Raw genomic sequence first — 144,179 nt, 5'->3', positions numbered from 1 at the left:
ATATGCCAGAGAAACTGGAAACTGTTTTCTACGGACACATAAATCTTTAACAAGCAAAAAAAGAACTGAACAACGAACAATTTGTTTAACTTCTTCAATCTGATAAAAAAAATTAAGAATTTGATACCATCTTTATTGTGATAATTAATAAAATCCACAACTTTGCCCATGGCTCCATTAACTAAACCTTTTTCTACGTCCAAATTACGCCTTAAAATGACTCAACAGTTTCTACAAGCATATAGATTATTTTCTTAATCAGCAGTTTTAGATATGGATTTTTCTAAAGAATCCAATTTAGTCTTCAATTTTTCGGTCAAAAAATTGTGATTCCTTCATGCTGTTGTTCATTGAATATGGAACACTCACGCAGTGTTGGCATTAAGCAGATTATAGATTTCTTTTCTGCAATTTCCATGTATATTTTCTCAGGAACTATAACTTTATTTGGAAACAAATTTGAAAGTAATCGATTCTGCAAAGCTTGTTTGCCATGATCAGTCAGTAGTCCAATTCTTATATCTTGGAGAATAGTTCCATAATCTATATCATTTGCCTGTCGCATATTTGTAATGAGTTCTTTGTATTCAAAATATGACCAAATGTTCACGTTTCCAACACTACCCAGAGACTTTCTGGTGTCTACATGCGCAAGTGTTTTAAATACTGGTTGTCCTTTTACAGGAGTCAGTTACAGTAGATCTCCAAAAACTATGACGTGTTTTGCTCCAAATAACACGTCATACTCTGTTTTAAGAATTTGCTGCATTCTTAAATGCACAAAGGCAAGCATTACGTTTGATACCATGCTTACCTCATCAATAATGAGAAGTTTCATTTTCTTCAAGACTCTTGAAACTTCACAACAACCTTCTCCAGATAGCTTGGGGTATTCCAATTTGTTTTCATGCTCTACTGGTAGCATTAGTAAACGATGTAATGTAATTCCTTTAATGTTGTGTGCTGCCAACCCAGTTGGAGCAGTGACAACACAAGACAAATGTGACTCAGTTGTTTTCTGTAGATAACGTCTAATTACTTTAATTAAAAAACATTTTCCGGTTCCAGCTTGTCCACTTACGTACATTCCGATAGGTTGAAATGATGTGCATGAGCACTCTTTCTTTTCATAAAGTAATCCATGGTCAATCTGTTGTCTTACTTGCTCATAAATTTGTTTTTGCTCAACATTTAGTTGTTCTTCCAACTTTAATAAGTTTGTTACATCTTCTTGAGCTTGATGCATTTGTATTTCCACCTCATTAATGGCGATTGCTGCTTCATTTTCGACAATTGGTTGTCCTAGTTGTTCTTGACTCAGCGCAGGAGAACTTTGACTATCTTGAGGACTGTCTCTAGCAATCTCAGCTGCAATTGTAGCTTCTTGATCAATTTCATCGTTCCACATTTTCACCTAATTTGCAAAAGCACTGCATTGTATGCTATCTTTACAAGCATTAAAAGAATCTTCATAGCTCTGGAAATCTCCAAGTAATTCCAGTTCTGAACGCCATGGTTTGAATAGTTGTAAAAGGGCTAAATAATAAAATTCCCTTTTATCAGCAGTGTCGCAACTCAGCTTCCTGTGATTAATCAAATTTCCTTTCGTTTGTTTCATCAAGCATCCTTCGGAACCAATGACTCCATATTTTCCATCATTGATGTTCTCATGTTTTGCAGCACTTCATAGAGACACATGTTCTCAAGATGATGACTTCTGTTTGGGTAATATGTATCCAACATATTCGTTTTCAAAATATCTGTACTTTCTGGATCTTTTTCAGCTGAATATTTAATTTCTTGTACAGATTTCAGTACTCGATTTCGCATTGCTGCAAGACCTAGACTCACATAAAGGATTCTTTTAGATTTAGAGTATAGACTTGCAGATGTTAACCGATCTGAGCATTCATATGCTCCGATTTCTCGATGCAATAGCATCTTCAAACTGAAACTGTATAATTTCTTAGAGACTTCTCGTGAGAAATCTCTTCCCACATTTCTTTCAATTCCGTCTTTTCTGATTTTGTAATAGAAGATGTTACATATCGGGCAACAGCAATGGAATTGTCCGCAACATATTGAATATCCATGTTAGCATTCCACATGGACAAAATACCTGGGTTGTAGTCATTTTTGTATTTTGACTCTTCATTTCTTCTTAAGTTGTAGGTATTTTTTGGAGACTTTCTTGTGATAGTATGACGCAAAGATGATATAAAACTGTTCACTCTTCCTTTCGATATTACAGGACGTGGAAATTCAAAACGACATTTGGTGTAGAACTTGTCCTTAGATTTGTACTTTCGTCAACAGTATTTTCCACATTGGTGGCTTTGGAATCGTAAGACTTGTGCTCTTAAGTTGTTTTCTTCTGTGCTTTTGGGTACAGCACATGTTGCATATTGTTCAATAAAACTCAAAACAGTATCATCCGCATCTGTTCCAAATTTGGGACCGTCCTTAATCCATAACAGCATATGTATATGAGGAGCACCTCTTGCTTTATACTCTTTTCTCCAAAAGAAATCCACAGCTTCTCCAAGAGGAGGATTTTTTTTATTCCAGATAAAAGACATCATAGCCTCAAATCTATGATTGAAATACCTGCATACATTAACAGGATCCAAAGAGCACAATTCTCAAGGTGTTTTGTATTCAGTATTTTTTATATTAGAATTTGCCTTTCGAAGAAATTCTAGTAAATCATCCCAAGTGTACTCAGCACAGCTTAGGGTAAGGAACCATGTTGGAGTTCCTAAGTTCCGTAGCATACATTTCAGTTCTCCATGACGACGGTATCAATATTCATTAGTGCCACGCTGACATGCCATCAAATTAATGAGCTGAGATTCTAGATGATCATCTCTCTGGTGCACTTTATCCATAAAATCTTTTGCAGATACATATTGCAGATGTATTCCAGATTTTAGAATATGGTTGACTGCATATGAAAGTCCAGACAAGTCACTTTCAAACAAAAGATGAAATATATAAGGGACACATTGTCGAAATCTTTGATCTTCTGCATATAATCTTGTTGTCCGATATTCAGATGCAGGAATCTGCACAAGACGTTCATCATATTGTCCTCCTTTTCCGGTTGGGAACAACTGTGGAAAACAACGAGCTTCCAAGCTCTCTTCCCATACACCCATGGGAGTTCCTTTTGCTTTTTTCAATTGGAACAAATCAATAGTGTTCCCCATCACTTCTTTTGAATGTAATGGATGCGCACTGTAATGCTCATATATTTCTTCACATCCTAACATATGCACTTTTTCAATTTGTCCACTTGACGTTTCAGTATCTTCTGCTAAAACTATTTGTTCTTCTCCCATATAAACATCCTTATAGTATGTATTGTTCTTTATCAAATACAATGTTGCCTTTTGCACTTTCCTAACATCCACTAACTCCTGCCAGATTTTCTTATTCTTAGTCGGAGCACCATTAACAAGAATAACTAGTGGTTCACTTTCTACACTCTCTACACCAATATTTTCAATATGTTTCTTTAAATCTAACGGTAAATACACAACTCTTCCTTTTAATCCTCTTTGTAAATCTGAAGAAGGCAATTTACCTGTTTTAGGCTCCATATGAACAATAGCCTGAAACGTGTGCACACATTGAATGAGAATAGGCTCATAGGTGTTTAAATCTATCAATTCTGGAGGAATAGAAACCAACTCTAGATTATTATGAACAGCACTAGCGAGCATTTTATTCTCATCTAATTTGTTATAACAATATTTACAAATACGCTGATCAGAACCCAAATCAAAACAATTCGCTACCATCAAATAAGTTGCAAATTCTTTCCACGTTTCATTATTTTCTTTTTCACTTTTTAAATACAGATCAACACTCCTAGTCTGATTTTTGTAGTGAGTTCGGCGACAACAAATACAAGAATAATGTTGCCTTTCATCTGAAATCACCTTAAACTTTGTAATTTAATTTTCAAACTTATTGAACAAATATGTTCAACATTCTCTACAACATTTTCTTCTATTAATGTCTCAGTTTCTGCACTCTCTTGTTCAGGACCAAAGTAACAAAACTCAATATCATCACAAACCTTCTTCACATCTGATACTGACCCATGCAAAAGAGCACTGTTCAACTCATTTAACTTTAGTGCTGGACTTTTTGCATAATACAATCTTCTCACTAACTTCCGCATTTGAGTATGATGTACTGCCAACATCCTGAAATGCCGAAAACACTTTGACATACTTTCCTAGAAAGACAAGCCAAAGAATGACCATGCAAATCAGTATATTTTCTCACTCTGCAAGGGTCTAGTCCTTGCAACAGCTTCATCTTTTGTTTAACAGTTTTTTTTACAATATCCATGTAAGAAATTGCGTAATTTATCAATAGATTCTTGTTGTACAGTACAAATACTACTACAACCCCAAGTGTACACTGGGGCTTTAGGACGTCTGCCTAGAACTTCAATAGTTATCACTTCTTCTGCATTTCTGGGAACCATTTGCTCTTTCTCAAGTGGACAACAACCATTTTTAACCTCATAAGCTCGACCACTGGTGTCAACTGCATGCAACAAATTATTGCTCTGCAAATAACTCTCTTCATTAAAAAAAGGCTCAGAACTTGAAGAGTGTTTCCATTCCCCTTAAAAAAATCACAAAAATTACTATGTTAATTACTCTTTTCCTCTTACTTATGGCCTTCATTAAGTGAATTGGTTTATCTAGTGATCGAATTCTGTTTATTACTAAAATAAAGAGTTTTCTCTTTACTTCAAAAGCCTTTTCAACAATGGATTCTATATGCTTCTTCTTTTTTATAAAATTGTGTTCTCTTTCTATATTTCTTTGTATGTTTTAGTAAATTATGGACTACTCTGTTGTAAAATATGTTTTTGCGCAATTCTGTATATTGATTTTCTCTTCTTTTACTATCAGCTGTATCCTTTGTTTTTTCATTGCCTTTTTTCCTCTCCTATAGCACTTTTTTATGCTTGGAACATTTTCACTGCTTTCCACATTTGCATTTTTTTCTAAATCTAGTAATATTTTTTTTGAAGTCTTTTGTGGTCTTACCAGAAACTTTTCTTTTTTTAGCCACATTATGTTGGTCTTCCTATACTTGTGGTTGAGGTTTTTTTCAAGTAAGTATCCTTTTTGTGACCTTTTCTTCTTCTTTGTTTCTCTGGCATGATAACTTTATTTTAAGGATGATAAACAGTATCTGTAAAAAATAAACATAAATAAGTATTTATTAACAACTTTAAAAAAGTATACATTTTTATTACTATACAAACACCTTTCATATAAATTCTGACTAAAAAATTATAGCCCTGAAGCACAACTGTGAAGGTTGTAAGAGCACTACATACATAGTGCATAGCAGTTTGAAGCACTCCATAACACTAAAACCTGAAGCACTGTATGAGTACCTGCATATTTACTAAATAATCACAATACTTAAAGGAAAGACACTGTGTAAATTCATATTTGGTTCACTTTTGCTTTTGTAAATACATTACTACATGGTACATAAACAGGCACTATGGTTTTGCAACAGTACATATTTAGAATTTAGAGTAGTGTAGTGTTGTTTGTCTACTGTAGGGAGTCATGGTGAGGTACTGTTCTAGAGTAGTGCTGTGGTATTTCAGTAGTGTAAGAGGTCGTGCTGGCGTAGATTTAAGGTTTAGGGTAGTGTAATAGTGTTTCAATAGTGTAGGGGATCATGCTAAGGTGGTGTTTTAGAGTTTAGGATATTGCACTAGTGTTTGGGTAGTGTAACAGGTCGTGCTGGAATAGATTTAAGGTTTAGGGTACTGCAATGTTGTTTGGATAGTATAGGGGTTCATGCTGGGATACTCTTCTAGGATAGAGCAGTGGTGTTTATGTAGTGTATGGGGTCATTCTACGGATAGTGTTTTAGGATTTAAGGTAGTGCAGTGGTGTTTGTGTAATGTAGAGGGTCATGCTGGGGTAGTGCAATGATGTTTGAGTAGGGGAGTAGGTCGCGCTGGGGTAGTGTTATAGGGTAGTGCAGTGATGTTTATGTAGTGTATGGGGACATATTAAGGATAGTGTTTTAGGGTTTAAGGTACTGCAGTCGTGTTTGTGTAGTGTATGGGGTCGTGCTGGGGTAGTGTTTTAGGGTAGTTCAGTAGTGTTTGGGTAGTGTAGGGAGTCATGCTGGGGTAGTGTTCTAGGATACTACAGTCGTATTTGGGTAGTGTGGGAGGTCATTCTGAGGTAGATTTAAAGTGCATGGTAGTACAATGGTGTTTGAGTAGTGTAAAGGGTCATGCTGGGTAGTGTTTTAGTGTTTAGGGTGGTGCAGTGGTGTTTATGTAGTGTAGTGGGCCGTTCTAGGGGTACATTTAGAGTAGTGCACTGGTCTTTGTGTAGTGTAGAGAGTTGTGCTGTGGTAGTGTTTTAGGGTAGTGCAGTAGTGTTTATGTAGTGTAGGAGATTTAAAGTTTAGGGTAGTGCAATGGTGTTTGGGTAGTGTAGTGGGTCGTGCTGGTATACTATTTTAGAGTTTAGGGTAGTGCACTGGTAAAAGGGTAGTGTAGGGGGTCGCGCTGGGAGTAGATTTACAGTTTAGGATAGTGCAATGGAGTTTGTATAGTGTAGAAGGTCGTGCTGGAGTAGATTTAAGATTTAGAGTACACCAATGGTGTTTGAGTAGTATGCAGGGTCGTGCTGAGGTAGTGTTTTATGGTTTAGGGCAGTACACTAGCGAATGGGTAGTGTAGAGGTCATGCTGGGGGTAGATTTATGGTTTAGGGTACTGCACTGGTATTTATGTAGTGTACACGATCATGCTGAAGTACTCTTTGAGGGTACTACAGTGTTCTTTGAGTAGTATAAGGGGTCATGCTGGGGTATATTTAAGATTTAGGGTAGTTTGGGTAGTGTAGGGGGTTGAGCTGGGATAGTGTTTTAGACTTTAGGGTACTGCACTGGTGAATAGGTAGTGTAGGTGGTTGGGCTGGGGGTAGATTTACGGTTTTACGTTAGTGCAGTGGTGTTTATGTAGTATAGGTGATCATGCTGGGGATAGTGTTTTAGGGTTTAGGATAGTGCAGTGGTGTTGGTGTAGTGTACGGGGTCGTGCTGGAGTACTGTTCTTGGGTAGTGTACTGGTGTTTGGGTAGCGTAGGAGGTTATACTGGGGTAGATTTAGGGTTTACGGTAGTGCACTGGTGTTTGTGTAGAATAGAGGGTAGTGCTGGGGTGGTGTTTTAGGGTAGTGCAATAGAGTTTGAGTTGTGTAGGGGGTAATGCTGTGGTATTTCTAAGGTTTAGCATAGTGCAATGTGTTTGGGTAGTGTAGGGAATCCTGCTGGTGTAATGTTTTAGAGTTTAGTGTAGTGGTGTATGGCTAGTGTAGGTGGGCGTGCTGATGTAGATTTTGGGTTTAGGTTAGTACAATGGTGTTTGTGTAGTGTAGGGGGTCATGCTAGGGGTAGTGTCAGTGCAAAAGTACATGTACTTCTATGTCTGCAAACACATTAGCCAAGCAAATCATTCTGACACAAATTTTCCAAATGAACACGGACTCACTGTGTGATTCTAGACAAATAACAATATCCCTTGCACTTCATTGAAAGGATTACTACATGCTACTGATAGAGTCACTATGGCATTTGAAGAGCACTCACAAGGTGTTTACTGGAGTGTATGGATACAATCTGGGGAATTGTAGGAATGAAACTCAAGTGTAAAAGTGGTTAGACCAATACATGCATACTGCATAGAAGTTTGAAGCACTGCATGCCCTAAGGCCTGGCTCACTTAATGAGTACATGTACTTCTATATCTGCAAACACATCAACCAAGCAAGTCATTCTGTCACAATTTTCCCAAATGGACACTGACTCACAGTGTGATTCTAGAAAAATAACAGTATCCCTTGCAATTCACTGAAAGGATTACTTCATGCTACTGAAAGAGTCACTATGGAATTTGAACAGCACTGACAGGGTCTTTACTAGAATGTATAGATACTAACTGGGGAATTGTAGGCCTAAAACACCAGTGTGAAAGTGGTTAGACCACTACATGCATACTGCATAGGAGTTTGAAGAACCGAATGCCCTAAAGCCTGGCTCACTGCATGAGTACATGTACTTCTATGTCTGCAAACACATCAACCGAGCAAGTCATTCTGTCACAATTTTCCCAAATGGACACTAACTCACAGTGTGATTCTAGACAAATAACAGTATCCCTTGCAATTCACTGAAAGGATCACTTCATGCTACTGAAAGAGACACTATGGCATTTGAAGAGCACTCACAGGGTCTTTACTAGAGTGTATAGATACTAACTGCGGAATAGTGGGCCTGAAACCCCAGTGTGAAAGTGGTTAGACCACTACATGCATACTGCATAGGAGTTTGAAGAACCGAATGCCCTAAAGCCTGGCTCACTGCATAAGTACATGTACTTCTATATCTGCAAACACATCAACCAAGCAAGTCATTTTGTCACAATGTTCCCAAATGGACACTGACTCACAGTGTGATTCTAGACACATAACAGTATCCCTTACAATTCACTGAAAGGATTACTACATGCTACTGAAAGAGTTTCTATGGCATTTGAAGAACACTCACAGGGTCTTTACTAGAGTGTATAGATACTAACTGGGGAATTGTAGGCCTAAACCACCAGTGTGAAAGTGGTTAGACCACTACATGCATACTGCATAAGAGTGTGAAGCACTGAATGCCCTAAAGCCTGGCTCACTGCATGAGTACATGTACTTCTATGTCTGAAAACACATCAACCAAGCAAGTAATTCCTTCATAATTTCCCCAAATGGACACTAACTCACAATGTGATTCTAGACAAATAACAGTATCCCTTGCAATTTACTGAAAGGATCACTTCATGCTACGGAAAGAGTCACTCTGACATTTAAACAGCACTCATAGGGGCCTTACTAGAGTGTATAGATACTAACTGGGGGATTGTAGGCCTGAAATACCAGTGTGAAAGTGTTTTAGACCACTACATGCATACTACATAGGAGTTTGAAGAACCGAATGCCCTAAAGCCTGGCTCACTGCATGAGTACATGTACTTCTATGTCTGCAAACACATCAACCGAACAAGTCATTCTGTCGCAATTTTCCCAAATGGAAACTGACACACAGTGTGATTCTAGACAAATAAAAGTATTGCTTACAAAATTACTGAAAGGATTACTACATGCTACTAAAAGAGTCACTATGGCATTTGAAGAGCACTCACAGGGTCTTTACTAGAGTGTATAGATACTAACTGGGGAATAGGGGGCCTGAAACACCAGTGGGAAAGTGGTTAGACCACTACAATGCATTCTGCATAGGGGTTTGAACCTCTGCATGCCCTAAAGCCTGGCTCACTGCATGACTACATGTACTTCTATATCTGCAAACACATCAACCAAGCAAGTCATTATGTCGCAATTTTCCCAAATGGACACTGACTCACAGTGTGATTCTAGACAAATAACATTATCCCTTACAAATCACTGAAAGGATTACTACATGCTACTGAAAGAGTAACTATGGCATTTGAAGAGCACTCACAGGATATTTACTAGAGTGTATAGATACTAACTGGGGAATTGTAGGGCTAAAACTCCAGTGTGAAAGTGGTTAGACCACTACATGCATACTGCATAGGAGTTTGAAGCACTGAATGCCCTACAACCTGACTCACTGCATGAGTACATGTACTTCTATGTCTGCAAACACATCAACCAAGCAAACGATTCTGTCACAATTTTCCCAAATGGACACTAACTCACAGTGTGATTCTTGACAAATAACAGTATCCCTTGTATTCCCTGAAAGGATTACTACATGCTACTTATAGAGTCACTATGGCATTTGAAAAGCACTCACAGGGTGTTTACTGGAATATATGGATACTAACTGGATAATAGTAGGCCTGAATCACCAGTGTGAAAGTGGTTAGACCACTCCATGTAAACTGCATAGCAGTTTGAACCACTGCATGCCCTAAAGCCTGGCTCACTGCATGAGTACATGTATTTATATGTCCAACAACACATGAACTAAATCATTGTCTCTCAATTTTCCCAATTGGACACTGACTCACAGTGTGATTCTAGACAAATAACAATATTTCTTATAAATGCAGTACTATGGTAGTATAGAGGTATTTGGGTAGTGTAAGAGGCCCTGCTGTGATACATTTAAGCTTTAGGGCAGTGAAATGGTGTTTAGTTAGTGTAGGGAGTCATGCTGGGGTAGTGTTCTAGTATAGTGCAGTGCTGTTTATGCACTGTACGGGGTTATGCTAGGAATAGTTTTTTAGGGTTCAAGGTAGTACAGTAGCGTTTGTGTAGTGTAGGGGGTCGTGGTAGGGTAGTGTTCTACGAAAGTACAGTGGCGTTTGGGTAGCATAGGAGGTTGTGCTTGGGTAGTTTTAAGGTTAAGGTTACTGCAATGGTGATTGAGGACTGTAGGTGGTCGTGCTGGAATAGTATTTTAGGGTTTAAGGTGCTGCAGTGGGGAATGGGTAGTGTAGGGGATCGTGCTGGAGGTAGATTAAGGGTTTAGGGTAGTGCACTGGTCCTTGAGTAGTGTGTGGAATCTTGCTAGGGATACTGTCATTGCAGGAGTACATGTATTTATATGTCTGCAAACACATAAACCAAAAAAATCATTGTCTCTCAATTTTCCCAAATGGACACTGACTCACAGTGTGATTCTAGACAAATAACAATATTTCTTATAAATGGAGCACTAGGCAACAACACTATCACACAATGTTGCTAATCAAAACAACCTGTCTGCTTGACTTTTCAATATACCAGCTTATCTAATCTAACGTTTCTTTCAATCAGTTTTTGTTAACCAATAAGAATCATGCTTTTAAAAAACAGAAACATGCACCCTAGTTTTCAGTGTAGAATGTTGTTAAACAACCAATCATTTCTTTTCTTTTCGCAAAACTACACCTTATCCACCATTTTAGAAAAATCTTAGTTTTCAAACTGCCAAACTGCCATTTCATTTACAGACACCATCTGAGTGCATCCAGACCTCCCTTCAACATGCTTAGAGTGTGGATTGTGGGACACAGCTACAAAGGTATGCAGAACACAAAGGAAATCACAAAGACCTAGGTTTACCAAATTGAGACATTAAATGGATTGGACAGAGAGGGTTAAAGTGGCACCAATTGATGCCATTGGTGAAATCCTTTTTGAATCTCCAACACCCTGACCTCATAATTGTGCACTGTTGTTGTAAACGTATCTAGGATCCTATTTAAATATTCCCGATTCATGCCCTTCTGTGGCTATAACAAAACATATCCTTATAAAGGCATAAGAATCATATCCATATTGGTCATAGCCAATGCAGTCTAAATACGGCAAGGCTACTCCCATAGACTCCTAGAAAGTACAACGCGTTCTTTAAACAAACCATGCCTCCAGCAGCCCAGGAATTCCCCCTGCTTTTGTTTTGATTTGAACAACAACTTCTGGAGTCCAGAAAGAACTGTAAGTTCTTATTGACGTCTTATGTCCAACCTCACGTCAAACTCGCCACCTTCCAGGTATAAATATACCAGCATCTGCCTTAAGCAAACACACGGTGGTTTGGAGCAGATCGGCTATCTACTTACCCGAAGGCCAGCTGTAGCGAGTGCCAAAGGAAGCTGACCCTCCCATTGACGCACTGAGAGAGAAGCTGTCTTTTCTCCTGCTGGGAAATTCCAGCTCCAGTGTTTCCAGTCACCCTTGCGTGTTGCTGGGAGATCGAGTCCTGAGAAAGAGATACAAGACCGCCTTCATTCTATAACTAAGGTACGAAGCTGATTAGATCCTTAGAGAATTCTTGATTCAGATTCTTGGCAAAAACTAACTTAACTTAAACTGCAGCTCACTTACTCCTTCCCACGTACTAGGCTTAGGTTAGGTACAACGGGGTAGGCGTATCTTAGAAGCACCAGTTGAGTACGTTTAGTCAATGATTTTATGTTTTTATATATTTTATCCGTTTTAAGTATCATATGGCTCAGAAACCATATAAATGCTTTTACAGTATTATTTCATAATACTCCTTTTACTGTACACACTTTACTTCATGATAAGTATTGCAATTGTGGCAATTCACTTCTCTTGCACGAGAAAGAGGACTGCTCAATAAATAACACCTTTTATTGAAAACACCCGTCTCTCTATTTCTCTGCACTCCTGGTGAAACTAAGCATGCACGATTGACTGAGTGAAATAGTTTTCTATTGTTTTCACACGACTCTGGAGATATACTCCTTGTTCTGGAGGGAGCAAAGTTGTCATGTTTATGCGGTTGTCAGAAACTAATCCCTTCTTGTCTAATCAGGAAAGTTAACTCTTTCCTGTTCATTTGAGAAAGTTTCTAGTGACCTCTGAGCTAGCTGGCATTCATAATTAAGTCTAACATATTCAGTAGAGACCTAGTCGACCTCAGTCCTATATCTAAACTATCGTTTATGTTATTCCAATGCGCAGAGCCTATTGGAAATATAGGAACTACACTACATGGCGCCCAATGTTTGGTAAGGCGATAATCTAACGCTAGATACTAGAGTAACTCAGTCGTGCCTTTCACACAGACCCCTTTTCCCATAAAAACTCCAATAGACGTCTGGAGTGGGTGAAAGGGTAATATCCGCCAGAAGAGATTCCTATGTATTAGTTTTTGGTTTAGTCAACGTTGAAGGATACAGTGTTCCAAAATATTGTGCATCTAATCTTTGTTTCCTTGAAAACTTGCTCTGGAACAAAAAACTTTCTGTCAGTAAAATTGGAGAAAGTGAAGACGAAAGGGAGAGAGCTAAAATAGCAGCTCAACTTTTAGCGGATGACACAAGTCTCCAAAATGAAGACCCGAATGTTATAATCATTCCGGTAAATGTAAGAAAAACAATTACTATTAAACTTATAGAAAATGGACTATCATCAAGAGGTGGTACAGTCATATTTGTGGTAGAGGCCCATGAATATCGGCAGACCGAGGTATTCTATTCATGGATACACTTTCCTAAAGCAAACCCAATAACACACGATTTCCACTATTACAAAATAGAGGAATCTCCAACGGAATACGCCCCTTTCGAGGACGTTTAAATTCCACTAACATACCTAGAGCACCTGCTCTGGTTTAATGGTGCCCTAAAACATCAAAATCACATTACCAGGCTTGGTCCACTAGGTAGACCAGGAGCCACATGGCCGGTTATAGCCAGCTACACACCACACCCCGACATTGAAAAAATGTCAAGCGGAGAACTTTTAGTTCAGATAAAACAATTAACAAAATCTTATAGAGAATTAGTTCAATTGGCAATTGGCGGTACAAAGATCTGCCAGAAATTGAAAGAAACAGACATAGCAGCACAACCTTTTGAACTTGCCAGAATCATAGACAAATCCTATGAAGAACTAGGTAGAGATAGTTTGTGTGGGAAACCACTAAAACCACAACTAACTGAAAATCCTGAAAAAACTTTTATTAAAAATAATCTGAATACTCCAAAAAAGAGGTGGGAGGGTAACAAACAAACCACTCCCAAAGAAAAACAGTTTCAGTCCAGAGGAAGGTCTCCTCAACGGAGAGATAGATCTCCAGAACAAGGAAGCAAGTCTCCCCACAGGGAGCCCTCTGAGAAAAGATACAACCTTAGAGATAGGGATAAATTGAGAAAACCTGACAGATATCAAGATATTGATACTCGTCCCTCTCGATCTTTTCAGACTTCCTCACAGAAATCGGAAAGAAGAGGACGGTCAGAACACAAAGAAGAGCATGTCAAGTCCAAAGACAAGGAACCTGCTCATCAAAGTAAAAAATTACAATTTCCAAAAAAGAAGGTAGCTAGTATTAAAATAAAACATGCCGAGGATTCTGAGGACACAACTGAAAAACGGAGAGTGGGCCCAGACAATGCTAGACAGCGCAGCAGAAGTGACCATAGCTCGCAAGATCCTGATGAATCTTCTGGAGACAGTGGACAAGAATGAATACATTCAGGTGGAAACTGCAGACACCAGAGTTAGCATACCCCATAAATTATATGAAATAACATTGCGTCCAGTTTTACAATAATGACATGCAGACATGGATCAAAGACGGTTACAAAGATGAGACTGGTGCCACAATAAAGCATAAAAAACTCTGGGAACAAGTAGTTCTGTTACAGAAAGAACTACAAAAGACTCACGTGATACATACACTGAGTCATCAACGTGATGGCGTTCACGTTGCGGGGAATTCATTGGCTAACAGAGCCACGGCGGCAGCTGTTCAACCGGCTTCCGTAGCTACAAAAAAGCGTACTAAAAAACAAATAGACGGTAAAACGCTACTAGCAGTAAAAGTCTCAATGAAAGGCAACTATGCGGCTTTTATTTATTTATTTGTGTATTTTATAAAGCGCACAGCTGCCCCAACAGGGCGTCCCGGCGCTGATAGATCTGAGAGCAGGGGGTGTTGTGAAGAGAAAAAAGAAGAAGAAAAGAAAGAAACATTATAAGCAGAAAAGATGGGTCTTGAGAGATTTTCGAAATACCGATTCTGTTTGACAGGCACGGAGGGCAATCGGGAGCTTGTTCCAACACTGTGATGTGCAAACTTCAAATGTTTTCCCTCCTGAACGAGTTCGTTTGAATCTGGGAGTGGCGAGAAGAAGTAGGGAACTAGAGTGCAAAGTCCTGGCGTTGGCATATGGCCGCAGAGTGCTTTTCAAATGGGCCGATCCTTTACCCCTAGAGGCTCTAAAAGCCAAAGTCATGGTCTTGAATACGCATCTTTTAGCAATGGGTAACCAGTGGGTAACCAGTGCAGTTTGCGGAGATGTGGGGAGATATGATGTCTAGCAGGAATTCTCTCCAGCCGAGTGGCAGCGTTTTGGACAGTCTGGAGTTTATGACATAAACCTGCTGTGATGCCGAGGTATAGCGCGTTGCATAGTCAAGATGGAATGTTATCAATGCTTGGACCACAGTCTTACGGCAGTCAACTGGCAGGTAGTTGATAAGCCTGTTTATTGTCTTGATTTTCACAAAACAAGATGCTGCTACTGCTTGCACCTGGGCATTAAAACTGAGATGGTTATCCCAGCGAACTCACAGATTTCTCACAGAGTCTTTGGGCGTGGGGGCTTGGCTCAGATCCTCAGGCCACCACAAGCTAGAATCCAGAGGGGACGGTGAATTGAAAAACAGGATCTACGTTTTTTCAGCATTGAGTCGGAGAGAATTAGAGTCCATCCATCTGGAAATATCCCCAAGACAGGATTTCAGTGGATCAAAGTCAGAGGCAGAGGGTTCGTCAAAGGTAAAAAGTAGCTGAATGTCATCAGCGTAGGAGGTGGTTTTAATCCCAGTTTGCGCAATTAATTTTGCCAGTGGGGTGAAGTAAACATTAAACAGGAGCGGGCTAAGGGATGAGCCCTGTGGAACTCCCCATTTAAGTGATCTAGCGGAGGAGGTATAAGGGGAAGTATATACCTGCTGTGTGCGATCACATAGATATGAAGAAAGCCACTTCAGCAAGGATCCGCCTACACCTAGATCCCCCAGCCTTCTCAGCAAGATCTTATGAGAGACGGTGTTGAATGCTGCTGAAAGATCCAGCAGCACTAACACCGCCCTCGACCCCCGGTCCAGCGTCCATCTCACCGAGTCAGCCATTTCAATCAGGGCTGACTCCGTGCTGTGGCCTGTCCGAAAGCCATGCTGAGAGTCGTGCAGAAGTCCATTGGATTCGATGTAATTCGCAAGCTGGGAGTGTGCCAATTTTTCCAGGATTTTAGCAGGAGCGGGCAGAAGAGAAATTGGCCTGTAATTACTGGGATTGTCTGGGTCTGAGTTGGGCTTCTTCAGGATAGGGACCAAAGAAGCGTGCTTCCATTTGGTGGGGAATCTACCCGTTCTCAAGGATTTATTCCGAATAAGGTTTAGGTGGGGATTGAGAAAAGCTGCCAGTTTCTTATATTGTTTCGCTGGCCAAGGGTCATTAGGTGATCCAGATTTACATTTAAGGAGTTCCACCAAAGAGTCGGCTTCAGATATGTCTGCAAATTCTAGTAGGGAAGGGGTACCTGAATTGTAAGTATACGGTTCCTCCTCCAGAACATCACTGTTGGAGATAGGGAAGGAGGAGTATATACTCTCAATTTTGTCCTCAAAGAATTGCGAAAGTTTGACTGGGAGGCAGGCTGAATCCGAGTCAGCGCGTTAGGGTCTGTAAAGGACCTGACTATGCTAAAGATCTCCCTGGTGATATGGCTTGCTTGTTTAATTCTAGAAGCCAAGTAATCCCTTTTGTGCTCCACAATTAGTCTGCGGTATTCCTTGAGGGCCATCTTATAGGTAGCTTTGCTTTCCAAGGAATAGTTCTGCCTCCACGATCGTTCCAGAGATTTACATGAGGCTTTTTTCTGACGGAGCTCATCGGAATACCAAGGTGCTGATGGTGCTGTCCTGAAGGTTTTAATGGGTTTCAAAGGGGCCAAAACCTCTAGGGCCTGACCGATCCAGACGTCCAGATAGTCAATGCTCTTGTCGAGGTCGGACGTCGGGATAGGTTGTGAGTTTTTTAAATTTTCCTGGAGCGTCTCTAAGGTAATGCGGCTCCAGTTTCTCCCTGAGGCCTTGGGAGTAAGAATAGGTCTGTTGGGACAAGGAATATCAATCTCAAAAGGGATGAGGAGGTGGTCTGACCAAATGACCGGAATTGGCTTTACCTCTAAATTATCCACTCGGAAATAAATACATAATTGATGCGAACTCCGTTCCTTTTGCTCAAATCCCTGGAGTGGGGGATAGAGTAATTCCAAACACGAACCGGAGAGCTTACTTGATTCAAGAAGCACACATGGGAATGGGTCTGAGGCACCAAGAGGTTTTTAAAATGCTAATTCCTAACTATATAAGGCCTGAAACCTATGGTTTTTTAAGTGAATTTGAAAGGTTTTTTAAATGCTAATTCCTAAATATATAAAAACTGAAACCTATGGTTTTTTAAGTGAATTTGCAAGGTTTTTTAAATGCTAATTCCTAACTATATCAGGCGTGAAACCTATATTTTTTTTCAATACATTTCAAAGGTTTTGTAAATGCTAATTCTATTAGCGGATAACGTTTATATATGTTATTATCCTTCTGGGACCACCTGAGCAGCCATTACTCAGGAGACGTGAGGCACAAGAGAGCACAAAACAAGAGTGGAAAACGCAAAAAGGGAGCAGGGTTGAAACCCCCTGACACCTTAGCCCTTCTCAGGGGGTCCCAGAAGGACCACCAAGTGCAAATTGTTTATTTTTTTATTTTTTTTAAATCGTGGGGTACGCGCATGGTACGCGTACCCCCCGATTCTTTTGATATATATATATTTTTTTTGCCCTTGGGTGTCCTTTTGGGACCCCCTGAGAAGGGCTAGAGGGTTGGGGGGTGTCTACCCTGCCCCCTTTTCGTGTTTTCCACTCTTGTTTTGGGCTCTCTTGTGCCTCAGTTCTCCTGAAAAACAAGATGGTGGCCAACACTTCCTGGTTTGGACAGTTTGGAATGTTGACAGTCGACTGCCAGCCAATCAGAAACTCGCTCGCGCACGTAAGGGTACGTGCATGTACACGTACGATGAGCGCATATAGATATATAATTTGCTCAAATTCAATTTTCTCAACAACTACTGGAGGGATTTTCACCAAATATAGAAAAGGCACTACTGCATACCAGTCCCTACCATTTTTCCAAGTTTGGTGTAATTCCGTTCAGCCTTTCGGGCTGTAGACGTGTCTAAAGGTCCCATAGAAAATGCCATTTGAAAGATTTCAAATTCAATTTTCTCAAGAACTACTGGAGGGATTTTCACCAAACATAGCAAAGGCACATCTGCATACCAGGCCCTACCATTTTGCCAAATTTGGTGTAATTCCATTCAGCCTTTCGGGCTGTAGCCGTGTCTAAAGCTCCCCATAGAAATTAACATGGGGAAAACATGTTTTGGGACCCCCCTTTTGGCCCCCACTTGACGAATCCCCCCGAAACTTTCAGGGAAGGAGCGGAGCTGGCCAAAATTCTGGAACATTACACACAGATTCCTCAATCGGCGACAAAGTTATTCCCAATAGAATGTTGAGCGCATATAGATATATAATTTGCTCAAATTCAAATTCTCAACAACTACTGGAGGGATTTTCACCAAATATAGAAAAGGCACTACTGCATACCTGTCCCTACCATTTTGCCAAGTTTGGTGTAACTCCGTTCAGCCGTTCGGGCTGTAGCCGTGTCTAAAGGTCCCATAGAAAATGCCATTTGAAAAATTTCAAATTCAATTTTCTCAAGAACTACTGGAGGGATTTACACCAAACATACAAAAGGCACTGCTGCATACCAGTCCCTACCATTTTGCCAAATATGGTGTAATTCCGTTCAGCCGTTCGAGCTGTAGCCTTGTCAGAATATCCCTATGGAAATTAACATCGGGAAAACACGTTTTGGGACCCCCCTTTTTTCTCGGCCCCCGCTTGACGAATCCCCCGGAACTTTCAGGGAAGGAGCGGAGCGAGGCAAATTTAAGGAAAATCACAGGCAGATCCCTCAATCGGCGCCAAAGTTATTCCCAATAGAATGTTTTGAATTTTTTTTTTTAAACCTTTATTTATCAGTTTCATAGGTAACAGAAAACAGACAGTTAGGTTACATTCATACGAGATACAATCTCTCGACAATCATATAGGTACAGTGTGTGAGCCAATGATCCAAACAGGCAAAAATATACATATTTCGGTCCCTTCCCAGCCCAGCAATACATTCACTGCTTAGTATCAATCAATATAGGTACAGGGACAAGGGTATCAGGGTTCACAGGTCAGGGTGAACAGCATGCTATAAGAGAAACATCCTGAAGTCTCCAGCAATACTCTACGTCATGTAGAAGAGAGTCTATCAAAACGCCCCCACTAGTGTTAGAATGCAATATATTGGCAAGCAGTTATCCATGGGTCACACAGTTAGCTGCCATCATCCGAGTCGTCATGTGACGTTGCAGTGTGCAACAGGTATGCCTGTAGAGGACCCCAGAAATCTTTTGGTCTGTTGCGAGCTGGTAACAAGTCAGCATAAATATTATGTTGTTCCTGACAGTAGACAACATCCTCTAGCCATTCCTTAAACTTAGGGGCTCTCCCCCTCCCCCAGCGACAAGCAACTCTCCACTTGGCAAGCAGTAGTACAGTGTCAACAAACCTACGAATTTGCTTAGGTATGTTCAGTGTATACCCCAATAGCATGATTAATGGGTCTTTAGGAATCGCTCCTTCCGTCATAATCTGCAATGCATCATGTACCTGTGTCCAGTATTCGGGCACTCCGGGACACTCCCATGCCAGGTGGATAAATCCCGCCCCCTCCGCGTGGCATCGATCACACCTATCGTTATCTGTCAGTTGGAACCGCAGCTAACGAGCTGGCGTATAATAGAATCTATGCAAGAATTTGAAATGAATAATTTTCAGTCTACTACTAGAAGATATGTTAGCCGTGATGGCACAACAATAGTTCCATTGGTCTTCGGTAATTTCTTGGCCCATCTCAGTACTCCACAACCGACGCGCCGGACTCTCAAATCCCGCACGCTGCAGTCTAATGTTATTATACAATCTAGAGACAAGATGGCGTCCGTCTGACAGCAGCATCACATGCAATGGTAGAACTATTGCCGGTTCATCTGGGAAGTGTATCAATACATCCCTCAACCCCTGTCTCAGTCTGACATAATAAAATACCTCCAGTGGAGTAGGCTGCACTCCCTGAAACAACTGCTCCCTGGTACGGAATTGCCCATTGAGGAACAGGTCGCCCGACTTGGCAATCCTAACACGCTTGCACATTAATTGGAATCCCTTCTCTTGTAGAAGCGACAAACGGGGGTGGTATGTGAGTGGCATTAGGGGGGGAATACAGCTGCGAAACTTTTAGAACTTTCATCAGACGACGCCACGCGTCTATGGTATATGTTACCGTGGTGTACGGTGTTTCTACGTCTCCTACCATGCCCTGGATCATGCCACTGAGGGGAAGAGGTCGTGCAATCCAATCCTCCACTGCAATTTGCGGCATAAAAGGTGTAGGATTCATCCAATGGTGTGCATACTGCGCTTGGGCACTGATATAATAGATTTCGAAGTCCGGGATATCAAAACCTCCCTTCTCATATGGCTGAGTCAAAATGGACCATTCTTAACTGCGGCTGCTTGCCTCCCCAAAAGAGGCGAAGAAGCTCTGACCTTAAGCGTTGAAAAAAATAAGCGCCAGGATAATAAGGAATATTCTGAAATAGATATAAAAACCACGGCAGCACCACCATCTTTATAAGCGACGCCCTGCCTGCCATAGACAACGGCAGTGTCATCCACCGCGTGACATTTTCAGCTAGTTTCGTGATGGCTACACCATAATTAAGTCTAAGTGTGTCTTCCTTATCCAGGGAGATCACAATACCCAGGTAACGAAGGTCTGTATCGCACCATTCCAGTGGGTAGTCCAGCTGAAATTTCGTCACCGCACTCGTGATTGGGAAAAATTGCGATTTCTTCCAGTTAATCTGCACCCCCGACAGCCTTCCAAAGACCAGGAATTCACGCAAAATAGGATTAAGGGTGACCTGAGGGTCCTTCACGTACAGCGTGATATCATCTGCATACAGTGACACCCCTATCTGGCGCTGAAAACAGTTAAAGGCACTAGCCCTGTGCATTTGCCGAATACGACACGCCAGTGGTTCTATTGCTATAGCAAAAAGCAAAGGGGAAAGGGGGCATCCCTGTCTGGTGCCTCGTGTTATTGGCATCTGAGATGACATCACGCCATTAATTACCACTCTAGCAACTGGCTTGGTATAAAGCAGTTCTATCCATGCCACAAACAATTTCGGAAACCCCATTCTGTGTAATATAGTAAAAAGGTATTGCCATTCAACCGAGTCGAACGCTTTAGTCGCGTCAAGGAATATGGCAGCAACTGGGAGTTCCGGGGCAATAGTTGGCAACAAGGAGAACAGCGTGCGAAGATTATGAGTAGTGGCACGTCCTGGCACAAAGCCAGACTGATCTGGCAATACTATCTTAGTCATAATTAACAATAGACGTGTGGCAAGTACCTTAGCGAGGATCTTTGCATCACAAATAATAAGAGATAACGGCCGATATGCATCAGTATCCAGCGGGTCCTTTCCCGGTTTCAACAAGGAAGTTATCACTACCTCTCACATTGATCCCGGCAATTCCCCAACTTCCAGCGACTCCTCATAGACCTCCTTCAGGACCGGCGCCATAGTATCTACATAGCATTTATAAAACTCGGCAGTCAAGCCATCTAGACCCGCCGCCTTGCCATTAGCAAGTGCCATAATTGCGTCTCTTATTTCATCAATTTCAAGAGGAGCAGCCAGAAACAGTCTGTGCATGTCGCTTAAACAGCAGAGTGCAATACCATCCAGGAAGTCCCCCACATCCACTGCGTTCATGTGTTGTGAGGTATACAGCTGCCCATAGTGTGCCAAAAACACCTCTTGGATCCCCTGTGTATCCTGACATTGCGTACCCTCTGGCGTGACAATTTCAAGTATAGAGGTAGTAAATCTCGGTTTCCTCGTGATAGCGGCTAGTACCTTACCCGGTCGTTCCCCTTCACAATATCTCCTTGCAGTCCAGTATTTTCCCCTATACTTTACTTCCCTCGCTGCCTCTTCCTCATACTGTGATAGCTTGTCTCTAAATTTTTTATGCACCACTGGATCAGACCCTCTTGCCATCACTGTTTCAAGCTCTTTCAGCTCCTGCTCCAACTTCCCAATTGTCCTTGTAATGTACCGCAGAACCCCACAACTTTTTGATATACAGAACCCTCTGATCATGACTTTAAATGCTTCCCACACCATTTCCACACTTGCCACCGATCCCTTGTTTCTAGGAAAGAAGGCCTCTATTTCTTCTCCCAGCTCCGCTTTAAACACCGGATCAAGCGATATAGAGGGGAACAATCTCCATGGCGGTCGTGTTTTATTATGTCCCGGTACAGCCAGTTGTACCACCACTGGGCAATGGTCTGAATATGTCCGTGGCAGATGGACGACCTTACCCATACCTACACTAAGTCCTCGGGATACAAAACAGTAATCAAGGCGAGCCCATGTGTTGGCATATGTCGTGAAATGTGTTCCCTCCCGTTGTGTAGGGTGTGCGAACCTCCAGCTATCCACCAATCCTGCCTCCTCAAGTATGCCCAGTAGGACATCTCTCGCTTGTCGGTTATATTGACCACTTCCATCTGACCTGTCCGCACCAGGGACTAATGCTACATTAAAATCCCCACCCCAAATGATATGGGTAGCTCCCACTCCCATCACATGCCCCCAAAGTGTCGTGAAGAAGTTTGGAGTGTCCACATTAGGGACATAGCAATTCACTATGACTACCACATCGGTGCCTAATCTACCCCACAATATTACATAGCGTCCGTTGGGATCCAGGAGCTCCCCTAATACCTGAAATGCAAGCGACATTTTAATCAGCACTGCAACCCCTCTAGCATACGAGGAATATGATGCAAATTTCCTAATCGTCGCCCATTTACTCGCTATCCTGGGGTCAGACCGGGGATGCATATATATCTCTTGTTACAATGCTATATGCACATTGTGCCTATCCAAGTATGCAACTACATTCCTACTCTTTCTGGCATCATTTAGACCCCGCACATTCCAGGAAATTATTGATATCCTATTCACAACACCCTCAGCCATTTGCCCCACCGGGGCCCTTGGCAGTATTTTTGTCTCCCTGCACCGACCATCGCTCATCTGCACCATAGTAAAATATCCATTGGCTCTGTAACCGCATTCGTAACCATAGTTCAGTGTAACTCCACTTCCCGTCCTCCCCCCCCACTGACATCCCCCAACCATATCAGACAATCCCCACACCACCCCCCTCCCCTCTCCCCATCCCTTATATGAACATTTAGCCACAATCCTGCCGGATCCCGTGTGAACACGTCTTCGAGATCTAGTACGTCAAAGTTAATAAGAACATGCCCGAACTCCCCCCCTCCCTTGCCCTGTAACTGCAGTCTCCCCCCCTTTGTAGTGCCAGAAATCACCAGTGCCTTCCCGTCATAAATTTCGGCACACATATCACATAGCAGGCCCAGTTGCCGGAGCGTAGGTTGGCCACCCTCAGGTACATTCGGCCTCCCCCCTTCCCTACCGTCATCCAGAGCAGGCATCCTAAGACGGGCCCAACAACCAGGGTGACCCATTCCCCTTACCAAAAAAGGACATATCCCAGTACAGGAATAGTGCCTGCTAAGCATTCTCATCATATATGCATCACTACCGCCCTTGACAACACAGCACAACATATTATGTAAGCAGTTACTCTTACCACCCCCCTCCCACTGAAGCATCCCCAACTTGCCAGTATTCCCATCCCACCCACCGCCCCCCACAACAGCCAAACAACTAAAGAGGTGCAAAGTAATCAGTACAGTCCATGGGGTATACCCTATGGGGATCATCAAGAGGCATGCACAAAGCCACCCCCCTCCACCGCACCCCTCATCCTATACGGCCTCCAACGGGCACAGTCAAGGGGAAGGGGGGTGGTGCCTGGAGAATATTACCACTAGCAGTCCAATACCCGTCCATGGTATGTCCGCATAGCTGCGGCGTCATCGCACAATCGTCGCTCCTGCAGGGCCGTTAGATCAATGTCAATAGGACAGCATGACATTACACGCATCAGGTCATAGAATCACAGGAACTCATGCAACTATTGGTCGGCATCCCGATCGTCGCCTTAGTTGTTTCTGTGCTCAGATCTTTCACGACGCAGGGTTTTCAAAAAATCCTCCACTTGTTGTGGATTTGTGAAAAATCGTTGCTTAGCTTGCTGGGTTACTCTTAACTTGGCAGGGTATAATAACGCATAATCAATCTGCAGAGCACGGAGTTTTTTCTTCACATCCAGGAATTTCCACCGTTGTTCCTGCACCACAGGTGTAAAGTCAGGGTAAATGGAGAAGCTGATTCCATTGCAGGAGAGTTCTCGGTTGGCGTGCGCTGCTCGAAGTGCAGTGTCGCGATCACGGTAGTGAGGAGACGCGCAATGATGGGCCTCGGCGGGGCTCCTAGTTTAGGCTGCGGCCCTAGCGATCGGTGTGCACGCTCCACAATGAACTGTTTGGAAAATGCCTCAGTTCCAATCGCAGTCAGCAGTATTCTCTCCACGTAGTCCTCCATGCGCCCTGTGTTGGTGGATTCCGGCACACCTATGACGCGAATATTGTTTCTGCGGCTGCGAGCTTCCAACTCCTCGTTTTTGGCCGCAATGACCCTTAGGAATTGTCCATTCACGAGAGTTGTGCGGTGTGGGAGGCCGTCGTATCATCATGATCAGATATGCGCCGTTCGGCTTCCGTGATGCGTTCCTCATGGACATCCATTTTTTGTGCTATAGCGTCCATTCTGGATGAAATTCGATCTACTTTGTCCACTATCGTAGCAAACCCCTGCCTCATCTCCTGCATCAATTGTTGTATGGCGGACGCGGAGGTGTCAGTACTCGCCTCAGCAGTCGAAGGGCTCTGGGAGCATGCCGCATCCGGCGTAGTACGCAGTCCTCTCTTGCTATGTGTGTTTTCCAATGTAAGCTTAGGTTGCTTATTATCCGGTTTCCCCATTGTTGACTTTTTGTATGGGCGGGTAATGACAGATGATAGTCGTGGCTCTCGTAGTTCACAGGTAGGGCAGGTGCCCGCAGACACACGTATGATGCGGTGCGAGTAATCAATGTTGTCACTAGTGTCCAAAAGAGGCCAATTCCACCACAGATATGTACCACTGGAGCAGGAGAGGGGGCAGTCACGCCACTCTCACCAGAGCACCGTCGATTTTGTATAGATCTACAGGAGGACGAAGAGGCAGGCAGGATATGACAGCGTCGCACGTAGGTCCTTTCACTCCGACTGTCTTCGGGAGCACCGTGGGCCACGTGGACGCGACTGGAGTGAGGTGGGCAGAGAGTACGCAATCCGCGCTGCGCTGTGCGCAAATCTGGTCTCCCAGGCCTGATTTACTAAATTAGGCTCACAGCCCTTGCAGCGGAGCACTACAATCGTCGCAGAGCATCACACACAAGCTGAGTCAAGATGTCTTCTCCCGCGTGGTGTCCCAGAGCCCGTGCTCAACACTGCTCCTCAGCCTGCCGAAGGTCCTTTATGGTGGCAATATCTCACAATTATGTCTCCGCGCTACATCAGCCCCAGCACAGAAAAGAGATCACAGCGGTGCGCCAGCAGTCCAGGCTCGAGTGCAGGCCCTTCAATGTGCCGCTGGGCTCTACATCCGTAAAAACGCCCCAGATGCCTGCACCACAAGCCGCCGAGTCTCGCCTCAGCCGGAAAACGGCCTGATGTGCGTGCCTGGGACGCTCGCTAATCTCAGCGCCTGTATAAGCACTACTCCAATCGTAACTATAGGGCCGACCGTCACCAGGTCATTCGGGTCTGACTACCCGCCGATACCGCACACTCCCAGTCCCGGTCTTCGTTGTCACCACTGCCGTGGGAGGCGCGTTGCGTGTAATGTGCCCGCATTTGTCGACACAGTTGACAAGTAACAAGAGGGGGGCCAGTTGAGTCTTTCTATGACTAAGCGTCCCGGTGGTATGCTGGGCCCTCCCGCACCTTCCGCCAGGCGCCGCTGCCAGTCAAGGTGCGCAGGAATGTCCGAGCCCCGGCTCCTTACCGCAGATGAATGGGTGCTCTAGTTCGGTTCACAGGTCACTCATAGGCAGCGGGTAGCTCGTCGTGTATGCCATATCGGTGTTACAAGGCTCCGGAAAGCAAATGCATCGCATCTCCTGCAAGGCAGAACCTCCGTGGGCAGGCGCCTTCCCAGCCGTCTGTCTGTGTAAGGCCTGGTCGCCTCGTGGAGCGCCGCGGTCTGGAGTATCTTCCGGGTCCCCGCAGCCTGCTCCACCACTCTCCAGGGCCGGTCTCGGCGGGGAAGTTGCTGCTATTATTTTCACCGTGCCAAGGCACACCGCTTTCAAAGTTTCACCGCTGCTGAAGGAACACTTTCTCCACACTCGACCGTGGTTGTGACAGATTAGGTGCTAGTTTAAGCAGATAAATGAAGGATTAATGATCCAGGCAGCAGGAGCCTCACGCAAGTGTGGCCATTCTGCTCGTGCGCCCTCTAGCGCCCCCAATGTTCGGAATTTCCTATGGTAACTATGTCCTAACTATATATACCTACTGGCGACCGCCAGTAGGTAATATATATATACATATATATATATACATATATATATATATATATATATATATATATATATATATATATATATATATTCACTGAAAAAACCATAGGTTATAGACCATATATAGTTAGGAATTAGCATTTACAAAACCTTATTTTACTCACACAAAATCATTCAAATTCCATATATAGTTAGTTGCACTAACTATATATCGCGCACCCGCAATCCACTGCTGATCATGTCACATATTACATCATTCATGACATGGTCAGTGACATCACTGATGACATCTCAAATGACATCACTGATGACATCACTGATGACAACATCCAGTGACTGTATGTTTCTGTAAAGTTAAAATATGTCTTACATATTGAAGAATGAGTGGATGTATACGTGTCTGGATGAAGGATTTAGTAGGTGCATGACTGACTGTATGAGTGAGTGATTAAATGTGTCTCACTGAGTGCATGGGTTAGTGACTAAACTGTCTTAATTTGTGCATCATTATGTCTGTTGTTCTGTAAACTGCTGCATGAGTTGATCAGTATCTATATGAGTAACTATATGGGTTATTGATTGGTTGCCCAAGTATTTGTATGGGAGACTGAGTGTGTGTGTGGGTGGCTGGGAGGTGTATGACTCTGTGCATAGATGTGTGAGCAGTTGATTCACTAGATGTATGGGTTCAAAAGTGCATGTGGAAACAGCTGTATGGGCGGTTGACTGTGTGCATGAGTGTATTGGTGAGTGAATGGATATCTCAGTGCTACATGTCAAAGTAAGTACATATGTAAAACACAGTACATGTGAGAGTTGACATATATAAATAACTGTGCATAAGAGCCAGTGAATGTGTGAGTGGCTGTATGGATCATTGTGAACTTGTATCAGGGATTGTATAAGAGAGTAAATATGTTTTAGTATATGTTTGAATAAGTAAGGTGTGTATAACTGTATAGTTGAGGAAATGGAGGTGTGATTGATTCTTTGCATGACTGACTAGGTGTGTGAGTAACTCCATGGATGAGTGATAGCCTGTGAGTGTCTGTTTACACTGAGTGTATCTAAGGTTATATTAGAGTCTGAAGAGGTTCATCGTATTATCACATGAATGATGTCATCAGTGATGTGATCAGTAATGTCAATTGAGATGTCATCAGTGATGTCATCAGTGATGTCATCTGAGATGTCATCAGTGATGTCATCAGTGATGTCATTTGAGATGTCATCAGTGATGTCATCAGTGATGTCACTGACCATGTCATGAATGATGTAATATGTGACATGATCAGCAGTGGATTGCGGGTGCGCGATATATAGTTAGTGCAACTAACTATATATGGAATTTCAATGGTTTTGTGTGAGTAAAATAAGGTTTTGTAAATGCTAATTCCTAACTATATATGGTCTATAACCTATGGTTTTTTTCAGTGAATTTCAATGGTTTTGTAAATGCTAATTCCTAACTATATATGGTCTATAACCTTTGGTTTTTTCAGTGAATTTCAATGGTTTTGTAAATGCTAATTTCTAACTATATATGGTCTATAACCTATGGTTTTTTCAGTGAATTTTCAAGGTTTTGTAAATGCTAATTCCTAACTATATATGGTCTATAACCTATGGTTTTTTCAGTGAATTTCATAGGTTTTTTAATAGCAAATATCTATATGTATGAAAGTAATAATTTTTATTAGAAATTTTAAAATGTGTAAATATTTTTTTTTTTATTATGTGCCCCGGGGCGCTCCCGGGGCACGTACCGGTGAACGTACCGGGGAGCGTTCCGTGAGCGCTGCTCCCGCGAACGAAAACAACATGATGACGTTTCGCGTAGTCGCGTGATGCGCTGCGTAAACGTGACGCATCGCGTAACCGCGTGATGCGTTTCTTCGGCGCGCTCCGTAAACGTACCCGGAAGCGCTCCGTGGCGCGACCCGGAGCGCGAAACGTATGCGCGCCGGGGCGCGTAGCGTAAGCGCGTCGGGACATGTGACCTGAAAATAACACTTTTCATTGGTTCTCAACTTTTTTTTCTACAAATGATGAAAGCCCCCTCCTCTTTTCCTCATTCTTACTTTTTTCTTTGAGAAAGCAAGAGCTATCTGTGAGACTTGGCTTCAGTAGTAGCTGCAGAAAGGAAGGTCCACCACCACAGATCCTTCCAGGAGTTGAAGAAGAGGAGGAAGAAGATGATGAGGACCAACAAACCATAACATACTTGCCTGAAGAACCAAGACAAAGCCATGTCAAAGTTCATTATATATGGCAGTATTTTTCCATTCCTGCTGGGCAAAAAAAAGTGAATGCCCCGAAGGTGACATGCTTAATTTGCAAAGAGGTCATGTCCAGGGGCAACCCAAATAAAAAATATTCATTTGGGAACTACACAATGATCCGCCACATGCAGAGGTGGCACCCTAACAATCTGGCACAAGCTGAGGTACGGGATCTGGCTCAGAAAAAAAAGAGACCATCAGGCCAGCACCTCATCAGGTGAATCTTCATTTACAGCACCAGAAGGGCGCGAAACAGTAGCAAATATACAAGAAAAATTTGGTGTAATAAAAATGGTCTGCATTTTTTGCGGAAAGACCCTCTGCTACGGGGAACTAAGCATTCACCTTATTAATGCTTCCATCGACAACCACAACTGCAGCAAGAGAAGAAAGCAGTAGTTTTTTTTCTCCTCTCGAGCCACTGTTAATTCCCAGTTTTTTGTTTCTTGTTTTTTGTTGAGCCCTTTATAATGGCTGTTTTCGTTGTTTCCCCCCAAAAAAACCAAAAAAAACATAAAATTGTTCAGAAAAATCAAAAAAAATATAAAACAACAAAAACATTTAAAAAAGTTCTTTTCAGAACTACCTCCCATTTTTAAAAAATTACTAAAATTTTAAGCACTCTTGACTTCATTTTTCTCATTGGTGCGCTTCCCGGTGCGCGCACCGGAGAGCGCCCCGTTAGCGCAATAAAAAAAGAAACAAAAAAAAAACCAAGAGAAGGAGAGCAAAATAAGAAGAAAAATAGTAAAGGATGTGGAATGAGAGGTAGGGATAGAACCGGACTAAAAGAACAATCCTGAGGGGAAGTGTTAAGAAAACAGTGAGCAAAAGTAAATAGGAATAAAACAAGATGTATGATAGTGACTAAGGTTAAAACATGTGGAATAACAGAGAGAAAAAACAGAAAGCAGAAAAGAAGAAGTGACAGAAAAGGAATGATTGAAACAGCAAAGAAATGTAAATAACATAGGGGCATATTATCAACACAGACGAAAAAATGTTCGCTGCTTTTATCGGCAGAAAACTGCCGCTAAAGCCGCTTTTGCGGCAGAAAACTGCAGCTAAAGCCGCTTTTGCAGCAGTTTTCTGCCAATAAAAGCAGCGATAATTTTATTGCCTGTGTTGATAATATGCCCCTTAGTGTGCTTGAACTACAGGGAGAAAGCATAATGAACAAGTAGTGAAAGAGTGATCAGTCAGAGACAGTGAGAGTAATAGAACAGGAGTTAGGAACTATGAGAACAGAGGGACTGAGAAATGGAGTAGAAGGAGTAGAGTAAGTAAGTAATAGAGAAAGGAATGAGGGAAATAGCAAAGGCAGGAAACTAAGGGTTAAAGAAATGAAGCAGTGGAACTAATTGAAGTTAAATGTGATAGAAATGTAACGAAAAGAGTACAAAACATTTACCTTATAATTGTCGTAAACTTAGTCACTTGTTATTTTTATACTTTCAATCTGTGAAAGAAAGAACAAAAATTTGAAAAATATTAAAACATGTATTTAAAAATTAGAAAAGACAAGGGAAAAGATTGAAGGACAAACAGTTTTTCAACAACTTTGACACTTACAGAAGCCTCTGCTTCTCCATGCCCCCTACACAGTCCTAAATATATACATTTTAAACTAACAGTATCTTGTTGCAGATGAAGTGAGGCCTATCTTGCAACATGGTGCATCTTTTGCATCACTGCTGCATCACATAAGTGACGCAACAGCGGCACAAAAGAGGCGCACGGCCATCATAAATCTGCCCGTAACATTTTAAATGATTGATTCAGGATGCCGATAAGGTGTGGCCTATCCAGGGGTTTGTTCGAGGTGAGGCCTACTCAGGGTTACAGATGAAATTTAGGCTTGTTGAAGAGTACAGAGGAGATAATACTTGTGCAGGCCTACCAATGAAGTGAGTCATGTCCACTGCACTTTTGAACAAAGGCCAGACCTCTTCTGTGTCCCTGGACAGGCCTAAACCTCATCTGCACAATGTGATTCATAATGTTAGGAAACACAGGTGATGTAATCGAAAAATGTGGAATTCTTTTCCTCATTTCACAATCACATCACCTGTGTTTCCTTTGCTTAGGTATCTCATTGTGCAGATGGAGTCTAGTATATCAAAGACTACGCAGAAGGTGAGCACTGTATGGAACAATTTTGACATTTACAGAAGATTCAGCTTCTCCATGCCCCCTACACAGTCCTAAATGTTTACAGTTTAAACTGACAGTATCTTGTTGGAGATGAAGTGAGGCCTATCTTGCAACATGGTGCATCTTTTGCATCACTGCTGCATCACAAAAGTGACGCAACAGCGGCACAAAAGAGGCGCACGGCCATCATAAATTCTCCTCTAACATTTTAAATGATTGATTCAGGATGACGATAAGGTGTGGACTATCCAGAGGTTTGTTTGAGGTGAGGCCTACTCAGGGTTGCAGATGAAATTTAGGCTTGTTGAAGAGTACAGAGGAGATAATACATGTACTGGCCTACCAATGAAGTGAGTCATGTTCACTGCACTCTTGAACAAAGGCCAGACCTCTTCTGTGTCCCTGGACAAGCCTAAACCTCATCTGCACAATGTGATTCGTAATGTTAGGAAACACAGGTAATGTAATTGAAAAACGTGCAATTTTTTTTGCTCATTCCACAATCACATCATCTGTATTCCCTCAGCTTAGGTATCTCATTGTGCAGATGTAGTCTAGCATATCCAAGAGTACGGAGAAGGTAAGGACTGTATGCAACAGAGCAATGTACATTACTCACCTCCCTTGACACTTACAGAAGCCTCAGTTTCTCCATGCCTCCTGCACAGTTCTCAATGTATATCATAAATACAAAAAGTACAGAATTAATTATACATGTTAAATGGCTTATTTTTGCTGTTCTCAGAATGTATCAAATTTCACTAAAAACAGTGAGTTGAAGGTATTCATCATATAACAGCGGGGAAAAAAAAACACAATCAAAATGATTGTGTTTAAAAAACCCATATAACATAACCAATCAGAAATCAGAACTCCTTAAAAGTAACTTACTTTCCATGACGTCAAAGGATGTCCTATGAACAGCTTATACTCTGTTGTGCTGCTATTATTTTCAGCCCGCCACTTTCTGAAAGAAAAGCTCCATCGTTTTGACAAATATGTTACATACAATAAATGAGTTCTCGCTCTCTACCGCACATTTCCTCAAGGCCAAATCGTGTAAGAGCCATTTATAACTCTTGGAATTCTTCTAAGCAAATCCCGTCATTTTCTTTTTCCGCAACTTTTAGAAAGAAAACGTTCAGGATCACTTTCACAATCCTGTACTAGTAATATCTCATCCTTCTTGCTCACTCATGTTCCACATTTCCACATTTAACTTTTTACTCTGTACTACACTTATCCTCAAGGCCAAATAGTGTAAGAGCCATTAGAACCTCTTGAAATTCCTCAGAGCAGATCCCGAGATTCTTTCCCTAAAATGTTGGTTTTAAAAACACCAGGTAAGAATTTTTAAGGTCAAAAGGCAATTTTTTTTTTAAAGTTAAAACAGAATCATTGCAGAATGACCAGCCGTTTCTAGACTTTAAAAAAGCTGTGTAATGTCCTGATGTTGTTGAAGGACCGTCATGATATATAATTGCTGCAGTTACAAACGTCCTTCCTGATATTGACAACTGCGAAGCCACAAAATTTTTAATTAAAGTTGTCAATTTTGTTCCATCAGGCCTACATCGTTGGAACATTAAAATGACATACTGGCCATATGTTCGTATAAATAATGTGGACAGCATTGCTGACTTACATTGGCTACACTCCATGTTGTGATCGGCTGATTTTACTAGCTTATTAAAGGACACTGATTTACTGTCTGGCAAAGTTAAATATATAAATCTTTCTGAGTCTACACTAGTAGTACTTGATACCCTACAGTTCTCGCAGTCATGCTGCCATTGATAAGAAAGGCCAAACAGGTGATCTACATCTACACCTTCATCTTGCAATACATCAAGCATATACATTAAAAACTCCTGACAATCTTGCTGAATATTTTGAGAGAATTGCGTTTGACCTGAACATTTGTCTAACAGATTTCGAATTTCAGACACACTTTCTATTTTTGTTCTATCAGTGCTACATTTCTCTAACACAGAATTCAGCAAGCAGCAAAAACTTTGATCCGAATTGATCACAATCTGTTCTTTTAAAGTTTCTAGAGAAAAGACAACATTAACCACTACATTAGCATAGCAGTTGACACCAGAACTATTTTCAAATTGAAAACCAACAACATCTTCAACAGAATCCTTTTTCTTTCTGCTTATAATTTCAGGTTCATCGACTTTTCGTCTTTTTGCTACATCCTCCCTACTATTGGTCACATTTCTTCGTTTCCGGCCTACCACACGTTTCTCAAACAAAGGATATTGAGGCAAATGTGGCGCATACTCTCTTCTTAACCTATTGTATTCCTTAACACAATCTAGATCCGCACAAATGTTTGTGACATCACACTCAATCAAGTACAATCCCAATAAAGTTCTGACTCGTGACAATGCCACATATGCCATACCCTCCTTGAACACAGAACTGCCAATATTCACCAATGCACTGTCTACACCTAAACCTTGCGATTTATGGATTGTCACCGCATATGCCAAGCAAACAGGAAACTGCTTACGGCAAACATATAAGTCTTTTACAAGCAAAAACCTAGCAGAGCAACGACCAATTAGCTGTACTTCCTCAATGCCATCAAATTTAATTTTTTAAAATTCAATTCCATCTCTATTTCTGTATTTCACAAAATCAACAACATTACCCATTGATCCATTTATCAGACCTCTTTCAACATGTAAATTCCTTCTTAAAATTATACGGCAATTTAAGCACACATTCAGAGTCTTTTCAAAACCTGCAGTTTTAGATATAGTCTTCTCTAATGAATCCAATTTTGATTTCAAATTCTCAGACAAAATAATTGTTGATCCCATATGCTCTACTCTGTCAATAGCTTCCAGTTTCACAATCTCTTGGTTTTCTAAATGCAACATTTTGTTGTTGAAGATGGCACATTCTGCAAGAGTTGGCATCAAACATATTCCAGATTTCTTCTCAGTAATTTTCCGAAAAATATTCTCAGGCACAACATCTTCTTCTGGATACAAATTTGACAGTAATCGTGCATGTAAAGCTTCTTTCCCATGCTCGGTCACTTTTCCGATTCTAACATCTTGTAGAATATTCTTGTAATCTTCATCCTTCGCCTGACGCATATTTTCACGCAGTTCCGCATAATTGAAGTTTAACCATATATTGACGTTGCCAATGCTCCCTAGGCACTTCCTGGTATCTTCATGCATGAGCATTTTGAACACAGGTTGTCCTTTCACTGGTGTCAGCTGCAGAAGATCACCGAAAACAATGATGTGTTTGCCACCAAATAACACATCATACTCTGTTTTGAGAACTTCTTGCATTCTCAAATGCACAAAGGCAAGCATGACATTGGAAACCATGCTTACTTCGTCAATGATAAGAAGTTTCATTTTCCTCAAGACTCTTGAAACTTCACAACAAGCATCTCCAGATAACTTGTGGTATTGTAATTTGTTATCATGCTCCACTGGCAGCATCAGTAGACGATGCAAAGTAATACCTTTAATGTTATGTGCTGCCAGTCCAGTTGGAGCGGTGACAACACAAGACAGCGATGACTCAGTCCTTTTCTGCAAATAACATGAAATCGCTTTAATGAGGAAACTATTTCCAGTTCCCGCTTCTCCACTCACGTACAGTCGGACAGGCATCAACGACGTACATGAGCACTCTTTCTTCTCATGACTTAATCCATGATCTATTTGGTTGGTAACTTTGTCATATTTTTTCCTCTGCTCAACGTTGAGTTGTCTTTCCAAGTCTTCTAAGTTAACCACATCCTCCTGAGCATGTGCCATGGCTCTTTCCACTTCAATCATGGCAGTGGCAGCTTCATTTTCGATAACTGGTCCTCCTAGTGGATCCTGACTCAATGAAACAGAACTCTGACTGTCCTGAGAACTGTCTCTAGCAATCTCGGCTGCAATTGTTGCTCCCTGCTCGATTTCCGCATTCAACATTTCTAGATATTTGGGAAAAACAGGACATTCTATGGTCTCCTTGGCGGCATTGAAAGAGTCTTCGTAACAGAGGAAATCTCCAAGCAGTTCCTCTTCTGCACGCCAAGGCTTGAAAAGTTGCAAAAGTGCTAAATAGAAAAACTCTTTTCTTTCAGGAGATTCGCCACTCAATTTTCGATGGTTTACCAAGTGGCATTTTCTTTGCTTGACCAGACATCCCTCACTTCCAATTACAGCATACACTCCTTTATCAATATCTTCTTTGATGTTCCTCTTGAATATGTAATTTTGTAGAACCTCATATAGACAAACATTCTCGAGGTGACTGCTTCTATTAGGATAATATGTATCCAACATGTTGGTCTTCAAAATATCTGTACTGTTTGGCTCCTTTTCCGCCAAATACTCAATTTCTCGTACAGGTTTCATAACTCGATTACGCGTTGCAGCAAGACCAAGACTCGCCCAAATGATACTCCTGGATTTGGCATAGAGACTTGCTGAAGACAACCGGTCAGAACATTCGTAAGCTCCGATTTCTCGCTGCGACAACATCTTCAGACTGAAACTGTACAACTTCTTACTGAAGCTCTTTTCATGGGAAATGTCCTCCCACATATCCTTCAATTCTGTCTTTTCTTTTTTGGTGATGTAAGATGTCACATACCGAGCCACAGCCATACAGTTATCAGCCACAAACTGTATATCCATGTTAGCATTCCACATGGACAAAATCACTGGGTTGTAGTCGTTGATGTACTTGGACTCTTCATTCCTTTTCAAATTGTAGGTATTTTTGGGTGATTTCTTCATCACAATATGTCGCAGCGAAGACATCAAACTGTTCACTCTTCCTTTAGAAATCACTGGTCGTGGGAAGGCGAAACGACATTTTGTGTAGAACTTGTCCTTGTTTCTGAATTTACGACGACAGTACTTTCCACAACGATGGCTTTGGAAGCGTAAAACTTGTTCTCTTAGGCTTTTGTCTTCCTTTGCCTTTGGAACAGCACATGTAGAATACTGTTCTATGAAACTCATCACTAAGTCATCTGGATCTGTTCCAAATTTGGGTGCATCTTTGATCCACAGCAGCATATGTATATGAGGAGCACCTCTTGCTTGGTACTCCTTTCTCCAGAAGAAATCCAACACCTCTCCAAGAGGTGGATTTTTCTTGTTCATGATGAAAGACATCATAGCTTCAAATCTATGATTGAAGTACCTGCATACATTCACTGGATCCAAAGAGCACAGTTCTCCGGGTGTCTTGAATTCGATATTTTCAATGTTTCCATTTGCCTCTCGTAGAAATTCAAGTAAGTCTTCCCAGCCATACTCGGCACAGCTGAGAGTGAGGAACCATGTGGGAGTTCCTAAGTTCCTCAGCATACATTTTAAATCACCATGACGACGGTACCAGTACTCGTTAGTACCACGCTGACACGCCATGAGATTAATCAGGTGAGAATCCAAAATACTGTCTTGCACATTGACTTTATCCATAAAGTCCCTTGCCGAGATATTTTGCATGTGTACACCACTTTTCAAGATGTGGTTCACTGCATATGACAGTCCAGACAGATCGCTTTCAAACAGTAGATGAAACAAATAGGGAATGCATTGACGAAACCTAGGATCTTCTGCATACAATCGTAAAGTCCGGTATTCAGAAGCAGGAATTTGATCAGGTCGCTCATCATATCTTCCTCCTTGACCTGTTGGAAATAGCTGTGGGAAACACCGAGCTTCCAAACTTTCCTCCCAAACACTAATGGGACTTCCTTTGGCTTGTTTCATTTGAAACAACTCAATAGCATCCCCCATGACTTCCTTGGAATGCAAAGGATGAACACTATAATGTTCATATATTTCTTCATTTTTAGAGGCTTCTACTTTCTCAATTTGACCAGCACACAAATCGCTATCCTCTTCTTCACTTACTTCCTCTTCTGCAACATATACATTCTTGTAGTACTTATTGTTTTTCTTCAAATACAATGTTGCCTTTTTGACTTTCCTAACATTCACTAAATCTTGCCAGATTTTCTTACTCTTTGTCGGAACCCCATTAACTAAGATAACCAGAGGTTCCTCTTCCACTTTCTCTACTCCAATTGTATTAATGTTTTTCTTCAAATCTAGAGGCAAATAAACAACTCTTCCCTTTAATCCTCTCTGTAAATCTGATGGAGGCAATTTCCCTGTCTTTGGCTCCATTCGTACAATAGCCTGAAAGGGATGGATACTTTGAATCAAAATAGATTCATAAGTATTTAAATCCTTCAATTCAGAAGGAATCTCAACCAATTCCAGATTATTATGAACCGCTCTAGCAGGCATCCGGTTTTGATTTAATTTGTTACAACAATAAGTACACACACGTTGATCCGATCCCAAATCAAAACAATTTTCTACCATCAAGTATGTTGCAAAATCCTTCCATTCACTATTATTTTCCCTTTCACTTTTCGCATATAAATCCACTAACTTAGTCTGATTCTTATAATAAGTGCATCGACAACACACACAAGTGAAATTAGGTCTCTCACTTGATTTCACCTGAAACGTGGCAATTTCTTTCTGAAAATTATCTGTACTGGAAACCTGTACACTATCTTCCACATTACCTTCTTCTTCTGGGTCAATTTCAACATTCTCCTCTTTACTTGCAAAGTAACAAAACTCAATTTCTTCACAAATATTCTTCACATCTACTTCAGAACCATGCAAAAGAGCAGTGCATAATTGTTTAAGCATAATTGCTGGACTCTTAGCATAATACAACATTCTAACTAATTTCCTCACTTTATTATGATGCACTGCTAGCATCCTGAAATGATGAAAAACACTCTGGCATACTCTCCTGGAAAGACAAGCCAGTGAATGACCATGCAAACCTGTCACTTCTCTCACTCTGCAAGGATCTAATTCTTGCAACAACTTCATTTTCTGTTTTAAAGTTTTCTTATTAAATGTCCGTACAAAATCACAAAGCAAATTAATAGAATCCTGTTGCACACTGCAAATACTACTACACTTCCAGGTATACACTGGTCCCTTAGGACGTCTTCCTAAAACCTCATTACCTAACACCTCTTCTGCCTCTGTTGTCACAAGTTTTTCTTTTTCAACTGGACAACCATCTTTCACCTCATAAGCTTGACCACTGGTGGCAACTGCATGCACCAAATCATTATCCTGGAAATAACTCTCCTCATTAAAAAATGCCTCACAACTTGAACTATGCATCCATTCTCCTGAAAAAACTTCACAAAAATTACTACGATTAACTGTTCTCTTCCATCTACTATTTGTTTTGAAATCATAAATTGCCTTGTTTAGTTTCCTAATTCTATTGATTATCAAAATAAATAACTTTCGCTTAATTTTGAATGCCTGATCAATAATTTTCTCAACTTTTTTTTTCTCTTATAAAAAACCACTTTCTGTTGACCTTTCTTAATATTTTTTAACAAATTGCCAATTATCCTGTTGCGGAACATTCGTCTACGAATGTCCCTAAACTGATTTTTCCTTCTACTACCATGCACAGAGTTATCTCCTGCTCTAGCAGTAACATTTTTGATTGGCCTTTCCTTTCCGTTTAAATTGGCTCTGTTTTTCTGGACTAAAACATATTCTGTAGTAATACTTTTTTTTCTACAAATGTTTCTTAGGAATGATTTCGTTGTCTTACCCGGAGCTTTCTTGGTGACTTGACGAGTTTTTATTGTAGAGGACTGCTGCAAGCATTTAGTAATCTGCTGTCTTTGACGTTTTGTAGCCTTTCGGCTTCTTTCTTTAGATGGCATATTGTACTTTTGAAATGATCTGCAGTTGAATCTGTGGTAAAATATAATAAAAATATTATTAACCACTATTACCAAACAGTAAATCAATAACAGTCGTCAAAAAATTAACACACTACTTGTCAATTTTACATACAATAATTTTTAGTGCATTGGCAAATTTAGTACTCACAAATAGTAGCAAAGAAATAGAATGCTTCTACATTTGACCTTTCCTCTTTTATATGTGAATCTGAAGTAATTTTTATCAGCATATTTCCCTATTTTATTAAAGACACTTCACACAAGCTGTTTTTGAAGATGTGTTTAATTTTAAATGAAACGGTTAACATGGTTACTTTTCATTTCCAGTAACTTTTAAAAATAACTGATTATAGTTCCATAGGCTCGAGCAGGTCAGCTTCCCACCCTATGTCATACAATTCTGACAAATCGGCATCCTCATCATGTTCTTCATCATCCTCAGGATTTAAATCATCCAAGGGATCTACTTCCACTGATGTTTCAATCACAATTTCAATGATAATATCGAGATCAACAGATTGATGTTGTCGTTATCTTTAAAGAAAGAGAACAACAATGAGATGTTGCAGAGTAAGAGACAAATCTCAGAGACTATAATTGTAAAATTGTTTAACAAGAGTAACATTTTGCAGATATTATTTAACCATGTCCAGCGATGCTGAGGAGGTGAGGCCTATGTCCAATTTTTCAGTGAACAGGACTCATCTCTTCTTAACCTTGGATAAGCCACCAACACTGTGTACCCTGCTAATACTTAAATTTAAAGGAGCAGATTTATGTTAACTGGTGCATCCCCAGGGATGCACCAGTTAACGTGCGCCACTGCTCTGCCACCCATGATGTGCCGCATTTACAATGCAGAGCACCATTGAGCAAAAACAGCACAGATGCGTCACGCATCTGTTCCACAAAAACGGCGCATTGCAGGAATCACATCATAAGCGCGACATATCTACTGTAATGCACAGGGGCAAACCACACATTGCATGGTGCATCACTCCTTATGCCTGTTTCAAACATGCGTAAGGATTTGATTCAGCAATGCCATAAATGTGACTCAGTGAAATCTTCTTAATTTTACTGTGTTAGTTTTACAGGGCTTTCATTCAAATGACTGCCCACCCTACAACAAAACGCTCACATGAAATCTGATGCTGGTTTCATGTGGCACAGGACTTTACAGCATGACACATCTGCCTAGATGCATCAAGTTGTAAATATGTCGTAACATAGCAAATCTTTTGCACCGCCGCTGCGTCACAAAAGTGATGCACAGCGGCGCAAAAGAGGCACACGGCTATCATAAATCTGTCCCTAACATTTTAAATGATTGATTCAGGATGACGATAAGGTGTGGTCTATCCAGAGGTTTGTTTGAGGTGAGGCCTACTCAGCGTTGCAGGTGAAATTTAGGCTTGTTGAAGAGTACAGAGGAGATAATACATGTGCAGGCCTACCAATGAAGTGAATCATGTCCACTGCACTCTTGAACAAAGGTCAGACCTCTTCTGTGTCCGTGAACAGGCCTAAACCTCATCTGCACAATGTGATTCGTAATGTTAGGAAACACAGGTGATGTAATTGAAAAATGTGGAATTTCTTTTCCTCATTTCACAATCACATCACCTGTGTTTCCTTTGCTTAGGTATCTCATTGTGCAGATGGAGTCTAGCATATCAAAGAGTACGCAGAAGTTGAGCCCTGTGTGCAACAATTTTGACATTTACAGAAGATTCAGCTTCTCCATGCCCCCTACACAGTCCTAAATGTTTACAGTTTAAACTGACGGTATCTTGTTGGAGATGAAGTGAGGCCTATCTTGCAACATGGTGCATCTTTTGCATCACTGCTGCATCACAAAAGTGACGCAACAGCGGCGCAAAAGAGGCGCACGGCCATCATAAATCTGCCCCCAACATTTTAAATGATTGATTCAGGATGACGATAAGGTGTGGACTATCCAGAGGTTTGTTTGATGTGAGGCCTACTCAGGGTTGCAGATGAAATTTAGGCTTGTTGAAGAGTACAGAGGAGATAATACATGTGCAGGCCTACCAATGAAGTGAGTCATGTCCACTTCACTCTTGAACAAAGGCCAGACCTCTTCTGTGTCCCGGGACAGGCCTAAACCTCAACTGCACAATGTGATTCATAATGTTAGGAAACACAGGTGATATAATTGAAAAATGTGGAATTTATTTTCCTCATTTCAGAATCACATAACCTGTGTTTCCTTTGCTTAGGTATCTCATTGTGCAGATGGAAACTAACATATCAAAGACTACGCAGAAGTTGAGCACTGTATGCAACAATTTTGACATTTACAGAAGATTCAGCTTCTCCATGCCCCCTACACAGTCCTAAATGTTTACAGTTTATTTTTTTTTTTATTTCTTAAATTTTATTGGGTTTTTTTTTCTGACACACACATAACACAGAATACAGAATACTGAAAACAATTAATGCATATAATAAATCAAAATTACTATCAAGAGAAATCAATATAATACTAAGCATAAACTTCGGGACTTAAAGAAGAAAAAAGGGTGAAAAATGACCATTAAACAACTTAGTAAAACTCAAGCTACATTTGCATTTAACCTTTCCTTCCATCTATGTACTGGTTCCCAAATTTTCCTTCCCCAACTCTTAATCCTTTTACCCTTTTTCCCAAATATACCTTTTTCGAGGTTAAAAGTCCCTAAAAGTAAAGCAATCCACTGCTGTTTACCCGGGGGTAAGGGGTCCAGCCAGACTCTCGCAATCAATAACCTGAGAACTGCCATTGCTACAAATATGAATTCACTATGTTCACCTGCACAGTCCCCAACTCCCAGCATAATTACTGTAGGCGTTAGAGTCACGTTTAAGGCAAGTGTGTGAGCCATAAACGTCTCAATGCCCTTTATTAAGGGCCTTAATTTGGGACATGTCGCAAAGATATGTATACTATCTGCGGCCATAGCATTACATCGCCAGCAACAAGTCCCTGTAGTTGCACCCCATTGTGCTATGCGATCTGGAGTATGATAGAGTTGATACAACGTTTTGTAGTGTTGTGATTGTAATGGGGCAGAATAAAATACTGACCCTCCAAACTCCAGGGACTTCAAGAAAGACTCACTCGAAGTCCCTAATTTCCCCTCCCATTTGTTACCAAATCTATCAATATCGTCCTTCTTTGTCTCAGCCAGCTGGGCATAGAAATACCTAATGGAGCAGGCCCCACTTTGCGCTATTGCTTCCATAATGTTAATTGTGTTAAATCCACCTGCCCCACCTTTTTTCTTTGAGAGGAAGCTCCTAGTCTGCAAATATTTGAAGAAGCTGTATCTTGCTATATTAAATTTAGCCATCAAATCTGAGAATTGAGCTATGTTACCATCTGAGTTTAGCATATCTCCTATATTTTTAATGCCTTTGCTGTTCCAATCTGCCATAATAGTATCCGAAAAGATTAAAGGTGGTAAAGACTTATTCATGTACAAACTAGTATACCTATTAAATCTCCCCAATCCAAGATTTTTTGCAACTGCAGACCATACATTATAGGCTGCGGCCACAGTCTTGAATCGTGTACGTTTGTAGTACGATGAATCTGTACAACTTAAAAAAGCATTTGCGGAGTCCGTGCCCAGAACAATTGCGTAAATCATAGTTGATGCAGCTTTGACTTTCAAGTCCCCTTCATTAGCACCAATTAATCCTTGAATATATTGTAATACCGTTGCCCAATAGTAGCACCTAAAATCAGGAACCCCCCAGCCTCCCCTGTCCCTTGGCAGAGTCATAAACTTATATGCCCGTCTTGTCTTCCCGTGCGACCAAATAAATCTGTTAAGAATCGACTCTAACTTATTAAACCAAGTGGACTCAAAAAGAAGAGGAATTGTACGAAAAAAATAAAGAAATTTAGGAAGTATGAGCATTTTAATAATATTAGTGCGGCCCACTAACGTAAGCCTAAGATTATTTATCCTTAACAAGTCTGAACTAACTTCTTTAGTAAGGGGGAGATGTTCTGCTCAACTATTGTTCCAAGGTTAGACGAAATTTCAACTCCAAGGTAGGTTGCTGCAGGGACCACACGTGGATCAGCACACTGGGCTGCTGTATTTTTAATAATCTGTGTTTTGGCACTATTAAGCTTGTAGCCAGAAATATTGCCAAAATTTAGGGCTTCTTGTTCTATTTCACCTATTGCCAATACAGGATCGGGAGTAATTATCGCGACATCGTCGGCGTATGCCAATACTTTAATTACTATTTCGTTTGCACACATGGGGGGGATACGGGGATTAGAATCAAGGTTGCGTAGGTACGGATCCATATACAGTGCAAACAAGAGTGGAGAGCTAGGGCATCCTTGCCTTGTCCCTCTCTTAATCTGCACTGCCGTTGTTAATTCCTGATTGATTTTAATTCTAGCTATTGGATCCCTATACAGTACCTGAATTGCTCTTATAAAGTTGTCGCCGAATCCCATAGTTTCCATTAGCACCCACAGATAAACCCAGTCAACCCTGTCGAAAGCCTTCTCGGCATCTAAAAATAAGGCCGAGAGGGGGGCGCCAGAAACCCCTGTGGCATCAAAACAGGTAATCACGGTCCTGACATGCTCTGTGGTCCCTTTCCCCGGGATAAATCCGTGTTGGGTTGGGGTAACTAGTTTTTCAATAACAGCTGACAGTCTTGTGGCCAGAATTTTTGATTAGAGCTTTACATCAGAATTCATTAAGGCTATCGGTCTATATGACCCCGGGTTTGTGGCGGGTTTACCTTTTTTCAGGATAACTATAATTTCAGTCTCACCCCATGATTTTGGAATTGAAATATCTCTCTGGGCTTGAATGAATATATCCAGTAGCTCTACTCCGAGAACTGCTATAAAGGTTTTATAAAATTCGATCGGTAGCAGATCGGGTCCTGCAGCCTTGGAGAATGGGAGGTCTGATAAAGCTAGAGACATTTCTTCTAGCGTTATAGGGGCTTCGAGTGTGCTATTTTCCTCCGAACTTAATTTCCCGAGCTGAGTAGCTCCTAGATATTCCCTGATTTTGGCAGTATCAACCTCGGTCTCTCTGTCATATAGACCAGTGTAGAACTTACAGAATACATTCCTTATTCCGACAGAGTCAGAGATCAGATTGCCTGAATCATCAACTATATTTTTAATGTCCCCTACGTTAGCTTTTTGTCTGGATCTGACAGCAAGAATGTGGCCAACCCGCTCGCTAAGCTCACAGGCCTGTTCCTTCTTTATTAAGTAGCTAGCTACAGTCTTGTTAGTAATTCTCTCTGCTATCTCCGCCTTTAAAACCGTGATCACCAACAATTGTTGATCCAGTGGGAGCCCCGTCGTAATTAAGTTACTTAACTCGGCCTCGGCAACCAAAAAAGAATTAACATGCTGATCGAACATCTCTCTTTCTTTTTTCCGTCTATGTGTTGAAAAACTAATTGTCTCTCCCCTGACTCCCGCTTTAAAAGCATCCCAAATAAAGGCACTACTAGTGCTCCCCAGATTATTTAGCCAAAATTCGCTAATCCATTTTTCCATATGAGTACAATAATCTTCATCGAGTAGCAAAGCTCGCTCAAACGTCCATCTATATGGTTTCCTGCCTAGCCCGTTTAAACTTAATGACAGTAATAGCGGGTTATGGTCCGAAACCAAACGGGGTAACTTCTTAATCTGCGTGTTAGATAATAATACATTGGAAATTAGAAAATAGTCCAACCTTACTGTTATATTATGAGGAGCTGAGAAAAATGTATCACCGTCTGTCTGTGGGTGTAAATTAGCCCATACATCTGAAAGGGCATTATGCCGTGCCATGTCTACTATCGCCCTATGCACCCTTTTCTTCCTCCCTGCATAGGAATGATTCAGTTGTAGCTCAGTATTTGCTGGTCGACTGATGTTAAAATCTCCGCAGCAGACAATTGGCTCTGCCCAAGTTGAGAGCTCCTGGTCCAGAAATTGAAATATATCTGGGTCATCGCATGTTGAGCCATAGACTGAGACTAGTGTGAACCTAGCATCTCTAAAACCTATTTCTATAATTGCCCACCTACCCCAGGTATCCTCTTTACTCCTAAATACTGTGCATTCTGCTCCTCTCCCCAGGATCGCTACTCCACGGGTTTTAGAAGCTTGCTTAGTATATGCTAGAACTTTAAAACCAGCCTGTACTAGCAAAAATCCCTTCCCTCCCTCCACATGAGTTTCTTGTAGACATATCAGATCGGGAGTCATTAATTTACAAAATGCTGAGACACGCAGCCTTTTTTGAAGATCGTTAAGGCCACAGACATTAAATGACAGAATTCGACATGTCATCAGAAAACATCAAAGAGTAGCACCAGGTTCCAATCCCGTCTCATAGTCAAACCTACCACCTCCTTTTTTCCCCATTTGTGCAAAACCTTTAACTGCCTCAAGTTACATACTGTGTATAATGTGTGCCATTTATTCCCCCCCCTCTTCTCCCTCGTCCTCCCTCCCACCTCCCTGAACCCCCCCAGACTGTCCCTCCCCCCACCCCCCCTACAGGCAAATAGGTCAAGTATGACCTATATGTGGGCGCCAGGGAAGCAGCAGCCGCTACTCCTCCCCACCGCCAGCCAACCAGCTTAACAAGCAAAGCAAACTTTACATCCATTATTTTTTCTCCTTATAGCCCAGTACTTCCTGCATATACGCCTTTGCCTTAATCTCTGAAAAGAAAAATTTAAACTGGCCCTTGGTCACAATTTTCAATTTTGCCGGGTATAGCAGATATGCCTCCGAGCCCAGGGCCTGAATATGTGGTATCAGTTGTCTCAACCTCCATCTACGCTCCACTGTGGCATGGCAAAAATCTGGTCTTGCAAAGAACGTAACATTGTTATAGGTGCGCCTTGACTCTGGCTTCGCTTTGTCCAAGATCAACTGCCTAAGGAGGAAATTTCCTACAAAAATCAACAAAGCCCTAGGACGCCCTCCCAGTGCGCCAGCCTGAGACTGACCCCTTTTAAGAAACAAGGGGAAACGGTGGGCTCTTTGAACTTCAGTCTCCCACTGCCAACTAGATAGCTCCGGAAAAGCCCCCTTTAGCAAATCCACCACAAACAGCCTGGGGTCCTCCCCTTCGAGACCCTCCCCCACGCCAAGCAGTCTAATGTTGTTACGACGCTGCCTGTTCTCAAAGTCTTCTAGCTTCCAGTTGAAATCCTCGGCCACCTTCTGATGCTCTTCCTTGTATAGTCTCAAATCTCTCAAATCATCTTCGACTTTACTGGTCCTTTCCTCGACATGGACGACTCTCTCTGCCGTCTCCTCTTGTCTTTTGCTTATAGTTCTAAGCTTATTCTGTATCTTCCTTGACTCCTGTCTCGCCCTCCTGCTCTCTCCTCTAGCCTCGGTTTGCATTAATTTCAGGGTGTTAAAGAGAAGATCGAGCGTGACTGGTGGCTGAGAGGGTTGAACAGAGCCATATTCCCCGGTCACTGTTGCTGGGCTGTCCTGCTCCAGAAACGAAAAGGTGGTGGTGGAGTAGTCCCAAGCTAACTTTTTAGTAGGGTCAGTGGTACTGCTTGCGGTGGAAGGTTTCCTTTTAGATAGGCGTTTCCTCTGTGAGGTTTTCCTAGCTGGGGAACTACTGACCGAGTCGATGCCCGTGGATACATCTGAGCTTAGGCCCATAGATGACTCTGACTGTACATCTTCGTCAACAGAGTAAAATCTCTCCACAGAAGGTGAGCCATTAGTAAGGCCGATTTTCACTGAGGTAGAGGATTCACCTCCTGATTCGCCTCCTGATTTGGCCCCCCCAACTGCGTCTAAATCCATGATTTCTGCCCAAGTTCGGGGGTTAACCAGCGAGACTCCCACGTCGGCAGTAGCAGTGGCCTCCATGTCTGCCCCCAACTTCTGCCCCGGTGCCTCAGCCTTAGCCCCCAACCCCATATGTCTTGGTGCCGACGCAGAGGGACCTTGAATCCCAGCCAGTAAATCATCTGGGAGCTGAGTGTTCATTGCACGATTGTCAATGACAGCCAATAATTCCTTATCTACTCCTTCGTTTGTGCTTGTGCACCTTTTCGCCGTTTTTGCCAATTTCGCCGTTTGTCCTGCTGTCTTTGCCTGTGCCTGTGTCTGCGCCTCTATGTCCCGCATATTCCCGGCCCCGGCAGGTCCGCTTGACTCACCCTCGGCAGCCGACAGCTCCGCACCTCCGCCTCTGGTCTCTCCCAGCATGACTGCAGCTGCCGGCTTTCCTGCTATCCCTGCAGGTCTTACTGGTTGCCTAGCAACCCCAGCGCCGGCCACGAGACATGGATCTGACCTGAAGACGCCGGCTCCTCCGGTGCTGGGTACAGCCTCTGCCACCGCTCCTGCTCCTGGCTCCCCGCCTGCGTTAGGATCCGCAAAGATGCCAGGTTTGATCGCGGCGGGTTTGTTGCTTGCTGGAATGCCGGGTGGGGTGTTTGCGAAGCTTTCTGAAACTGTGGGCTGACGAAGCGTATTTTCCTTGGTTTTGGGTTTGGCACCAAGCCCTGCATCACTGGCGGATGGGGTGCTGTCTGCTCTGTTTCTCTTCGTTACCGCTTTCTTAAGGCTCAAAGCGGCTTTCGGTGCAGTAGAAATGCCGGAGCCAGATCCAGCAGCTTTCAGTGCCGCTTTGATTTTCTCCTTTTCCTTTTCCTTTGCCGTCTGGCTCTTACTGGTGTCCATGTCTGCCGGTTTCTTGCCGTCCTTGGCCTCGAGTCCGCGCTGTGGGCGAGGAGGCATCCTAAGCCAGAGTTTTAATATCAGACTGGCAGCCTCTGAAATCCTCTTTTTCAAGCGCAGGGCGGTGCGTAATACAACTTTTCCCCTTTGCCCCCAGGGGGGGAATAACGCAGTGCTATAGGACAAAGGCATAAAGTAGACAGGCCAGATAGGTTAATTATCCTATTTCCATTGAGACAGTGCTTGGCAGTGGGGAAGAGAGGAGTGCGACTCACTCACTGCAACCCTCAGCGGCCATCTTGCCTCCCGGTGTTTCCTAAATGTTTACAGTTTAAACTGACTGTATCTTGTTGGAGATGAAGTGAGGCCTGTCTTGCAATATGGTGCATCTTTTGCATCACTGCTGCATCACAAAAGTGACGCAACAGCGGCACAAAAGAGGCGCACGGCCATCATAAATCTGCCCCTAACATTTTAAATGATTGATTCAGGATGACGATAAGGTGTGGCCTATCCAGAGGTTTGTTTGAGGTGAGGCCTACTCAGGGTTGCAGATGAAATTTAGGCTTGTTGAAGAGTACAGAGGAGATAATACATGTGCAGGCCTACTAATGAAGTGAGTCATGTCCACTTCACTCTTGAACAAAGGCCAGACCTCTTCTGTGTCCCTGGACAGGCCTAAACCTCAACTGCACAATGTGATTCATAATGTTAGGAAACACAGGTGATGTAATTGAAAAATGTGGAATTTATTTTCCTCATTTCAGAATCACATAACCTGTGTTTCCTTTGCTTAGGTATCTCATTGTGCAGATGGAAACTAACATATCAAAGACTACGCAGAAGTTGAGCACTGTATGCAACAATTTTGACATTTACAGAAGATTCAGCTTCTCCATGCCCCCTACACAGTCCTAAATGTTTACAGTTTAAACTGACGGTATCTTGTTGGAGATGAAGTGAGGCCTGTCTTGCAACATGGTGCATCTTTTGCATCACTGCTGCATCACAAAAGTGACACTCTTGAACAAAGGCCAGACCTCCTCTATCTCCCTGGACAGTCCTAAACCTCATCTGCACAATGTGATTCGTAATGTGAGGAAACACAGGAGATGTAATTGAAAAACGTGCAAATATTTATGCTCAATTCACAATTCACAATCACATCACCTGTGTTTCCTCAGCTTATCTCATTAAGCAGATTTAGTCTAGCATATCCAAGAGTACGCAGAGGATGAGGACTGTATGCAACAGAGCAGTGTACATTACTCACCTCCTTTGACACTTACAGAAGCCTCAGTTTAATATTTCTCAGTTCGATATTTATTTAAAGAAGCAGACACCAATATGACCTTCTCATAAATGTGAAAAGCGTTAAAAAAAAAAATAACGATTTTCTGGTCATAATTTGAAAACACAACACAGGTCCTATGTAGAAGCACATCCTATCAGTACTTAAATTAGCCAAGCACACATGGGGGCGTATTTACAAGAACCTTACACCACGGGGAAATAACTTAAATTAAAATGGGGAAAATAACATCAAAGGGACTCAAAGGCCTTGTAAATATGCCCCAAGCAGCCTATGAAACTCTAGCAGTACATATCAAGAAACTTAAATGACTTCAATAAACGTTTTTAAACACATCAAGTAAAGCAGTTATTCAACTACATTCAAAGGGAAGGGACTTAAAATGCCCTAACACACATGAAAGCGTATTTTGAAGGCCCTTGCACCATTTTTCCATCACTTTTAACATGGCTATGTAACTCAAAGAAACAAAATCTAAATTTGCCAAGCACACATGGGGGCGTATTTACAAGGACCTTGCACCACGGGGAAATGACTTAAATTAAAATGGGGAAAATAACATCAAAGGGACTCAAAGGCCTTGTAAATATGCCCCAAGCAGCCTATGAAACTTTAGCAGTACATATCAAGAAACTTAAATGACTTCAATAAACGTTTTTAAACACATCAAGTAAAGCAGTTATTCAACTACATTCATGGGGAAGTGACTTGAAATGCCCTAACACACATGAAAGCGTATTTTGAAGGCCCTTAAACCATTTTTGCATCACTTTTAACATGGCTATGTGACTCAAAGAAACAAAATCTAAATTTGCCAAGCACACATGGGGGCGTATTTACAAGGACCTTGCACCACGGGGAAATGTCTTAAATTAAAATGGGAAAAATAACATCAAAGGGACTCAAAGGCCTTGTAAATATGCCCCAAGCAACCTATGAAACAAAGCAATATTTTAAATACACAACTTTCTTCATAATTTTCTCCCTAAAGCATACTATTCTCTATCTAAATTAAATGAATCTTTTCTCACCTTAGCAAATACTTTTAGAGTTTCAAAACAGTCTCAGACACACACCAATTTGTCTTCAGCAGAGCAAAAGGTATGCACTCCAGAGGCTGCAACCAACAATGGCACAGAAATGCTGTAATTCATCACACATATCTCTCATGTCACCCAATCAAAACTCTTCCCTCACTTTTTTCAAATCAACACCCTTCCCCCTTCTGCCTTTTCTGCCTTTTTTCCATAGCAACCACCTCCTGAAAGACCTCTCATGTTTGCAAGTTCACACAACAATGTTTCAATTGAACTCTGAACTCTCAGTACACCTGCGTATCCAGTGCAATCTTTCATAAAATGATTTTTTCTTGACCATTCAAATTACATCTTTCAAAGAACTCATCCATGCACCCTAACTTTCTGTTTTCAGCAATCAAAATCCACCAATCACTGCTACTGATTAATTACCACAGAAACTCCACAGTTTTTTTCATTACATACTCCTACTGTTCCAACTGCCATTTCATTCCCACACTTCATCTGACTGCAGCAGAACCTCCTCTCACCATGTTTTCTGTCTGGATTGTTGGACATAGTTATATCCACTGGGCTCAAAGGTATGCTGATAACAGAAATTTACACAACCTCAATTTACAAAATGTGGAAATCAACTGGATTGGCCACAGAGGATTAAGATGTCACCAATTGATACCATTGGTGAAAACCTTTTTGCATTTGCCAAAACCTGACCTGTTAATTGTGCACTGTGGAGGAAATGACTTGGGCACTTTGACTGGGGTAGGTCTGGAAATGCTTTTAAAAGACACCTTTGACCAATTGATGGCACTTTTTCCTCAAACTGTCTTGGTATATTCAAATATATGCCAAAGACAGAAATGGAGGTGGTCCAACCAATTTTGTCCAACAAATTGAGAAATCGAGGAAGCATGTAAATAAGTCTGTTTCAGCTTACATGAGAGACCATGCAATGGGCTCCATCTACAACAATAACTTGCGTTACTACATGCAAGATATCTACAGAAGAGATGGAGTTCACTTCTCAGATGAGGGGAGCAGAATTTTCATCCTGAATTTAAGACTGTGCATTGGTACCTACTTGTAGGTACCTAAATCAGCCACAGGACCCAAAAGCTCTTTTCAGAGCTACCCTACATCTGATCACTCACAATTATTATTTTACTCTAACATTTTTCACTAATTTTCACCAAAGTACGCTCCCCGGAGCGCTACCCGGTACGCGCACCGGACGCTAACCGTGCAAAAATTTGAAAAAAAATCTTTTTTTTTCGCACATATGGGCCTCCTCAGCCACCCTCAGAAAACCTAGGGGGTCAGGATACGTCTACCGTGCCCCCTTCTACCCGTTCTCAACATTATTTGCCCTCCATCTTGTATCTCAAATCTACCGAAACACAAAATGGAGGACTCCCGTAACGCTGCCGGTTCGCGTACCGGGGCGCGCACCGCTAAGCGCTCGCTCAAAAAAGGTGGGAAAGTAATATACAGAAAAAACACTGGAGACACTTTCACCAAATATAGATTAGCTCATACTGCATACCAATCCCTACCATTTTCACAAATTTGGTTGGAATTCCATTTAGCCATTTAGCCTGTAGACCTCTCTAAATACCCTGAGGTAAATTACTTCACAAAATCCATCTGAATTGTTGGAATTGACAACCAATTAAAATGTTACTTTCATTTTCTACTTTTTTTACCTGACATTTGATTGGTTATGTACCTGAATATATATAAAGAAAGAGAGAGAAACATAGCCATTTTGACTACTACTTCCTGAAGTACATTGCAAGAGCATTTTCACTGACAACTTAAACTTGTTTTTAAAAGGTAAGATGTTATTTTGTAAATTTGAAAGGAGAACTATGTCATGCACTTTAAATTAATTTGGGAAAACATTTTTAGATAGTTATATACTGTCCCTCTGTAAGAGTTAGACATTGAGAAAGGCTTGTTTATTATAATTATGGATTTATTTAGGTTTCTGTGGTATAATTATGAATTTACTTAGGCTTCTTCACAGGTACTTTTTAATAGTACTACTTCACGCCTGAAACCATACAGTGCCCATAGATTACTTCTCTGTTATAAACTCACAAGTACCTGTCTGAACTTAAACCCAACAGTGCCCTATCTCTACTAATATATTTATTTTTTATGCAAATTACAGCAAGAAAATGGAAGGAGAGCAGAATATTTCCTTCAAAATTGTTCTGGAGAACAACACGGAAAAAGATATTGAGGACAATGATGACTCAGATTTCATGGATGAATCACGGGACCATGAATTAGTTCAATGTGTAGATGCAGTAGATTCGCTGTTTGAAAATGAGGACATTTCCGACAATGTGTTGTTAAATGTTCTGTTAAATTTGGAAAAAGAATCACAAAAATAAATTTATATTTAATAAAAAACAACAACAAAAAAACAACAAAATGAACAATCAATAAACATACAATATTTAAAAAGTCTATCATTCTTTTTTGCTTATAGTACGCTCCCCAGACCGCTTCCCGGTGCGCGTACCGGGCGCTCCCCACGCAAAAAAAAAGATTTTTTTTTTCTTTCCCCCGCGGGGCCCTTTTAAAGCCTCCACATCAAACCTAGGGGGTCAGGGAGGATCTGCTATGCCCCCTTATGGTCATTTACCCCTTTGTTTTGGCCTCCTCTTGTCTCTCGATCCTACAGAGAGACAAGATGGCGGCCGCTCCGGACTGTTTAGAATGTTGACAGACACCGGAGAGCCAATCAGCTTCGCTTCGTGAAGTTCCGTTACGCGCCAGGTACGCGAACCGGGGCACTGCCCGGAGCGCGCTTACAGATATATATATTTTTTTGAACGTTAATTTCTCAAAATCCACTGGAGCACATATATTGAGACCTAGCAAAGGCACATCGGGCTACCAGTCCCTACAATTTTGCCAAGTTTCGTGGAAATCCATTCAGCCGTTCGAGCTAAAAGTGAGTACAACCGCCCTAAGAAAAATTGCATGGGAAAAACATGTTTTGGGACCCCCCTTTTTTCTCGGCCCCCCCTTGACGAAACCCCCCCAAATTTTCAGGGGCTGCTCAGAAACAAAATGTGCCATTTTCCTGAAAATTTCAGCAAATTCCGTCCTCAAACGCCAAAGTTATTCGACATATAATTTTCAAAAATCCCATAGAGAAAAAATCCTAACTATATATACCTACTGGCGACCGCCAGTAGGTAATATATATAATAATGATTATTTGTTTATTAACAAGTATTTAACTGATTAATAAATATGTTAATTGTATTATATTTATGTATTTTATTTATATTTTAAATGTAGGCTATTAGGTTTGTGGGAGTCTCATGTGGGAACTCAATTAAATGATAAATTAATCTAAGAATGTAATTATTAGATTCTATTATAATAATATAAGTTATATATATATATATATAACTTACATTACTATAAAAGAAGAAGAATCTTTTATAATAATGTAAGTTATATATATATATATATATAACTTACATTACTATAAAATAATCTAATAATTACATTCTTAGATTAATTTATCATTTAATTGAGTTATATATATATATATATAACTTACATTATTATAAAAGAATCTAATAATTACATTCTTAGATTAATTTATCATTTAATTGAGTACCCACATGAGACTCCCACAAACCTAATAGCCTACATTTAAAATATAAATAAAATACATAAATATAATACAATTAACATATTTATTAATCAGTTAAATACTTGTTAATAAACAAATAATCATTATTTATTATTTATTACTTACATAAATTTCTACTCTATGCCCCTACAAACCAAACAACCTGCACCTAAAATTCAACATAAAATCTAATTATTAAACAATTTACATAATTGGCAATCAATTAAATAATTATTAATGTATTAATAGATATGTGTAAATGTATTATTTCTTATTTAGCATACCACCCTGTACACCTACAAACCGAGCAACCTGCACCCAATATTATCAAAACATATAATCACTGCACAATTTGCATAATTAATACTCAATTAAATAATTAATGACCAATTGTGTAATTATTAATAGATTAATTCTTCATTAATCATACTTAACTAACTTCCCACCCTGCACCTTTACAAGCCTCACAACCCACTACAACACTATAAATTACTATTAGCAATTAAATTAAAAAGATAAATCACTCAAAATTACAAACTATATTTAAAAATATTGACAACAATTATACAAACATTATTTAACATATACAATTCATATTTGGACTAAAACATAAATATTATTAAAAGCGATATTTATTATGACTATATTATTGAAAACAATAATAACACAGATATTCCTGAAAAAGATATTGTGTACGATAGTGCTTTGTGAGAGTGTAAGCTGTTCATTGAGACTTCACTCCACAGTAATGTCTGAATATAGTTTTGTTTCTTGACATACTGACCATTCAATCAATCAATCAATGACACTTGTAAAGCGCGCTACCTACCCGTAGGGTCTCAAGGCGCTGGGGGGGGGGGTGCCGCTACTGCTCGAACAGCCAGGTCTTCAGCTTCCTCCTGAAGGAGAGGTGGTCTTGGGTCAGGCGCAGGTCGGTCGGGAGGGAGTTCCAGGTCTTGGCGGCCAGGTAGGAGAAGGACCTTCCTCCTGTAGTTGCTCTTCGGATGCGGGGGACGGCGGCGAGGGCGTGGTTGGCTGATCGAAGGTGGCGTCTGGGAGCGTAGAAGTTGACTCGGCTGTTGAGGTAGCTCGGGCCTTGGTCGTGTAGGGCTTTGTGTGCGTGGGTGAGGAGGCGGAAGGTGATTCTTTTGCTGACGGGGAGCCAGTGCAGGTCTCTGAGATGTCCGGAGATGTGACTGGTTCGTGGGATGTCGAGGATGAGTCTGGCTGAGGCGTTCTGGATCCGCTGGAGTCTCTTCTGGAGCTTGGCAGTGGTACCGGCGTAGAGGGCGTTGCCGTAGTCCAGGCGGCTGGTGACGAGGGCCTGGGTGACGGTCCTCCTGGTCTCGGTGGGGATCCACCAGAAGATCTTCCGTAGCATGCGTAGGGTGTTGAAGCATGCCGAGGAGACGGCGTTGACTTGCCTGGTCATGGAGAGGGAGGAGTCCAGGATGAAGCCCAGGTTGCGTGCATGGTCTGTCGGTTTGGGTGCGGTGCCCAGGGCGGGAGGCCACCAGGAGTCGTCCCAGGCGGAGGGTGAGGAGCCCAGGATGAGGACCTCCGTCTTGTCCGAGTTCAGCTTCAGGCGGCTGGTCGTCATCCACTCGGCTACCTCCTTCATCCCTTCGTGCAGGTTGGCTCTGGCGGCGGCGGGGTTGTTGGTCAGGGAGAGGATCAGCTGGGTGTCGTCGGCGTAGGAGATTATGCTGAGGTTGTGTTTGCGTACGATGGCCGCGAGGGGGCTCATGTAGACGTTGAAGAGGGTGGGGCTCAGAGATGATCCTTGAGGGACGCCGCAGATGACTTCGGAGGCCTCTGACTTGTACGGTGGTAGGCGGACTCTCTGTGTTCTTCCGTCGAGGAAGGAGATGATCCATTCCAGCGCCTTGTCCTGGATTCCGACGTTGCTGAGGCGCTGCACTAGGGTGCGGTGGCAGACCGTGTCGAATGCCGCGGAGAGGTCTAGGAGGATGAGGGCCGCTGTTTCTCCATTGTCCATCAGGGCTCGGATGTCATCGGTGGCGGCGATGAGGGCGGTCTCGGTGCTGTGGTTGGCTCGGAAGCCGGACTGTGAGGGGTCGAGGGATCCGTTCGTCTCGAGGAATGCGGCCATCTGACCAGCTTACTTAGTCCTCTCTCCTTTTGATGAAGGACTGTACTTTATAACAGACTAACCTCAATGCCCACACCTTTGTCCAGGATGAAGAATAATTTGACTAGTAGGTTATGAAATAGTTGCCTGTCTGCTAAAACCTCTCTACTGGTGATATGTTGTAGTGCTTTGTGTAAATCGGACATTTGCAGTAAAACTTCTTTCCAACTTCACAAATGGTGTTGTTGTGGTTTGCAACAGACTAGCCTATATGGTTAGATGTATTACTTTGGTCATTAGATTTTAGAGTAGTGGTTTAAAAGAGACAGGACTATCGCTGAGAACTGTCTCTTAGGTGGTAAGTGAATCTGACAGTTGATAAGATTACAGTGAGCTCTTTTCTGTAGCTCTCTCACCTGTGTCTTCTTCTTACTTTAAAAAATCTAAATCGTACTTCATGAAGTATATTCAAGTTGAATTTGCTTGATGATTTCATCAGTGATGTTATTTGAGATGTCATGAGTGATGCCATCAGTTATGTCACAGACCATGTCATGACTGAGTGATGTAATATGTGAGGTCATAAGCAGTGCATTGCGGAGGTGTAAGTTATAGTCAGCTCAGGTAACTAAAATGGCTGAATTTCACTTGCTTTGTACGAGTCAAATCTGAGCATAACTATAACGTCCCTGTAATCTTTGTTTTTTTCAAAGAATTTCTAAGGTTTTCTTAAATTCTATTTCCTAAGTATAACGCCCCTTTGAGCTTTGTTTTTTCAGTGAATTTCTACATTTTTTTTCTTTTTCCTAATTATAAAGTCCTTATAACCTTTGGTTTATAGGTGAATTACTAAGGTTTTTTAATTGTATTTCCTACCTGTAACCTATAACCTTTGTGAGTGGGTGTGTAAGTGGCTGTATTGTTCTGTAAGTGGGTATGTGAGTTGGTGTGTGGGTGTATATGTGGGTGTGTAAGTGACTGCATGAGTTTGTGAGTGGAAGTGTGAATGGCTGTATGGGACTGTGAGTGGGTGTATGAATGGTTCTGCAAGTGGGTGTGTGAGTGGCCATTTCGTGAGAAAAGCATGATTGTTAGCAAAAGAAAATGTGTGGTCATGCATTCTGAAAGGTTGCCCAACAGCAGACAGAGATTGCAAAGAAGAGAGAAAAAGCAACAATTACAAGGTATGATTCATAACAAAAGAGATTGATTACCTGTGCTGAGATCCTAAGAATGCACGTTTGAATTCAGGCCTTGCACTGCCTGGTTAATTTATATTGATTACTCCCTCTGTGCATATTAGTAAGAGGTGCTATCTAGGAGTTAATCTAAATGAAACCCTTATTTCCGGTTCCCTACTAAGTGCATTGTGCAACCTTACTCTGAGTGACTCCCTGTATATTCAAATTGTGTTGAATTCATCATCAAAGGGAACTGAGCGTTCTTAGAAATCAACTAAACAAAGAAATGGCACACATACAAATCAAAGAGCATAGAACATTGCTCTCCCCGAGCCCTCTCACTATGGGCCCGATTAGGATGGTGGGTAGATGACCCTGTCACCGACAGGACCACCTGACTAGCTGTCGGCAGTCCCGCAGTATGCATAAGGATGCAATCACCATCAAGGTGGTTGCAATGCCTATATATTGAATTGCGTTGGGTGCAGCTGGCTGCAGCACCCGCCGCAATGCATATCCCTGCACTACGTGGTAGGCACCATACAGTGCTTGCCACATTGTGCAGGGATCTGTAGTGCCCCCTAGTGCCCACAAATAAGGGCCTGGGTGGAAGGGGGGCCCTCTATGGGCCCCAAAGTCTGTTTACGCCTGCCTGTTCATGGCAGGTTAACGCCATTAACAGGCAGGCGGTAAGGGCTATCGTAATCCCGGGATCACTGAAGTATTATCGACGGTCACATTATCGACTAGCAATAATATCGTTGAATAATTATCGACTACAAAAATATCGACTTTGTATACTTATTACACAAAATACAAAAATATCGACTAAAAAATATCGAGTATTTAGAATATCGAGTACATAAATATCGTCTCATTAAATATCGACTACTAATATATCGTTTTTCATGAAATTACACCTAACAATACAAAAATATCGACTACTAAAATATTGAGTACAAAAATATCGTTTCTAAACAAATATCGAGTTATTTTTTGTACCCTTTCATGTCTAAAATACCATATTAATGGTCTATAAAAGTCATTGCTCTATACAAAAAACATTTTACATATAATACCTGTTACTTTTATAACATTACTATTTATCATCATTTGCTATACATTATATTAAAGGCGTTCTATCATTTGAAAAAGAATCTTTACATGTAACTAAAATTTTCATAATATTTTTACACTTACACATCTATTTTATTTAACAACTAACCTGCTTTAATGCGGAAAGCACCACATACCACCATTCTCACATCAACAAACACACCAATTAATATAAAAAAAATTCAAACTAGCCTATACAATCTTTCCTTTCATCCTACAACCAATCAAATCCAAGCACACAAAATACACATACTATAAAAGGGATAAATGCATTCTACCATTTGCTGCTGCTAACTCCATAGAAAGAAGATGCCATCACTCTGAAGATTTTGTTCCTGAACAAACATCTTTAAAGATCCAGCTCACTAGCTAATCATTCAAGTAAGTTACATTCCATTATTTAAAAATCTAAATTAGTAGTCTATTATTTTACTTATATCTCCTAACTCTTCCACTTATTTATTTTTTATCTCCTCCTACTTTTCTGATAGAAACTACTACCAAAAAATTCCTAATACATGCTCCTATTTCTTCCCCTGCTAAATAAGATAGTAAGTATATATTAATGGTCTGTTATAGAACAACAGCTGTTTTTAAACAGTATTTCACAATATTCATACTTAATTTAAAACATTTTATTCACAGATATTCAGCGATTTTCCGATTTCAACGCTACAAATGTATAGAACTACACTAATTAAACATGTAAGTATATATGTTTTTGTTAGTAAAAAACCAATATTTAAAATGCTATTTTCTAAACAACATATCTTGCATATTACATCTTCCCTACAGATCCAATAAAAACATCCTACATCAACTATACCAAAAGACAAGACTACCCTTGTAAAAAATGTAAGTATACTTCAATTTGTCTAAAACTTCGGATAAAAACAAGAACTATGTTCTTAACACCATGTTATGTATTTTATATTTCCTCTACAGATATTGTGAATAAATCATACATGTATTCTACCTACAGCAAAGAAAAGTACATATTTAGAAGTTAGTATACTTTTAAATATTTCCAATTTCCCAACGCTTCAAAATAATTTTTATCATATGTGACATGTATTTATTCTATCTTCTCTACAGATCTAAACTTTACTACCTTGATGTACTCCACCAAATACTACAACTCAACTATTTAAACAAGTAAGTATATGTAATGTTCACATCAAATGTAGTACTAAGCAAATTAAAAAACTGCTTTTTCCTAGGAAAAACGTTTGTTATGTATAAACATTAACTTAGCATTTCTATATTTTCATACCAACAGTAAATAAAGAAATACATACAAGAAAGTCCTTCAAAATACAGTTCTGCATTTGTGATTACTACTTTTAGTAAACGTAAGTATAAATACAACATTAATTATGTTAGCACCACTAAGTGAAATATATGTTATTTGATTTTGTTTCTTCCTACTCTTTCCTAGAACAAGTAAAACAAAATGACAGAAGGTGCAGAATTTGTTATGTCACAGAAAAATAAATTACTGTTATGTTATATGGGTTATGTTTATAGCCAGGAAAGACAAAGTGGTAGAAAAGTTTTCTGGAAATGTACAAAATATTACTCAAACAAATGTTATGGAAGGGCTACTACAGAGGAAACTAATGTGCTATTTACCAGGGAACACAATCATCCCCCCAATGTCACAGAAATTGAAATAAGAGATGCTTTAGAAAGTATAAAGACTGCTAGCACACAAAGTGATAGACCAACAACACAAATCCTTAAAGAGGAACTGTTAAAAGTCCCAGCCCATGCTTCAGGTGAACTACCCTCTATTGACTCCCTAAAACGCACTATTGCATACACTAAAAGATGCACTTCCACAACCCCACCCAACCCTACTACTTTTGAGGAAATTATTATTTCACCAGAAATGTCCATCACACACAATAAAGACAAATTTATCCTTTTTGACAATGAAAGCAGTACAAACAGAATCATAATGTTTGCAACTGCAAGTAATTTAAGAAAAATCCAACAGTGTCCCCAATGGATGATGGATGGAACATTTAAACCATGCCCAAAACCTTTTTACCAACTATATTCCATCCACGGGTTATACCATAACTATAACATCCCTTTCATTTACTGTTTGCTACCAAACAAACAGCAAAACACTTACACAGAAATATTAAATGTTCTCAAAAATGAAATCAATAATAATTTTCCAGAAAAAATATTTATTGATTTCGAATTAGCTATGATTAATAGCATTTTGAAAATATTTCCCCACACAGCAATCCAGGGTTGCTACTATCATTTCAATCAGAGCATATGGAGACATCTCCAAAAATCAACTTTAAGTATTTTGTACTCAACAGATAGCACCTTTGCCTATCAAATAAAAAAATTGATAGCACTGGCCTACGTTCCTGTTACCGATGTAGCGGAACACTATAATTTATTAATTGACAGCACATATTACAAGAGGAATGAAGATAAACTAACCCCATTACTGGATTATTTTTAAGATACTTGGGTGGGAAGGTTGCACAGATCTGGACATCGACGCCAACCCAAATTCCAAATCCCTTGGTGGAATGTCTATCTTAGTACTTTAAACCAAGAGGCTAAAACCAACAACAGTGTAGAAGGGTGGCATAATGCTTTCCAAGCTACCACAAGCAGAACAAGACCCACATTCCATAACCTACTAGAAGCTTTGATAAAAGAACAAAGCTATCAAGAACTAAGAATGGAACAATCTGTGACCCAAATTGGTCCAAAACTAAGTAAACAAAGAAAACAAATGTTCCGACTACTGCAAAGTCAAGTCACACTATACCCTACAACTAGAGGATTAGAATATCTGTCAACAATAGCTAAAACCCTACTATAAAAATGTCGACAAAATATACTAATATCTTCTTACAATAATGATACATATAACAATCATAAACATTTCTAAACAATTATAAATAAGACATATTTGTTTTACAAACTTATCAAAATTTTGCACATTATTTCTGAACAAATATGCAATATTTATAATTACATCACACATACACATTACATAAAGATCGACATTTCCCACCCAATAAATAGAAATATAAAAATACTTACAATTTCTGTAGATGAAAGAGACGTAATGAAGCAAAATACAATCCATACAATCCATTACAAAGTAAGAAAAATCCAATATGGGAAACCATCAAAAACCCGAAAAATATTTAAAAATAAAATAAACGCTCCAGGAAATCCCGAAAACAGTAGTGTGAACACTTTAGTATTTAAAGTGATATACACACAACTTTTAAAAAAACGGTGACGCATACCAATGTATCAATCCAATACGAAACCCTCAAAAATCCCGAAAAAAGGTTAAAAATCTTAAAATCCGCTCCTGGCAAACACGAAAAATAGGAGATACACGTAAAAATATAACCATAATAAGTCATACATTAGTATCTCCGAAAAAAAACACGCTTCCTTCCATGTAGTTTTCATGCGAGGAACTGGAACCTGTAAAAAAACATACATAACGAAACCCACCCACAAATAGCCCATAAAATTGGTAAATACACTCACAATTAACATTAACAATGTAAGAAGACATTTCCTAACAATTCAAATAACACTAGAACTAAAACATACACAGCGCATCTATAACGACGACATTACACCTAAACACTACATTAACAAAGCATACATACACACAAAAACACTACACAGTTCGAATATACCCTCAAACATTACCACTCAGTCATAAATGGTATATAAAATTTACCTTACCTCTCTCCACACGAAGCAACTCCCAACCGCGAGCTTCTCCAGTCTTGAATGAAGCGCAATAACCTTACGCGGTAAAAAAGTAGTCCCCTTAAACCAATTTTGAAAAGGTATCATAGAAAATACAATGTTATAGTATAAAAATATAATACATACACATTGTCATTGTAACAAATTAATACAGTAAACTCATTATAATTTAAACTGTTAAAAAAATTTAAATTGATTTAATATTAATTAATATATAGTAATTAATATATATATTAATAATATTAAATAAGTATGTAACACTTGAAATAATATATGTAAAAAATTTATTTTTGTGTACATTTATAGGAATAAGTTTGTGTTTGTTTATAACTAAACATTATTAAATGTTTTGTAAATAATTAATAATAATAAATAATATAACTTATTTATTATTATTAATATAAACATTATAACCATTTACTATATAAATAATGCCCTTAAATAAAGTATTTTTATTTATCTGAATGTATGTATTTCTGAAAAGAAAAGATACATGTTTAAGTTCATTAATTAATAATAATAATAATAAATATATTTGTTATTATTTTTATTAATATTTTTTTTTTAATAATAATGTCTAAGTATTATAAAAGTATATAATTGCATAAATAATCTTTTGCCAATACCAGATATTATTATTAAACATATTATTCCCCTTTACAGTTATAAAGTTAACAACATAATATATTTATATGTATAAGTTAAAAACAACATTGTCAGAAATATGTGAAAAAAAATGTCTTAATTAGTATTTCCATATCTTGAGCAAATATAATAATTGTCATGTTACTTTATAAAAAATTATATATTTAAATTAAATATTTAATAATATTAATATATAATATTAACATTATTAAATATAAATGGAAGAAACAGAAAAATAACTTGAATTTTATTTATTTCAATATAAATACTTGTTACAGAAAGTGATTGATAATAATATTTTGTTTTGACATAAAAAATGTTGTGAAAAAATTTTGTGTGACAAATTAAAACATGTACATAAATGATAATGTGTTATTCTGCAAATACAACATTTCCAAAAATGTTTATGTTATATTTGATAGTGAATGTATTGTATTACACATGAAAATATTGGAAAATTGTAATAAAGTTTTGTGAAAACATCCATTTTGCATTCTCTTGTAATATAATAACACACTAATGTAAAATTATATGCAAATGTGCTGGACACTGACCAATTAATAATTGCTATTCCTACTCCAGTCAAAGTATTATCAGAGAAGTTGCTGGACACTGACCAATTATTATTTACTATTCCTACTCAAGTGAAAGTAATATCTGGAAAGGTGCTGAAGACTGACCATGTATAAATTAGAATAGCTACTTTAGTATAATGTTATAGTGTAAAATGTGTCAAATATTTATATATATTTTATAAATATAATTAACATATATTAGTAGTATATTTTTTGCTGAGTAGTTAAAAAAATTATTATTAGCATAAAAAAGAGCAACTTTTTGTCACAAAATTTTTTCAATTATTTGTAATATTTATAAAAAAAATCTCACACTTTATATACACAAAACAGACCCTGAACCCTAAAAATACCCGTTTACCCTAAAACTGAAAAGTGTCCATGAACTCAAAAACATACTCCTTTACCCAAAAACTGAAAACTGACCCTGAACCCAAAAAAATCTCCTTTACCCAAAAACTGAAAACTGACCCTGAGCCCTAAAAAATACCCCTTTACCCAAAAACTGAAAACTGACCCTGAACCCCAAAAATTCTCCTTTACCCAAAAATTGAAAACTGACCCTGAACCCTAAGAAATACCCCTTTATCTAAAAACCCAAAAGTGACACTGAACCCTAAAAATTCCCCTTTACCCAAAAACTAAAAACTGACCCAGAACCCAAAAAATACCCCTTTTATATTAATTAATTACCAATTAATTACAAATAAAATTTTTATAGACATTTATATAAATTAATTAACTAATTAATATTAATTATTTCCCAATTAATTAAAATATAAAAATATTTACAAACATATATTAATTAATTAATTATTTTAACTTACTCCCCACCCTTATCCCCTATTAACCCAACATCCCGCTCCTAAACATTAACTACAATTTATATTACTATTACAATTTATTTATATTTTTTACCTTTTTTCAACATAATATCGATATTTTTTACTTTAACTATTAATCGATATTTTGTCATGTCGATATTTTTGAGTCGATATTTTTGGACTCGATATTTTATTATCATTATTGTAATCGATATTTTTAACAACGATATTTTTGTTCTCGATATTTTATTATATTCGATATTTTTTACTCGATATTTTGTCCATTCGATATTGTGGAGTCGATATTATGTCTGTGCACCGTAATCCCTACAGCAGTGCCTGGTAGGCACCGCCACCATTGCAGGGAATGTGTGGCCCGCCATCTCATGCGGGCGGTAGGCTTTCGGACCGCCATTCTTCTGTCTGCCATTATAATATGGCGGGCGGAAAGAATGCAAATGATGGCAGTGAGACCGCCACTGACAGACTGTTGGTGGCGGTCTCACAGTCATCGTATTTGGCCCCTATGTTCTGCACCTTTAGGAGCCAATTCCATTGCATGAGTAGCAGGGCTTTAAATGGGAAGGTACTTGCAGACACTGAATACCTGCACTTCTTACATATGAAAGGCAGAATATCTGCACTTTTCAGCAAATCAGCAAACAGATACTCTCATAGTGACTGCCTATCAGGGCCAGACTGGCTAACGGGCGCTTTTTGCTGGGGTGAATCATGAAACAGACGCAGCCAGGCCGTATTGGGTTGTTGGTGGTGTAGTGTTGGTGCTGCCTTGGGCCCTGTCCAGTGTTGACCTCAACTCCCAGAGACTGGTCCTCCAAGCCGCTGCTATTTACTTGTAAGAAGCCCCTGTCTTATTGTCCCAATTCCTCTTGATTTTTAGTGGACGCCTGACCTCAGATTTGCACACTGCACCTGGCCACCCCTTTGTCGCTGGTGGTGTACTGTTGTTGCAGAACTGAACCTTGTCCAATACTGACCTTAACACCCGAAGACTGGTCTTGTAAGTAGATGTTGCCCATAAGTATGTTGAATGTTTTCTTTCTCACATAGGTTAACATCGCAAAGCCTGAAAATTGCACTGTGTCCACTTTTTACATTGAAAAGTATTTCTATTGCAAAAAGTATTTGCCTGAGATGACGTTCTGTGGTTCTACAAAATAAATATAACCAAACATTAACTTTATAAATTGGTCTCAAATATATTCATTGAAGGTGTGTCTCATTTATTGCCACTGTGTGACAAAAAATGCTGAACTGTACCCTCTGATAAGTCTAACTGCTCGCCCACACTACCAAAAGAGAGCATTGGTATTATTTACTTTAGCCTCTGTAAAGCCTCTGGGGAGCCACTGGACTCTCTGCACACTATGCCTCTTTTTGTTATAGTATATACAGAGCCAACTTCCTACATCCACCTATATTGAGACTTATGGCAGTATTACAATTTCTGGGCACATGTTCCTTCCAGTATATTGTAGCTATATTTGGTGGTATGTCACAAACAATTTTCAGTGGTGTTCACAAAGATGTGTTTTTTGCAATGACGAAAGGCATTTACAGCTACACACAGTTCTCAAGATGTAAGGATTTCGCCCATGTGAATGGGGATTTCTATGGATTTTGTCCCCGGCACATGTCGTTGGAGCCATTGATGGTACCCATACTGCTTTAGTGCCATCGCAAACCAGGTGACAAGTATACCATAACCAGAAGTACTTCCATCCTATCAACGTGAAAGTTGTCTGTTTATCTGGATTTGTACATCTCAAACCTCTATGCCCAGTTTACAGGAACCTCTTATGATTCCTTGACCTGCAAAAGAGCACCATGCCCTAACTGATGTCACAACTGCTACCAAAGAAGGTCTGACTGCTTGGTAAGGGTGATCTGTCCAAACTTTGTATGAGTAATGTCAGGTAGTATAATCAGAAAATGTGTGACTTATTGTTATACTTCTGTCTGTCTTCTTTTAGGAGACTCAGTGTTTCCCAGCCATCTGTGGTTGTTTGCACCGCTGAGGAATCCACCAACCTCAGGGGAAGTCCACTTCAATGAGGCCCGTGGAAGAACACAGCAGCCAGTGGAGCGGGCATTTGGGCTCCTGAAGGTCATAGTTAAGATATCCGGACAAGACCTGAGGAGCCTCCCTCTACTCCCCTGGCAAGATGTGTCAAATCACTGTGGCCTGCTGCATTCTTCACAATATTGTCCTGCGATGAAACACCCCTTATAACAGGATGGAGACAATGAGAATCCACCAGGTGAGGAACCTGCAATGTCAAATGGTGATAGTGGTGAAGAGGAAGGAACTGACTTGTGTCACAATATCATCTGTAACTTCCTCCCATGAGCATGTGTTGTGAGTTGTCATGTTTATGGAAAATACTAGGAGGATAAAGCTTTTACAAAATGTGGTGAAATGTGTTTGTTTTGTTAGTGTTGCTTTGTTTCGCTTAGAATTTTGTCTTGGTGCGTGTTCTCTAGAAGTTGACTATGTGAATTGTGTCATATGTATGGTTTCATTGCTAACCTCTTTGTTTTGGTCTGTTTTAGATACCTTCACCAAATGTCTTCATCTTCATGTAGACATTTAAGAGTTATGACTTTAGGAGGTATTTGAGGCTGTTCTGATGTACAAAGTGGACATGGATTGTTTTTGGGACTGTCTGTCACAGACATTGGGTGTACCAAGACAGTTTGCACAGCAATTGGATGGAAGTTAAGAGGGTTCCATTGAACTTATTCCTTGCGCTGTGGAGGTTCTAATACAATATGTGTGCCATCATGTGTTTCAACACAGTGTTGGGTTGGGCCCAAATCATGGTATTCTGCCTTCACCTTTGGCTAAATCCTTATTGTATAAGAACTGTATGTAGCTACTGGTGTGTCTCATCATTGTAGGCCACAGTGCATGTGGCACATCACTGACATTTGTTTGTGACATTATACTAGATGCAGCTGGATTAGAATGCCCCTGTGATCAACAACTGGTATACTCCTATGTGTCTGTTTATTGGTTTAAATGATGTAGGATTACTTGAGTGAGGTAGGTAATATGACTCCAACTTTTATGTTGTCTATTCTATAGAAAATTGTCTGCTGTGTCCCTTCCTTCCATATGGTTTAGGTCTGCAACTGAAAATGTCATCACTGACATATTATATGTGAGTGATGTCTGATGTGGTTTGTTTGTAACATCATGTAAGCCTATCATTTGAACAATGAAATAAAGAGGTTATAGGACCAAACACATATGTATGTGTTGGAGAGACAGGATTGTAATCCTGAGTTAAACACATCTGCCTAGATGCATCAAGTTGTAAATATGTCGCAACATAGCAAATCTTTTGCACCGCCGCTGCGTGACAAAAGTGACGCACAGCGGAGCAAAAGAGGCACACGGCTATCATAAATCTGTCCCTAACATTTTAAATGATTGATTCAGGATGACGATAAGGTGTGGCCTATCCAGAGGTTTGTTTGAGGTGAGGCCTACTCAGGGTTGCAGATGAAATTTAGGCTTGTTGAAGAGTACAGAGGAGATAATACATGTGCACCTCATCTGCACAATGTCATTCGTAAAGTTAGGAAACACAGGTGATGTAATTGAATAATGTGGAATTTCTTTTCCTCATTTCACAATCACATCACCTGTGTTTCCTTTGCTTAGGTATCTCATAGTGCAGATGGAGTCTAGCATATCAAAGAGTACACGGAAGTTGAGCACTGTATACAACAATTATGACATTTACAGAAGATTCAGCTTCTCAATGCCCCCTACACAGTCCTAAATGTTTACATTTTAAACTGACGGTATCTTGTTGGAGATGAAGTGAGGCCTGTCTTGCAACATGGTGCATCTTTTGCATCACTGCTGCATTGGTTTCATGTGGCACAGGACTTTACAGCATGACACATCTGCCTAGATGCATCAAGTTGTACATATGTCGCAACATAGCAAATCTTTTGCACCACCACTGCCTCACAAAAGTGACGCACAGTGGCGCAAAAGAGGCACACGGCTATCATAAATCTGTCCCTAACATTTTAAATGATTGATTCAGGATGACGATAAGGTGTGGCCTATCCAGAGGTTTGTTTGAGGTGAGGCCTACTCAGGGTTGCAGATGAAATTTAGGCTTGTTGAAGAGTACAGAGGAGATAATACATGTGCAGGCCTACCAATGAAGTGAGTCATGTCCACTTCACTCTTGAACAAAGGCCAGACCTCTTCTGTGTCCATGGACAGGCCTAAACCTCATCTGCACAATGTGATTCGTAAAGTTAGGAAACACAGGTAATGTAATTGAAAAATGTGTTTTTTTGTTTCCTCATTTCACAATCACTTCACCTGTGTTTCCTTTGCTTAGGTATCTCATAGTGCAGATGGAGTCTAGCATATCAAAGAGTACACAGAAGCTGAGCACTGTATACAAAAATTTTGACATTTACAGAAGGTTCAGCTTCTCCATGCCCCCTACACAGTCCTAAATGTTTACAGTTTAAACTGACGGTATCTTGTTGGAGATGAAGTGAGGCCTATCTTGCAACATGGTGCATCTTTTGCATCACTGCTGCATCACAAAAGTGACGCAACAGCGGCGCAAAAGAGGCGCACGGCCATCATAAATCTGCCCCTAACATTTTAAATGATTGATTCAGGATGACGATAAGGTGTGGCCTATCCAGAGATTTGTTTGAGGTGAGGCCTACTCAGCGTTGCAGATGAAATTTAGGCTTATTGAAGAGTACAGAGGAGATAATACATGTGCAGGCCTACCAATGAAGTGAGTCATGTCCACTGCACTCTTGAACAAATGCCAGACCTCTTCTGTGTCCCTGGACAGGCCTAACCTCATCTGCACAATGTGATTCGTAATGTTAGAAAACACAGGTGATGTAATTGAAAAATGTGGAATTTCTTTTGCTCATTTCACAATCACATCACCTGTGTTTCCATTGCTTAGATATCTCATTGTGCAGATGGAGTCTAGCATATCAAAGACTACGCAGAAGGTGAGCACTGTATGGAACATGGCTATGTGACTCAAAGAATCAAAATCTAAATTTGCCAAGCACACATGGGGGCGTATTTACAAGGACCTTGCACCACGGGGAAATGTCTTAAATTAAAATGGGAAAAATAACATCAAAGGGACTCAAAGGCCTTGTAAATATGCCCCAAGCAACCTATGAAACTCTAGCAGTACATATCAAGAAACCTAATTGATTTCAAAAAACGTTTTTAAACAAATCATGTAAAGCAATTATATACCTACATTCATGGGGAAGTGACTTAAAATGCTCTAAGACACATGAAAGCGTTCTTTAAGGCCCTTGCACCATTTTTGCGTCACTTTTATCATGGCTATGTAACTCAAAGAATCAAAATCTAAATTTGCCAAGCACACATGGGGGCGTATTTACAAGGACCTTCCACCACGGGGAAATGTCTTAAATTAAAATGGGAAAAATAACATCAAAGGGACTCAAATGCCTTTTAAATATACCCCAAGCAACCTATGAAACTCTAGCAGTACATATCAAGAAACCTAATTGATTTCAAAAAACATTTTTAAACACATCATGTAAATCAATTATATACCTACATTCAAGGGGAAGTGACTTAAAATGCCCTAAGACACATGAAAGCGTTTTTTTAAGGCCCTTGCACCATTTTTGCGTCACTTTTAACATGGCTATGTAACTCAAAGAATCAAAATCTAAATTTGCCAAGCACAGATGGGGGCGTATTTACAAGGACCTTGCACCACGGGGACATTTCTTAAATTAAAATGGGAAAAATAACATCAGAGAGACTCAAAGGCCTTGTAAATATGCCCCAAGCAACCTATGAAACTCTAGCAGTACATATCAAGAAACCTAATTGATTTCAAAAAACGTTTTTAAACACATCATGTAAAGCAATTATATACCTACATTCATGGGGAAGTGACTTAAAATGCCCTAAGACACATGAAAGCGTTTTTTTAAGGCCCTTGCACCATTTTTGCGTCACTTTTAACATGGCTATGTAACTCAAAGAATCAAAATCTAAATTTGCCAAGCACACATGGGGGCGTATTTACAAGGACCTTGCACCACAAGGAAATGTCTTAAATTAAAATGGGAAAAATAACATCAAAAGAACTCAAAGGCCTTGTAAATATGCCCCAAGCAACCTATGAAACTCTAGCAGTACATATCAAGAAACCTTATTGATTTCAAAAAACGTTTTTAAACACATCATGTAAAGTAATTATATACCTACATTCATGGGGAAGTGACTTAAAATGCCCTAAGACACATGAAAGCATTTTTTTAAGGCCCATGCACCATTTTTGCGTCACTTTTGACATGCCTATGTAACATGGCTATGTAACTCAAAGAAACAAAATCTATTTGTAAAACACTTGACACAAAGCAACATTTTAAATACACAACTTTCTTCATAAATTTCTCCTTAAAGCATACTATTCTCTATTTAAATTAAATGAATCTTTTCTCACCTTAGCAAATACTTTTTGAGGTTCAAAACAGTCTCAGACATACACCAATTTGTCTTCAGCAGAGCAAAAGGTATGCACTCCAGAGGCTGCAACCAACAATGGCACAGAAATGCTGTAATTCATCACACATATCTCTCATGTCACCCAATCAAAACTCTTCCCTCACTTTTTTCAAATCAACACCCTTCCCCCTTCTGCACTTTGTGCTTTTTTTCCATAGCAACCACCTCTTGAAAGACCTCTCATGTTTGCAAGTTCACACAACAATGTTTCAATTGAACTCTGAACTCTCAGTACACCTGCGTATCCAGTGCAATCTTTCATAATATGATTTTTTCTTGACCATTCAAATTACATCTTTCAAAGAACTCATCCTTGCACCCTAACTTTCTGTTTTCAGCAATCAAAATCCACCAATCACTGCTACTGAATCATTGGCACAGAAACTCCACAGTTTTTTTCATTACATACTCCTGCTATTTCAACTACCATTTCATTCCCACACTTCATCTGACTGCAGCAGAACCTCCTCTCACCATGTTTTCTGTCTGGATTGTTGGACATAGTTACATCCACTGGGCTCAAAGGTATGCTGATAACAGAAATTTACACAATCTCAATTTACAAAATGTGGAAATCAACTGGATTGGTCACAGAGGATTAAGATGTCACCAATTGATACCATTGGTGAAAACCTTTTTGCATTTGCCAAAACCTGACCTGTTAATTGTGCACTGTGGAGGAAATGACTTGGGCACTTTGACTGGGGTAGGTCTGGAAATGCTTTTAAAGGACACCTTTGAGCAATTGATGGCATTATTTCCTCAAACTGCCTTGGTATATTCAAATATATGCCAAAGACAGAAATGGAGGTGGTCAAACGCAATTTGCTCCACAGGGAAAGGTCTTACATTAAAATGGGAAAAATAACATCAGAGACACTCAATTGCCTTATAAAGAAGCATACACCATTATGTCCTTGTCATAAATTTTAAAACCATTCCTTTTCCCCAAAAACGATTTTCAAATCATAATTTGAAAACACTCCACATGGGGAAATGACTTAAAATGTCCTTAAGCCAAATGAAAGCGTTTTTTGATTGCCTTTGCAGCATGTTTGGGTCACTTTTAACATGGCTATGTAACGCAAACATTCAAAACTAAATTTGCCATGCACAGGTGGGAGCATATTTACAAGCAATTTGCTCCACAGGGAAAGGTCTTACATTAAAATGGGAAAAATAACATCAGAGACACTCAATTGCCTTATAAAGAAGCATACACCATTATGTCCTTGTCATAAATTTTAAAACCATTCCTTTTCCCCAAAAACGATTTTCAAATCATAATTTGAAAACACTCCACAGCTCCTATGCACAAAAAAACCCTGTCAGTACTAATACTTCACATTTTCTCCAATTACAATTTCTCAAAGAAACAAAATCTATTTGTAAAACACTTGAGACAAAGCAACATTTGAAAAACACAACTTTCTTCATAATTTTCTCCTTAAAGCACACTATTCTCTATCTAAATTAAAGAAATCTTTTCTCACCTTAGCAAATACTTTGAGTTTTAAAACAGTCTCAGAAACACACCAATTAGTCTTCAGCAGAGCAAAAGGTATGCACTCCAGAGTCTGCAGCTATCAAAAGCACAGAAATGCTGTAATTCTTCACACATATCTCTCATGTCACCCAATCAAAACTCTTCCCTCACTTTTTTTCAAATCAAAACCCTTCCCCCCTCTGCCCTCTCTGCTTTTTTTGCATAGCAACCACCTCTTGGAAGACCTCTGGTGTTTGCAAGTTCACACAACAATGTTGCAATTGAACTCTGAACTCTCAGTGCACCTGCATATCCAGTGCATTCTTTCATTTAATGATTTTTTCTTGACCACTCAAAATACATCTTTCAAAGAACTCATCCATGCACCCTAACTTTCTGTTTTCAGCAATCAAAATCCACCAATCACTGTTACTGCTTCATTAACACAGAAACTCCACAGTTTTTTTCATTTTAAACTCTTATTTTTTCAACTGCCATTTCATTGCCACACTTCATCTGACTGCAGGAGAACCTTCTCTCACCATGTTTTCTGTCTGGATTGTTGGACATAGTTACATCTATTGGGCTCAGAGGTATGCTGAGAACAGAAATTTACCTAACCTCAATTTACAAGATGTGGAAATTAAGTGGTTTGGCCACAGAGGATTAAAATGTCACCAATTGATACCATTGGTGAAAACCTTTATGCATTTGCCAAAACCTGACCTGTTAATTGTGCACTGTGGAGGTAATGATTTGGGCACTTTGACTGGGGTAGGTCTGGAAATGCTTTTAAAGGACACCTTTGAGCAATTAATGGCACTTTTTCCTCAGACTGCCTTGGTATATTCAAATATATGCCAAAGACAGAAATGGAGGTGGTCGAACCAATTTTGTCCACAAATTGAGAAATCGAGGAAGCATGTAAATAAGTCTGTTTCAGCTTACATGAGAGACCATGGAATGGGCTCCATCTACAACAATAACTTGCGTTACTACATGCAAGATATCTACAGAGCAGATGGAGTTCACTTCTCAGATGAGGGGAACAGAATTTTCATCCTCAATTTAAGACTGTGCATTGGTACCTATTTGTAGGTACCTACATCAGCCACAGGACCCAAAAGCTCTTTTCAGAGCTACCCTACATCTGATCACTCACAATTATTATTTTACTCTAACTTTTTTCACTAATTTTCACCAAAGTACGCTCCCCGGTACGCGCACCGGACGCTAACCGCGCGAAAATTAGAATTTTTTTTTCCCGCACATATGGGCCTCCTCAGCCACCCTCAGAAAACCTAGGGGGTCAGGATACGTCTACCGTGCCCCCTTCTACCCATTCTCAACATTATTTGCCCTCCATCTTGTATCTCAATTCTACCGAAACACAAAATGGAGGACTCCCGTAACGCTGCCGGTTTGCGTACCGGGGCGCGCACCGGGAAGCGCTCGCTCAAAAAAGGTGGGAAAGTAATTCACAGAAAAACCACTCGAGACACTTTCACCAAATATAGATTAGCTCATACTACATACCAATCCCTACCATTTTCACAAATTTGATTGAAATTCCATTTAGCCATTTAGCCTGTAGACCTCTCTAAATACCCTGAGGTAAATTACTTCACAAAACACATCTGAAGTGTTGGAATTGACAACCAATTAAAATGTTACTTTCATTTTCTACTTTTTTTTACCTGACATTTGATTGGTTATGTACCTGAATATATATATAAAGAAAGAGAGAGAAACACAGCCATTTTGACTACTACTTCCTGAACTACATTGCAAGATCATTTTCACTCACAACTTAAACTTGTTTTTAAAAGGTAAGATGTTATTTTATAAATTTGAAAACATTTTCAGATAGTTATATACTATCCCTCTGTAAGAGTTAGACATTGAGAAAGGCTTGTTTATTATAATTATGGATTGATTTAGGTTTCTGTGGTATAATTATGAATTTACTTAGGCTTTTTCACAGGCACTTTTTAATAGTACTACTTCACGCCTCAAAAGTACCTGTCTGAACTTAAACCCAACAGTGCCCTATCTCTACTGATATATTTATTTTTTATGCAAATTTCAGCACAAAAATGGAAGGAGAACAGAACGTTTCCTTTGAAATTGTCCTAGACATGAACAATGAGGAAATCATTGAACCCATTGACTTGGAATTCATGGATGAATCACGAGACCATGAACTTCTACAATGTGTAGAATCTGTGGATTTCTTACTTCAATACGAGGACGGTCAAATGTGGGAAGTTATGTTCAGTCAAAAAGAAGACATTTCGGACAGTCAAATGTTAGACGTTCTATTAAATTTTGAAAAAGAATCAGAAAAATAAAATTATATTTAATAATAAAAAATTGTTTGAGTCTTTAATCATTTTTATATGTAATTCATAAACTAGTACCAAATTGATTATAATGTAAAGTCAGACTTATAGTATACTGTGCACAATCACAAAAATAAATTTATATTTAATAATCATAAATACTGCTACTTAAATAAAAAAAACAAAAAAAACAACAAAAAGAACAATCAATAAACATACAATATTTCAAAATATCATAGTCTATCATTCTTTTTTCCTTATAGTACGCTCCCCAGACCACTTCCCGCGGGGCCCTTTTAAAGCCTCCACATCAAACCTAGGGGGTCAGGGAGGATCTACTATGCCCCCTTATGGTCATTTCCCCCTTTGTTTTGGCCTCCTCTTGTCTCTCGATCCTACCGAGAGACAAGATGGCGGCCGCTCCGGACTGTTTAGAATGTTGACAGACACCGGAGAGCCAATCAGCTTCGCTTTGCGTCAGGTACGCGAACCGGGGCGCTGCCCTGAGCGCGCTTACAGATATATATATTTTTTTTACCGTTAATTTCTCAAAATCCACTGGAGCACATATATTGAGACCTAGCAAAGGCACATCGGGCTACCAGTCCCTACAATTTTGCCAAGTTTCGTGAAAATCCATTCAGCCGTTCGAGCTAAAAGTGAGGCCAACCGCCCTATGGAAAATTGCATGGGAAAAACACGTTTTGGGACCCCGCTTTTTTCTCGGCCCCCCCTTGACGAAACCCAATTCCGTCCTCAAACGCCAAAGTTATTCGACATAGAATTTTCAAATATCCCATAGAGAAAAAATCCTAACTATATATACCTACTGGCGACCGCCAGTAGGTAATATATATATATATATATGACCAAGATGCTTGTAGCATCGAAACGCGTTGATCGAATGCTTTCTTTTGCCTTAAAGCAACTTTAAAATGAATGAAATTGTGGCAATTCGAAGGGAGTGCGCCCATTTATCCTTTCTAACTGGAGGGAGAGAGTGACGATATATATATATATTCACTGAAAAAACCATAGGTTATAGACCATATATAGTTAGGAATTAGCATTTACAAAACCTTGAAAATTCACTGAAAAAACCATAGGTTATAGACCATATATAGTTAGGAATTAGCATTTAAAAAACCTTATTTTACTCACACAAAACCATTGAAATTCCATATATAGTTAGTTGCACTAACTATATATCGCGCACCCACAATCCACTGCTGATGATGTCACATATTACATCATTCATGACATGGTCAGTGACATCACTGATGACATCACTGATGACATCTCAAATGACATCACTGATGACATCACTGATGACATCTCAAATGACATCACTGATGACATCACTGATGACATCTCAAATGACATCACTGATGACATCACTGATGACATCATCCAGTGACTGTGTGTTTCTGTAAAGTTTAAATATGTTTTACATATTGAAGAATGAGTAGATGTATAAGTGTCTGGATGAAGCATTTAGTAGGTGGGTGACTGACTGTATGAGTGAGTGATTAAATGTGTCTCACTGAGTACATGGGTTAGTGACTAAACTGTCTTAATTTGTGCATTATTATGTCTGTTGTTCTGTAAACTGCTGCATGTGTTGATCAGCAGCTATATGAGTAACTATATGGGTTATTGATTGATTGTCCAAGTATTTGTATGGGAGACTGAGTGTGTGTGTGGCTGGCTGGGAGATGTGTGACTCTGTGCAGATCAATGTGTACTTGTATCAATGATTGTATAAGAGAGTAAGTATGTGTTAGTATATGTTTGAAAATGTAAGGTACTCTATGTTTAAGTGTATAGATTAGAAAATGGAAGTGTGATTGATTCTTTACAGGACTGACTAGGTGTGTGAGTAACTCCATGGATGAGTGGCAGAGTGTGAGTGTCTGTATAGGTGTATGAGTGCATATGATAGTGTTGTAAATATGAGTGATTGTATGTATGAATGATTGTATGGGTGAATGAGTGAATGTGTGTGTAGACATAGGAATCATAGAGTGCGTATGTAGTAACTAGTATTGGTGTGTCAATGGTTTCAAAAATTATACTCTGTATTTAACACTGGGTGTAACAGAGGTTATATTAAAATGTGAGGATATGCATTGTATTGTCACATGAATGATATCATCAGTGATGTGGTCATTGATGTCAAATGAGATGTCATCAGTGATGTCATTTGAGATGTCATCAGTGATGTCATCAGTGATGTCACTGACCATGTCATGAATGATGTAATATGTGACATCATCAGCAGTGGATTGCGGGTGCGCGATATATAGTTAGTGCAACTAACTATATATGGAATTTCAATGGTTTTGTGTGAGTAAAATAAGGTTTTTTAAATGCTAATTCCTAACTATATATGGTCTATAACCTATGGTTTTTTCAGTGAATTTTCAAGGTTTTGTAAATGCTAATTCCTAACTATATATGGTCTATAACCTATGGTTTTTTCAGTGAATTTCATTGGTTTTTTAAAAGCTAATATCTGTAGCTGTAAAATGTATTCTTCTTTAAATCCAAAAATATATTTTATATGTTTATTAATAATTTTTTTTTAATACTTTTTTTTTGTTCGCTCCCGGTTCGCGAACCGGGAAGCTTCCCGTTAGCTCATCTTGATGCCGCGACCCAGTCCGCGAACCGGTAAACGTTCCGTTAGCGCAACTGCCGCGTTAGAAAACAACATCGTGACGCGTCGCGTCCGCATGACGTTTCGCGTTGTCGCGTGATACGTCATATGACGCGCCGCGTTAGCGTACCCGGAAGTGAACCGGTACGCGAACGAGGCGCGAAGCGCAGCTTCCCGGAAGCGATCCGGGACGCGGCCCAAAGCGCGTAACGTAAACACAGCAGGTCATGTGACTTGTTAATAACACTTTTCATTGGTTCATTTCACTTTTGGTTTCCTAATGATGTAAGACTAGGTCATGTGATCTAAAATTAACACTTTTCATTGGTTTAGAACTATTGTTTTTCCCAAATGATGAAAACCCCTCCTTCTTTCCTCACTCTGACTTTCATCTTTGTGACAGAAAGACCCTTTGTTACCAGTGAGCAATGGCTTCTTTAGTAGCTTCAGCTGGTGCTTCCCCACCACCTCCACCACATCCAAGGAAGAGAGGACCACCTGCTGAAGTTATAATTCAGCAAGAAGAGGAAGAAGAGGAAGAGGAGGAAGAGCAGGAAGAGAGGCATTTTTTGCCTGAGGAGCCCAGGAGGTCTCACCTGAAAGAGAATTTTATTTGGCAATTTTTTTAATTTCCCAAAGGCCAGAAAAAAGTAAATGCAAGGTACGTAACTTGCCTTATATGTCAAGATAGACTGTCCAGAGGGACCGAGAAGAAATACAGCTACGGAAACTACACAATGCATCGCCATATGAGTAGGTGGCATCCAAACAACTACAGTGCTGCACAGTTACGTAATGAACAAGATAATCCCCCTATTATGGCCAGAAGATCTGTTGTACCGGAAGTGACGGGAACAGAGGGGAGGGAGATGGTGCCGAATATACAAATGAGATTCGGGGAAGTAAAGCAAGTCTGCGTACATTGCAATGGGTTCATTTGCTACAGAGAAAGTAGCATCACTCTGATCAACAGAGCTATCGAGAATCATGTTTGTCCGAAACGCCCCAGACAATAAATTCTTTTTTTTTTGTTGCTCCTGTTGAGCCCTTTAAAATGAATCGTTTTCGTTTCCCCCCCCCAAAAAAACCAAAAAAAATATAAAACCGTTCAGAAAATACAAAAAAGTAAAAAAATGTTCAGAAAAATAATAAAAAAAATATAAAACAACAAAAACAATAAAAAAAAAGTTCTTTTCAGAACTACCTCCCCGTTATAAAAAAATTGGTAGAATATTTGGAACTCTGCCAACCTCTATTTCTCTTGGTTCGCTTCCCGGTTCGCTCGCCGGTACGCGAACCGGGAGCGAACTAAAAATTTTTTTTTTTAAAAAAGAACAGTAATTATAAGGGAAGGAAACAGACAGTTATGTTAAAAGAAAGACAGCTATAGGGGAGTAAACTAGAGATACTGTTACCCGCAATCCACTGCTGATGATGTCACATATTACATCATTCATGACATGGTCAGTGACATCATCAGCAGAGGATTGCGGGTAACAGTATCCCTAGTTTACTCCCTATATCTGTCTTTTTTTTAACATAACTGTCTGTTTCCTCCCCTTATACTTACTGTTCTTTTTTTTAAAAATTCTTTTGATCAGTCAGAAACAGTGACAGTAATAGAGACAGAGTGAGTGACCAAGAGTGAAGAAGTATGAGAAGAGAGGGACTAAGAAAAATAGTGGAAGGAGTAGAGTAATTAAGTAATAGAGAAAGGAATGAGGGAAGTAGCAAAGGCAGGAAAGTGATGGTTAAAGAAATGAAGCAATGGAACTAATAGAAGTTAAATGTGATAGAAATATAACGGAAAGAGTACAAAACATTTACCTTATAATTGTCGTTAAGTTAGTCATTTGTTATTTTTATACTTTAAATCTGTGAAAGAGAGAACAAAAATTTGAAAAATATTAAAACATGTTTTTAATAAATTAGAAAAGAAAAGGGAAAAAATAGAAGGACAAACAGTTTTTCAACAACCTTGACACTTACAGAAGCCTCTGCTTCTCCAGGCCCCCTACACAGTTCTAAAAATATACATTTTAAACTAACAGTATCTTGATGCAGATGAAGTGAGTCCTATCTTGCAACATGGTGCATCTTTTGCATGACTGCTGCATCGGTTTCATGTGGCATTGTTTTTTTACAGCATGACACATCTGCCTAGATTCATCATTTTATAATTTTGTCTCCTCATAGCAAATCTTTTCAACCGCCACTGCGTCACAAAAGTGACGCAACAGTGGCGCAAAAGAGGCACACACCTATCATAAATCTGTCCCTAACATGTTAAATGATTGATTCAGGATGACAATAAGGTGTGGCCTATCCAGAGGTTTGTTTAAGGTGAGGCCTACTCAGGGTTGCAGATCAAATTTACACTTGTTGAACAATACAGAGGAGATAATACATGTGAAGGCCTACTAATGAAGTAAGTCATGTCCACTTCACTCTTGAACAAAGGCCAGACCTCTTCTGTGTCCGTGGACAGACCTAAACTTCATCTGCACAATGTCATTCGTAAACTTAGGAAACACAGGTGATGTAATTGAAAAATGTGGAGTTTATTTTCCTCATTTCACAATCACATCACCTGTGTTGCCTTTGCTTAGGTATCTCATAGTGCAGATGGAGTCTAGCATATCAAACAGTACACAGAAGTTGAGCAGTGTATACAACAATTTTGACACTTACAAAAGCTTCAGCTTCTGCATGCCCCCTACACAGTGCTAATTATTTACATTTTAAACTGATGGTATCTTGCTGGAGATGAACTCAAACCTATCTTGCAACATGGTGCATCTTTTACACAAAAGTGACCCACAGCGGAGCAAAAGAGGCGCACAGCCATCATAAATCTGACCCTAACATTTTAAATCATTGTTTCAAGATGCCGATAAGCTGTAACCTATTCACAGATTTGTTTCAGGTAAGGTCTACTCAGAGTTGCAGATGAAATTTAGGTTTGTTGAAGAATACAGAGGAGAAAATACATGTGCAGGCCTACCAACCAAGTGTGTCATGTCCACTGCACTCTTGAACAAATGTCAGACCTCCTCTGTCTCCAGGAACAGGCCTAAACTTCATCTACACAATGTGATGTGTAATGTTAGGAAACACAGGTAATATAATTGAAAAACGTGCAATTTTTTTTGCTCATTCCACAATCATATCACCTGTGTTTCCTTTGCTTAGGTATCTCATTGTGGAAATGTAGTCTATCATATGAAAGACTACGTAGAATATGAGCACTGTATGCAACAACTTTGACACTTACAGAAGCCTCACCTTCTCCATGCCTCCTACACAGTTCTACATGTACATCATAAATGCAAACAGTACAGAATTAATTATACATGTTAAATGGTTTATTTTTGCTGTTCTCAGAATGTATCAAATTTCACTAAAAACAGTGACTTGAAGGTATTCATCATATAACAGCGGGGAAAAAAAACACAATCAAAATGATTGTGTTTAAAAAACCCATACAACATAACAAATCAGAATTCAGAACTCCTTAAAGTTAACTTACTTTCCATGACGTCGAAGGATGTCCTATGAACAGCTTACACTCTGTTGTGCTGTTATTACTTTCAGCCCGCCACTTTCTGAAAGAAAACCTCCATCGTTTTGAAAAATATGTTACATACAATAAATGACTTCTCGCTCTCTACCACACGTTTCCACAAGGCCAAATCGTGTCAGAGCCATTTATAACTCTTGGAATTCTTGTAAGCCAATCCCGTCATGTTGTATTTCCGCAACTTTCAGAATTAAAATGTTGAAGATCATTTTCACAATCCTGGATTACTAATATCTTCCCCTTCTTGCTCAGTCATGTTCTACATTTCCTATGACACTAATACTGCTTACTATGAAGCAGACTTACACTACCTCTATGACTACTACAATTATTTAATTCTCTACATCACTTTTAATCACAAAGCAATGTAAAACAGTAGACAGCATTGCAGACTTACATTCCCTCTACTCCATGTTTTGATTGGCTGCTTCAATTAGCTTATAAAAAGAAACAGTTTTTCTGAACTCATTCAAAGTGCACTTATTTCTCCATGACGTCCAGTGTTATGGTAAGAAGTTATGTTTCTGTACTACACTTATCCTCAAGGCCAAATCGTGTAGGAGCCATTAGAACTTCTTGAAATTCCTCAGAGCACATCCCGAGATTCTTTCCCTAAAATTTTGGTTTTAAAAACACCAGGTAAGAGTTTTTAAGGTCATACGGCAATTCTTTTTTGAAAATTAAAACAGAATCATTGCAGAATGACCAGCCATTTCTAGACTTTAAATAAGCTGTGTAATGTCCTGATGTTATTAAAGGACCGTCATGATATATAATTGCTGCAGTTACAAAAGTCCTTCCTGATATTGACAACTGTGAAGCCACAAAATTTTTAATTAAAGTTGTCAATTTTGTTCCATCAGGCCTAAATCGTTGGAACATTAAAATAACATACTGGCCATATGTTCGTATAAATAATGTGGACATCATTTCAGATTTACATTGGCTACACTCCATGTTGTGATCAGCTGCTTTTACTAGTTTATTAAAAGAGACTGATTTACTGTCTGGCAAAGTTAAATATATAAATCTTTCTGAGTCTACACTAGTAGTACTTGATACCCTACAGTTCTCGCAGTCATGCTGCCATTGATAAGAAAGCCCAAACAGGTGATCTACATCTACACCTTCAGCATGCAATACATCAAGCATATACATTAAAAACTCCTGACAATCTTGCTGAATATTTTGAGAGAATTGTGTTTGGCCTGAACATCTGTCTAACAGATTTCGAATTTCAGACACACTTTCTATTTTTGTTCTATCAGTGCTATATTTCTCTAACACAGAATTTAACAAACTGCAAAATCTTTGATCAGAATTGACCACAATCTCTTCTTTTACATTTTCGAGAGAAAACAAAACATTAACCACTACATTAGCATAGCAGTTGACACCAGAACTGTTTTCAAATTGAAAACCAACAACATCTTCAACAGAATCCTTTTTGTTTCTGCTTATAATTTCAGGTTCATCGACTTTTCGTCTTTTTGCTACAACCTCCCCAGTATTGGTCACATTTCTTCGTTTCCGGCCTACCACACGTTTCTCAAACAAAGGATATTGAGGCAAATGTGGCGCATACTCTCTTCTTAACCTATTGTATTCCTTAACACAATCTAGATCCGCACAAATGTTTGTGACATCACACTCAATCAAGTACAATCCCGATAAAGTTCTAACTCGTGACAATGCCACATATGCCATACCCTCCTTGAACACAGAACTGCCAATATTCACCAATGCACTGTCTACACTTAAACCTTGCGATTTATGGATTGTCACCGCATATGCCAAGCAAACAGGAAACTGCTTACGGCGAACATATAAGTCTTTTACAAGCAAAAATCTAGCAGAACAACGACCAATTAGCTGTACTTCCTCAATGCCATCAAATTTAATTTTTAAAAATTCAATTCCATCTCTATTTCTGTATTTTACAAAATCAACAACATTACCCATTGATCCATTTACCAGACCTCTTTCAACATGTAAATTCCTTCTTAAAATTATACGGCAGTTCAAGCACACATTCAGAGTCTTTTCAAAACCTGCAGTTTTAGATATAGTCTTCTCTAATGAATCCAATTTTGTTTTCAAATTCTCAGACAAAATAATTGTTGATCCCATATGCTCTACTCTGTCAATAGCTTCCAGTTTCACAATCTCTTGCTTTTCTAAATGCAACATTTTGTTGTTGAATTTGGCACATTCTGCAAGAGTTGGCATCAAACATATTCCAGATTTCTTCTCAGTAATTTTCTGAAAAATATTCTCAGGCACAACATCTTGTTCTGGATATAAATTTGACAGTAATCGTGCATGTAAAGCTTCTTTCCCATGCTCGGTCACTTTTCCAATTCTAACATCTTGTAGAATAGTCTTGTAAACTTCATCCTTCGCCTGACGCATATTTTCATGCAGTTCAGCATAATTGAAGTTTAACCATATATTGACGTTGCCAATGCTCCCTAGGCACTTCCTGGTATCTTCATGCGTGAGCATTTTGAACACAGGTTGCTCTTTCACTGGTGTCAGCTGCAGAAGATCTCCGAAAACAATGATGTGTTTGCCACCAAATAACACATCATAGTCTGTTTTGAGAACTTCTTGCATTCTCAAATGCACAAAGGCAAGCATGACATTGGAAACCATGCTTACTTCGTCAATGATAAGAAGTTTCATTTTCCTCAAGATTCTTGAAACTTCACAACAAGCATCTCCAGATAGCTTGTGATATTGTAATTTGTTGTCATGCTCCACTGGCAGCATCAGTAAACGATGTAAAGTAAAGCCTTTAATGTTATGTGCTGCCAGTCCAGTTAGAGCGGTGACAACACAAGACAGCGATGACCCTGTCCTTTCCTGCAAATAACATGAAATTGCTTTAATAAGGAAACTTTTTCCAGTTCCCGCTTCTCCACTCACGTACAGTCGGACAGGCTTCAACGACGTACATGAGCACTCTTTCTTGTCATGACTTAATCCATGATCAATTTGCATGGTAACTTCGTCATATATTTTCCTCTGCTCAACGTTGAGTTGTCTTTCCAACTCTTCTAAGTTAACCGCATCCTCCTGAGCATGTGCCATGGCTCTTTCCACTTCATTCATAGCAGTGGCAGCTTCATTTTCGATAACAGGTCCTCCTAGTGGATCCTGACTCAATGAAGCAGAACTCTGACTGTCCTGAGAACTGTCTCTGGCAATCTCGGCTGCAATCGTTGCTTCCTGCTCAATTTCCACATTCAACATTTCTACATATTTGGGAAAAGCAGGACATTCTATGGTCTCCTTGGCAGCATTGAAAGAGTCTTCGTAACAGAGGAAATCTCCAAGCAGTTCCTCTTCTGCACGCCAAGGCTTGAAAAGTTGAATGAAGCATGTAAACAAATCTGTTTCAGCTTACATGAGAGACCATGGAATGGGCTCCATGTACAACAATAACTTGCGTTACTACATGCAAGATATCTACAGAGGAGATGGAGTTCACTTCTCAGATGAGGGCAACAGAGTTTTCATTCTGAATTTAAGACTGTGCATTGGTACCTACTTATAAGTACCTAAATGTACCATAAACCCAAAAGCTCTTCTCAGAGCTACCCTACATCTGATCACTCACAATTATTATTTTTCTCTAACTTTTTTCACTAATTTTCAACAAAGTACGCTCCCCGGGGCGCTACCCGGTACGCGAACCGGAAGCTAACCTCGCAAAATTTTTTTAAAAAATGTTTTTTTTCGCACATATAAGCCTCCTCAGCCACCCTCAGAAAACCTAGGGGGTCAAGATAAGTCTACCGTGCCCCCTTCTACCCATTCTGAACATTATTTGCCCTCCATCTTGTATCTTAAGTCGACCGAAACACAAAATGGTGGACTTCCGTAACGCTTAAGGTTCGCGTACCGGGGTGCTCCCCGGGAAGCGCACCATCAAAAAAGGTGGGAAAGTAATTTACAGAAAAACGACTGGAGACACTCTCACCAAATATAGATTAGCTCATACTACATACCAATCCCTACCATTTTCACAAATTTGATTGAAATTCCATTTAGCCATTTAGCCTGTAGACCTCTCTAAATACCCTGAGGTAAATTACTTCACAAAACACATCTGAAGTGTTGGAATTGACAACCAATGAAAATGTTACTTTCATTTTCTACTTTTATTACCTGACATTTGATTGGTTATGTACCTGAATATATATAAAAAAAGAGAGAGAAACACAGCCATTTTGACTACTACTTCCTGAAGTACATTGCAAGTGCATTTTCACTGACAACTTAAACTTGTTTTTAATAGGTAAGATGTTATTTTATACATTTGAAAGGAGAACTATGTTATGCACTTTAAATTAATTTGGGAAAACATTTTCAGATAGTTATATACTGTCCCTCTGTAAGAGTTAGACATTGAGAAAGGCTTGTTTATTATAATTATGGATTGATTTAGGTTTCTGTGCTATAATTATGAAATTACTTTGACTTCTTTACAGGCACTTTTTAATAGTACTACTTCACGCCTGAAACCATACAGTGCCCATAGATAACTTCTCTGTTATAAACTCACAAGTACCTGTCTGAACTTAAACCCAACAGTGCCCTATCTCTACTGATATATTTATTTTTTATGCAAATTACAGCAAGAAAATGGAAGGAGAGCAGATTATTTCCTTCAAAATTGTTCTGGAGAACAACACAGAAAAAGTTATTGAGGACAATGATGACTCAGATTTCATGGATGAATCACGGGACCATGAATTAGTTCAATGTGTAGATGCAGTAGATTCGCTGATTGAAAATGAGGACATTTCCGACAATTTGTTGTTAAATGTTCTGTTAAATTTGGAAAAAGAATCACAAAAATAAAATTATTTAATAATCAAAAATTGTTCGAGACTTTAATCATTTTTATATGTAATTCATAAACTAGTACCTAATTGATTATAATGTAAAGTCAGACTTATAGTATACTGTGCAACGTTTTTATGTTACATAGTAATTTTGCTCATAGTTACTTCCTTTCTCCAACTATATTATCTCCAATGTGTATTTAACAACTCTTTTTCATCTCCTGCCTCCATGTTCTTTCTGCTTTCCTGACAGACTATGATATGGATTCCATATTCCACAATAACTTCTGAAACAACATGCAAGATATCTACAAAGGAGACAGTGTATATTAATTTTTTGACTCTGCATTGGTACCTACATATTGCTACTTAAATAAAAAAAAAACCACAAAAAAACAACAAAACGAACAATCAATAAACATACAATATTTTAAAAGTCTATCATTCTTTTTTCCTCATAGTACGCTCCCCAGTACGCTTCCAGGGTTCGCGAAACGGGCGCTCCCCACGCAAAAAACAAAATGTTTTTTTTTTATTTTTTTTTGCCCTGCGGGGCCCTTTTAAAGCCTCCACATCAAACCTAGGGGGTCAGGGAGGATCTACTATGCCCCCTTATGGTCATTTCCCCCTTTGTTTTGGCCTCCTCTTGTCTCTCGATCCTACCGAGAGACAAGATGGCGGCCGCTCCGGACTGTTTAGAATGTTGACAGACACCGGAGAGCCAATCAGCTTCGCTTCGCGAAGTTCCGTTACGCGTAAAGTACGCGAACCGGAGCGCTGCCCGGAGCGCGCTTACAGATATATATCTTTTTTTAAACGTTAATTTCTCAAAATCCACTGGAGCACATATATTGAGACCTAGCAAAGGCACATCGGGCTAACAGTCCCTACAATTTTGCCAAGTTTCGTGCAAATCCATTCAGCCATTCGGGCTAAAAGTGAGGCCAACCGCCCTATGGAAATTAACATTGGAAAAACACGTTTTGGGACCCCCCTTTTTTCTCAGCCCCCCCTTGACGAACCCCCCCCAAATTTTCAGGGGCTGCTCAGAAACAAAATGTTCCATTTTCCTGAAAATTTCAGCCAATTCCGTCCACAAACGCCAAAGTTATTAGACATAGAATTTTCAAAAATCCCATAGGGAAAAAATCCTAACTATATATACCTACTGGCGACCGCCAGTAGGTTATATATATATATATATATATATATATTCACTGAAAAAACCATAGGTTATAGACCATATATAGTTAGGAATTAGCATTTAAAAAACCTTATTTTACTCACACAAAACCATTGAAATTCCATATATAGTTAGTTGCACTAACTATATATCGCGCACCCGCAATCCACTGCTGATCATGTCACATATTACATCATTCATGACATGGTCAGTGACATCACTGATGACATCACTGATGACATCTCAAATGACATCACTGATGACATCACTGATGACAACATCCAGTGACTGTATGTTTCTGTAAAGTTAAAATATGTCTTACATATTGAAGAATGAGTGGATGTATAAGTGTCTGGATGAAGGATTTAGTAGGTGCGTGACTGACTGTATGAGTGAGTGATTAAATGTGTCTCACTGAATGCATGGGTTAGTGACTAAACTGTCTTAATTTGTGCATCATTATGTCTGTTGTTCTGTAAACTGCTGCATGTGTTGATCATTAGCTATACGAGAGGCTATATGTGTTATTAATTGGTTGCCCAAGTATTTCTATGGGAGATTGAGTTTGTGTGGGGGTGGCTGGAAGGTGTGTGACTCTATGCATAGATGTGTGAGCAGTTTATTCACTAGGTGTATGAGTTCAAGAGTGCATGTGGAAACAGCTACATGGGCAGTTGACTGTGTGCATGAGTGTATTGATGAGTGAATGGATATCTCAATGCTACATGTCATAGTAAGTACATATGTAAAACACAGTACATGTGAGAGTTGGCATATATAAATAACTGTGCATGAGAGCCACTGAATGAGTGAGTGGTTGTATCGATCATTGTGAACTTGTATCAGGGATTGTATAAGAGAGTAAATATGTGTTAGTATATGTTTCAATAAGTAAGGTGTGTTTAACTGTATAGTTGAAGAAATGGAGGTGAGATTGTTTCTTTGCATGACTGAGTGTGTGAGTAACTCCATGGATGACTGGCAGTGTGTGAGTGTCTGTATACACTGAGTGTATCTAAGGTTATATTAGAGTCTGAAGAGGTTTATCGTATTAGCACAAGAATGATGTCAAATGAGATGTCATCAGTGATGTCATCAGTGATGTCATTTGAGATGTCATCAGTGATGTCATCAGTGATGTCACTGACCATGTCATGAATGATGTAATATGTGACATGATCAGCAGTGGATTGCGGGTGCGCGATATATAGTTAGTGCAACTAACTATATATGGAATTTCAATGGTTTTGTGTGAGTAAAATAAGGTTTTTTAAATGCTAATTCCTAACTATATATGGTCTATAACCTATGGTTTTTTCAGTGAATTTTCAAGGTTTTGTAAATGCTAATTCCTAACTATATATGGTTTATAACCTATGGTTTTTTCAGTGAATTTCAATGGTTTTTTAATAGCAAATATCATAAGCTGTCGAATGTCAAGTACGTGGTAAGTGAAAACATTCATGTGACTTGTTAATAAAACTTTTCATTGGTTCATTTTACTTTTCTTATTGTAATGATGAAAGGCTTGGTCATATGACCTAAAAATTACGCTTTTCATTACTTCCGAACATTATTTTTTCTTAAATATATGTTATAATGTTCCAGGCTAATGTACTTTCCCGGAAATTTTACAACTGTCCTGCAAGTAAAATATATTCTTTTTTCGAGAAAAAGAGCGTTTCTTCGTCCCATGACGGAGCCGTTGAGCAAAAGAGGGTCGACCTGCTGTCTTAGTCGCCGATACGCCTGAATATGAGATTCTTATCGATCACTTTATGTTGCAGGAATAGAAAACACAACAGCCCTTGACCATTTATCTTTACTGCGTTCCTTCGTATTATACCTTTTACCCTTCATGTAATTGGTCTGCTTTATTTCACTTGCCTTTTAATGATTCTAAAACAGTCACTATTATTAAAAACTTTACCAATGTATATACTACTACCATGTTTTCTTTTAAAAACCTTTATTGTGAAAATTTCATTATACAAATACGAGCCTATAACCACGTGGGCCTGCCACAGAGCAAACTGTAATCGTATATGATGAATAGACATTTACACTGTAGAGGAACGTAACGGGCGGGCCATTAGGTTGCAAGAACTAAGGTGTCTAACAGTTACGGAATCGGTGGACGTACATTTTATAATTAAAATACGATAGGGCCAGTTACAATAAAATTATCTAGATATACATTTGCGGGCAAGTACCATGGGTGACGTTAATTCGAACTTTCAACAGTACAGTAATCAATAACACATCAGAACTTAATATCAATAGGGATGTCGAAATAGTCAATCAATTCTCGTCCCCGCCCGCCATGTGCTTCAAAACTGCATACGTATCTCGTGATTTCAAGGTTCTGCAACCAGTACACAACAAGGAGTTACGAGTCCCATTTATTCCGGCGCCATTTTGGGCGAGGACGGGCAGGTCCAGGATATAGTCAAAATGTCTCTACCAACCATCGACTATGATGATGTTCATATGCTGTATTTATTAGAGTAACACTCATCTGTCCACATGAAATTAATTTGCCACAATCTAAACATGTCATTTTAATCTTTCCAAAGTTCTTCTAAATATTTGGGACCGTTTCCCTTGCCTCTGAAGCTCTCAGTGCCACTTCTTTGATGAATGTACTAGCAGGTCAGGGGTTCTCCTCCAAATCTCTCTTTTATGCAGCACTATAATTAATTGGTGCCACCTCTCCATATGACGATGCATGGTATAGTTACCACAACTATATTTTTTTTCGGTTCCTCTGGAGAGTTCATCGTGGCAGATGAAGCGTGTAACGTACCGGGCATTTACCTTTTTTTGCATGTACAGGAAAGGAAAAAAAAATCGAGCGTCCGAGTTCTAAGGTGTCCCAGGGCCATTTTAGTGGAGGACATGATACAGCGATAATGCCCTGGATAAGGACACTTCCTTCGGGCACCCCACGCCGTCTTTCGGCGCAGCATTGTAGGATGGCCACACCAGTGCGGCAACTTGCTAGACACCACCTCGGTGCCATCCGGATCTCGGCGCCCCACTGCAGATGAACTGCCTCCACATGGAGAAGCGGGAGAGGCTCGTTTGCGCCGCCTCCCCCCCCCCCCTTCGGGCACCCCACGCCGACTTTCGGCCCAGCATTGTAGGATGGCCACACCAGTGCGGCAACTTGCTGGACACCACCTCGGTGCCAACCGAATCTCAGCGCCTTGTGTTGTCTTCCATTCCGAAAATATTGTTGGCAGCATTTTGAAAGGAAAGACAAACAGCCGTTTGTGGCCCTCACTACACCGTTCTCCTAGTGAGTCTCACATTGTTACATTTAGGAAGAATGTTGAAGAGTAGTATGTTGAAAATCTGAAGCCATTGTTATACAAACTCTCAACCAGCCTTGGATGGAAAAATCCTGAAGAATGTACAAACTGAAAACCAGTTTTTCTCTGTATAGCATCAGCAGCAACGCTTGAGTCAGCTTTGTGTGAAGCCGCCATTTTGATTCAATCAATAGCGTCCCCCTGCACACATTCAGGGACCTGGTCGTGTCTTCAGGTCAAACGGATTGTGGGACAAGATGCACAAAGGAAAAGGAAAAAAGTTCCGCCGGACCCCGGGAGGTGGCCGCCTATGTCATGGGCGATCTTAGGCCACACCAGGGCAATAGTGAAGCTGCAGCAGGTGCAAATAAGCTTCAGACAGTGTTACAAGCGCTGCTCAGAACTCTCAACTATGACACCACCTCGGTGCCATCCGGATCTTGGCGCCTTGTGCTGGTTCCGGCCTATTCACACATCGGTCCGCTACTGACGCCACCTCACAGGCCAACGGGGCACCCCACGCCGACTTTCGGCGCAGCATTGTAGGATGGCCACACCAGTGCGGCAAATTGCTGGACACCACCTCGGTGCCATCCAGATCTCGGCGCGTTGTGCTGCCTTCGGCCTATTCGCCACAAGTGCGCACGCAACTCAGCTGCATAGCGAGTGAAACACCAAGGGGCGCCCCACTGCAGCCGAGGAACCTCCATCTTGGGGGCGACGCACAGCATCACATTGCTTTCCAATGCAGTCAGATCCTCAAACAGCCCCCACTGACTGACGCGAACTCACAGGCCAACGGGGCGCCCCACGCCGACTTTCGGCGCAGCATTGTAGGATGGCCACACCAGTGCGGCAAGTTGCTGGACACCACCTCGGTGCCATCCGGATCTTGGCGCGTTGTGCTGCCTTTGGCCCCATTCGCACATCAGTCCGCTACTGACGCCATCTCACAGGCTAATGGGGCGCCCCACGCCGACTTTCAGCATTGTAGGATGACCACACCAGTACAGCAACTTGCTAGACTTCACCTCGGTGCCATCCGGATCTCGGCGCCCCACTGCAGATGAAGTGCCTCTCAACTATGAAACCACCACTGTGACATCCGGATCTTGGCGCGTTGTGCTGCCTTCGGCCTATTCGCACATCGGTCCGCTACTGACGCCATCTCACAGGCTAATGGGGCGACCCACGCCGAGTTTCAGCATTGTAGGATGACCACACCAGTGCAGCAACTTGCTAGACATCACCTCGGTGCCATCCGAATCTTGGCATCTCAACGCCTAGTGGTATCTTCCATACAGAAAATATTGTTACGCTACCTTTGGCCCCATTCGCACATCAGTCCGCAACTTAGACATCACCTCGGTGCCATCCGGATCTTGGCATCTCAGCGCCTTGTGGTGTCAGTCAGAAAATATTGTTGCGCTGCCTTTGGCCCCATTCGCACATCAGTCCGCTACTGACACCATCTCACAGGCCAACAGGGCGCCCCACGCCGACTTTCAGCATTGTAGGATGGCCACACCAGTGCGGCAACTTACTAGACCACCTCGGTGCCATCCGGATCTTGGCGCGTTGTGCTGCCTTCGGCCTATTCGCACATCGGTCCGCTACTGACGCAAACTCACAGGCCAACGGGGCGCCCCACGCCGACTTTCAACATTGTAGGATGGCCACACCAGTGCTGCAACTTGCTGGACACCACCTCGGTGCCATCCGGATCTTGGCGCGCTGTGTTGCCTTCGGCCTATTCGCACATCGGTCCGCTACTGACGCCGCCTCACGTGCCAACGTATTTTCTCCGCATTTTATACCCTATGCCGCATAACAGGTCATGTGACTTGTTTATAAAACTTTTCATTGGTTCATTTTACTTTTGGTTTCCTAATGATGGAAGGCTTGATCATATGACCTAAAAACAACACTTTTCATTGGATGAAAACTTTTTTTTTTTCCAAACGATGAAAGCCCCACCTTGTTTCTGGATGTTTCAGACTGAAGCTGGCGTCAGCATGAGAGCACCACCATCTCGTAGCTCCGTCGTAGTCATTCCGCGAGCAATCATGGCAGCCGCTCCCCACCAGAAGCCTGCAGGAGTCGGGGCCCCCAAAACTTTTGATGAATTCTCAAGGCGGAGGGGACGCTTTCGAGAATGGGGTCCAAGACCTAGCAGACAAGCGTCCGATTTCCAAGGTGTCCCAGGGCCATTTCAGTGGACCAGGCCCAAAAAGGAAAGAGCCTGCCGCCATTTTGAGAGTCCTGTGACAGCCGCCTATCGCTGCACCGCAAGAGTGGGCGCAACTCAGCTGAATTGCGGCTTTTGACACAGTGGACCAAAAACGGACGGAATGGCAACTGAAACGGTAAAGGGGCGCCCCACTACAACAGATGACACTCCACCTGGAGAGGCCCGTTCACGCCGCCTCCCCCGGGGCGCCCCACGCCGTTATTCGGAGCAGCATTGTAGGATACCAAAACCAGTGCGGCAACTTACTGGACATCACCTTGGTGCCATCGTTCTGCTGCCTTGGAACTATTCGCACAACAGTTTGCTACTGAAGACCCACCCCCCGCGACGCCCCACGCCGTTATTTGCTGGGTGGCAACTTACTAGACATCACTTTCGTGTCATCTAGATTTCAGCGCGTTCTGCTGCCTTGGAACTATTCGCACAACAGTTTGCTACTGATGACCCGCCCCACGCCGGAAGTCTGGACGTTGTGCTGCGTTGGGACTATTCGCACAGCCGACCGCTACTTCGTTGTTTTTCCCTAAAAATGTTTATATGTTATTACTATTTTTGTTTTCTTGTATATATTTATAAATTATTAAAGTTTTATAATCTTACTACTTTGTCGGAGTGCTATATATTTTTAATGTGACACATAATTGTAAAAACTTTGATGTACAAAGAGTCATCCCTGGAATCTTCCGCTTCACGCTCGGTCCCCTCCCCAATCACAATACAGGATGGTTTTCAGATAATAGCAACGCTTCTGCTGTGACGGATCTCATCGAGTGTGGGCCTTGATCTACTATAACTCCTTTGAAGAGGGGTGAATCTTTACAGCTGTGGCCATAAACTACATCTGCAGGGCTAGCTGATACCCTAGGACCAGCCTGGACAATCGGACACAGAGGAAAAGGAGTGTCAGAGGGTGCAGTAGTGAATAGGGCGAAAGGGAGGTGTCGGGCGGGCACAGGGTGTGATTCTCAGGAAAGAGCAGCGCAGATGGGGGGAGGTTTATTACCCATGCATAAGACAGAGAGCGGGGGTGACCACTGCCTGGGGGAGATGCTTGCGAGGGTGGGGAGCCATGCTAAGGATCGACAGCGTGCACAGAGTGGGTCTGGTCAAGGCATCTAAAATGGCTGCCGTGCACGACAAAAGTGTGGCATTTGAAAAAAGACAAGATGGCGCAGACAATGTTTTTCAACACTTCCTGATTTCCTTCGAATCGAACGTTAACAGACGTTGGGGCATATTACCAAAGTTAAGCGATATTTATCCCTAACGATGCATTGCAAAGATTTTTTTACCGTCAGAAATTATCGCAGATAAACCTTGCTATTATCAAAGTTTATCGCAAATACGATAAAAACCGACCGCAATGCATTAATATCGCTGAAAACTCAGCGATATTCATGCATTACCGAGCTAATCCTCTTAGCCATGTTATCCACCTCCCATAGGATAACATGGCTAAGAACTGCTCAGGGCAGCTGTTACTTTTTGGAGATATTCGCGCTTATCTCGAATATTTCCAAAAGTTGATAATAGGAGATAGCGATGTTAGCGACTGTTTCCAGTCGCTAACATCTTGGCATGCCCACTTTGCATGTCATTAGTGATAAATTTCACTCACATGCAAAGTGGGGCCCAAGATGGTCGCTATCTCCTACTAGCCGTCGCTAACTGGTGTTAGCAACAGCTAGGTAATACAGATATAATTTTATCTCCGCGAAGCGGAGCGCTGTTACAGATATATATCTTGTTTTTGAACGTTAATTTCTCAAAATGCACTGAAGCACATATATTGAGACCTAGCAAAGGCACATCGGGCTACCAGTCCCTAATATTTTACCAAGTTTCGTGCAAATCCATTCAGCCGTTCGATTATTATTATTATTTATTTTTTTTGCCCCGCGGGGCCCTTTTAAAACCTCCACATCAAACCTAGGGGATCAGCGAGGATCTACTATGCCCCCTTATGGTCATTTGCCCCTTCGCTTTGGCCTCCTCTTGTCTCTCGATCCTACCGAGAGACAAGATGGCGGCCGCTACGGACTGTTTGGAATGTTTACAGACACCGGAGAGCCAATCAGCTTCGCTTCGCAAAGCTCCGTAACGCGAAAAGTACGCGAAGCGGTGCGCTGTTACAGATATATATCTTTTTTTGAACGTTAATTTCTCAAAATCCACTGAAGCACATATATTGAGACCTAGCAAAGGCACATCGGGCTACCAGTCCCTACAATTTTGCCAAGTTTCGTGCAAATCCATTCAGCCGTAAGATTATTATTATAATTTTTTTTTTTTGCCCCGCGGGGCCCTTTTAAAACCTCCACATCAAACCTAGGGGGTCAGCGAGGATCTACTATTCCCCCTTATGGTCATTTGCCCCTTCGCTTTGGCCTCCTCTTGTCTCTCGATCCTACCGAGAGACAAGATGGCGGCCACTACGGACTGTTTGCGGCCACTACGGACTGTTTGGAATGTTGACAGACGCCGGAGAACCAATCAGCTTCGCTTCACAAAGCTCCGTTGCGCGAAAAGTACGCGTCCTAGGCCGCTGCCCGGTCCGCGCTTACAGATATATATCTTTTTTTAAACGTTAATTTCTCAAAATCCACTGGAGCACATATATTGAGACCTACAAAAGGCACATCGGGCTACCAGTCCCTACAATTTTGCCAAGTTTCGTGCAAATCCATTCAGCCGTTCGGGCTAAAAGTGAGGCCAACCGCCCTATGGAAATTAACATGGGAAAAACGCGTTTTGGGACCCCCCTTTTTTCTCGGCCCCCCCTTGATGAACCCCCCCCAAATTTTCAAAGGCTGCTCAGAAACAAAATGTGCCATTTTCCTGAAAATTTCAGCCAATTCCGTCCACAAACGGCAAAGTTATTAGACATAGAATTTTCAAAAATCCCATAGAGAAAAAATCCTAACTATATATACCTACTGGCGACCGCCAGTAGGTAATATATATATATATATATATATATATATATATATATATATATATATATATATATATATATATATATCGAAAACAGTCCCGTCCGCTATCCACGCGGACTTAGCAGGCGCAAACCTCTCTCCCCAAGTATCAAATCCAAGATTTTAGTAAATTGCCATCACACCAAAATCGTGTCAGCAGTTGTAAGTTTTATTCTGCAATCATAGAGCAAGTGCTCTCCTCGGCGCATTTCGCTCCGCAAGCGGAGCTTGGTCACATCATATATAAATATATATTACCTACTGGCGATCGCCAGTAGGTAGTTATAGTTAGGACCTTTTGTTCCATGGGAAATACGCAACATTCTATTTGGAATAACTTTGGCGCCGTTTGACGAATCTTCGCAATTTTATCAAAACTAGTGGGGCGCTCTGGTCCGCTTCTATCCTGAAAGTCTCAGGGTGATTCGTGAAGAAAAAAGGGGGTCCCAAAACGTGTTTTCCCCAAGCAATTTTCCATAGGAACTGTTCATCGTGGCTACACCCCGAACTGCTGAACGGAATTACACCAAATTTGGCAAAGAGGTAGTCCTTGGTTCAGACTCGTGCCTTTTGCTTAAATGGTGTAAATCTGTTCAGTAGTTCCTGAGAAAATCACAATTAAAAGTACATATATATCTATGGCCGAGCAGGATCCGCGCACCCTGCGGAGCAAGAGCTTTATTCTAATTGGCTGTCAACACTCCAAATCAGGAAGTGTTGGCAGCCATCTTGTGCCTCGGTAGAACTGAGGCACAAGAAACCTAAATAAAAAACGCACAAAACGCGAAAAGGGGGAAGGGTAGAAACACCCTGATCCCCTGGGGCTAATTGAAATTAGGTGGGGGGGCTCTCAGGCCCCCCAGTCCCAGGGACTACCACCTCCTGGGTACTGCCACCCCCCGGGGCTTTTCAAAAAGAATGGTGGGGGCTTACGGGCCCCCGCAGCCCCGGGGACCACCAGCCCCCAGGGCTTTTTTATAGAATAAAATACCCTGTGTGGGGGGGCTCAAGCCCCCCCACATGCCCTGGGGCCGGCCAGCTCCATGGGGCTCTAAATATGTAAATTGGACAGTGGTGAAGGTAGGGGGGCGGGCCTGAGGTGATATGTGTGCAAACATGCCCTGTGGCGCGTTTTAAGTTGGGGAAATAATTCCTCTTCAATCCTGAGGTCCCCTGGGGGCCAACTAGCCCACCAGGTACCTCCAGTAAGTGCCACAGAGCTGCGTTGCAGAGTGTTGTAAAAAGGGGCGTGGCCACTGAACACCTCTCTGCAATGCAGCTCCCTGGCGCATACTGGAGGTACCTGGTGGGCTAGTTGGCCATTTGCCATTAAAAAAATGAAATTCATTGAAAAAACCATAGCTTCTGACATGTTATAGTTAGGAATTAGCATTTAAAACACCTTCGAAATTCACTGAAAAAAACATAGGTTTCAGACATGTTATAGTTAGGAATTAGCATTTAAAAAGCCTTAGAAATTCACTGAAAAAACCATAGGTTTTAGGGGTGTTATAGTTAGATGGACATTTCACTCGTACATAACCATTGACATTTCTCCGTTATAGTTAGTTGTACTAAGTATACCTCGCACGCCTGCAATCCACTGCTGATGATGTCACATATTACATCGTTCATGACATGGTCAGTGACATCACTGATGACATCACTGATGACATGTCAAATGATATCGCTGATGACATGTACCAAGCTCCATCACCACGTGAATCCTATCTGCCATATTGCATTTCGTATCCGAGGGGTTTGTGGCACCGCGTCCCTCGTAACATCATATACGTATGAGGTCGCACCAGCTGCTACTTTGGTATCCGATGGGTATGCAGTACCAAGCAACGCATTACGTCATGTATGTATGGGGTCGCGCCCGCTGCGCGTTGCGTATGCGACGAGTGCACGCTGCCAGGCCCTGTGTTACGTCATAGACATATGTTGTCGTGCTGGGTATGCCATTCCATCATTTTTTCTTATGTCTCAAAACTATATCTAAAAAACGTTAAAGTGTATATGAGAGCAAGCGATAATATAAAAAAATGTAAACATATATATATTTCTAACTGTAATAAACTTATATTATGATAAATATATTTTGTCAAAATTGCTTTGGGTGCGGCCTCCTTGCGCGCTCGATACGCGATTGCCATGCGACCTTAAAAAAAGCATTTGATTAGTTGATAACATTTCCTACTGTAACAGTAGGAGGACAACAGGCATTTTAGTCATTCTCTCTACAGCGTTTCATGAGACACACCCCTTCTGCTTAGAGAGCTTTTTTGAAAAGTTTTTTGCTGTGTACCCATATTTTATTCTACACACAACATACAATGATCATCTTGATCAATATTCATGGTCTGTACATTAGCCTTCCATGTGTGATGGCATTGCATCTGAAACGTTACTTCAAAAAACAAATGTGTGTTACACGATACCCCTGGTGTGTGTGCATTATTGTGCTGCCTTTTGACCTTGGTATTGGTGGCTCAAAGGGGTATCATCAGCCACGGGCAGAGTGCACATCCTAGATGGGAAACACCTGTTTCAACGAAAGTACTGCATCGCGCTTCTATCGCAACGCGCCTATTACATTGCGGATGGCTTCACACGGCATGCTAGCGCGCCGCATGCTAAGACGTCGCAATGACTTGTACATCGCTAGCCATTACATCGCCAGCGATGACATGGGCCATTACATCGCCAGTGATGACATCGCATCGTGATGAGGAAATTAAGAAACTGAAAATGAAACAAAAATTGTGACGTGCGATATATTATTCACCATGACCTGCGAGGACAGTGTGAAACGATATAATATTCACCATGACTTGCGAGGACCAGAAACGATAATATTCACCATGACCTGCGAGGACAGTGTGAAACGATATAATATTCACCATGACCTGCGAGGACCAGAAACGATATTCACCACACGGAAATTAAGATGATGTAATGGGAAAAATGGGAAATTGTGACGTGCGAGTCACAGTGTGAAACGTTATAATATTCACCATGACCTGTGTTGACCAGAAACGATATTCACCACACGGAAATTAAGATGATGTAATGGGAAAAATGGGAAATTAAACAAAAATTGCTCTAAACTGTGACGTGACGTGCGAGCGTGCGAGTCTCAGTGTGAAACCATATAATATTCACCATGACCTGGGAGGACCAGAAACGATATTCACCACACGAAAAATGAAAAAAATTGCTCTAAACTGTCATATTCACCATGTAATTGTAAAAACGCTCACAAAATATCTTAATTGAGCTGCGTGCGAGGCCCCCAAATATATATACGCTTACAAATTTTAATGTGTTTTGTCGACACTACGCTCACCTAATATATTAATGTTATGGGAAACGATCACAAACTCGAAACTGCGTGCTAGGCCCCCAAATACTACAAAAGATTCACAACCACATAACGGGAAACGATGTGGTCTGAGGCCAAGCGCTGCCGACTTTGGTGCTGGGAACTAAGGTTCGAGCCTCCTGTCACGTCTCCCAAAACAAACGCTCACCTAATATATTAATGTTATGGGAAACGATCATAAAATATATACATTTTGCTAAACTGCGTGCGAGAACCCCAAATATACACTTACTAAATTTTAAGTGTTTTTGTAACACTTACTACTTTTTATGTGGATGGATGGGTGGGTGGATGGATGGGTGATGGATGGGTGGGTGGATGGATGGGTGGGTGGATGCGTGGGTGGATGGGTGGGTGGATGGATGGGTGGGTGGATGGATCGGTGGATGGGTGGGTGGATGGGTGGATGCGTGGGTGGATGGGTGGGTGGAGGGGTGGGTGGATGGGTGGGTGGATGCGTGGGTGGATGGGTGGGTGGATGTGTGGATGGATAGGTGGATGGGTGGATGCGTGGGTGGATGGGTGGGTGGATGGGTGGGTGGATGAATGCGTGGATGGGTGGGTGGATGGGTGGGTGGATGCATGGGTGGATGGATAGGTGGGTGGATGCGTGGGTGGATGGATGGGTGGATGGATGGGTGGATGGATGGATGGGTGGATGGGTGGGTGGATGGGTGGATGGGTGGATGCGTGGGTGGATGGGTGGGTGGGTGGATGCGTGGATGGATGGGTGGATGGGTGGATGCATGGGTGGATGGGTGGGTGGATGGATGTATGGATGGGCGGGTGGATGCGTGGGTGGATGGGTGGGTGGATGGGTGGATGCGTGGGTGGATGGGTGGGTGGGTGGATGGGTATCCAACGCTTTCCCTTTCTGATTTAGTGACGCTTTAGATTTTTAGAACCATCCTTTAGTTGATCTGGATTCATTCATGAATAGAAAACAAAACTTGTGACTCTTTTCTGAACATTTGATATTGCTTTTGATCTTTTATATCACTGTGTCTGAATTGCTTGTTATTCTTACAATATTCTGCCTTAATTTCTACCTGTTGCTATTTTGTATTTCTATAGCATGGTTTTAAGAGTTGTGTATCTGAACTTGATTTTGAATTTGTAATAAACCTTCTTAGCCCTAGCTACCGAATCCTGGTTCGCATTGTGTAACCAAATGTATTGCGCTTTTAATTGCATTTGATTGATGTCAATGTTATCTCCCTTCAAATCTCAGTTGGAGACAAATAGTCCATTGGAGGACTAGTTGGAAGCAAGTGGGCCCAGAAAAGGCTGGATCAGTACCATCAGTGCATCTAGAGTGCTGCATTACAGCACAACATTGAGGAACAGGACCATCACTGTCTCTTACACTATAGTGAGCATTCTGCTTGGTAATGTACCAGCAATACATCAAAAAAGCAGCAGTCTTTAATCTTTTGCCACAATGAAGCAGTGTAGCAGCACTGTATCTCACATAGAAGTGGGTATTTTCCTTTGTAACCTAACAGCAATGAATTCGGTGCCCACCAGTATCTAGTCTAGAACTAAAATAAAACAGTGAACTAACACTGCTTCTAGCACCATGGGGAAATACAAAAAAATGTTTGCTGATGGCAGAATTTTATTCCTGCTAACTAAGACAAGTTATTCTAATCAAGCAATATGTATGATAGAAGACTCTAACAGTATGTCATATTATCTGTCTGGATATTGCTAAACACAAACCATTGAATTGTAATGTGGTGGGACATAGAAATCAATCTTAACTACTTGGAATTCACAGGTAGCCTTTCCTTCCAGTTTCCGTAAACTTCTGTGTACCATTACTGAAGTGACCCAACTAGACTAGAGAAGTATGCCAAACTAGTAACCCGTCCTATGGTGAGCTTAGGGTGGCTCCTTAAACCCAGGTCATCATGGATACTGTCTCCTGTCTGGAACTTTTCACGATCAAATCAGTGATTTTAGATGTGTTAGTCTGGTAAGTTAACTGGAAAAATAAAATATGACAACAACACCCAGAATGTATTGGATTATCACATACAGGTTCAGGACTGGGAACAGTGTCCTTGAGGAAAGCAGTCACCATATGCGAGAAGGAGTTTGAAACATTGACAACACAGTGATCTCGGAACCCTTGCAAGTTAAGAAAAATGGGTAGGCTAGTTCAACAAATTATTCTTTCGAACAGTTTGCTATTACATTTCTTTCATTGTTTCTAGAAAGAGATTTTAGACTCAATTGTTATTGATTTAAAGGGGGCATTCATATGATTTAATAAAAACGTTTTTATTTACGAAGCAGCCCAAATCAGTCTTTGATTGAAATTGGTTTTGTATGAACCATTCTTATGTGGTGTGCATAGCACTCTGACCACACATACAAAGAATTGATTCAACAAAAGTGGCTGTTGTGTGGGATGGACTTGTTGGAATTTAACTGGAATGGGATTGCCTCGTGTTAGACCCGGCACCATCGGCATGGGTCTCACTTCCATTTTTGCTGTTGCCTCATGTGTTTTTGCTGGTGTTAGATGTTTGGGCACTGTGCCACTGCTGTCCAGTGCCACAGTGCAAGTGCTTCCTATTTTAAATTAATGTATGAATTGGTGATTCCATGATTGACTGGTTTGGTTTACCTGTCAGACCATAGTACAGTGCATCAGGAGTGCCCAGGGCTTGTAAACCAAATGCTGCGGGTGGGCTTGCAGCACTGGTGTGCCACCCACAGAAGCGGCTTGTAAAAGTGTGTCTAAGGTCTGCCATTGAAGAGCCTGACATGTTGACTGAACACGTGCATCCACTTGCCTGTCCCTAAACCTTCCCTTTTCTTCATATCAGACACCCCTATGGTAGGTCCAAGGGCAGGGTGCATTGTAAGTATAAGGTAGGACATGCCCTGGTGTGTGTGGCATGTCCTAATAGTGAATTACAATCATTTTCGTTTTTCACTATTGCAAGGCTACCTGTTCTCCATAGGCCAGAATGGGCAGTTAAATTATTACATCTTATAATCCTAACTGACTCAGGAAACATGGTAGAAAGTTGAGTTTAGTATGCTTGAACTCAAAATGATAAAATGCATCTTTTAGTGAAGTTGGTTTTAACATTCTTTGTTTGAAAATACCACTTTTAGAAAGGAGGTATTTTCTTGTCTAACCATCCATACCTGCCTCTGATAGGTTGCGTATTCCTTGTGTGGAGTTTGAGTGACAGCCCTGGGGGAATCCAGGAGACAGAATGAGTCAGCCCAGTGGTGAATAGAGAGATCTGCATCTAGATGGGAGGGAGGAGTTGCATCGGGACCTGAATAGGGCTGTGCCTTCCCATCACAATGCTGGCTCTACCTCCTGGGGTGCGGCTGATGTCTCTGCCCTGCACTGTGAAAGAGGAGAAGGAATCATGTCAACAAAGTTTTCCAGGGCTGGGCTTTCCTTCCACAATGCTGGCTCCATCTCCTGTGGGGCATCTGATGTTTCTGCCCTGCACTGTGAAAGGAAAAAAGGAGTCATGTCAACAGAGTGCTCCAGAACTGGTTTGGACTAGGCAAAGGCCCCTCTGCCCACAGAGGACAAAGGATTTAGGGGTATAAATATTGGGACCCTGATCCCAAGAAATTAGATCACTTTTGACAAACAAGAAGAAACCTTTGTGAGGAGAGGAACCTGAAGAAACTGAGGAGAGACTATCCCTAAGCTGAAGTGCTGCTTGGGGGATTGGCCTGCAGTGGTTGCCTGACTGCCAAAGAGAGGAGAAAGGGACTTTGTGTACTTTCATCAACTTGTAAGGATCTCCAAGGGCTTGGGAAAAGAGCTTGCCTCCTGCTGAAGTCTCAGGGGCAACAGACTTCAACCCCCAGCTCCCCAGAGTTTCTTGGGACGTGCCTGCTGCTGTTTTGGGTCTTCTGAGGGACTGCGTGTCGCAAGGAGCTGGAAGCACGACTCAAGAGGATGAAGCGTGTCGCCGTCGCTGCTGCTGCCGTCGCATCTTGTATGTCGTTGCTGTAGCTGTCGTATTGCACTGCATCGAGAGAAACGTCTCGCAATGAAGAGGAACCGTGTTGCCGTCGCTGCTCTGCTGTCGCATCTTGGATGTCGCCGCTGTAGCTGTCGTATTGCACCGCATCGAGAGAAGCGTCTCGCAACAAAGGAGAAGCATGTTGCCGTCGCTGCTGCTGCTGTCGCATCTTGGATGTCGCCGCTGTAGCTGTTGTATTGCAGCGCATCAAAAAAAGTGCCTCGCATCCACGGAGAAACGTACTGCTGTCAGAGCTGCTGTCATCGCATCACGGAACAAGGGTGTCGCCACTGCAGTTGTCTCATTGTGAGGAACGCATCTCGCAACATCCGAGAAGATTGTCGCCACCGAAGCTATTGTCGTCGCATTGCGGAACAAGGGTTTCGCCGCTGACGCATCGAATCGAGACCTGTCGCATCATCAGAGATGCGTGCCGCATCTGGAAAATCTTCACGTCTTTATTTCTTTGCACCGGAATTTTGCCGCATTTCCATCGCTGCAACACTTTCATTGTGGAAGCGTAATGCATCGTAAGGTACATTGACTCAAACTGTCGCAGTTTTTTAAGAACTGAACAAAACTAAGCCGAAATACTATTTTAACTAATGTGTTGTGGATTTTTTTCTCGTTTGTGGTCTTGTGTTAAATCTATATAAAGAATATTTATTTTTTATATAAAACCTGTGTGGTTTCCATTTGTAGTGTTGTCACTGGATTACTGTATGCGTTCACAAATGCTTTACACACTGCCACTGCGATTAGCCTGTCTGTTCATGCCAAGCTACCAAGGGGGTGAGCAGGGGTTATTTTGAGAGTGTACCCCCTTACCCTGACTAGAGGCAAGGGTCCCTATTTGTCACAAGTACCTACCTGTGCCAACTAGGCACCCCCAAATCTAACAACTCAGTATAGACTTAGGTATGGAGTACCTCCATCTTCCATGGAGAAGGAAGGATTTGGGATTTTTTGGGGGATGACCAAGTCTACTTTACTAAATTTCTGTACATCTGCTGAATGCTTTTTGAGCACTGGAAGTGGACCCATTAGATATGACATTAGGCTTATTTGTATCCAATTCAGTTAGTCCAGTTACCTCAGTGTTGTTTATTAAAGTATAACATTATCCTAATAGTGGACATCCCTCCTTTATCTTTTTCCATAACACCCTTCCGTCCTCCACAGGATCAAAACTCAATAGCCGCACTAGTTGCAGTAATATTTACAACCACTGTAATGAGGAAGGTGCTGATCAGTCGAAGGCCCATGACTAGTAAGTGTGGAGCATGTGGGTAAGGCTAAAAAAACAAACTAGGCATGATTATTCCGGATAAGCTTTCATTACACATTTTGGCATTTAGTGCAGACCCTATTTTAATTTTATCAAGAATTTTTCTACATTCCCCCCTTTTGCAGAAAAGCAGGTAGTAGTACACCAGTGCATCAGAGCTCTACCACATTTGAAATATATTAGGATCTCAACATCACTTTCCCACCACTCATACCCCTCATACATCGCCCAGAGCAGCGGGAAGAGGCTGAAAGTATTTGTGGAGCATGGTGGAGATACATTTTGATCAGCAGACATTGATTAAAACTTATTTCCTACTGGGAAGGTAACACAGGGCTGTGCTGGACTGTCTATTGTGCTAGTCTGGAGTTTCCTAGTGGACTGCAGGTTTGGGTGCTGCTATCAAAGCTAACTGGTCTGCATCACCCAGCCATGAAAGCCCACATTGCCTTATGCAGTGTGGAGCAGGTTAGAATATTTTTCTCTGAGCTCATTTGTTTTCCAGGCTGACATTTCCAGGGTCTCACTCCACCAAGGTCCCTCAAGTGTAATTAATGTCCTGGTTCCTCTGTCAGCACCTGGTTTCCCCTATCAGCATTTCCTTACCTTGCACACTGTCATGGTCAAACAATAGCGGCTGGCAGGGAACAAGGGTGGGTTGGTGGGTCGGGTTGCAGGGGGGTACAAAATACAAATAAAACAAAAACCCACTTACCGCCTCGCTGCGTTTCTCTCTTCAATTGTCTCTCGTTGTCTCCCTAGAGCACACAGGCTCCAACCTCTAAACCAATCACAATGCTGCAATGGGACCCACCAGCAAGGTGGGAAACATGCAAAGTGCGGAGGGCTGTTTGGCCGGCCCTAGAGGACCAGCCAAGCAGTCATGCACACTTTGGAATGCAGCAACCATTCCTCTTCCCAGATGTCACAGAGACCATCCCCGCCCAAACTTTCCCAACCTTGCTGACATCAGAAATAAAATGATAACAGAAATAACTTCTGTTATTATCATTTTCTTTATTCTTCTTCACCGCTCCAAGAGCAGTGGGGCGACGCTCCTCCGCCTTAGAGGAGGAGCTGCCACTGTGGTCAAGATGCTTCATCCAGCAACAGCAATCGAGGGATGGCAGCAAGGTGCACCAGAGTGTTTATGAGGTTGAAAGAGATTGTCATGCCCTAGCGCCTGCAAATGATGTGAGCTCCACTCTGGCATATGTTGTGCCAATGAGAAAAGAGAAATGAAGGAATCACAGAACCCTATTCGTCAGTACTTAATTTGAGCTGGTGGTTGTTAGTGTGACTCACTGGCACTCTTTTTTTGGGACCAGTACTTATTTTTCCTCATCAGACATTTACATTGTGAAAAACTATCACAAAAGAAAAAAAACAGGAACCTGCAGAAGTGAGATAAAGGTCAAGGGGATGTCTGGTTGTGGATTAAAGAGGCATGAGGGGTATTGAAAACTACGCAGCATCAACACGCTCACGCCCAATAGCGCCCGACGCATGCTTCTGAGCAGAACTTTGGGCATCTGCACTCATTCCTTTAGACATTAAGCACTGCTAATAGTGTGCTTTTCATATATTAAATGAATACTTGGTGCAACCCTTGACTTAATTGTAGTATAACAGTGTGGTCAATTTTTCTAGTAATGACTTTTACACCATTGCAGATAAACTTTACAATGGTGAAAAAAATGAGCGCAAACATTTTTGTTAGACTTTTCTACCAGTGTCGTATAGAATGTAGCAACAGGATCTGCCCCACACTAAATATTTGCAGTAATTCAAAACCAGTTTGCTTTATATGTATTGTAAATAATATATAAGGATTTGGACTTGTTGACTTCAGTGGATTTTATACATGTATTATAATGCATAAGCAATGCATGAGTGATATATGTTTTACAATTGTTTCAATTGTGAATTTCTATAATTTGTTCCTAGTGCGAAAATATTTATGTGACAGGGGCTGATGCTAAATCAGTTTGTCTCATTCCTTATCACACAAACAGCAAACAATGGAGCGAATGGATTTGCCCCTTTTTTACTCTTGCTAAGTTTCTGTTAGGTGGCACATCATTAGTCAAAATGTATTCTGTCTGATGGTCACTACTTCTAATCCTGCCTGACATGAATAACGTATTTCTGATGCTTCATGGTGCTCACAATTTCTAATATTGCCTGATTTAGTCAATATTTTTAATCTTGCTCCATATTGTCATTATGGGTAATTGTGCAGAGGTTCAAAATAACTATTGCGTGTGAACAAAAGAATTCATAGAAAAGGAGTTCCTGCACAGGAAGGTGGGTTGGGGTTGTTCATGTAGCATGTAAATAGGCAGAGCAGGTTTGTGAAGGAGCGTGCATGAGTGCAGACAGCCCTTGTGAGAGAAAGGGATGGCTGCTTACAAGATGATCTTTCTCAAGAGACAGCAAGAATCCTTGCACTGCCGTGATGGGTTGTGTTGTGTGAATTTAGTATGCCTTACTGCATCCTATGATTGTGCAATGCTGGCAAGAGTATAAGGAAATAAAGCGACAGCTGGGTGTCAAATTGAAGCAGAATGAGTCACGGGGTTTCACTTTTACTTCCAATATTTCTCAATTACACACTGCAGTCCTGGGCAGTCACCCATGAATGCCCTGACACGTCCTGGGGTTATTTCCGTTCATTGTCCTAGTCTAAGAAAATTAAGTTTGTTAATGCACATGGCAATTCTTTCGCCTGCTAAAATGCTAGTTCGCCCAAGCAGGCAGCGTCGTACCACTCTTTCCTTATCACAGACAAGACTGCAACAGGTCAGTATGGTGCAGAACAGCTTAGGTATGACATCAGAAAGGAGTGCTTCTCTTCACTTACAACATATACCTTATTTTATTCCTTCATACAAACTGCATCAAATGCCATTCACTTTCTTTAAACTGAAACATCTCTAAAGAGTGTGGTATTTCCTCATGAAAAGTGGTATCTGCTCTTCTCCATCTCTGATCACCCAGGACTTGTGCCACTGGGCCCCATTGAACCACAGGGTGTATAAAATGTGCACTGTGTATAAAATGATTTATTTGACAAGGCTCACCACCATAGAAAACACAGACACTGAAGCAATAAGTGAAATTCAATGTAACTTTTATGAATTGTATATTCTGGTTTAGCTAAATACTTTCTGCTAAGGGATAATAGCTAATTCTGCACTGGAACACGTGAAAACTTGCCTTCTTTGGTTTAGTCTTCCCTCCCTGAAAACCGTGACGTGCTAAATTTTACTGAAAGTTATAAGGACAGATTGTGAAATCCTAAAACTGTTCTGTCAAATCCAGAAATCCTAGCCACCATAGAGTACATAAACTACTATTTGCAGCAAGGCAAACATGGAACGAACTAATTTCACCTTTATTTGTTGTGTTTATGAAAGATGTAGAGAAATGTATATGTGATTTTCATTTTAAGTGCAAAAAATATAGCTACGCTTGAGGAAAGATCAGCTTGTTCCTTTTTAGGGCTTGCGCCTGTGCATTGCAGTGTGCAGCACTGCTCGCGAGAGTCCTTTTGGAGGGGGTTTGAAAATCGACCTAGGAATCGCACACGCTTGTGCGTGTGCTTTTCCTTTTGTGCCACGCGATTGGACTTTGGTTGTGTCTTGTAATGAAAGAGTATATCAACACAAAAAGAGTTTGGCCCAAAGGAACAAGAGTCAGGCAGAGCCACTTAATTATAGAAAAATACATATTGCGCCAGACTCTCTACTATTTTTGAGCTTCTTTTCTTTTTTTACTCGTAAGCCAAACACACCAAAGTATGTTAGTACCTCTATTTTATTTGTACTTTTTGGAAAAATTGCTTTTTTATCACGTTTTTGAAAGTAGTGAAAAGGAACATTAGTGCAAATTTACATATATTACAAATACATTTATATTAATTTACATTCAACCTATTATACATACTCCAACACTATACATACAGCTATATACAAATACCATACAAAGCAAATTAGTGAATTAAAGTGCAATTTGTGCAATGCATGAATCAAACAAACATAGGTTTTAAATCAAATATCTATGTCACTGTAAGAGCATATAATCATTAAACATTTAGTTCATGAAAAATAGGAAAAAATCCCTTGTTCTTCTATGCTCTTTTGCCGACGCGTTTCGAATCATAGATAATCGATATCTGGATTCTCATCAGGGCTATCTGAATCTCTTGAGGGGTTATTCTCTCTCCCTCTGTTCTCCTGTTTGATGAGGTTAGTCCTTTCAATTAGGAATTCTCTGCTAGGGTCTCTAATTAGAAATATAGACGTGTTTCTGACAGCTAGGAAGTATTTCCCACTTTTTTCATCTTCCGTTTTGTTGGACCTCACGTAACTTTCTTTTAGTTTGTTCTAATTACGCAAGCTTGATTGTATCCGTGGCGGACGCCACCAGCCGGTAATCGTCCCTCTGAAACTTAGTTAATGCGTGTTCGTCTCGCTGCTTGCTTCTATTTGTCTCAGCAGTTATTTCGATTCCTTATTCGTCAACCAGAGCTTCTTTCTCTTGCGCTTGCCTCCTTACTAGGAGCGGTAATTGCAAACACAACAGTGATGGACAGAATGTGGATCAATGTCACACATTCACCCCAGTCAAAAGATCTGGGCCCAAATCCATCGTTTTTCCACTCCACACCACCCTGGGTTAGACAATGGCGATGTGCAAATCAGCGCTGACCCTGTGCCCCATGGGAACAGTCCAGTCCGAACTACAAAAGCCATGTCCTTCCCAGAACGGAAACAAGCATCCGAGGACCGGCCCGGTTTCGAGGTAACACCTCTCATCAGCCCGGCTAGCTTGACTCCAGTGGTGTGGAGTGCCTGGGACTCACGTCTGAGCATCCCCAGTACACTTAGAGCGGTAATTGCAAACACAACAGTGATGGACAGAATGTGGATCAATGTCACACATTCACCCCAGTCAAAAGATCTGGGCCCAAATCCATCGTTTTTCCACTCCACACCACCCTGGGTTAGACAATGGCGATGTGCAAATCAGCGCTGACCCTGTGCCCCATGGGAACAGTCCAGTCCGAACTACAAAAGCCATGTCCTTCCCAGAACGGAAACAAGCATCCGAGGACCGGCCCGGTTTCGAGGTAACACCTCTCATCAGCCCGGCTAGCTTGACTCCAGTGGTGTGGAGTGCCTGGGACTCACGTCTGAGCATCCCCAGTACACTTAGAGCGGTAATTGCAAACACAACAGTGATGGACAGAATGTGGATCAATGTCACACATTCACCCCAGTCAAAAGATCTGGGCCCAAATCCATCGTTTTTCCACTCCACACCACCCTGGGTTAGACAATGGCGATGAGCAAATCAGCGCTGACCCTGTGCCCCATGGGAACAGTCCAGTCCGAACTACAAAAGCCATGTCCTTCCCAGAACGGAAACAAGCATCCGAGGACCGGCCCGGTTTCGAGGTAACACCTCTCATCAGCCCGGCTAGCTTGACTCCAGTGGTGTGGAGTGCCTGGGACTCACGTCACGGCTGATTTGCATATTGCCATTGTCTAACCCAGGGTGGTGTGGAGTGGAAAAACGATGGATTTGGGCCCAGATCTTTTGACTGGGGTGAATGTGTGACATTGATCCACATTCTGTCCATCATTGTTGTGTTTGCAGTTACCGCTCTAAGTGTACTGGGGATGCTCAGACGTGAGTCCCAGACACTCCACACCACTGGAATCAAGCTAGCCGTGCTGATGAGAGGTGTTACCTCGAAACCGGTCCGGTCCTCGGATGCTTGTTTCCGTTCTGGGAAGGACATGGCTTTTGTAGTTCGGACTGGACTGTTCCCATGGGGCAACAGGGTCAGCGCTGATTTGCATATCGCCATTGTCTAACCCAGGGTGGTGTGGAGTGGAAAAACGATGGGTTTGGGCCCAGATCTTTTGACTGGGGTGAATGTGTGACATTGATCCACATTCTGTCCATCATTGTTGTGTTTGCAGTTACCGCTCTAAGTGTACTGGGGATGCTCAGACGTGAGTCCCAGACACTCCACACCACTGGAATCAAGCTAGCCGGGCTGATGAGAGGTGTTACCTCGAAACCGGGCCGGTCCTCGGATGCTTGTTTCCGTTCTGGAAAGGACATGGCTTTTGTAGTTCGGACTGGACTGTTCCCATGGGGCAACAGGGTCAGCGCTGATTTGCATATCGCCATTGTCTAACCCAGGGTGGTGTGGAGTGGAAAAACGATGGATTTGGGCCCAGATCTTTTGACTGGGGTGAATGTGTGACATTGATCCACATTCTGTCCATCATTGTTGTGTTTGCAGTTACCGCTCTAAGTGTACTGGGGATGCTCAGACGTGAGTCCCAGACACTCCACACCACTGGAATCAAGCTAGCCGGGCTGATGAGAGGTGTTACCTCGAAACCGGGCCGGTCCTCGGATGCTTGTTTCCGTTCTGGGAAGGACATGGCTTTTGTAGTTCGGACTGGACTGTTCCCATGGGGCAACAGGGTCAGCGCTGATTTGCATATCGCCATTGTCTAACCCAGGGTGGTGTGGAGTGGAAAAACAATGGATTTGGGCCCAGATCTTTTGACTGGGGTGAATGTGTGACATTGATCCACATTCTGTACATCATTGTTGTGTTTGCAGTTACCGCTCTAAGTGTACTGGGGATGCTCAGACGTGAGTCCCAGACACTCCACACCACTGGAATCAAGCTAGCCGGGCTGATGAGAGGTGTTACCTCGAAACCGGGCCGGTCCTCGGATGCTTGTTTCCGTTCTGGGAAGGACATGGCTTTTGTAGTTCGGACTGGACTGTTCCCATGGGGCAACAGGGTCAGCGCTGATTTGCATATCGCCATTGTCTAACCCAGGGTGGTGTGGAGTGGAAAAACGATGGATTTGGGCCCAGATCTTTTGACTGGGGTGAATGTGTGACATTGATCCACATTCTGTCCATCATTGTTGTGTTTGCAGTTACCGCTCTAAGTGTACTGGGGATGCTCAGACGCGAGTCCCAGACACTCCACACCACTGGAATCAAGCTAGCCGGGCTGATGAGAGGTGTAACCTCGAAACCGGGCCGGTCCTCGGATGCTTGTTTCCGTTCTGGGAAGGACATGGCTTTTGTAGTTCGGACTGGACTGTTCCCATGGGGCAACAGGGTCAGCGCTGATTTGCATATCGCCATTGTCTAACCCAGGGTGGTGTGGAGTGGAAAAACGATGGATTTGGGCCCAGATCTTTTGACTGGGGTGAATGTGTGACATTGATCCACATTCTGTCCATCATTGTTGTGTTTGCAGTTACCGCTCTAAGTGTACTGGGGATGCTCAGACGTGAGTCCCAGACACTCCACACCACTGGAATCAAGCTAGCCGGGCTGATGAGAGGTGTTACCTCGAAACCGGGCCGGTCCTCGGATGCTTGTTTCCGTTCTGGGAAGGACATGGCTTTTGTAGTTCGGACTGGACTGTTCCCATGGGGCAACAGGGTCAGCGCTGATTTGCATATCGCCATTGTCTAACCCAGGGTGGTGTGGAGTGGAAAAACGATGGATTTGGGCCCAGATCTTTTGACTGGGGTGAATGTGTGACATTGATCCACATTCTGTCCATCATTGTTGTGTTTGCAGTTACCGCTCTAAGTGTACTGGGGATGCTCAGACGTGAGTCCCAGACACTCCACACCACTGGAATCAAGCTAGCCGGGCTGATGAGAGGTGTTACCTCGAAACCGGGCCGGTCCTCGGATGCTTGTTTCCGTTCTGGGAAGGACATGGCTTTTGTAGTTCGGACTGGACTGTTCCCATGGGGCAACAGGGTCAGCGCTGATTTGCATATCGCCATTGTCTAACCCAGGGTGGTGTGGAGTGGAAAAACGATGGATTTGGGCCCAGATCTTTTGACTGGGGTGAATGTGTGACATTGATCCACATTCTGTACATCATTGTTGTGTTTGCAGTTACCGCTCTAAGTGTACTGGGGATGCTCAGACGTGAGTCCCAGACACTCCACACCACTGGAATCAAGCTAGCCGGGCTGATGAGAGGTGTTACCTCGAAACCGGGCCGGTCCTCGGATGCTTGTTTCCGTTCTGGGAAGGACATGGCTTTTGTAGTTCAGACTGGACTGTTCCCATGGGGCAACAGGGTCAGCGCTGATTTGCATATCGCCATTGTCTAACCCAGGGTGGTGTGGAGTGGAAAAACGATGGATTTGGGCCCAGATCTTTTGACTGGGGTGAATGTGTGACATTGATCCACATTCTGTCCATCATTGTTGTGTTTGCAGTTACCGCTCTAAGTGTACTGGGGATGCTCAGACGTGAGTCCCAGACACTCCACACCACTGGAATCAAGCTAGCCGGGCTGATGAGAGGTGTAACCTCGAAACCGGGCCGGTCCTCGGATGCTTGTTTCCGTTCTGGGAAGGACATGGCTTTTGTAGTTCGGACTGGACTGTTCCCATGGGGCAACAGGGTCAGCGCTGATTTGCATATCGCCATTGTCTAACCCAGGGTGGTGTGGAGTGGTAAAACAATGGATTTGGGCCCAGATCTTTTGACTGGGGTGAATGTGTGACATTGATCCACATTCTGTCCATCATTGTTGTGTTTGCAGTTACCGCTCTAAGTGTACTGGGGATGCTCAGACGTGAGTCCCAGACACTCCACACCACTGGAATCAAGCTAGCCGGGCTGATGAGAGGTGTTACCTCGAAACCGGGCTGGTCCTCGGATGCTTGTTTCCGTTCTGGGAAGGACATGGCTTTTGTAGTTCGGACTGGACTGTTCCCATGGGGCAACAGGGTCAGCGCTGATTTGCATATCGCCATTGTCTAACCCAGGGTGGTGTGGAGTGGAAAAACGATGGATTTGGGCCCAGATCTTCTGACTGGGGTGAATGTGTGACATTGATCCACATTCTGTCCATCATTGTTGTGTTTGCAGTTACCGCTCTAAGTGTACTGGGGATGCTCAGACGTGAGTCCCAGACACTCCACACCACTGGAATCAAGCTAGCCGGGCTGATGAGAGGTGTTACCTCGAAACCGGGCCGGTCCTCGGATGCTTGTTTCCGTTCTGGGAAGGACATGGCTTTTGTAGTTCGGACTGGACTGTTCCCATGGGGCAACAGGGTCAGTGCTGATTTGCATATCGCCATTGTCTAACCCAGGGTGGTGTGGAGTGGAAAAACGATGGATTTGGGCCCAGATCTTTTGACTGGGGTGAATGTGTGACATTGATCCACATTCTGTACATCATTGTTGTGTTTGCAGTTACCGCTCTAAGTGTACTGGGGATGCTCAGACGTGAGTCCCAGACACTCCACACCACTGGAATCAAGCTAGCCGGGCTGATGAGAGGTGTTACCTCGAAACCGGGCCGGTCCTCGGATGCTTGTTTCCGTTCTGGGAAGGACATGGCTTTTGTAGTTCGGACTGGACTGTTCCCATGGGGCAACAGGGTCAGCGCTGATTTGCATATCGCCATTGTCTAACCCAGGGTGGTGTGGAGTGGAAAAACGATGGATTTGGGCCCAGATCTTTTGACTGGGGTGAATGTGTGACATTGATCCACATTCTGTCCATCATTGTTGTGTTTGCAGTTACCGCTCTAAGTGTACTGGGGATGCTCAGACGTGAGTCCCAGACACTCCACACCACTGGAATCAAGCTAGCCGGGCTGATGAGAGGTGTAACCTCGAAACCGGGCCGGTCCTCGGATGCTTGTTTCCGTTCTGGGAAGGACATGGCTTTTGTAGTTCGGACTGGACTGTTCCCATGGGGCAACAGGGTCAGCGCTGATTTGCATATCGCCATTGTCTAACCCAGGGTGGTGTGGAGTGGAAAAACGATGGATTTGGGCCCAGATCTTTTGACTGGGGTGAATGTGTGACATTGATCCACATTCTGTCCATCATTGTTGTGTTTGCAGTTACCGCTCTAAGTGTACTGGGGATGCTCAGACGTGAGTCCCAGACACTCCACACCACTGGAATCAAGCTAGCCGGGCTGATGAGAGGTGTTACCTCGAAACCGGGCCGGTCCTCGGATGCTTGTTTCCGTTCTGGGAAGGACATGGCTTTTGTAGTTCGGACTGGACTGTTCCCATGGGGCAACAGGGTCAGCGCTGATTTGCATATCGCCATTGTCTAACCCAGGGTGGTGTGGAGTGGAAAAACGATGGATTTGGGCCCAGATCTTTTGACTGGGGTGAATGTGTGACATTGATCCACATTCTGTCCATCATTGTTGTGTTTGCAGTTACCGCTCTAAGTGTACTGGGGATGCTCAGACGTGAGTCCCAGACACTCCACACCACTGGAATCAAGCTAGCCGGGCTGATGAGAGGTGTTACCTCGAAACCGGGCCGGTCCTCGGATGCTTGTTTCCGTTCTGGGAAGGACATGGCTTTTGTAGTTCGGACTGGACTGTTCCCATGGGGCAACAGGGTCAGCGCTGATTTGCATATCGCCATTGTCTAACCCAGGGTGGTGTGGAGTGGAAAAACGATGGATTTGGGCCCAGATCTTTTGACTGGGGTGAATGTGTGACATTGATCCACATTCTGTACATCATTGTTGTGTTTGCAGTTACCGCTCTAAGTGTACTGGGGATGCTCAGACGTGAGTCCCAGACACTCCACACCACTGGAATCAAGCTAGCCGGGCTGATGAGAGGTGTTACCTCGAAACCGGGCCGGTCCTCGGATGCTTGTTTCCGTTCTGGGAAGGACATGGCTTTTGTAGTTCAGACTGGACTGTTCCCATGGGGCAACAGGGTCAGCGCTGATTTGCATATCGCCATTGTCTAACCCAGGGTGGTGTGGAGTGGAAAAACGATGGATTTGGGCCCAGATCTTTTGACTGGGGTGAATGTGTGACATTGATCCACATTCTGTCCATCATTGTTGTGTTTGCAGTTACCGCTCTAAGTGTACTGGGGATGCTCAGACGTGAGTCCCAGACACTCCACACCACTGGAATCAAGCTAGCCGGGCTGATGAGAGGTGTAACCTCGAAACCGGGCCGGTCCTCGGATGCTTGTTTCCGTTCTGGGAAGGACATGGCTTTTGTAGTTCGGACTGGACTGTTCCCATGGGGCAACAGGGTCAGCGCTGATTTGCATATCGCCATTGTCTAACCCAGGGTGGTGTGGAGTGGTAAAACAATGGATTTGGGCCCAGATCTTTTGACTGGGGTGAATGTGTGACATTGATCCACATTCTGTCCATCATTGTTGTGTTTGCAGTTACCGCTCTAAGTGTACTGGGGATGCTCAGACGTGAGTCCCAGACACTCCACACCACTGGAATCAAGCTAGCCGGGCTGATGAGAGGTGTTACCTCGAAACCGGGCTGGTCCTCGGATGCTTGTTTCCGTTCTGGGAAGGACATGGCTTTTGTAGTTCGGACTGGACTGTTCCCATGGGGCAACAGGGTCAGCGCTGATTTGCATATCGCCATTGTCTAACCCAGGGTGGTGTGGAGTGGAAAAACGATGGATTTGGGCCCAGATCTTCTGACTGGGGTGAATGTGTGACATTGATCCACATTCTGTCCATCATTGTTGTGTTTGCAGTTACCGCTCTAAGTGTACTGGGGATGCTCAGACGTGAGTCCCAGACACTCCACACCACTGGAATCAAGCTAGCCGGGCTGATGAGAGGTGTTACCTCGAAACCGGGCCGGTCCTCGGATGCTTGTTTCCGTTCTGGGAAGGACATGGCTTTTGTAGTTCGGACTGGACTGTTCCCATGGGGCAACAGGGTCAGTGCTGATTTGCATATCGCCATTGTCTAACCCAGGGTGGTGTGGAGTGGAAAAACGATGGATTTGGGCCCAGATCTTTTGACTGGGGTGAATGTGTGACATTGATCCACATTCTGTCCATCATTGTTGTGTTTGCAGTTACCGCTCTAAGTGTACTGGGGATGCTCAGACGTGAGTCCCAGACACTCCACACCACTGGAATCAAGCTAGCCGGGCTGATGAGAGGTGTTACCTCGAAACCGGGCCGGTCCTCGGATGCTTGTTTCCGTTCTGGGAAGGACATGGCTTTTGTAGTTCAGACTGGACTGTTCCCATGGGGCAACAGGGTCAGCGCTGATTTGCATATCGCCATTGTCTAACCCAGGGTGGTGTGGAGTGGAAAAACGATGGATTTGGGCCCAGATCTTCTGACTGGGGTGAATGTGTGACATTGATCCACATTCTGTCCATCATTGTTGTGTTTGCAGTTACCGCTCTAAGTGTACTGGGGATGCTCAGACGTGAGTCCCAGACACTCCACACCACTGGAATCAAGCTAGCCGGGCTGATGAGAGGTGTTACCTCGAAACCGGGCCGGTCCTCGGATGCTTGTTTCCGTTCTGGGAAGGACATGGCTTTTGTAGTTCGGACTGGACTGTTCCCATGGGGCAACAGGGTCAGCGCTGATTTGCATATCGCCATTGTCTAACCCAGGGTGGTGTGGAGTGGAAAAACGATGGATTTGGGCCCAGATCTTTTGACTGGGGTTAATGTGTGACATTGATCCACATTCTGTCCATCATTGTTGTGTTTGCAGTTACCGCTCTAAGTGTACTGGGGATGCTCAGACGTGAGTCCCAGACACTCCACACCACTGGAATCAAGCTAGCCGGGCTGATGAGAGGTGTTACCTCGAAACCGGTCCGGTCCTCGGATGCTTGTTTCCATTCTGGGAAGGACATGGCTTTTGTAGTTCGGACTGGACTGTTCCCATGGGGCAACAGGGTCAGCGCTGATTTGCATATCGCCATTGTCTAACCCAGGGTGGTGTGGAGTGGAAAAACGATGGATTTGGGCCCAGATCTTTTGACTGGGGTGAATGTGTGACATTGATCCACATTCTGTCCATCATTGTTGTGTTTGCAGTTACCGCTCTAAGTGTACTGGGGATGCTCAGACGTGAGTCCCAGACACTCCACACCACTGGAATCAAGCTAGCCGGGCTGATGAGAGGTGTTACCTCGAAACCGGGCCGGTCCTCGGATGCTTGTTTCCGTTCTGGGAAGGACATGGCTTTTGTAGTTCGGACTGGACTGTTCCCATGGGGCAACAGGGTCAGCGCTGATTTGCATATCGCCATTGTCTAACCCAGGGTGGTGTGGAGTGGAAAAACGATGGATTTGGGCCCAGATCTTTTGACTGGGGTGAATGTGTGACATTGATCCACATTCTGTCCATCATTGTTGTGTTTGCAGTTACCGCTCTAAGTGTACTGGGGATGCTCAGACGTGAGTCCCAGACACTCCACACCACTGGAATCAAGCTAGCCGGGCTGATGAGAGGTGTTACCTCGAAACCGGGCCGGTCCTCGGATGCTTGTTTCCGTTCTGGGAAGGACATGGCTTTTGTAGTTCGGACTGGACTGTTCCCATGGGGCAACAGGGTCAGCGCTGATTTGCATCTCGCCATTGTCTAACCCAGGGTGGTGTGGAGTGGAAAAACGATGGATTTGGGCCCAGATCTTTTGACTGGGGTGAATGTGTGACATTGATCCACATTCTGTCCATCATTGTTGTGTTTGCAGTTACCGCTCTAAGTGTACTGGGGATGCTCAGACGTGAGTCCCAGACACTCCACACCACTGGAATCAAGCTAGCCGGGCTGATGAGAGGTGTTACCTCGAAACCGGGCCGGTCCTCGGATGCTTGTTTCCGTTCTGGGAAGGACATGGCTTTTGTAGTTCGGACTGGACTGTTCCCATGGGGCAACAGGGTCAGCGCTGATTTGCATATCGCCATTGTCTAACCCAGGGTGGTGTGGAGTGGAAAAACGATGGATTTGGGTCCAGATCTTTTGACTGGGGTGAATGTGTGACATTGATCCACATTCTGTCCATCATTGTTGTGTTTGCAGTTACCGCTCTAAGTGTACTGGGGATGCTCAGACGTGAGTCCCAGACACTCCACACCACTGGAATCAAGCTAGCCGGGCTGATGAGAGGTGTTACCTCGAAACCGGGCCGGTCCTCGGATGCTTGTTTCCGTTCTGGGAAGGACATGGCTTTTGTAGTTCGGACTGGACTGTTCCCATGGGGCAACAGGGTCAGCGCTGATTTGCATATCGCCATTGTCTAACCCAGGGTGGTGTGGAGTGGAAAAACGATGGATTTGGGCCCAGATCTTTTGACTGGGGTGAATGTGTGACATTGATCCACATTCTGTCCATCATTGTTGTGTTTGCAGTTACCGCTCTAAGTGTACTGGGGATGCTCAGACGTGAGTCCCAGACACTCCACACCACTGGAATCAAGCTAGCCGGGCTGATGAGAGGTGTTACCTCGAAACCGGGCCGGTCCTCGGATGCTTGTTTCCGTTCTGGGAAGGACATGGCTTTTGTAGTTCGGACTGGACTGTTCCCATGGGGCAACAGGGTCAGCGCTGATTTGCATATCGCCATTGTCTAACCCAGGGTGGTGTGGAGTGGAAAAACGATGGATTTGGGCCCAGATCTTTTGACTGGGGTGAATGTGTGACATTGATCCACATTCTGTCCATCATTGTTGTGTTTGCAGTTACCGCTCTAAGTGTACTGGGGATGCTCAGACGTGAGTCCCAGACACTCCACACCACTGGAATCAAGCTAGCCGGGCTGATGAGAGGTGTTACCTCGAAACCGGGCCGGTCCTCGGATGCTTGTTTCCGTTCTGGGAAGGACATGGCTTTTGTAGTTCGGACTGGACTGTTCCCATGGGGCAACAGGGTCAGCGCTGATTTGCATATCGCCATTGTCTAACCCAGGGTGGTGTGGAGTGGAAAAACGATGGATTTGGGCCCAGATCTTTTGACTGGGGTGAATGTGTGACATTGATCCACATTCTGTCCATCATTGTTGTGTTTGCAGTTACCGCTCTAAGTGTACTGGGCATGCTCAGACGTGAGTCCCAGACACTCCACACCACTGGAATCAAGCTAGCCGGGCTGATGAGAGGTGTTACCTCGAAACCGGGCCGGTCCTCGGATGCTTGTTTCCGTTCTGGGAAGGACATGGCTTTTGTAGTTCAGACTGGACTGTTCCCATGGGGCAACAGGGTCAGCGCTGATTTGCATATCGCCATTGTCTAACCCAGGGTGGTGTGGAGTGGAAAAACGATGGATTTGGGCCCAGATCTTCTGACTGGGGTGAATGTGTGACATTGATCCACATTCTGTCCATCATTGTTGTGTTTGCAGTTACCGCTCTAAGTGTACTGGGGATGCTCAGACGTGAGTCCCAGACACTCCACACCACTGGAATCAAGCTAGCCGGGCTGATGAGAGGTGTTACCTCGAAACCGGGCCGGTCCTCGGATGCTTGTTTCCGTTCTGGGAAGGACATGGCTTTTGTAGTTCGGACTGGACTGTTCCCATGGGGCAACAGGGTCAGCGCTGATTTGCATATCGCCATTGTCTAACCCCGGGTGGTGTGGAGTGGAAAAACGATGGATTTGGGCCCAGATCTTTTGACTGGGGTTAATGTGTGACATTGATCCACATTCTGTCCATCATTGTTGTGTTTGCAGTTACCGCTCTAAGTGTACTGGGGATGCTCAGACGTGAGTCCCAGACACTCCACACCACTGGAATCAAGCTAGCCGGGCTGATGAGAGGTGTTACCTCGAAACCGGGCCGGTCCTCGGATGCTTGTTTCCATTCTGGGAAGGACATGGCTTTTGTAGTTCGGACTGGACTGTTCCCATGGGGCAACAGGGTCAGCGCTGATTTGCATATCGCCATTGTCTAACCCAGGGTGGTGTGGAGTGGAAAAACGATGGATTTGGGCCCAGATCTTTTGACTGGGGTGAATGTGTGACATTGATCCACATTCTGTCCATCATTGTTGTGTTTGCAGTTACCGCTCTAAGTGTACTGGGGATGCTCAGACGTGAGTCCCAGACACTCCACACCACTGGAATCAAGCTAGCCGGGCTGATGAGAGGTGTTACCTCGAAACCGGGCCGGTCCTCGGATGCTTGTTTCCGTTCTGGGAAGGACATGGCTTTTGTAGTTCGGACTGGACTGTTCCCATGGGGCAACAGGGTCAGCGCTGATTTGCATATCGCCATTGTCTAACCCAGGGTGGTGTGGAGTGGAAAAACGATGGATTTGGGCCCAGATCTTTTGACTGGGGTGAATGTGTGACATTGATCCACATTCTGTCCATCATTGTTGTGTTTGCAGTTACCGCTCTAAGTGTACTGGGGATGCTCAGACGTGAGTCCCAGACACTCCTCACCACTGGAATCAAGCTAGCCGGGCTGATGAGAGGTGTTACCTCGAAACCGGGCCGGTCCTCGGATGCTTGTTTCCGTTCTGGGAAGGACATGGCTTTTGTAGTTCGGACTGGACTGTTCCCATGGGGCAACAGGGTCAGCGCTGATTTGCATATCGCCATTGTCTAACCCAGGGTGGTGTGGAGTGGAAAAACGATGGATTTGGGCCCAGATCTTTTGACTGGGGTGAATGTGTGACATTGATCCACATTCTGTCCATCATTGTTGTGTTTGCAGTTACCGCTCTAAGTGTACTGGGGATGCTCAGACGTGAGTCCCAGACACTCCACACCACTGGAATCAAGCTAGCCGGGCTGATGAGAGGTGTTACCTCGAAACCGGGCCGGTCCTCGGATGCTTGTTTCCGTTCTGGGAAGGACATGGCTTTTGTAGTTCGGACTGGACTGTTCCCATGGGGCAACAGGGTCAGCGCTGATTTGCATATCGCCATTGTCTAACCCAGGGTGGTGTGGAGTGGAAAAACGATGGATTTGGGTCCAGATCTTTTGACTGGGGTGAATGTGTGACATTGATCCACATTCTGTCCATCATTGTTGTGTTTGCAGTTACCGCTCTAAGTGTACTGGGGATGCTCAGACGTGAGTCCCAGACACTCCACACCACTGGAATCAAGCTAGCCGGGCTGATGAGAGGTGTTACCTCGAAACCGGGCCGGTCCTCGGATGCTTGTTTCCGTTCTGGGAAGGACATGGCTTTTGTAGTTCGGACTGGACTGTTCCCATGGGGCAACAGGGTCAGCGCTGATTTGCATATCGCCATTGTCTAACCCAGGGTGGTGTGTAGTGGAAAAACGATGGATTTGGGCCCGGATCTTTTGACTGGGGTGAATGTGTGACATTGATCCACATTCTGTCCATCATTGTTGTGTTTGCAGTTACCGCTCTAAGTGTACTGGGGATGCTCAGACGTGAGTCCCAGACACTCCACACCACTGGAATCAAGCTAGCCGGGCTGATGAGAGGTGTTACCTCGAAACCGGGCCGGTTCTCGGATGCTTGTTTCCGTTCTGGGAAGGACATGGCTTTTGTAGTTCGGACTGGACTGTTCCCATGGGGCAACAGGGTCAGCGCTGATTTGCATATCGCCATTGTCTAACCCAGGGTGGTGTGGAGTGGAAAAACGATGGATTTGGGCCCAGATCTTTTGACTGGGGTGAATGTGTGACATTGATCCACATTCTGTCCATCATTGTTGTGTTTGCAGTTACCGCTCTAAGTGTACTGGGGATGCTCAGACGTGAGTCCCAGACACTCCACACCACTGGAATCAAGCTAGCCGGGCTGATGAGAGGTGTTACCTCGAAACCGGGCCGGTCCTCGGATGCTTGTTTCCGTTCTGGGAAGGACATGGCTTTTGTAGTTCGGACTGGACTGTTCCCATGGGGCAACAGGGTCAGCGCTGATTTGCATATCGCCATTGTCTAACCCAGGGTGGTGTGGAGTGGAAAAACGATGGATTTGGGCCCAGATCTTTTGACTGGGGTGAATGTGTGACATTGATCCACATTCTGTCCATCATTGTTGTGTTTGCAGTTACCGCTCTAAGTGTACTGGGCATGCTCAGACGTGAGTCCCAGACACTCCACACCACTGGAATCAAGCTAGCCGGGCTGATGAGAGGTGTTACCTCGAAACCGGGCCGGTCCTCGGATGCTTGTTTCCGTTCTGGGAAGGACATGGCTTTTGTAGTTCGGACTGGACTGTTCCCATGGGGCAACAGGGTCAGCGCTGATTTGCATATCGCCATTGTCTAACCCAGGGTGGTGTGGAGTGGAAAAACGATGGATTTGGGCCCAGATCTTTTGACTGGGGTGAATGTGTGACATTGATCCACATTCTGTCCATCATTGTTGTGTTTGCAGTTACCGCTCTAAGTGTACTGGGGATGCTCAGACGTGAGTCCCAGACACTCCACACCACTGGAATCAAGCTAGCCGGGCTGATGAGAGGTGTTACCTCGAAACCGGGCCGGTCCTCGGATGCTTGTTTCCGTTCTGGGAAGGACATGGCTTTTGTAGTTCGGACTGGACTGTTCCCATGGGGCAACAGGGTCAGCGCTGATTTGCATATCGCCATTGTCTAACCCAGGGTGGTGTGGAGTGGAAAAATGATGGATTTGGGCCCAGATCTTTTGACTGGGGTGAATGTGTGACATTGATCCACATTCTGTCCATCATTGTTGTGTTTGCAGTTACCGCTCTAAGTGTACTGGGGATGCTCAGACGTGAGTCCCAGACACTCCACACCACTGGAATCCAGCTAGCCGGGCTGATGAGAGGTGTTACCTCGAAACCGGGCCGGTCCTCGGATGCTTGTTTCCGTTCTGGGAAGGACATGGCTTTTGTAGTTCGGACTGGACTGTTCCCATGGGGCAACAGGGTCAGCGCTGATTTGCATATCGCCATTGTCTAACCCAGGGTGGTGTGGAGTGGAAAAACGATGGATTTGGGCCCAGATCTTTTGACTGGGGTGAATGTGTGACATTGATCCACATTCTGTCCATCATTGTTGTGTTTGCAGTTACCGCTCTAAGTGTACTGGGGATGCTCAGACGTGAGTCCCAGACACTCCACACCACTGGAATCAAGCTAGCCGGGCTGATGAGAGGTGTTACCTCGAAACCGGGCCGGTCCTCAGATGCTTGTTTCCGTTCTGGGAAGGACATGGCTTTTGTAGTTCGGACTGGACTGTTCCCATGGGGCAACAGGGTCAGCGCTGATTTGCATATCGCCATTGTCTAACCCAGGGTGGTGTGGAGTGGAAAAACAATGGATTTGGGCCCAGATCTTTTGACTGGGGTGAATGTGTGACATTGATCCACATTCTGTCCATCATTGTTGTGTTTGCAGTTGCCTCCTTACTAGGGCAGGATTTTTTCCTATTTTTCATGAACTAGATGTTTAATGATTATAGCCTCTTATAGTGACATAGATATTTGATTTAAAACCTATGTTTATTTGATTCATGCATTGCACAAATTGCCCTTTAATTCACTAATTTGCTTTGTATGGTATTTGTATGTAGCTGTATGTATAGTGTTGGAGTATGTATAATAGGTTGAATGTAAGTGAATATAAATGTATTTGTAATATATGTAAATTTGCACTAATTTTCCTTTTCACTACTTTCAAAAACTTGATAAAAAAGCAATTTTTCAAAAAAGTACAAATAAAATAGAGGTACAAACATAAATAAGTGTGTGTGGCTTACGAGCAGAAAAAGAAAAGAAGCTCAAAAATAGTAGAGAGTCTGGCGCATTGTGTATTTTTCTATATTGTAATGTAAGAGAGCAAACAATAGGCCAAAGGCAGGCGCATTGCTCCACCCATGGCCTATTGGAGTCTATTACGCGCACCAGGCCATCATGTGGTTTCAATTATCGTGCCCAGACACGGGTGCAATAATTGAAACCACATGGCTCGCTGTGGCGCGCGCGCACTCACTACTTGCGGCCTTCTTCTATTTTGCATCCATTTCCCAGGGAAGTAACTAAATGAAAGACGGAAAGAGAGGTGGGCTGATTGCGCACACCACTCATTTTGGGAAGCGAGGGAATGTTTACAGTTATGGGCAATATTAATTGAAGGAAACATAAATAGAGCTGTTTGCTGAAGGATAGGATGCATGTTTTTTTTGGCACAGTGTCCCGGCCGCGCGCAGGCCATCCCTCCTTTGCATCCGTACTGGAGGGCGGGTTCTGTCTGACAAATGTTGACTCAAACCACGTCTTGTTGCTGCCTTGGCCCCTCGGTGGAGTCCACAAAGAGTGTTGTTCTCTGGGACCTCGAGCATGTCACGGTGGCACGGGGATGTCCTCAAGGAGGGAGGGATACAGGCATGGGCAGTGGGCACTTTAACATCTTTTGTAGCGCCATTATCAAGCAGGGCCCCCACTAGCTGCACAGCTCGAGACGACGCAGAGACCACAATTAAGAGTATGCCTTTCATATAGCGCGCAGCTTGAACTCTGGCGCCTTAAGGCACTTTCGCTCTAATGTCTAGGGAATATGATGAAATAAGGGTGGCAGCGGTCAGCACCCTGCGTGAATGTGCAAACCCCTTCCGCTGTTCAAGGCCCCCTAAGGCCTCTGTTTGTGCATGTGCGCTATGGTTCTCACCCAGTCTGTGCCCAGGCCATTCACACTCTGTCCGTTTGCTTTCAGTCAGGGCTCGCTGTCCATGCAGCCCAAATAATTCTCACCGGTTTTGCATTTCACTCGTGCTCCTCAGCCAGTATGTTCTTGTGCACTGGTATTTGAATTTGAATTTAAAAACACTTATAAAGCGCACTTTTACCTAACGGTTTCATGGCGCTAGGACTACTAAAAACCTCAGATGGCAACTGGGAAAGGACTAGACAGAAAAGGCTTGCAGAAAAAGATGAGTTTTTAGTGATTTACGGAAGTCTAGATAGAGTGAGATGGAACGAACATTGGGGGGGGGGAGAGAGTTCCAGAAAGTAGGGCCGAGCACCGCGAACTTTGCCCCCCCCCATCCTCATTTTCCTGAAGCGTGGGACAGAGAGAAGGGATTGGGAAGAGGAGCGAAGCTCTCTGGCGGGTATATACCTGGAAATTGCCGAGTTTATAAAGGCTGGGGCAGTTCCTGCTTGAGCCTGAAACACAGTGCAACCCAATTTAAAAAGAGCCCTCTCCCTAATGGGTAGCCAGTGCAAGTTCCTAAGTAAGGCAGTGGCATGATGGAATCTAGGGAGGCCAAAGACAAGGCGTGCCGCTTGGTTTTGTACCAGCTGTAGGCGTCGAAGAGCATAGGCTAGGACGCCATTGTAGAGGATGTTACCGTAGTCCAGCGGGGACAGAATCATAGCCATCATGATGAGTTTAAGAGAAGGAACTGAAAAGAATCTTGAAATTTTCCTAATAGTGCGAAGGGTAAAGAAACAGGAAGACACCACCGTGCTGATCTGGGAGTGCAAGGTTAAATTACAGTTTAACGTAATCCCAAGTGTCTTAACAGAAAACGAGGGTAAAGGAGGAGAACCAAGTGCCGGGGGCCAAAACGTGGGGGACCAGGGACTGGATGCTCCACCCGTCAAGACCAACTCGGTCTTGTCTGGGTTGAGTTTAAGATGGTTAGAATTCATCCAGTCCCTGATGAAAATCATAACTGACTGAAAATTAGAAATAGATTTAGGAGAATCAGAAAGATGGAAAATCAATGAAGGTCATCCGCATAGTTATAAACGGTGATCTCCAGCTGTTGAAGAGAAAAAATGAGAGGGAAAATATAAAGGTTAAATAAAAGAGGAGATAGAGAAGAACCCTGGGGGACACCGCAGTGCATCTTAAGTGGAGAAGAAGAAAACCCATCAAGATGGACGGCCTGGGTTCGGTCCCTCAGGAAGGAATTTAGCCAAGTCAGGGGAGGCCCCCTGATGCCCGCTGCCCTGACACGGGAAAGAAGGATGGAATGGTCAACCGTGTCAAAAGCAGCGGACAAATCAAGGAGGACCAAAGCCTGAGGTTGGCCTTTGTCCATTCCTTCCCTTAAACTATCCAGGACCGAAACCACCACCCTCTCAGTAGAGTGGCCGGGGCGGAATCCGGCCTGACGAGGGGCCAGGTAGCCACTGTCCTCCATAAAAGAGCTGAGGACAGTGGCAACGTGGCACTCCAAAATTTTTCCCAAATAAGGGAGAAGGGAAATTGGTCGATAGTTCATTGGGGAGGTAGGGTCAGCACCGGGTTTTTTTAAGATGGGGATGATTATGGCAGATTTGTGAAGTTTAGGAACGACACTCGTCACCAAAGAGTTATTTAAGAATGTCAAAGGGGGGGCCGGGCAGGCTCGAAAGATTTCTTTCAGAATGGGTGCTGGACAAATGTCTGAGGGGGTACCGGATTTAACTTTCGCTGCCAGAAGAGACAGTGAATCTTCGGTCAGCAGAGGGATATGGTCCAGATAAAGCCAGTTGGGGGGAGGGTCCGGGGCCGGGGGGAGTGAAGGGGGGAGGTATATTAGCTTTAATGTCTTCAATTTTCTCCACGAAGAAGTTGTTCAAAGAGTCGCAGAGAGCTTGGGAGGGCAGAGGTTTTAATGTAGTTCTGTCTGAGAGTGCCAGCTCATGTACAGTAGAGAAAATTTCTCTAGACTGATTTCCTGCTGAGAGTATTTTCTCAGAGAAATAGTCGATCTTGGCTGATAAAATAGCCTTTTTATATACATTAAGTAAGAGTGAGTACTGGGTTTTTAGAATAGGACAATAGGAGCGCCTCCATGCGCGTTCGGCTTGGCGAGCAGCAAGCTTCTTACCCTTTAGTTCAGCAGAAAACCAATGGTTAACATTATGGGCGCGCTTCACCGTAACGCGTTTCAGGGGGGCAGCCTGATTACAAGACCTGGATAACCAGGTATTAATCGCATCAACCTGCGATGATGGAGAAAGTGCCTCCAGAATGGGGTATACCTCACTATCTTCACTTTTGTTCCAAGCACCTCTCTTGCTCTCCACAAGGTTTCTCCAGGCTTCTCCCACTGTTCATGCACCTAAGCCCCTCATGCTGTCTGTCCTCGTGAGCCAGGCTTCTCGCAGTGTCCTTGTACATACAAGGACCTTCACATGTCTAAACATGTGCCCCAAGGTTCTCACACTTTTCACAAGCCCCTCACATTCTCCGCCCAAATGCCCTGGGCTCCTTCCACTGCTCTTGTTCTATAAGGCGTTTACTCTGAAATGTCTGTGTGCCCTACGTTGCTCACACTGTCCTAGTTATACAAGGCCCTTACTCTAAAATGTCTGTTTGCCCCATGCTCCTCACGCTGTCCTAGTTCTACAAGGCCCTTACTCTGAAATGTCCATGTGCCCCAGGTTACTCACACTGTCCTAGTTCTACAAGGCCCTTACTCTGACGTTCCGTGTGCCCATGCTCCTCACACTGTCCTAGTTCTACAAGGCCATTACTCTGACTGTCCGTGTGCCCCATGCTCCTCACTCTGTCTTAGTTCTACAAGGCACTTACTCTGACTGTCTGTGTGCTCCATGCTCCTCACACTGTCCTAGTTCTACAAGCCCCTTACTCTGAAATGTCCATGTGCCCCAGGTTGCTCACACTGTCCTAGTTGATTTCTACTGCTGGAGATTCACATACCATGCTGAACCGTCAGGGCTTTTACTTCTGGGGCAAGGGCACGGGTTGCAGCGAAAGGAGTTTCTGTACCAGCAGTGGTGGGATGAAGTACTTCTAAAGTGAGGTCATAAGGTGCTGTGGGCTTTAGCAACTCACAAATTTCCCGCTTGGACTCCAAACTTTTTGGCACTTTGCACCAACCTGAGGGCCCAACCTGCCATGACCTCATGACCGCAATGCTCATTTTGACCGCGCAAGCCTCTGAAGAAGTGATGTTCACGAAATGCGTCAGGCAGCGGTCTCATGCTTTTAAAGGACTGGGAAATGAAGCTGTTTAACCAATAAATGCTTTTACAGGGAAAAGCGGCCCACTTCCTAGTGCTTCTTCAATTTTGGTCACCCCACGAGCCTGTATGTTTTGGCGGCTGTCCTGCCCTCGAGGAAGCACCACACCACTAAAGGAGGCCGGGAGTTCCAATCATGTGGAGCTCTTTTCCGGGGAATGCGGACCTTGGATCAAGAACGACTTCCATTTCCTGGGACTCATGTGGAGCTGTAAATACTGCATACATTCAAAGGAGCAGCCACTTGTGGCAAAGAAAGGAGTACTACATTTCCCACAAACCCTCACGTACTGTTCATCCAGAACAGCTGATCTAATGGTGTACGATATGGGAATAAAGGGAGGTGTGGCACGCAATGCTCCTTTTGACCGCGCAAGCCTCTGAAGAAGTGATGTTCACGAAACGCGTCAGGCAACGGTCTCATGCTTTTAAAGGACTGGGAAATGAAGCTGTTTCACCAATAAATGCTTTTACGGGGAAAAGCGGTCCGCTTCCGAGTGCTTCTTCAATTTTGGTCACCCTACGAGCCTGTATGTTTTGGCGGCTGTCCTGCCGTCGAGGAAGCACCACACCACTAAAGGAGGCCGGGAGTTCCAATCATGTGGAGCTCTTTTCCGAGGAATGCGGACCTTGGATCAAGAACGACTTCCATTTCCTGGGGCTCATGTGGAGCTGTAAATACTGCATACATTCAAAGGAGCATCCATTTGTGGAAAAGAAAGGAGTACTACATTTCCCACAAACCCTCACGTACTGTTCATCCAGAACAGCTGATCTAACGGCGTACAATATGGGAATAAAGGGAGGTGAGGCACGCAATGCTCCTTTTGACCGTGCAAGCCTCTGAAGAAGTGATGTTCACGAAACGCGTCAGGCAGCGGTCTCATGCTTTTAAAGGACTGGGAAATGAAGCTGTTTAACTAATAAATGCTTTTACGGGGAAAAGCGGCCCGCTCCGAGTGCTTCTTCAATTTTGGTCACCCCACGAGCCTGTATATATATATATATATATATATATATATATATATATATATATATATATATATATACATATATATATATATATATATATATATATATATATATCCTAACTCCGTTTCCTCACAAGCTCACGCAGCTTCCTCTGCCAGCAAGTAGACACCGGACACGGACCTCGAGGTACTTTACAAGTTTATTGCGCAGAAAGAGTCACAGACGTTTCGGCTCAGCGGAGCCTTGATCACATACATATATATGAGAAAACAACACAGCTTCTTCCGGAGTGTTGGAACCCAAAGGAAGTTGGCGCAGATGCCGGCGAAGCAGTCCGGTTAAATTAACATATCCAGAAAGTACACAAAATGAGTGTCTTGCGCTCTCAGGCAAAAAGGCAAAGGGGATCACAGGTATCAAGAAAGCAGTTTATTACACAACGCGTTTCAGCTTTTGGGTTTATGGTACATTTAGGTACTTATAAGTAGGTACCAATGCACAGTCTTAAATTCAAAATGAAAACTCTGTTGCCCTCATCTGAGAAGTGAACTCCATCTCCTCTGTAGATATCTTGCATGTAGTAACGCAAGTTATTGTTGTACAGGGAGCCCATTCCATGGTCTCTCATGTAAGCTGAAACAGATTTGTTTACATGCTTCCTCGATTTCTCAATTTGTGGACAAAATTGGTTCGACCACCTCCATTTTTGTCTTTGGCATATATTTGAATATACCAAGGCAGTCTGAGGAAAAAGTGCCATCAATTGCTCAAAGGTGTCCTTTAAAAGCATTTCCAGACCTACCCCAGTCAAAGTGCCCAAATCATTACCTCCACAGTGCACAATTAACAGGTCAGGTTTTGGCAAATGCATAAAGGTTTTCACCAATGGTATCAATTGGTGACATTTTAATCCTCTGTGGCCAAACCACTTAATTTCCACATCTTGTAAATTGAGGTTAGGTAAATTCCTGTTTTCAGCGTACCTTTGAGCCCAATAGATATAACTATGTCCAACAATCCAGACAGAAAACATGGCGAGAGAAGGTTCTCCTGCAGTCAGATGAAGTGTGGCAATGAAATGGCAGTTGAAAAAATGAGAGTGTAAAATGAAAAAAACTGAGGAGTTTCTGTGTTAATGAAGCAGTAAGAGTGATTGGTGGATTTTGATTGCTGAAAACAGAAAGTTAGTGTGCATGGATGAGTTCGTTGAAAGATGTATTTTGAGTGGCGAAGAAAAAATCATTAAATGAAAGAATGCTCTGGATATGCAGGTGCACTGAGAGTTCAGAGTTCAATTGCAACATTGTTGTGTGAACTTGGAAACTTGGAACTTGGTCTTGCAAGAGGTGGTTGCTATGCAGAAAAAGCAGAGAGGGGGCAGAGGGGGGAAGGGTTTTGCTTTGAAAAAAAGTGAGGGAAGAGTTTTGATTGGGTGACATGAGAGATATGTGTGAGAAATTACAGCATTTCTGTGCTTTTGATAGCTGCAGACTCTGGAGTGCATACCTTTTGCTCTGCTGAAGACAAATTGGTGTGTTTCTGAGACTGTTTTGAAACTCAAAGTATTTGCTAAGGTGAGAAAAGATTTCTTTAATTTAGATAGAAAATAGTGTGCTTTAAGGAGAAAATTATGAAGAAAGTTGTGTTTTTCAAATGTTGCTTTGTCTCAAGTGTTTTACAAATAGATTTTGTTTCTTTGAGAAATTGTAATTGGAGAAAATGTGAAGTATTAGTACTGACAGGGCTTTTATGTGCATAGGAGCTGTGGAGTGTTTTCAAATTATGACTTGTAAATCGTTTTTGAGAAAAAGCAATGGTTTTAATATTGATGAGAAGGACATAATGGTGTCTGATTCTTTATAAGGTAATTGAGAGTCTCTGATGTTATTTTTCCCATTTCAATGTAAGAAGTTTGTCTGTGGAGCAAATTGCTTGTAAATATGCTCCCACCTGTGCATGGCAAATTTAGATTTTGAATGTTTGCGTTACATAGGCATGTTAAAGGTGACTGAAATATGCTGCAAAGGCAATCAAAAAACGCTTTTATGTGTCTTAAGGACATTTTAAGTCATTTCCCCATGTGCAGTGTTTTCAAATTATGAGTTGAAAATCGTTTTTGAGGTAAAGGAATGTTTTCAAAATTTATGTGCGCCATATGACCCCAAATTTCTTTTTAGGGGTGCAGCAGGGTGTTCTTGAGACACCCCTGCACCCTCGGAAAAATTCGTAATTTGCGATGAGGTAATTGCTAATCGCAAATTGCACCTTCATTCCTATGGGCCTCCTGCTGCATGGAAATGAATGGGTAATTTGTAATTAGCAAATAGGTCATCACAAACTAGGAATGGTAAAGAATCGCTATTTATTCCTTAAAGTTCGCTATTTAGGAAATGCAAAAAACTTTGATGATACATATGGCGGTTCATCTCTAACAAGATAAGAAGCATAGGGATAGATTTATGATGACTGGCGCATCACCAGGGATGTGTTAGTCATTCTGTGCCGCTGTTCCGTCACCTATGGTGTGCTGCATTTACAATGCGGCGCATCATGGGGCAAAAACAGCACAGATGCGTGACGTATCTGTGCCGTAAAGGTGGCGCATTGCTGGAGTTGTATCGCAAGTGTGATGAAGCTCCAGCAAGGCTCAGGGGTGCCCCTGTCGCAGGGTTTCTGTTCTCACACAGAACTGTGGACAGAGGATTGAAACCTCGGCGAATTAGGGTGTCCCAAAACTCACCTTAGTAATCAAAACCCCTTAGCAAGCTAGGTACAGTGTCACATTGGATATAACAAACTCTCAATCTTTAGACAATTCAGAACATGAACTTACAGTACCTCAGGATACGTGGAACTCATGAACACTCGGTCGTTATATATTCATTACAAACCAGAACATGGAGTTAAGAAGAACACATGTGTATTTGAAATGTTTATTTATTAATGCCGTCTTCTCAGGCGTAGTATCTTAGATTATACAAGTACACATATTATCAGTAGCAAAATTACCAGCATAGTTAGTAGTACATAAAAAGCGAATGGTGACAGTATGTTAACATGCTGTAAATGAATAAGAGTTAGCAACACTTATAAGCAGCCGCGGGCCGTGGAGGGAGTTACGGTGGGGCAGGGAGGCGGGGAGGGGGAGGGGCAGGGTGGAGAGGGCTCCACCCTGCCCCTCCCCCTCCCCGCCTCCCTGCCCCACCGTAACTCCCTCCACGGCCCGCGGCTGCTTATATCTCACCCTCCCTAATACACATAATATATTATTTGCTAAGAAGGTCTCTTTGTGTTGGTTTAGGGCGTGCCGATACTTTAGTGTCTTAGATTTGAAGGAATCACATCAGCATACACCAGCTCTCTCTTCATGTGAACCGCATCAAGTGTTGTGTATGTGTGTTCGGCAAAGCAATATAAAACCCGCCTCATGCCCAGAATTGGCAGAAGCTGCACTTATGTTATGAGTATGAAGTCGTGGAGATCAGACCTCATAACAATTCTGTATCGTGTTGTTCTTGAAACTTCAGCACTCGCTGTACAGATATAGTTTAACAAGTAAAGGAGATAGTAGAGCAATAACATATTATTGTCATGTAAATCACGATGAACTATTAGGTTGAAAGCTAAAGCAACAACTAAGTGTTGTGTGCAGAAGTTGCAAAAAAGGAAAAAATGGCGTTTAAACCGGTAATGAGTCCATGCTAACTTAACACGATGTAAAGATATCCAGGACCTAGATGACACCTCCCCATGATCCGGAAACGAACTGAATAAGATAATAGAAGTGCCATCTCATGAGAGCAGATTGCAAGTTTATATGTGGACGGTCCGCAAGGTAAAACATTAAAAACTAGGAAAATTTAATGCTAAAGAAAAATAAAACAGCCAAGTACTTTATCGAGTCTTAAGCCAATAGGCAAGCTAAATAATAAAAACTTGACAAATAAGTCAATGAATTGTCAATGAAATGCTAGTACTCAGCATATCAAACATGAAAAAGGTCTATGACATAACTGTGTATGCAAAATAAGCTGCAACAGCCTCCAATAGGAAGTCACCGTCTTCATCCGAAAAGAGTTCAGCCATCCAATTTAAAAGCGGAAAAGAACATACGTGCTCTCCCAGCACCGGATCCTCTATCAACATCAGAGGACAGCTCGGTGGGTTTTCAAGAAAGCTCTGTTCCAAGAAAGACTGTGTTGCCGCCAGTAAATTCCAGGGACCAATTAGTCCATGCATCAATGCCACAGCCATAATCCTTTCGCCAGGACAAACCAACTCGTGAGTAATGATAGGACTCATCAGCTGATTAAAGTCGACGTCAGGAGAAACCGGTCCGCAGAGACACAAATCAATGGCCCAATCGAAATCACAGGTCAGGCAGTGAAATACAGGCTGGACACAGGTGAAGTAGGAGAATCGAAAAGATAATCCATATGCCGTGCTTAATATCGCCAACGGCATTGTGCCATAATATTCTAGCATGCGATTGCGGAACAGTGTCAGCAGCTGCAGGGCGGGAGCTTGCACAGGAGGGACATCCATATTTAAAAATGTAAAAAAGCACAAGAGCGTCCGCTGGTAATGCAAGTAAAAATGGGAATCCACGAAGCAGAGTGGAAAAAATAGAATGAAAGAAAGCAGGGATGACTCCAAAGATTTTCTCAAATGAAGTCACGAGACCACTGGTAACAACTTTAAAAAAGTGCGCCAGGCCCTTTGTGGAGGACGCGTTAGAGATAGTCCGAACCATCTTGCTGAAATGGAAAGGCGAATCTGTATTTAAAAGGGTCTGCACCTCTGTACGGGTGTTCGCTATGTGAAGCACGAAAGTTTCACGGGCCGAAGTCAAGGCCACCTCTCTCTGAGACAAAAGAGCTCTTATTCTTGTCATGCCGTTGAAATGTGCTCCCAAGGTTGGTATTTGTGGCCAGATTGAAAACTCCCTATGTTCATGTGTGGGAGGAAATAGAACATTTCTGCAGCAAATAACCCGTTCATTTACTGTTACGATAAAATGAATACTTTTAATTAACCCAGAACAATCTTCATTATTGAGCATCAAATAACTACCATTTTCCAAGAACTTGAACGTGGGGATGATAGCAGGAACTGGTGTGCCTTGCAACACGCAAGCCATATTTGGTCGGTGTTTGTTGCATGAACCGTGTAACTGTATGTGCCTACACATTAGTGAATGATCTGGCGTCTCAGTGCATTCCTCTCCATTCAGATAAACTTCTTGATCATCTTTGAAAATCTGTATGTGTATGGAAGCGACCAGACCTCATGAAGAAAACCACTACCTAAAGGTTAATAACGACCTATTGGTATATATTTCATACAATTTGAAAACTTATATAAAGCAAAAGGCAGCGTTATTAAACCGTGGATAAGGCACGTTGCCAAAGCAGTCAACCTTTTGGATTTATACTGGAAATGTTAAAGGAAGAATTACGGAGTAGGGCCTGTAAATCTTTAATGGACAACGAGTAAAATTACTCCAACCATCATATTCCTCTAACTCCGGGATAGTAGGGGTGTTTAATTTTTTAGAAGTAGCCAATCCAAAGCATTTGGTCTGGGAAATTGTTTCATTCACAAACAACATATGATTTGGGATGAGACATGCACGGTGCAAAGCCTCAGTGCCTTGTACCTGCCAGGTTCGTGAACCCCAAACTGATGTAGATCCTGGATATCTTTACACCGTGTTAAGTTAGCATGGGCTCATTACCGGTTTAAACGCCATTTTTCCTTTTTTGTAACTTCTGCACACGACACTTAGTTGTTGCTTTAGCTTTCAGCCTACCTGCGTCAAGATCTATGCCTGCTTCAAGCAGGCGCAGGGTTTTGATGTAGCTTTGTCCTATCTGATTGTAAATGCGGCACACCGTGGGTGGCAGAGCAGCGGTGCACGTTAACTGGTGCATCCCTGGGGATGTGCTAGTTAATATAAATCTGCCCCTTTACATTTAATTATGTGCAGGGGACACAGAGTAGGTGAGGTTTATCCAAGGTTAAGAAGAGATGAGTCCTGTTCAGTGAAAAATTGGAGATAGGCTTCAGTATATTATATACTTAAGTAGTGTGTTAAGTTTTTGATGACTGTTATTAATTTACTGTTGGGTAATAGTGGTTAATAACATTTTTTATTATATTTTACCACAGATTCAACTGCAGATTATTTCAAGATTTTAGGATGCCAAGCAAAGAAAGAGTGAGAAAGGCTGCAAAACGTCAAAGACAGCAGGACCATGGAATAATGCAGCAGTCCTCTAACAAAAAGATTTGTCAAGTCACCAAGAAAGCACCGGGTAAGAGTCCAAAAACAGTCATAAGAAATATGTCTAGTAAAAAAAATATTACTACAGAAAATGTTTCAGTCCAGAAAAGGAGAAACAATTCAAATGGTAAGGAAAGGCCAATGAGAAATGTTACTGCTAGAGTAAGAGATAACTCTATGCATGAAAGTAGAAGGAAACAACAGTTTAGGGACATTCGTAAACGAATGTTCCGCAACAGGATAATTGGGAATTTGTTAAAAAATATTAAGAAAGGTCAACAGAAAGTGGTTTTTTATAAGAGAAAAAAAATAGTTGAGAAAGTTATTGATCAGGCATTTGAAATTAAACGTAAGTTATTTATTTTGACAATCAATAGAATTAGGAAGCTAAACAAGGTAATTTATGATTTCAAAAGAAATAGTAGATGGAAGAGAATAGTTAATCGTAGTAATTTTTGTGAAGTTTTTTCTGGAGAATGGATGCATAGTTCAAGCTCTGAGGCATTTTTTAATGAGGAGAGTTATTTCCAGGATAATGATTTGGTGCATGCAGTTGACACCAGTGGTCGAGCTTATGAAGTGAAAGATGGTTGTCCAGTTGAAAAAGAAAAAGTTGTGAGAACAGAGATAGAAGAGGTGTTAGGTAATGAGGTTTTAGGGAGACGTCCTAAGGGTCCTGTGTACACCTGGAAGTGTAGTAGTATTTGCAGTGTACGACAGGATTCCATCAATTTGCTTTGTGATTTTATACGGTCATTTAATAAGAAAAGTTTGAAGCAGAAAATGAAGTTGTTGCAAGAATTAGATCCTTGCAGAGTGAGAGAAGTGATAGGTTTGCATTGTCATTCACTGGCTTGTCTTTCCAGGAGAGTATGCCAGAGTGTTTTTCATCATTTCAGGATGCTAGCAGTGCATCACAATAAAGTGAGGAAATTAGTTAGAATGTTGTATAATGCTAAGAGTCCAGCAATTATGCTTAAACAATTATGCGCTGCTCTTTTGCATGGTTCTGAAATAGATGTGAAGAATATATGTGAAGAAATTGAGTTTTGTTACTTTGGAAGTAAAGAGGAGAATGTTGAAATTGACCAAGAAGAAGAGAGTAATGTGGAAGATAGTGTACAGGTTTCCAGTACAGATAATTTCCAGAGGGAAATTGCGACGTTTGAGGTGAAATCAAGTGAGAGGCCAAATTTCACTTGTGTGTGTTGTCGACGCACTTATTATAAGAATCAGACTAAGTTAGTGGATTTATATGGAAAAAGTGAAAGGGAAAATAATAGTGAATGGAAGGATTTTACAACATACTTGATGGTAGAAAATTGTTTTGATTTGGGATTGGATCAACGTGTGTGTACTTATTGTTGTAACAAATTAAATCAAAACCAGATGCCTGCTAGAGCAGTTCATAATAATCTGGAATTGGTTGAGATTCCTTCTGAATTGAAGGATTTAAATACTTATGAATCTATTTTGATTCAAAGTATCCATCCCTTTCAGGCTATTGTAAGAATGGAGCCAAAGACAGGGAAATTGCCTCCATCAGATTTACAGAGAGGATTAAAGGGAAGAGTTGTTTATTTGCCTCTAGATTTGAAGAAAAACATTAACACAATTGGAGTAGAAAAAGTGGAAGAGGAACCTCTTGTTATCTTAGTTAATGGGGTTCCGACAAAGAATAAGAAAATATGGCAAGATTTAGTAGATGTTAGGAAAGTCAAAAGGGCAACATTGTATTTGAAAAAATATAATAAATACTATAAAAATGTATATGTTGCAGAAGAGGAAGTAAGTGAGGAAGAGGATAGCGATTTGTGTGCTGGTCAAATTGAGAAAGTAGAACCCTGTACTAGTGAAGAAATATATGAACATTATAGTGTTCATCCTTTGCATTCCAAGGAAGTCATGGGGAATGCTATTGAGTTGTTTCAAATGAAACAAGCGAAAGGGAGTCCCATTAGTGTTTGGGAGGAAAGTTTGGAAGCTCGGTGTTTCCCACAGCTTTTTCCAACAGGTCAGGGAGGAAGATATGATGAGCGACCTCATCAAATTCCTGCTTCTGAATACCGGACTTTGCGATTGTATGCAGGAGATCCTAGGTTTCGACAATGCATTCCTTATTTGTTTCATCTCCTGTTTGAAAGCGATCTGTCTGGACTGTCATATGCAGTGAACCACATCTTGAAAAGTGGTATACACATGCAAAACATCTCGGCAAGTGACTTTATGGATAAAGTCAATGTCCAAGACAGTATTTTGGATTCTCACCTGATTAATCTCATGGCGTGTCAGCGTGGTACTAATGAGTACTGGTACCGTCGTCATGGTGATTTAAAATGTATGCTGAGGAACTTAGGAACTCCCACATGGTTCCTCACTTTGAGCTGTGCTGAGTATGGCTGGGAAGACTTACTTGAATTTCTACGAGAGGCAAATGCTAACGTAGAAAACATCGAATTCAAGACACCCGGAGAACTGTGCTCTTTGGATCCAGTCAATGTATGTAGGTACTTCAATCATAGATTTGAAGGTATGATGTCTTTCATCATGAATAAGAAGAATCCACCTCTTGGAGAGGTGTTGGATTTCTTCTGGAGGAAGGAGTACCAAGCAAGAGGTGCTCCTCATATACATATGTTGCTGTGGATCAAGGATGCACCTAAATTTGGAACGGATGCAGAAGACTCAGTGATGAGTTTCATAGAACAGTATTCTACGTGTGCTGTTCCAAACGCAAAGGAGAAAAAAAGCCTAAGAGAAAAAGTTCTACGTTTCCAAAGCCATCGATGTGGAAAGTACTGTCGTTGTAAATTCCGGAACAAAGACAAGTTCTACACCAAATGTCGTTTCGGCTTTCCACGACCGGTGATTTCTAAAGGAAGAGTGAACAGTTTGATGTCTTCGCTGCGACATAATGTGATGAAGAAATCACCTAAAAACACATACAATTTGAAGAGGAACGAAGAGTCTAAGTACATCAACGACTACAACCCGGTGATTTTGTCCATGTGGAATGCTAACATGGATATACAGTTTGTGGCTGATAACTGTATGGCTGTGGCTCGGTATGTGACATCTTACATCACCAAAAAAGAGAAGACAGAATTGAAGGATATGTGGGAGGACATTTCCCATGAAAAGAGCCTCAGCAAGAAGTTGTACAGTTTCAGTCTGAAGATGTTGTCGCATCGAGAAATCGGAGCTTACGAATGTTCTGACCGGTTGTCTTCAGCAAGTCTCTATGCCAAGTCCAGGAGTATCGTTTGGGCGAGTGTTGGTCTTGCTGCAACGCGTAATCGAGTTCTGAAACCTGTGCGGGAAATTGAGTATTTGGCGGAAAAGGAGCCAAACAGTACCGACATTTTGAAGAGCAACATGTTGGATACATATTATACAAATCGAAGCAGTCACCTCGAGAATGTTTGTCTGTATGAGGTTCTGCAAAATTACATATTCAAGAGGAACATCAAAGAAGATACTGAGAAAGGAGTGTATGCTGTAATAGGAAGTGAGGGATGTCTGGTCAAGCAAAGAAAATGCCACTTGATAAACCATCGAAAATTGAATGGCGAATCTCCTGAAAAAAAGGAGTTTTTCTATTTAGCACTTTTGCAACTTTTTAAGCCTTGGCGTGCAGAAGAGGAACTGCTTGGAGATTTCCTTTGTTACGAAGACTCATTCAATGCTGCCAAGGAGACCATAGAATGTCCTGCTTTTCCCAAATATGTAGAAATGTTGAATGTGGAAATTGAGCAGGAAGCAACGATTGCAGCCGAGATTGCCAGAGACAGTTCTCAGGACAGTCAGAGTTCTGCTTCATTGAGTCAGGATCCACTAGGAGGACCTCTTATCGAAAATGAAGCTGCCACTGCTATGAATGAAGTGGAAAGAGCCATGGCACATGCTCAGGAGGATGCGGTTAACTTAGAAGAGTTGGAAAGACAACTCAACGTTGAGCAGAGGAAAATATATGACGAACTTACCATGCAAATTGATCATGGATTAAGTCATGACAAGAAAGAGTGCTCATGTACGTCGTTGAAGCCTGTCCGACTGTACGTGAGTGGAGAAGCGGGAACTGGAAAAAGTTTCCTTATTAAAGCAATTTCATGTTATTTGCAGGAAAGGACAGAGTCATCGCTGTCTTGTGTTGTCACCGCTCCAACTGGACTGGCAGCACATAACATTAAAGGGATTACTTTACATCGTTTACTGATGCTGCCAGTGGAGCATGACAACAAATTAGAATATCACAAGCTACCTGGAGATGCTTGTTTTGAAGTTTCAAGAGTCTTGAGGAAAATGAAACTTCTTATCATTGACGAAGTAAGCATGGTTTCCAATGTCATGCTTGCCTTTGTGCATTTGAGAATGCAAGAATGTCTCAAAACAGAGTATGATGTGTTATTTGGTGGCAAACACATCATTGTTTTCGGAGATCTTCTGCAGCTGACACCAGTGAAAGGGCAACCTGTGTTCAAAATGCTCACGCATGAAGATACCAGGAAGTGCTTAGGGAGCATTGGCAACGTCAATATATGGTTAAACTTCAATTATGCTGAACTGCATGAAAATATGCGTCAGGCAAAGGATGAAGTTTACAAGACTATTCTACAAGATGTTAGAATTGGAAAAATGACCGAGCATGGGAAAGAAGCTTTACATGCACGATTACTGACAAATTTATATCCAGACGAAGATGTTGTGCCTGAGAATATTTTTCAGAAAGTTACTGAGAAAAAATCTGGAATATGTTTGATGCCAACTCTTGCAGAATGTGCCAAATTCAACAACAAAATGTTGCATTTAGAAAAGCAAGAGATTGTGAAACTGGAAGCTATTGACAGAGTAGAGCATATGGGATTAACAATTATTTTGTCTGAGAATCTGAAAACAAAATTGGATTCATTAGAGAAGAGTATATCTAAAACTGCGGGTTTTGAAAAGACTCTGAATGTGTGCTTGAACTGCCGTATAATTTTAAGAAGGAATTTACATGTTGAAAGAGGTCTGGTAAATGGATCAATGGGTAATGTTGTTGATTTTGTGAAATACAGAAATAGAGATGGAATTGAATTTTTTAAAATTAAATTTGATGGCATTGAGGAAGTACAGCTAATTGCTCGTTGTTCTGCTAGATTTTTGCTTGTAAAAGACTTATATGTTCGTCGTAAGCAGTTTCCTGTTTGCTTGGCATATGCGGTGACAATCCATAAATCGCAAGGTTTAAGTGTAGACTGTGCATTGGTGAATATTGGCAGTTCTGTGTTCAAGGAGGGTATGGCATATGTGGCATTGTCACGAGTTAGGACTTTATCGGGATTGTACTTGATTGAGTGTGATGTCACAAACATTTGTGCGGATCTAGATTGTGTTAAGGAATACAATAGGTTGAGAAGAGAGTATGCGCCACATTTGCCTCAGTATCCTTTGTTTGAGAAACGTGTGGTAGGCCGGAAACGAAGAAATGTGACCAATACTGGGGAGGTTGTAGCAAAAAGACGAAAAGTCGATGAACCTGAAATTATAAGCAGAAACAAAAAGGATTCTGTTGAAGATGTTGTTGGTTTTCAATTTGAAAACAGTTCTGGTGTCAACTGCTATGCTAATGTAGTGGTTAATGTTTTGTTTTCTCTAGAAAATGTAAAAGAAGAGATTGTGGTCAATTCTGATCAAAGATTTTGCAGTTTGTTAAATTCTGTGTTAGAGAAATGTAGCACTGATAGAACAAACATAGAAAGTGTGTCTGAAATTCGAAATCTGTTAGACAGATGTTCAGGCCAAACACAATTCTCTCAAAATAGTCAGCAAGATTGTCAGGAGTTTTTAATGTATATGCTTGATGTATTGCATGATGAAGGTGTAGATGTAGATCACCTGTTTGGGCTTTCTTATCAATGGCAGCATGACTGCGAGAACTGTAGGGTATCAAGTACTACTAGTGTAGAGTCAGAAAGATTTATATATTTAACTTTGCCAGACAGTAAATCAGTCTCTTTTAATAAGCTAGTAAAAGCAGCTGATCACAACATGGAGTGTAGCCAATGTAAATCTGAAATGATGTCCACATTATTTATACGAACATATGGCCAGTATGTCATTTTAATGTTCCAACGATGTAGGCCTGATGGAACAAAATTGACAACTTTAATTAAAAATTTTGTGGCTTCACAGTTGTCAATATCAGGAAGGACTTTTGTAACTGTAGCAATTATATATCATGATGGTCCTTCAATAACATCAGGACATTATACAGCTTATTTAAAGTGTAGAAATGGCTGGTCATTCTGCAACGATTCTGTTTTAATTTTTTAAAAAAAATTGCCATATGACCTTAAAAACTCTTACCTGGTGTTTTTAAAACCAAAATTTTAGGGAAAGAATCTCGGGATGTGCTCTGAGGAATTTCAAGAAGTTCTCATGGCTCCTACATGATTTGGCCTTGAGGATAAGTGTAGTACAGAGACATAACTTCTTACCATAACACTGGACGTCATGGAGAAATACGTGCACTTTGAATGAGTTCAGAAAAACTATTTCTTTATATAAGCTAATTGAAGCAGCCAATCAAAACATGGAGTAGAGGGAATGTAAGTCTGCAATGCTGTCTACTGTTTTACATTGCTTTGTGATTAAAAGTGATGTAGAGAATTAAATAATTGTACTAGTCATAAAGGTAGTGTAAGTCTGCTTCATAGTAAGCAGTATCAGTGTGATAGGAAATGTAGAACATGATTGAGCAAGAAGGGGAAGATATTACTAGTCCAGGATTGTGTAAATGATCTTCAACATTTTAATTCTGAAAGTTGCGGAAATGCGAAAAGACGGGATTGGCTTACAAGAAATCCAAGAGTTATAAATGGGTCTGACAAGATTTGGCCTTGTGGAAACTTGTGGTAGAGAGCAAGAAGTAATTTATTGTATGTAACATGTTTTTGAAAACGATGGAGGTTTTCTTTCAGAAAGTGGCGGGTTGAAAGTAATAACAGCACAACAGAGTGTAAGCTGTTCATAGGACATCCTTGGCCGTCATGGAAAGTAAGTTAACTTTAAGGAGTTCTGAATTCTGATTTGTTATGTTGTATGGGTTTTTTAAACACAATCATTTTGATTGTGTTTTTTTCCCCCGCTGTTATATGATGAATACCTTCAAGTCACTGTTTTTAGTGAAATTTGATACATTCTGAGAACAGCAAAAATAAACCATTTAACATGTATAATTAATTCTGTTCTGTTTGCATTTATGATGTACATGTAGAACTGTGTAGGAGGCATGGAGAAGGTGAGGCTTCTGTAAGTGTCAAAGTTGTTGCATACAGTGAACACATTCACACATCGGTCCACTCTTCCTTGGATGTGGTGGAGGTGGTGGGGAAGCACCAGCTGAAGCTACTAAAGAAGCCATTGCTCACTGGTAACAAAGGGTCTTTCTCTCACAATGATGAAAGTCAAAGTGAGGAAAGAAAGAGGGATTTTCATCATTTGGAAAAAACAATAGTTCTCAACCAATGAAAAGTGTTCATTTTAGATTATATGATCTAGTCTTACATCATTAGGAAACCAAAAGTGAAATGAACCAATGAAAAGTGTTATCACCAAGTCACATGACCTGCTGTGTTTACGTTACACGCTTTGCAGGGCCTCCCGGTTTGCTTCCAGAAACCTGTGCTTTGCGACTCGGTAAGCGTACCAGTTCGCTAACGTAGTACGTCATATGACGTATCACGCGACAACGCGAAACGTCATGCGGACGGGAGGCGTCACGATGTTGTTTTCTAACGCGGCAGTTGCGGTAAAGAAACGTTTACCGGCTCGCGGTCTATTTCGCGGCATCAAGGTCAGCTAACGGGAAGCTTCCCGATTCGCGAAGCAGGAACGAAGAAAAAAAATTTAAAAAAAAAAAAAGTTATTAATAAACATATAAAATATATTTTGGGATTTAAAGAAGAATACATTTTACAGCTACAGATATTTGCTATTAAAAAACCATTGAAATTCACTGAAAAAACCATAGGTTATAGATTATATATAGTTAGGAATTAGCATTTACAAAACCTTGAAAATTCACTGAAAAAACCATAGGTTATAGACCATATATAGTTAGGAATTAGCATTTAAAAAACCTTATTTTACTCACACAAAACCATTGAAATTCCATATATAGTTAGTTGCACTAACTATATATCGCGCACCCGCAATCCACTGCTGATGATGTCACATATTACATCATTCATGACATGGTCAGTGACATCACTGATGACATCACTGATGACATCTCAAATGACATCACTGATGACATCACTGATGACATCTCATTTGACATCTTTCTTGTGCTAATACGATAAACCTCTTCAGACTCTAATATAACCTTAGATACACTCAGTGTATACAGAAACTCACACACGGTCACTCATCCATGGAGTTACTCACACACCTAGTCAGTCATGCAAAGAAACAATCTCACCTCCATTTCCTCAACTATACAGTTATACACACCTTACTTATTCAAGCATATACTAACACATATTTACTCTCTTATACAATCCCTGATACAAGTTCACAATGATCCATACAGCTACTCACACATTCAGTGGCTCTCATGCACAGTTATTTATATATGCCAACTCTCACATGTACTGTGTTTTACATATGTACTTACTTTGACATGTAGCACTGAGATATCCATTCACTCACCAATGCACTCATGCACACAGTCAACCACCCATACAGCTGTTTCCACATGCACTTTTGAACCCATACATCTAGTTATTCAACTGCTCACACATCTATGCACAGAGTCATACACCTCCCAGGCACCCACACACACACTCAGTCTCCCATACAAATACTTGAGCAACCAATCAATAACCCATATACTTACTCATATAGCTACTGATCAACACATGCAGTAGTTTACAGAACAACAAACATAATGATGCACAAATTAAGACAGTTTAGTCACTAACCCGTGCACTCAGTGAGACACATTTAATCACTCACTCATACAGTCAGTCATGCACCTACTAAATCCTTCATCCAGACACTTATACATCCACTCATTCTTCAATATGTAAGACATATTTAAACTTTACAGAAACAAAAAATCACTGGATGTTGTTATCAGTGATGTCATCAGTGATGTCATTTGAGATGTCATCAGTGATGTCATCAGTGATGTCACTGACCATGTCATGAATGATGTAATATGTGACATCATCAGCAGTGGATTGCGGGTGAGCGATATATAGTTAGTGCAACTAACTATATATGGAATTTCAATGGTTATGTGTGAGTAAAATAAGGTTTTTTAAATGCTAATTCCTAACTATATATGGTCTATAACCTATGGTTTTTTCAGTGAATATATATTACCTACTGGCGGTCGCCAGTAGGTATATATAGTTAGGATTTTTTCTCTATGGGTTTTTTGAAAATTCTATGTCTAATAACTTTGGCGTTTGTGGACGGAATTGGCTGGAATTTTCAGGAAAATGGCACATTTTGTTTCTGAGCAGCCCCTGAAAATTTTGGGGGGTTCGTCAAGGGGGGGCCGAGAAAAAAGGGGGGTCCCAAAACGCGTTTTTCCCATGTTAATTTCCATAGGGCGGTTGGCCTCACTTTTAGCCCGAACGGCTGAATGGATTTGCACGAAACTTGGCAAAATTGTAGGGACTGGTAGCCCGATGTGCCTTTTGTAGGTCTCAATATATGTGCTTCAGTGGATTTTGAGAAATTAATGTTCAAAAAAAGATATA

This window comes from Lissotriton helveticus, chromosome 1_1 (genome assembly GCF_964261635.1).
Source record: "Lissotriton helveticus chromosome 1_1, aLisHel1.1, whole genome shotgun sequence".
Classification (NCBI taxonomy): Eukaryota; Metazoa; Chordata; class Amphibia; order Caudata; family Salamandridae; genus Lissotriton; species Lissotriton helveticus.
The sequence above is the reverse complement of the archived record's forward strand: the minus strand, read 5'-3'. Positions refer to the sequence as shown.